The sequence below is a fragment of the Pelmatolapia mariae genome, linkage group LG15, assembly GCF_036321145.2.
Source record: "Pelmatolapia mariae isolate MD_Pm_ZW linkage group LG15, Pm_UMD_F_2, whole genome shotgun sequence".
Lineage (NCBI taxonomy): Eukaryota > Metazoa > Chordata > Actinopteri > Cichliformes > Cichlidae > Pelmatolapia > Pelmatolapia mariae.
Window position 1 is genome coordinate 16,942,329 of NC_086240.1, and position 135,703 is coordinate 17,078,031.

A 135,703-nucleotide genomic window follows, 5' to 3' on the forward strand; every position below is an offset into this window, starting at 1 on the left:
GAAGGATTTTCTTGAAATGTGTAAATATACATGAAAATACAGTATATATAAGAAAACACAGCCTGAACTCTTGTAGGCAGGCTTTCTTTAGGTATTCTTTGGGAATAGTTCTCCAGGCTTCTTGAGGGACATTTCAAAGCTCTTCTTTACCTCTTGTTCTGTCTAGATGTAGCAGCCAGTAGCTCAGGAGGTATAGCAGGTCCGACCTGGCAAACCAGCAAAATTACTAACTGTGAGGTTTGTGGTTTTATCCCTAGCATACAAAAAATATAAAAAAAAAAAACCAAAAATAAAACTAAATTACAAATTTGGAAGTGAACTGGAATTCAGCTTACAGTGAAGGCAAGGACAAGGCATAAAGCACTCACTGAAGATCCTTGCTCTTTGATAGTTAGCAGTCTTGCATATAGGGCATCTGTGTTGACTCAAGATTTAAAGCTAAAGGTATTTAATGCTGTGGTTAGGATAGTGCACCAAATTATTATCCAGATATTATACCTTATTCTCATCTACTGTTGTCTCACGCAGCTCAACGAAAAGTGAAATTCAAAGTTATTGGCTAAAAAGTTTAAACTCTCATTAATATATTCAACTTTGAGGTTGTGTTGGTGAGCCACCCTGCTGTTTGCACTAATGAAGAGCCTTCCAGTTGTATTTATAGACTGCTCCTAGAATAATTGAGTCGCTTCCCACAGCTAAATGTTTAATTTACTTTGAATTTGAAGCTGATGATGATTCCATGAACATGTAGAAAAAGTTTAAATAGGCAGCAACACACTTTGAGAAATAGTGAAATAATAAAGTCAGTTGAGATGACGAGCTTAGCTTAACATAAAGCCTGAAAGCAGTGAGACACAGCAACCTAGGTCTAGTACACAGTGAATAAAAGGTTAAGCTGTATCTTTAATTAAATGTTGTCACTGTAAAAGGTTATGTACACTATAAGCTTGGCTAACCCTGGTGGCACAAGCTTTCTTTTTGCCATACAAGCATAAGCAGGGCAACGGTGTTTTTTGCTAGAAAGATAATAACCACTGTTTCATTAACACTCAAGTGCAACCTTGCCCTCCAATTATAAACAGCACACTCTTGTTGGAGGACTTGTGAGACTACAGAGCACAGTCTGCTCCAGCTGCTGCCTCCAGGCCTGCTGCAGGTCACCTTAGCTGCCAAGATAACAGACAGGAAAGCTGCTGCACTCTCAAAGCCATCAAAATGCACAGGTTGACAGGGCTGAAACAGCATGTCAACTTTTTACCATCACCACGGCTGCCCACTTAAGCAAAAACTGAGCCACATGTAATAGTCAAAGACCTCGCAGTCAGGCACAGTCTCCAGCAGACCAGGGTTATGTAAGACCAGGACTGTCCTGTCCATACAGTGCGAGGCCATACTCCAAAAACAATTCCCGTCATCTCCAAGAAGCATCCAAGATGCGTGAAGGGTGCTAGTTAAGCATGGAAGGCGATCGAAGGTTATTAGTTGGGGCTTTCTGAATCTGTTGCCAGGTCTTGTCTTTATCCTGCAGCTTGGGTCTTCTGCATGCACCCGTACACATCAACATGTGCAACTCATGCCCATGCCAAGGGATTAGTCCCCTTCAGGCCCCTGCCCGCACAGCAGGCAGGCAATCGGGGAGCAGCGCCAGGGCCTGCTTACAGAGATTTAGCCACTGCTGTACACTCCCTGCCTCGGTGAAACATACATATGGCTTCCTTTGCCTTCTACAGGACCCAGCGATTGCCCCCTGATCTGCAGCAGAGATAATAATGTGTGTGAACTGTGGTTTTAGCCGCGGAGAGATAGTGAAAAATTGGCTTTGATATTAATGCCAGGCGTGTGTCATGTCCTTGCTCTGCAGATCACTAATGACTTGATGTCAAGTGTGTTTACAGTGTTGCACAACAATTGCAGTTTGACTCAGCGTTGCTCATTTAGGCTTCCAACTCCGTTACTGCTGCGATGATTCGTGTGGTTTATTCACTGGTTTGATTCAGTGATTAAATCCACTCTTTAAGGGCATTACAGCTGAATCACTTTACATCATGTGAACATATTTAATTAGGCCTTCAAATCAAGCACCATCAGCACATGCCAGTTAACCAGTGCATGTTGCATGTCTTTTCTTAAAACTGTCAGAATTGATTTCAGATCATACTCTTTCTGTGGGAAAAGGGGATTGTAAAGTTTAGGATCAGATTTAACGGGGGAATTGGGTTTATTCCTATAAAAAAGAGTTTTTCTCCTCATAGTCCCAAAGTGTCACATTGGATTCTTTGGGTTTTTTCTCTCTGACATTGTAGGATTTTTACTTCACAGAGTAAAGGGCTTTAGGATGACTGTTGTAATCTGGCACTATATAAATCAAATTAAACTGAAGAAAATATAACAAATTAGCTGAATTGAAGTTACCCTAGTCCCATTATGTCAATTAGGCACAGAGATACACGGGAAGTAGTTTTCAGGTTCAAAGTTAACCTCACCACACATGAGTTAGAAATGTTCCCACTTATCCTGTTATTAAGCATTCTTTTATTTTGTTACTTTTTTCTTAGCACTTTAATGGCAAAAGCAACTTTACAAAGAAATACATTTTATGGCCATTACAACATATTTAAATGCTGTATTGTCGGAGTCTCAGCAGGTAAGAACAGTATCTTTTACTTGGTAATGTTAGGTATTGCCATCAAACACGACTTGCACGAGGGAATCAGTTTAGCTGTCTTTATGACTCCTCTCTACTTGTGCCACAGCATTTCAGAAGTTTTAGCATAAATAAATCAGGACTTTTAAGTTTGCATTCCTGTAGGACAGCTAAGTTTAGACTTTTGCTATATTTCTTCTGCACTTTTAATTTACAGTTGCTGGTTAGGTTTAGTGAACAACACTACTTGGATAGGTTTCAGAAAAGATTATGGCTTAGATCAAAATATGAAATTTCACATCCTTTTTACATATTAGAAGGCAAAATTCCCTTTCATTTTCTGTGTTATAATGGTGACACCACCAGAGAACATTTATCTGCTGTCTCATACATTTCAGACACTGAGGAACTTTTGTTGAGAATTTGCCAGTGTGCTAAAAAATCGCACCAAGTGATCTGTTGTCATATTTGGACTGAGAATTCAGACACAGCACACCGGCAGCAGTTTTACAGGGATTTACAGTCTTATAGCTTGAACGCAACCAGGAACACTGTCAGAGTGGAGAGATGTGGTGAAGGTGAGTTTAGTGAGATCTTGTAATTTTTGTGAACTGTTTCAGTGGCCTTACTTGAGCCCTGGAGGAGTAACCGACAGGCAGACAGAATTCCAAAGCAGCTAGATGAGAAACAGTGACGAGTGGGCAGGCAGGTGAGTAAATGTTAAGCACAGGAATCGAAAGAGACTAGCAGCTGCACCACTAGCCACTAGCATGGTGTTCAGCACCATCCAGCTTTTATATATCAGAAGGTTAGTGAGATAGCTCAGAACAAGTGTGGGAAGAACATGCCGAGCGAAAGTCTGCCCACATGAGGGCCAACAAGGAAACAGCAGCCCACAGTTTGTTTTGTTTTTCATTTCATCTTTTTTATTTTATTTATCAGGAGCAGAAAGTTTTATTTTCACATACTTCATAAGTTTTCCAGCTATAGGCTAAATAAAATCACATGTACCCTCCCCATTTTTATATATGTATATAAAAAAAGACAATGCCAGTTGTACTATAAAATAAAGCACATAGTGTAAATGGTGGACACCATTTGTAAGCTGATAAGCGAATTCGTGCCTGTGTGATGGATCGTGATAACCAGGTGACACTGAGCCAAAGGAAGAAGCTGGACTCCTTCCATTAATGCACTGCTGGCATTGTAACTAATATTTTACCAATCAACTGAAGCTAGTAGACAGATGGATGGAGAAATATCCCAAGCTTTGAACGTTTTTTTTTTTTCCTCTGAACCTGAATTATTGCCGAGCTCACTTTAGCCACCGGCTGGTTGTAGAGTACAAGCTTGGTGTGCGTGCACACATACAGAGCCAAATTATCTCTGGAGACCTGCTGATTCTACTTTTTGCGAAAGCTTCTCATCCAGCTGCAGGAAAAATAAAATATTCATCATGAGTGTTGAACATTCGGTGGCTGCACCACAGGTTTATTTGTATGCCTGTTCAGGTGTGAAGAGTAAACAGGCCAGAGACGAGCAACAGAGAGTCTAATCTGTGTATTCTGGAGGCAGCAGTCATCTTGTGTACTGCCTTTTTCATCTTCGAGGACATGAAAACCCACCCTTAGCGCTTTCGACAACAAAAGGCAGCACTGTCAACCCCAGACAGACAACATCAGTGACAAACATTACGATACACTGCCTTAAAATGGGTGCAATGGGGGACAATAGGACCTAACAAACAGCAAAATGATCAGTTGTGTGTATTTCTTCTCTGGCAAGATAAATTAATTTCATTTTCTTTTGAAAACTATTACATAACACATAATAAGTCAAAGTGGTGTACCATAGGTGGCTTCTGACTTGAGAGTAAAACCTGCACAGAAACTATTTGTCCTGTTAAATAGCAGTAAAGTGCTAGAAGCCAGATTTGCCATCTCCTAGTTTTGTTGTTATCGGAGAAACTATAGAGTTTCTTGCTGTAAAAAATATTATAGAATATGAGCATTAAAGTGCGATACTATTACCTGTTTGTGTTCCATTATACTGTTGTTTTAATGGTCCTATTGTAATCTCTATAGACAGCAAATTGTAAAATGTATCAAAGTAATGTATAGTAAATGGTATGTTTAGAAAAATTCTATTCCTTATGCTGCACCATGTCCCTATTCATGCTTCATTGTAAAGACAATGTTATTGTATTTAACATTCAGCCACCCTGAAGATGAACACTGGCTGTAGGTCATAAATCTCCGTGATCATGTTGCTAGCTGAACCTTTCTATTTGCTACACAGACACCGGAAACCACAACCTATATCTGTACATACAGAACTGTACATAATCCAAACCACTGTTTTGTTTTGTTTTCACATTACTAAATGACGTGGTTATAATTAATGCAACAAGATTTCATGCAGATGAGATGCAGCAGACTCAGACTTGTGTGTCTGTCCAGTTGTCAGTGGTGTTCCCCAGGGCTCCGTCTTAGGTCTCCTTATATTTATAATTATTATCTTCTACCTCTAAGTCATATTTTTAGGAAATTCACATTTTCATTCTTACACTGTTTCAAAATGCGGCTCGTTACCAGAATCCCTTCCATGGGACATAATACTCCTATCCCTCAACACCAGCTTCCTGTAAAATACCACATTAATTTTAAGAATCTGATTCTTGCTTTAAAGTCTCTCCTTAACCTTGCACCTCCATATCTCTCTGATGTCCTGCATATGGCCACTCATTCCCATACTCTGAGATCCTCCTCCTCTATTAATCTCATTATACCGTCTGCTCGTCTGACTACCGTGGGCTTTAGAGCTTTCAGCTGAGCTCAGCTTCAGCAAGCCCGTACCCAGGTTAGAACCCAGGACCTTCCTGTTGTGAGGCAACAACAGGAAGGCTAACCACCAAGCCGCCCTGCTCCATTAACAAAGAGTGGTATACAAAATCACTCTTATTTTAAAATGTTTGCTATTTTGATGCACAGATACAGATGAATAGATACATATCCTGAGACTTATATGTGATTGGTTATGAGCAGAACAGGTTGTAAGGTGCTTCTGAGTTAAAACTCAGGTCAGGGATCAACTATAAACATTTAATTTGATGCTGAAATTTAAAGTGTTGCACTAGAATACTTTTAATGCAAGATGTTCATGTTGTTTGACTACTACTATACTATTACTGTAATACCTTATATTAATTAAATGTGTCACTTATGGCCTTTATGTTCTTAATGTTATCCATTCTGCAGTTTACATCAAAACAGCTTCATCTTTTCAGTCCCTTCTCAACTTGTTGAAAAAGTTTTATTCTTTTAAGGATCAGGGCTGCATGAAATTGAATCAAGGTATTGCAGTTCTGCAGTTCTGCAGACAGTGGCTAAAGGAAAAAGGTTGGCTAAATCTGAGAGAGACTTAACCTTTTATAATGAGCTGCACATAAATAACGTTATTATTCTTTTCTGTCTGTGGGTAGGCACGCAAAGAGCAACCTTTTCCCCTTGCCAGGAAGAGTGGAGATTACCATTCAGGCTGACCACAGAGGTTATGTCAGACGAAGCAAGCAGCTCATTCATTCTGCAAAGATAGCATCAGAGTTGCAGACACAGGATATAACAACTATATTAATGCAGGAAGCATTCCTGAAACAGAGGACAAGTGAGGGTGAGTTCATTTACTTCATTCACTTGGAGCTGGAGGTGGAGGGTGCGTGCAATAAAGTCAGTGAGCCAGTAGATTTCCCTGCTGTGTAATTTCATCACCCTGCACACCTCCATATTGGACAAAAAAAGTTATAGGCACTGTGTAGGAGGACAATATGTAGGAGTTGTTAATGTCAACTTTTTATTATTCATAAGCAGGCACGTGGTACAGAATGTGCTTTTTGATGGAAAAAAGCACATTTAAAGGAGCCCTCCATGGCTTTTGGACTTCATGGTATGTTTGCAAACATTTCCAATTTAGTCTATTATACTTATTTTATTTATTTATTTTTTATAAAGCTTGTTTCACAGACTTGGGTATGGAGAGACTCCGGATATTGGTGGGCTTTAACAAAAGATACGGTTTAATTGTGGGAATTGTAAGATTTGGTTTTTTAAGCTTGAGCTCAAAAAAAGAGGATCAGAGCCAGGATTTGTTGGCCTGCTGCAGCAGTTTGAGTGCTGTAACTTTTCTTGAGTACTACAGTTTCCTTGCACAAACCACTACGTGCCAGTTAAAAGACAGGAAAATTAAATCCATCAGCTCTTTGGTAGCAAGTCTTGAGCCTTAAAGGGAATTTCCTATTTAACCTGCAAGCATTCAACCTTTTCAGAGATGTCTTAATAGCATGTGCATCTCAGATAGAAGCTTTCTTGAGATTAGAATCACATTTTACAATCTTGATATGCTTCATTAGGTGATCAACATGTCAGAAACAAAGGCTGAATTGCAAATCAAGCCAAAAAGGCATCAGGAAACTGTCCTGAAGAGAGCAGAAGGCTCACCATGTGGTGCTTGTGGGAGTGTGATTGATTGCATATCTGTTCATTATTACTGTATGCAGCACGACAGTACAGTCACAATTAGGTGACACATGAATTATTACGTAATCCAGAGGCCAGTTTTATAGACTGGTTAAGTGATTATGGACCTAATCTCTTTAAACAGCAATCTGCATGTGAATATCCTGAATCTGCAGACAATGGACATCATGGTGTTTGGTACTGGAAGCTTTCTGGTTTCCCTCTCCTTGTTGTCTGAGAGCTACTAATGAATCGCTCTGATGATCAGATAATCTACATTTTTCACTTGAGTCCCCGTAGATCCGTGGGCAGTCAGGCCTCAGGTCTAGTTTTATTTTTCAGATCACTCAACATTTTCTTTGAGTCATAAAATGCTCACTTATGCTGCGATACAAGGCAAAGCTAGCAGAATGATTGGGACTTTACATTTCACCGAGATCTGCAGGTCACCACTCACAGCACTGGCATCTAAACTGAGCTGCTTAAAGATAAACTGTTGGCAGTGCTGAGTCACTTCTCTGGATTCGTACTCCTTGGTCTGGCCTCTACTAGTTTTCACATCACCATCATTCACTGCAGATGATTCAACCTTATTACACGGCCCTGTGGCATGCTGGAGAGTTAGGAGAGGCGTCTGCAGCGGTAAACACAGGCAGCTAATCTTCATCATGTTTACAGAACTCAAATTAATCATCAGCAGGGTCTCCTCGCAGCTCTAAAGGTGGTGTCAGCCATGTCACATCAGATAAGGCCGCTTCCCTCTGATGTGCTGAGTGGAAAGAGCATGCCAGCCAGATTGCATTCTGCTGACTGGCTGGAACCACATGTCAGGCTGAATGCAGTTTTGCTAAGAGGTTGATACCGCCTTCACCCAAGAGCACATTGCCTGATCCTATTGCCTGTAACGCCTTAAGTTACAGACAAGCAACTGGTCAGGTTTGTTTTTGCTCCAGGAAGAGAAGAATGCACTGTTTATACCCAAACCAAGCAAAACAATCTCATGTGATCTGACCTAAATATCGACTCACATACACATGATCATTAAGTCATCCACATGTCTATGCCAGGGACTCAGCCAGGATCAGTCCCGGCTATGAATGCACCCCACAAAACACATTGTTTTATCAGAAAGGCAACATAGCAGCTGCAGCATTGTGGACTGTGGATAATCTGGCAGCAAGAGCCATCGTGGATTTGTGCTTGTGAGCTTTCCTGCTGTGTGGATGAGTGTGAAGAGCAGGGTGCATTAGAGGATCACCGCTGTAATGGTGTAATTCAGGATTCCTGTAACGGGAATATATGTTTATTTTAAAGAGTGGGTGGGCATAAGTGGTTCCTTTACTGGAGTGACCATTAACACAGGAAGATGCACAGGGATTACCCATGAAGGGAGGAATTAGGAAAGAGATGGAGGGAAAAGGCAAGAGCTTGGAGAGGAATTAATAAGAGAGGAGTTTAAAAGAGAGAGTAAGGGGGGAGGAAATGAAATAAAAGAACTTCTAAGGCAAACACAAACCTTTTACAAGCTAGTTTAAGGTTGTAAATATTGTTTAAAACTTACTCTGTGCATTTTTATTTAAAGGAATTATTCAAAATTTGGAAAAAGTAAAAAAAAAAATACACCTGTTGACACCTCTAAAGCTCAATAATTAACATAAAACATAATACCTTGTTTGTTTAATCTATACATAATCTGAAATGTTAAGATGTTAGGAAGTTGTAGTTCAACAGGAAAGTGTGCGCTATATTTTATTAATCTGGATAAAGTGTGACCCCATGATCAACCCCACCTACCCTTTTGCAACATCTGTTTTTGAGAAAAAGACTTTCGGAGGACAGAAAACATTCTAGCATTTGACCTTTCGGGAGCATTTCCCCAAGACATTAAGCCAAGGTGAAGAGAGTGCTCATCTACTGGAGCAATTTCTATTAGATGAAAGATGAGAACAGCTCATCTGTGAGAGCACTAATTTCTTAGTATTTTAAACATTTCTCCCTGCTACACTTTTACTGATGACTAATTCATCAGTACGCCACCCATAAAACATAAAACCTAGATTACAAAAAGCTCATAATGCAGCAGTCTGTAGAAAACCTTGTTTCACTGGTAACTGGTATAGGGGAACAGCAGGCAGGCGCAGCAACTTCTTGTAAGTCAGGAAATTCTTAAGGTGTGTTCAGAAGCAGAAGCTAATTTTAACCTTGTAGCATTCATGCAAATTGGAGCACTCGTAGCTTTAAGCTACCTAGCAATGAACACAGCCACTTCACATGTAGGAGCGTGCCTGATTATGTGTGACAACTCAACCCCAGTTGAGTTTTTTCCCTCATGTTTCTCTAGTTGTACTCCTTTCCTATCAGTTCTTTGATTCACTTTATTAAATATATGAATAATGCCGCAGGATAACGAAAGGTTTCAAAAGAAAATCCACATTGAGTCACACCACCTGCAAAATCTGCCTTGTTTCTGTCCAACTCTAAACTGGGGATGTGATAAGTAGTAACTACCAAACCCGAAGATGACACCCACTCAATACAGTGAAATTGCTCTCCTGGGAAGTGAGCCAAAAAAAGTTTTCTTTCACACCACTACATATGCACATTTACTTCCCCTCCTGGCCCAGCTGTGGGTTCATGCTCAGCTCAAAGAGTTTTACATTTAACAGAAATACCGCTGATTATTCTAGCCTCTAAGGAGGTTATACAAATGTGATTAAAGCTTCATAATAGAGGGGGAAAAAACAACCTTGTTTAGAAATCTCTTGCTGGTTTTTATCATCCTGGTCTATGGAAAAATAGTTTTTGGCCATCAGGGAAATTTTGTGGTTGTTGTTGACCACTGTGAAAAACTGGCAGCAAAGACGAGTGGCAGCTGCTTATATTGCCAAATAGATGATAATTTTAACCTCTCCACAATGTTCAAACAGCAGTGCCAAAATTCCCATAATGTTTAAAAACTGATTTTTTTTGTAGCACTCAGTAGTTGTTGATAGGATATGCTCTGTTTCATTATAGGATAGCAAATCCTTCACCTGTATTTTTTACAGCCCACTATAAAAAAAAAAAAAAAAATTAGGAGCCAGCAGCAGTATTGAAACTGGCTACATAATTTCAGATTTCCATTAAAAAAAATTAATTTCTCTCAATAAATGTGTTTTCTGCAATTGCATAATTCCTCTGGAATGCAACTAACTTGAATCCCCCAGAACAATACTTTAACGTTTCACTTTCTTAAATATTGCATTTGGATCACATACATCAATAGTCTCTTGACAGATATATATAGAAAATTACATTTTTATAGTAGTTTCATTTTAATGAAGAGAGACAGAATATGAACCAACAATCCAGAAAAAAATCACATAAAAGTTATAAATATGATTTTCATGCCACTGAGTGAAATAAGTATTTGATTCCCAAGCAAAACAAGCCTTAGTATTTGGTGGAGAAACTCTTGTTGGCAACTAGACATTTCTACAAACTCAGAAGGGATTTTGGCCCATTCATCATTACAGAAACTTTCTAAATCCTTTAGGTTTCTTGGCTGCTGCTTAGCAACTCGAAGTTTCAGCTCCCTCCACAGACTTTCTAGGCCTCAGCTGGATACTGGCTAGGCCACTCCATGACTTCAATATGCTTCTTCTTTAGCCTCTCCTTGGTTGCCTTGGTGGTATGTTTTGGGACACTGTCATGTTGTAATAACCATCCATGACCCATCTTCAGTGTTCGGACTGAGGGAAAGAGGCTCTCAAGATTTTATAGCCTCGTCCATTCTGTCATTCTGTACCCTTAGCAGAAAAACAGCCCCAAAGCATAGTGTTTCCACCTATTGACAGTGTTCTTTGGGTCATATTCAGTGTTTCTGTTCTTCCAAATACAGTGGGTCGAGCTGATGCAGAAGAGCTCAATTTTGGCTTCATCTGACCACAGCACTTTCTCACAAACCTTCTGAATCATATACTGGCAAACTTAGGACTTGTACATGTGCCTTCTTCATGAGGGGGGACCCTGCAGGTGCCACAAAATTTCAATTCATTACTGTGTAGTGTCTTACCAATGGTGTTCTTGGTGACTGTGGCTCTAACAGCCTTCAGATCATTAACAAGCTCCTCCCATGTAGTTCTGGGCTGATCCAACACCTTTCATATTTCTTCCATTACTGAATAATCATGCCAACAGTTTTCACCTTCTCACAAAGCTTCTTACTGATGGTCTTGTAGCCCATTCCAACCCCGTGCAGGTCTACAGGCTTGTCCCTGATGTAGGCCAAGACTTGACAGCTCTTTGGTCTTTCCCATTGTGGTGGAGAGTTGGAATGGAAGAAATCAGATCAGAAACTAGATCAGCAGTTTCTGAAATACCCAGACCAGTTGGTTTGGCACCACCAACCATGCCACACCCAAAGTCTCTTAAATCACCTTTCTTCCCAATTCTGATGCTCAATTTAAGCTTCATCGGGTTGTCTGGACCATGTCTATGTGCCTAAATGCCCTGAGTTGCCACCATGTGATTGGCTGATTAGAGTTTTTAACAGCTGAACAGATATACATGATAATGTTTCCTATGGGTGTATTGATGTCACAAGTTCTTACCAAAAAAAATGCACATTTTTAAATGTTTTTTTCCTAAAAAATAAATAAATAAATAATAATAATCATTTTCCTGATATTTATTCCTGAATCTTGTAATGTCTTTATCTTAGAGTCTTAGAGTATAGGTACAAAGGTGCATACAAATTTTCCAAATCTTTCAAATATCTAGTTTTAGCCATGATTGCTGGTTATTTAGAACCCATGCTTAATCTCAAAACCAGTAGAATGTCATCACAATGTCCATTTGGGCTGAGTGACAGTTCCATTTTTAGAGCAGGATATCATGGGATTTTTGTGCCTTATGTTATATTTGAATATTGTGTGGTTTCATAGAAATTTGTCCCTGTTTCACATTATTACATTGATGTCATTGGCATTAAGTGGTCTGCTTAGTGAGGAGACCAGGAATTCAGAAGGGATTAAATTCATTCATCCTCCAATCCACACAGATGAATGGGTATGCACGACCAAGATGCTCGTTTTTTGAGTGCAGTTTGGTGCCAGTGACTACAGCATGAAAGGCAGAGGGGTGGTCAACCTGGGTATGGGTTCATGATATGACATCAACTGGCAGATTGGAGGTGCACGTTGAGTGGAAAGCAGCTCTCTTAGTGGCCTCCAGAGGGCAGAGCGGCCTCTCTGCCCCTGGGCGATTCTGCCCTGTGCTCTGGGCTTAGCTGCTCGTTACATTAAAACAGGGGCTTCTGTGACAGAGTCAGCATTATGAAAGCTAAGAGGATTAGCTGATGGACATTTCTGGCGTTGCCGGTCAATTATCAAAATGAAAAGCAGTGACTGGGCAAGGCCTGGCATGCTCTATGGCACAGAAGAGCTCCTCTCTCTCCTTCTCATCTCCACTCTAGCTCTCCATCTCCCACTCAGCTTCTGTCTGTCACAGGTTACTGAGGTTTAGGCAGGGAGGCGGGAGGGGGAGAAATAAATAAAGGCGTCATTGGTGCCTTTCTGAACATGACATGGTTATCTGTGTGAGCCACGGATTAAAAAAGAGCATTTAAAATTTAATGTTTCTAAAGTGCAAAACTGTATGTTATGCAACTGTGTAAAAACAGGCCTGCATGTCAGCCAGCCATCCATGCTCCTCCAACCATGTGCATGATCATCCATCCCCACATACACTCCCTCACACTGCACACTGCGTGCTTCGCTACTGTGTATGTGTGGGCATGTGTGTGACTGTGTAGCCCCTTGTGATTGTTTAGCACGCTATGATAATAGGAGGAGTCTCCACCACTGTGATGTCACGCTGCCAGCACGTGTGATGCTGGAGTGTTGGGGGTGATTTGTGGGGAGGCAGGAGGGGGAGAGGGTTTGTTTTGGTATATCCATAAAAGTGACATTCCACAGCTGCGCGTGTTAAGGATCTACCCCGGGGATTCACACAACACTGCGAATGTAATCAGCCGAGTCAGTGTGCCACCACGGCTGCAGCGGACACATCACGCCGGCAGTGACACCGTGCCTCCCCTTCCATCCTCAACACTCGCTCTTATCGCCCAGCTTTAATACAAGCAGTCACACCTCACTGGGGCACGGCAGAGGTGAGGCTGTATATCCACGTGTGCCAGAAAAAGATAGGAAGCAAACTGATCAAGTGTTTCTCTTATTATTATTTTAAAGCCAGGAAGGCAACATTTATGTTTATTTCTATAACTGTGAGACAGTTACTCAACATATAAAAAGAGCAGTAATCCTGGCTTACTACAAGCAGGCTGAATTATATTCAATCCCAATTATCACTTTCGGGGACAATGTCATCATGGCGCTGTATTACAGATGGTCCTGCTGCATGGGCAGATTTGATATGAGTATTCAGAGGCTGCTTACATACAGCTGAAAAATGTCTCCATCTGGTGTCACTACACAACTAGCTGAACTAATAGGTAGCAAAGTATTTGTAGCGATAGACCGATTAGCATATGTGACACATCATATGTTTATTTTTTTCGTGTTATCAGTCTGAACATAGTTTTGCTTATTGGCTTATTTTCATTCTTGCACTGGTTCGGTTTATCATTGTCTGGATTTCTGTTTGGTTGTGTGTGTATTTCTCAATATCAGATGATCTGAATTCATCTCAAAGTGTAGATCCTGAGAGAACTAATATGAAGCTCTGGAGCTTTGTCAAGCCCAAACTGCTGGAACCCTGTTCTCTCTCCTTGCCAGTGTGCCTCTGCAGTGCGCAGTGAAAACATACAGAGGTGGAAGAGAAGATTATGGAATTAAATCGGCCACATTTTGGATTCGAATCTCCAGGTAGGCCGGGGCCTTTCTGTGTGGAGTTTGCGTGCTCTCCCTGTGCCTGTGTGGGCTTCCTCTGGCTTCCTCCCACAGCCCAAAGAAGTGCAGTGGTGAATCTAAAGTGGCCGTAGGTGTGAATGGAAGGTAGATAAAGAGCTTAAGTGCACAGCATAAAGTCCTGTATGAGTATATGTGAAATACGAATGTGGGCTTGTAGTATAAAGTGCTCTGAGTGGTCAGTAACACTGAAAAAGCACAATATACATGCCAGCCCAGTAAGGATTCTGAGAAGTTTTTGATTTTACCTTATATAAGCAGTAATGAATGAGTGAATAGGCATGTGACACAACATAACTGTAGGACTGAATAGCCAGCATTTGAAGTTATGGACATTTAAGACAAACAGAAATACATCTTGGAAAGAAAAGATTTTTAATGACAGATCTGGAGGCCCAAAACATTTACTTGGATGTGATTGTAAAGAGGGAGGACTTGTACACTACAAGAACCTCAGAATCTGTTCACACGAAGATGTCAGTCCATGGAAGCATCTGCCTTTGCAATTATTGAGGTAAACTACCAATAAAAAAAAAATACCTGGAAAAGAAATTATAAAAGGTACAGGAAAAGGAAAATGTACAACACGGCTTGCAGTGAAACAGTCGGAACTGCTCATAGGGAAGAGGTACACGCATCTTCTCTGGGTAAAGTCCTTGTAAAGGCTTGTCTCTGTATTTCCATGGTGTGCTCTGCTGCAGCTATACAACAGCGTACTGCTGATACAGCAGCTCCCGGATCTTATAGTAGTCGTCACACAGGCAGCCTTCCAGGCCAATGCGTCCGGCCTCCGTCTGGACAAAGAGAGCGCAAACATGCAAAGGTCATCCAGCAGGTCCTCACACAGCAAGCCTTCACCAGCCTTGTACGTCACACCAGACCTTAAAAACAAGTGTGTTCCCCATTCCTTCCTACAAACTTGGATGAAAGTGTCTAATGAATCTGCATCAAGATTTTACAGTTAAACACCGCACTCCTTTACGAGTCTCGGCTCTCTTTGATTTCCTTTTCTGGGTTGCATCTATTTTAAGTTCTTGTCAATTATGCAGTTTGTTGTTAGTATCCTGGCTCACTCCTACTTTCTCTGTAGCTCTGAAGCTTTGCCTGTGTTTCTTATTTGCATCTTTTGTCTGAGGTGAGATGTTTTAATTTGCTGCTGGGGCTTTGGTAGCCTACTTACGCACGCTGTATTTGTTTCTCTTTGTGTATAAACTACCATTTGGGGTATTTGTGCTTAAGTAAAGAAACCTTAAAGTACTCAATTTTTCAAGTCTGTCTTAGAAAAACAGTCAGGTACCTATAGAGTATCAACATTAAAACCAGTTTTCTTCCTCCTGTTCATGCAAATACAATTTAAGACAAAACAGGAAGCAGATTTACAGCCTATTGCTTCCACCTGTTTTTCTCTACACCCCAGACTTTCTCATGACATATAAAATGACGTGCTCAGTGCACCGTAAGGAACTGCTCGGGATCCACAATCTATCATCAAACAAACGGAGAAGCACGGTTTGTTGTAATTTTTTGTTAGTGTGTCTCATGCGATTAATTTTCAACTGTGCATCGCTGCATCCGATGGCTCAGAGTCTCATGTCACTATAGCCAGGAGTGTAAAGAGAAAAGGTCAAACAGCATTTAAAACACCATTATTTGTCATTATTTGAAACACTGGCAGGTTTAATATGACTAATTGACTGGTTTTCTATCTACCTAGTATTCTTTCATGGGAAGGAAGGACACTTACTCTGCGGACGGCCACCATGTTGTTGCATACCAGCACTCCTCCCACAAACTCGGCCTGGATGCCCTCTCTGAGCAAGACTTGCTTGAAGTCAGACAGACGAGGCTCGTTGATAAACACCGACTGATGCCCTGAAATCTGAAGAGAGAGTGAAACAGGGTGAAACTTGTCCTACAAAGACTCCTTATTCACTCTTTTGGACGCAGACTATCACAATCACATCACATCACGAGCCTTGGGAAAAGTTTTCTTTCAGGGATCATTTCTGCATCATACGTTGGTCAAACGACATTAAAATGCCAAAATAAGTTTTATGCACTAATTGTAGCAGCTATTTGGGCCTAAAAGTCACGTGCTGCTCATGTTGTTTCATTTGCCAAAACAATTTGCATTGCTGCAAGGAAATGAGGCTACCTGTCAAAATGAGCAGCAGCAAAAACAAGCCTTACGATCACATATTCTCTCTGAGCTGAATCGAAACAAAGCGCCCTATTTAGCATTCGTTCCACCCTCTTTAGCTTTCTTCGCAGTCAGAGGTGGGACCACTCACTCGTACAACATCACTGACCCATCTAAATGTTTGGGGCACACTGGGGAAAAACAGACTGTGTTTGATCTCTCATTCAAAAATATCTAACAACTCTACAGCAGCAAAATAAACTTGAAAGTGAATATTTGAAAGTCCTCCACTCAAACATGTGTTTAGAACATGTGCAGAGCCTGACACTGGGAGACGAAGAGAAAAAGTTTAGAGCTGGAAGATATAAGCAGAATTTTGTGAGCTCACAATTAGGAGACTATCTCAGAGCAGCTAAAGATGGTTCATGAGAGTTGGATGTAGCCCCTAGGCTTGAAAAGTAAAGTCAATGAAAACATGCCTTAAATGGCTATTGATCAACAGGGGGTGAGAACTCTGTGTGAAAATTTGTCCACTCTTTTCTTTGATTTATGAGCTCATAAATGTTTTTCTACTTGTTTATGATCTCAGTTGCTAATTTCAAGTGTTCTTCAATAGAATGTGACAGTATTGTGACAGTTATTTTGCAGGCCAAAAAGTTCAGCTTATTGGTGCGGCTGTGCACAGTCCTGATTTTTATGTGGCCCCTTGGGGGAAACCCCCTTCCAAAAAAAACGATGAATAGATTAGAGTAGGGCTACTCTATGAGTCACATGTAACAATCAGTCTTAATCTAAGTGTAATTTCTGTACAGCAAAACAGCTGTACAGAAATTTGCTGTTTTGTACAAGCCAAAATTAGCATCTCATTTCACATCACTAGAAAACACCATAGCACATTGCTAACCAAGCTAGCTTGCAATATCTTGTCCAAATATGGGCATGGTTGGAGATGGAAAGAAAGTCAAACTTAAAGTTTTAAAAAGAAAAGTTAGAAATACATGGAAGATTGTCCAGCTTTTAAATACAGTGTGTGGATGCATTATGCAACATAAACCTTAACACAGTTTATAGGGCTAAGAAATGGTTATGCATTTTTTTGTCTTCTCTGAGGAGTCTCAGAGTCTCTCAGAAACTTAATTACTCATAATCAAATAATCAAAAAGAACTGCAAAATCATTCAAGACAGCAAGATTTCTGCTTCCCACCTCGTTTGGTGGCAGTGGTTCCAGCGTGGGAATGACATCACTCTCTTCAGAAAACTCCTTCTCGTCCTCTCCGAACAAGTTCTTCATGGCTCGCTGTGCCGTGACTGCTATGTTGATGGGGTCAATGCCAAGATCGGGGGCGATGTCCATAGCCAGCTCGCTTTCTTCCGCCTCGTCTTTCACACCCTCCTCCAGTATCACGCCGGTATCCACCTTCACTACACGCATGTCCAGCACACCGTCAATCCACGCTAACTCCGTGTCTTTGGCCTTGCAGAACTGCAGAGAGCTCACCAAGGAGTCTTTTAACCGCACCTTTACCAGGACAGAAAACAAGATAGTATGAAGACCCTGACGAGTCTTGGAAGGATTGCAACACAGTACTTCAGATTTAAGGTCATAAAACACATTTAAGGTATAAGATCAAATGCACCCATTACTAAATTTTTGGGGAAAAAAGACAAACACACTTTATTAAAAATATAATTACACAGGCCTTAAATTAAGCTAACCTGGTAGATGTGGGTTTCACTAGTGGCATCCACAGTTTCCTGCAGTTTAGGCGTGTAGACTTTGATGTCCTTGCTAAAAGCCTTGCAGGACTCTGCCAGGTCCAGACTGGGTTCTGGTGGCCCACGAACAATCACCAGCTGTCTGGGCTTCATCTGATTGATAATCTTCTTTATGGAGTCCCCGTCAGAGCGACCCTCGTAGTCTATGTACGTGACCCTTGCTCTGTGAAGAAACAGAGATGAGGTCAAGCCTTTGAACACTACACTTGCTAGGACAAGAACTGCGCCAGAGACACCAGAGACTTGTTGACTACACATAACAATTTTCAGCATCATACAGGTTGATATTCAATCACGTGGAGGTGGATTCTACTGTACTGTTTGCCAATGGCCAGTTAAAATGGCTGAGAAAACACAGCCAAATTATCACAATGATCACTGACCTTATTTCAAGACTTTCTGTGCTTGAGATGCATTTTGTGGGGACTACAGACAGATCCTGGTCCATAGGTTCATCTCCATTGGTCAAACCAGATTCTAATTTGCTCTTCTCCTCCTCTGTGGCTTGCAATTCAGGAACCAGAAACTCCTCTAGCCTTTAAAAGGTAACATTGGTTTTTATTATTATATTATCATTGATAAAAGTCAGAGTTTCACATTAGTGGCCTCCTGGATTCATCAGTCATCTGATGTTTTTGTGCATTAGTATCGAGTACCTGATGATTTCTCCATACTCGTCCCATTTGATTCTCTCCTCGTGTGTGGGGAACATTGGATATGACTTTTTGGCCTGTTTGAAGAAACTGCCTTTACGGCTGCCCTCACCCTTCATCATCAAATCGTGGTGTTTGGTTTTTACTACAGCCGACTGATCCAGATCATCATCCATATCGCTCTCATCGCTGGAGTCCACATCCACCCTGCAAACCCATAAAATAAATATTAATTCTATACTTAAAAGTTTAATTTATCTAGGAGCAGACAACTTATTTTTGCTCGGTAGCGGAATATAAATGTTTGTCATAAAAGTGTTATGACTCATCTCGCAGTTACAGATTTCCTTTTAAACAGCATGTTTGAGATTTGCAGTCTAGACCACAGTTTGCATTTGTGATGGCATTTTTTCCAAACCTAATTTGCTGCCGTACTCGTGAACTGACTGATGAAACGTTTTGTAACACCAAAAGCGTCACGGAGAAAATACGTGCAACCCTTAAGCTACGAGTCATCTCATGTCTTTTTCTGCAGAAACTTACTCTTTTGCTTGTTCAAGTTTTTTAGCAGTTTCTTTCTTAAGTTTCTCCTTTTCCAGGTATTCTTCCAGCTCCTTGCCTTCGAGTTTTACTCTCTTCTTGACCTGTTGTAACAAGAAAAAGTGGCAAATGGATACGGTGTAAATGACAAACTGACACGTTTTGTTTCTTCCTAAGCCAGGTCTGCATATTAGCATCAGGAGCTTCCCATGGGGCAGATATCAACCCTCTGGTACAGCAAATCAACATTATGACTGCAGGCCTCACCTCCAGATCCAGCATCTTTTCTCCAGGGTTGTCGATGAGGTAGCGAGCTAAGGTTCCAGGTGTGGTGCGGTACGTCAGGATGATGGAATTTTTTGCATTTTGACACCACTGGATAAAAAGTTCTCGAGAAAACCCTGACTCAAGGTCCGGTTGGCTGCAGAGCACCACCTTGGGGCTGGGTACTCGGGCCAGGTCTGCCAGACTGTGGCACAGGGTCAAATGTCGGAATTGGAACGGGTTGTTCCTCTTGTCCTCAAAACACCTCATGAGCTTGTCACTCATCCACTCCACCTAGAAAGGATCAGTGATTGATGAATTCATGAATTATAACAATTATGTATTATTTGCTGTGCTCTCTCTGTAACAACATTAAAGTCTTGACTGGAAAAATCTGAATATTTCAATAGTTTCTCCGATGTGAAAAAACAAACAGTTAACGGTACCTGGGACTTTGAGAACTCCACTACATTGTAGCTAACATTGTTAAGCAGAGCGAGTGGGTAAGCTCCGAGCCCAGCATCCTTCGTCCTCCAAATCTGGTCCAGGAGCTGAGCCAGTTCCAGCACACGCCCAGCTGTATCTACGGCAATAAGGACATTGCCATCACCACGCAGGGTCTCCATCACATTGGCTGTGGAAGAACGGAAAAAGAGAATTACAAATGTACATAATAAAATCTGTAACCGTTAGAATATGGCAGTTTGAACTCACATACTATTGATGTAATAGTGTTAGTGTTAAAGCGCCCAGTGGCTATTGATACGTACTAAGTAGCTGCTCATCTCTTTGCTTGCGACGTGGTTGTACATACGCCGCATTGAAGGAGTCTGTAATAAGTAAGGATGGACGGCTGAGGCTCTCCAGTGAGCAGCCATTGAGGTGGCTGGAGTACACAGAGAAAAAGAATGCATTAACAATGAGCCAAACTAAAAACAAATAAAATTTCATTTCACATTAACGTTTTCTTTGCTTACATTTCTCTCTTGTGGTTAAAGTCCACGGCGTAAACAATCTCCTCCTCCCCATCCTTCACAATTTTCCAAATAGTGCCTCCAATCATGTGACCGGCTGGAAGAGGAGTAATGGAAAGACCGTGCCCTTTTCCTGTCAGGTAAAAAAAATACATAAACAATCACATTGTTATATGTGGTGCATAAACAGGGAATAACACCTGACTTCTGATGTTCTGCAAATAAAACACACCTTTCAAATTGACAATCTGAGAGTATTTCAGCTGCTGGATCTTATCAAAAGCAGCATCCACATCATCAAGTGTGAACAGTGTAAAATCTTCACTGTTGTTTCGGGACTACGTGAAAAGAAAGAGAGAATTTAATAAAGCAATGGTAATCAAGCCAAAAAGAACCTCTGTTAATTAAATCATGCATTACCCACATCCCCTTCTTACCTGATACAGATCGTACATGAACATCTGCCCCATCTTGTAGACAGGAATCGTGGCATAGATAGTACAGTTCAGCCCTAGTTTGCCCACAGCGTATGGCAGGGCTCCCAAGTGTATGGGGTCGGGATGGGAGAGCAGCACAGCGTCGACCTGATGAACATGTCTGGAGAGGGGAAAAAAGAGCATTGCAGCAGGTTCAAGTCCCAGAAAAGGGGAGTAGTTTAATTCAAATCTTTATTCAATCGCACAGTCTCGTCTCACAAGATCAAAATTTCTTCTTTAAAGGAGAACAATACGCATTCACAAGGGGTCCAAACAGATAATAAAGCTTTACATTTTACAAGGGAAATATAGGCTTCTAGTGGCCTCTACTAGTGAGGACAGTTTGCGATTCATTCAAGATTAGAAGGTGCACAGCTCCAGAAACAAAGCCAACTAACATGTGCACATGGGAAATATTTAAAGTTGTGTTTAATGCTTTCCCCCTCAACAAAGATGGCATTTCATGAACTGGCCTGTACCCTTAATAATGAGTTTTGACACCTCAATACATATCAATAAAGACGTGACAACCATTGAAATAGTTTTGGGGGTTTTTCCAAGGGTAACTGAATAGGCAGAGACCACCCTCACCAATTTCTGATACAAAAGCTTCAAGGGTTACTTCAGATACTCCTGGTGTTAAGATAGCTATTCAAATTGTGTAAAAATCACTTTAGAGGTTTCCTGACTTTGCACAAAAATAAGACTTTAAAAAACATTTTTTCTCTGGAAGTTACAATTCAACCACTGTCTCTGTAGCTGTTGTTATTAGATGTGAGAAGAGAGGAGAGTTTAGGTAGTTTGGAAGCCTCAAAAGTAGAGCTGTCCCTTTTATTCTCGACTCTATAGATGTTCATACAACCGATACAGTTAGAAATGATGAGTATGAAATTCCTCATTGGTGATAAAGCATTATAATACACAGGGTTTTACAGCTGGAGTGCTGATAGGGCAGTATGACTGTGTGTGTGTGTATACATATACATACATATATACACACAATCTATATGTGTGTAGAGAGAGAGAGGAGACTATCAAAGGCAAGGACAGACATGAAAGAGAGTGTGCAATAACTGCATAGTTAGAAGAAGACAGACATCCTTTAATTCTGCACTCTTGCACGACATAGCTAAGAATGATTCACATTCACAGGCAGAGATGAAGAACACAACTATTATGTGAATAAAAAGTGCTAGGTGGAAAGCATAATAAAAACCAAACTGCATCATTAATAATTCCCACTCCTCTTCTTTCCACTGTCCCCATCGTACATCATCTGCTTCCATATCACTCTATCTCTAGCATCCTCCTCTGTCACACAAGCCCTCTTTCACTACATCCATAACTCGTCTCAGTGATCTTCCTCTTTTTCTCCTGCTTGTCTACTTCATATTCAACATTCTTTGTCCAACATATTCACTATCCCACCTCTGAACATCATCTCAGCCTTACTTCTTTAAATTCTGTCTCCAAACTGCTCAACCTGAACAGTCCTTCTGATCTAATTCTTTCGCCCAGTGAAAATCTTAACATTTACAAAATTGCCATTAGAGTATTAATTAGGATAATTCATGTTGTATATATGTATAGGAAACAGCAATAGAGCAAGAATTAGAAGACATACATTTGTCCATGCTAATGAAAGCATAAAGAAGCAAAGGACTAAGTTTGGAAATCTCTCCATATATGTTGAACCATCTCCTTGTGCCTGATATTCTTCTACTACAAGATGAGACAGAAAAAGTACAAATTCAACATAAGTGAGGTACATTGGGTTTTTGATGTTAAGATTTCTTGGGAGATGACTCTCAGACTCAAACAAAACCTACACCCATCGTCTAATATGTGGTACGACAGAAACCAACAAACAAAACCATATAATCTGTGGACTAGAAGCTTTTTACTATAGTATTATAAATGATGGACTACACCTGGACCCATCTAGAAAGAATGGCCAGGACAGAAATCTCTGGAGATCTACCTTTGGCGGCCCATACCCTGGGAGGGGTGACGGGCAGTAGTAGTAGTATTATAAACTTTCTTTTATGGCAGTAAAAAAAAGTCGGCACAAGCTTTCTTTCCCCTACTTCGCGGTGGGGAGGTCAGTCACCAATAAACCAGACTGCTGTGGGTGTACTGTTTAGTGAGTTCATAAAGGCACATTTACTTTTTGCTAAGAGTTTAAAAAAAAATTAGAAACATCAACTCTTTTTGAAAGACTGGCGGTATACCGACCTCTTCATAGCATCTATGATTTCCATGGAGAAGTTCTCATCCCAGCCGCAGTCCAAGAGGAAGCGGAATTCATCCACCTGCAGCAGGTAACAAAGGGCAGACTCCTCCTGAACCCCTGACACGGCTGTCAGCTTGATAATGGACGTCATGGTTCTTCAGTTGTCGAGCTGAAATATAAGAATTGTGCTTGCATGTTATACTCACCACGAAACCTTTCCTACTAACTCTAAGGCGCGTGGCTCTTTATGTGTGTGAGTGCGACTCTGCGAAAAGTCATTCAATTTAATCAACAAAGAAAACAAACACAACCATGGTTGGAGTTTGCCATTAAAATGTGTGTGAGGCTAATAGCGTAATGTTGCACAAGTTTAACCAGTGATGTATGCAGCTTACAGGCTGTAAGTAAATTAAATGTGAACATAGTTTTGTCGCTAGCCACAGCTAGCTCAGAGTTGTTAGCAGATTGCCCAGCAAAGTGTATTTACAGTGCTAGCTAATGAGTGTAAATGAACTAACAAAGGAGCGTGCACCATACCATTAATTGTAAAATAATGGATTTGTCTTCTGGAATAAAAAACAAACAAACAATCTTTTTTCTGTTATTCCCAAATTAAACCATTTTGGCTCGCGTTTTTGATAGCGGCAGACATATTTGCCGCTGCATCATGTGTGAGAGGGCAAAGGAGCATACCACATATGGTGGTGTCGGTACTAAATAATTCTATGTTAAAACACTACATTTAGATTTTTTTTTCGAAAGGTATCTGAACACATCACCTTTAACATCATATTTTCAGTGTTGGAACGTATCTAATATTCCACTACTTGTGCTTTGACATTAAAATTAATTATTTAAAAATATGAAACCACCACATCGTAAGTTTACAGTTGGTACAATCCGATGCCCTTCGCTTGGTGAATGAGGAGCTGAAGGCCGCGGCTGGTGTAAACAGAAGGTATTATTTTAGATATTAATATTATATATTATATTCATTATTCTTTTTTGGTCGAGTCAGTGCGTTTTAATGTGTTTGTCGTACTAAAAATACAGTAACTAGTGCAGCTTAGAAATAATCCTTAACTACATCTTGAAACATATTGCTAAGGCTAACTAGCTGACAGGCTAGCTAGCCAAGTGCCTCTCTCTAGGATACCAAAGGTTTGTGATGAACGATCTGCAGACTTACTGGATATTTAGTATTCAGCTTCATATATATATATATATATATATATATATATATAGCTGTAATGTAATGCATGGCTACCATATAATAACTGAAGTGACCGTGGTCTGTTCTTTGACATAGCTTGATGTGCATTTAATGAGGTTTGCCTGTCAAACCTCATTGAAGTGCATAAAGAAATGTTGTAACACATTGTCAAGGTGTACACATTCTTATAATCTAAAGTAGGCGTTTAAAGACACTCAGTTGTTGTGCTAATTGTGCAAGCAAATGTCTGGCATTTTTAGTCTTGAACATTAGCTGATTTCGTTTTCTAGAGGTTTTTTGCAGGTCTTCTAAATCTGTGAACATGGGCTACCCCCGGAATACTACATGTTGCTAAAGATTACGTCTCTTTCAATGGTTGGGACTCGCAGCATGATCAAAATAATGATGGTGGCACGATACAGATATAGTGTTATGAAAAAGCATTCTCCCTTTCCTGATCTCATAGTTTTTTTGAGTATTTGTTTCACCGAAGTATTTCAAATCAAACAAATTTTAACATTAGACAAAGATAACCCGAGTAAATGCAAAATCTAAATATGTGTAACTAAATGGAAAAAATGGAATTAAAAGCAGAAAGCTGTCGTTGCGTTCATTATTACTTTTAATAAGTCACTTCAGTTGTAAGTGGTCTGATTTCCTACACTTTTAACAGTATTTCCCCTAATTTTATTTTAGTTAACTTTTACCCTTATTCATTTGAGAGCCTCATTTAAAATCATGAATTAATAACTGATTTGTTTATTTAACAGTGGAAGCTATGTGGTCCCAGTGTATCAATGGTGTATCCTAAAAGAAAGCAATAAGATATTGCTATATTAGTATTTAGCCTTTCAAATAGCTTAAACCCCTAAAGAGATCAGGCTTTTCAGCAATAGTGGTAAATGTTCTTGTATCATTTATGCTTGTGCTTTCCTGCATCCATTTTTCTTATTATACAAACTGCAATCATAAGTTTAATTTGGGAGTATAAAACCCATGCTCTTTTTCCTTTCTTTTTTTTAAGGTAGAAACCATGGTGAACTTGGCAGCCTTTGCCCGCCAGTACTGGGCGCACATATTTGTCCCCACAGGCTTTGTCATTGGATGGTACCTTGACAAGCAACAGGACCAGAAGTTGACAGCTTTCAGAAACAAGAGTGCTTTGTACGGAAGGTAAGAACGAGTGACTGTTCACCAAATAAAAACAAAACAAATCCCTCAGGTTATTCTTGAATTTAAAGACTAGCTACTATGTTGAATTCATGATGATGTTTGGCACTGTGTACACAATAGCCCATGGTCTGGAGTTGTTATTTAGTTTAGTGCATGGATATTTTCAATTTGGCAAAGTTATAAATACATGAAATCTGCAATTTCATAAAAAATCCACCTGTAAATATTTGAAACACATAAGATGACGCACTAATGACAATCAGTTTAATACTTCCACCGTTTGTGTTTTATCTTGTCTATTTGGTGTATTTAGGCCAAAATATGATGCAATGCTGAACTTAACATGGAAATGCAATAAAGACCCCCTCCAGACATGCTTAACGATGTATACACACTTAGGTTTGAATGTTTTTCCCCTAAAAAGCTAGTGCTATAAATCCTTAAGGTTACTTTGACTCCATTTCCCCCATTTTTTTAAGGCTCCATTAATAAGCAACTGCCTTCTATATCTATGCAAATCCACTTTAATAGATTTCCATATAACACTTTTTGTTTCTAATGTAGTAATACACTTTTCCACTTTCAGCCGATAACTCCAGTAGTGATCTTCTGGTGTAAAACTGTGCTCATACATCATTCTGTTCTGTGAAAGCCAAACATCTTATAAAAGTTCAAATTTTTCTTCTTTTTATAGGGAACTGAAGCCTGGTGAGGAGGTGACCTGGAGGTAGACTGCTCTCTACTTGAAAGCCTGTGTCGTGTGGTGTGAACGAATGGGTGTCCTCAAATCACAATATTTAAGAAGACTCCTGTACCTCTGTTTTTGAGTTGTATCAACCAATAATAAAGATGCCATTAATTAAAATCATTTGGTACTTGTTAATGATTCTGGTTGTACAAGACCAAAAACGATATAAATTTTTTTTTATTTTTAGTTCAACAGCAAAATCACAAATGCATTATCTATTTCCAGTCGAGCTAATGAAGGCTACTTGGAGCAGACATATTCTCCACTGAAGATCTTATTTTGTATAAAGTGATTTGATCTCTTTATGCAGTCACCATGATGGAAGAATCTAGTGCTACAGTGGTTCTGCAGTGTGGATAATCCCCTTCTCAAAAAGTAGTTCAGCCAAAGCAATCTGGGAAAAAGTAAAGGGAAAAACATGAGGATCAACCACGAATGAGAAACACAGGACCAAATAAGTGATTTTACTGTGCAGAAACCCTGTTTATACAGGTACCTATCTAAAACACTGAAGATAAGCTGCCACATATGAGACACCTTCTGCCAAAAAACATAAAACTACACATAACAGAGTGTGCGAAGGTAATAATTACCCTGTCCTGCGCAGATTCACATGGGAGGCTTCCTACTGTCACAAAGTCGGGATATGAATGGATCAGAAACTCGACAGCATCTGTGTACTAAGAGGAAAAACAAGTCAACCACATCATTAGCACAGTTTACGAGACCTGACATTTGATGACAAACACATCTACCAATCTTTACCTCTGGTTTTATTTCAAAACTCTTGAGCTCCTCTTTGTGGTAAACTCTGGAGTTGTCAGTGGTGTAGTAAAGATGAACGGCATCTCCGTCATTGCATAACCTGGCATGAAGATTTACAGGACAAATGACAATGACACTTTTCTGCTTTAATTGGTAGCCTTAACATGTAGTCAATAAAAAAAAAAATCTGTGTTACCGGGCACACTGAGCACGTAGAATTCTGATTTGAGTCTGGGTAGTGATGTGTACACCCACATCCTTTACTTGTCCACCTTCCCACCTCCTAGGTGCTCCTTGCACACTGGTGACCAGTTCATCTGTGGGTGATGGTATGAATTAGAATCAAAAGCAATATTGTGACGACATGCATCTCATTGAAAAAAAAGAAAGAAAAAAGAAACTAATGCAACAATTACAGCTCTCTCCATCACATACCTGGAGTGAGAGCGGGAGGAAGGCAGTCATGAAGGAAGTCTTTAGCCTTCTGATCAACAGCAGCATCCACTGGTGCGTAATTTGTTAGCCTCTTCATCAGATTATCAATTCGAGAGAAGAACTTTGCCCTGCGCGGGTCTTCCTACACAAGGATAAGTTTTGTCTTTAGCTAGTAATTGGGAGTAAATGAGGACAACACCTGAAAAGTTGGTAAAAATCACTTCATTTAAATACCTTGTCGGAGTTCTGTACTCCCATGTACGTCAGGTAGTCCAGAGGTAAACCCCGTCTAAACTCCACGTCCTCCTCCATTGCTACTTCCAATGCTGCTGGGACCAGCTGAAAAAAAGAGCAGTAAATTATGAATACCCTTTTGTAAGTATAACTGTCTTAGGCAATCCTTAGGTTAAGAAAGACAGGTGATGTATGAACCGTCAGCGAAATACTCTCCACCAGAGATCATTAGTATCATCTGTCAGCAGGAAAGACTGCTTTGGTTATTACTCTTCACCTGCAATGCAAAACCACTTCATGCTGGATGCAAGATTTATACCCTTTTGCTAACTACTGGCACTGGTTTCAGAGTTCGGCCGTTGTCTTCATCTGCATGCATCACAGTGGGAAACGGGGAGGTTTTTCTACCTTTTGCAGCAGATCTCCCCAGCTGTTCTTCTGGTAAGAGGAGATGGTGATGTGCAGAGAGTGTGCGTCTGGTAGGCAGTTGCCTTGATGGATAAAACCTCGAGGGAAGTAGATGAGATCTCCGGCTTCTACCACCACATCTAGGATCGGCTTACCAATGTCTGCCTGGTCGAAGTTTGCTGAAGAGAAATCCCAAAGCAGACACCCCTGAGAAATTTTTGCCAGCATTAATTATATTTATTTATAATTCTGTTTTCCAAGCAAGAGAGACCATTTTATTTCCACAAATCAGTAATTTATCATTTGTAAGTGACACCACAAGACATGAAATATTTCTTTTTCTGCCCTCCTTCATCAAACCCACTCCACCATCATTCTCTTACTTTTAATTACAAGTGCTTTTTACAAAGTACCCATTCCCCTGCTGCCCCAGGATCCCATGAGGTTCAGACCCAAAGGCATCAAATAATTATGCTAATAAAACGCAACCGTTAAAAACTACTAAGAGGATTAGTTTTGTTTTGTTTTTACTCACGACTCGAAAGCACGGGCAAGACCTCATCGTCTGATCTAAAAGAAAAGGAAAAAAAGAGAAAATGAAAGAGTAAAAAAATATATATATAAAAATACCAGATATAGCAAAAATGAAACAAATTAAAACCCACAAATGCAAATTGACTTAATTTATTATTGTTTTAATTCGTCTGAAGGTTCAATAAACACCCCAGTTTCACAAAAATGAGAATTTTCTGGCAATTATTTTATGGTTCAGTCTTCGCTGGGTTCAATCAACACTGATTTGGATGCTTAAGTAGTTTTGTATAAAACTTTAGTCCATCATGACCCACATACTATAAATAAGTCTGTTATGCAAGTTTGCTGATTTAAAACATTTGCAGAGGTTTACTAATGTAATGACATCGCATAATGTACACGCAGTGTGTTTGATATATTATTCTGGATTTATTATTATGCACTATTAATTCAGAAACAGCGTGACTTTAAAATTGCGGTGATCTTTTTTGAAAGTTTCCCTGCCGTTTTTCACCTTGGGCTGTACACTCGCCAGCGTTTCTTCCCTTCCAGCTGAACCACAAAGGCTTCAATGTCATCATAATGTGGAGCAAATCCTTGTGTGCCAGGTGGTGTCAGGTATCTGGTTGAAGAAAACACACACACAGATCAAGACCAAAACAAATGGAGTATTCCCTAATGTGACCGATTTTTGCCCCAAATACTAACATATTGGCTCCCGCCATGCTGCCAAACTGCTCTTGGAGGATGGACAGCACGTTCCACACCGTGGAGGAGAAAGCCTGAGGATTCAGCATGCGGAGGGAGCAGCCACTCTGGGAATTGAGACACCAAGATGACTACTAATCTGCAGCACAGAGCAGATGGCGCACTGATACAGCTAATGGAATGACTTCTATCATGCAGCAATGAAAAATATTCAAATTAAAATATTACTTAGTACATAAATATACATCTGATTTTTCTCTTAATGAAGGTGGTCCCGGAAAATATGAAAATGAGGATAAGCTTTAATGATCCCCACAGAGAAAGTGAATGCAGCTAATTTGCATCAAAGGGCCCAATTATTAGGAAAGTATTCAGGACATTAAAAATGCAGAAATCACTGAAATCTTGCTTTAGACATAATCATAAATCAGCAGCCTGCAGTACTGTGTCCCCACCTCATAGAAGTCCCACGCAGTGTATGGGAGCACTCTCCCTGGAGGATTGTGAGTCTCTCTCTTGCCATTAGTGTAACTTGTGACATCCAGGTTCACTCCATACTGAACATCTTCCTTAAATATTAAAAAAAGTCACAAATATTCAGGACTTTTATTCCTTATTTATACTAACAAATATGACCAAACTGCTCTGGACGATTATTAGTCTGCACAATTAGAGCAGGGTTGTCTCAAATTTTACATGGCGGCCACATACAGTCGACCAGTGAAATGCCCCTTTCTATCAGTGTAAAGAAGTTTAACTAAACACTTAGTCCGTGAGATATCTTAATTACTTTGGTAATGTGAATGGCTGTGGCGGAGGTCTTCATCAATAGGAAAAGCTGTAAAACTTCAGAAAAATACAGTTGAAAGCCCAAAATTTATGTCTGACTTCACGTGTTCCAAAACTGTCCAATGGGCCAGATTTGCCTTTGACGGGCCAAATTGACATCCCCGAATTAGAGGTTTAAAAAAGGTGCCAGTTTGGTTAAAACATTTGTGAGACTTCCAGTAACAGATTACAATCCTTAAAAGTGCCAATAAAGCCTGCCATCCATCATGTCCCCTGATAAACACAGATGGGGAGATTATGTCTTCTGTTTATCCACCCATTCTCCAAACATTTCAAGTGCTTGGTTCCACTTGCACCTTCCCCTGACTCACCTGGTGCTAATTCAATGTTTTGAAAAAGAAAAAACCCAGTATCCATTTTTAACTAAGTTTAAGACTTAGTTTCAGGTTTCCTACCTCTCTGAAAATGCGATCGAGCTCTGCTGTGGAGAACAGTCCCTTGTAGTAATCAGGATTCTTACGTTGGACAAAGATGGGCTTTTTTTCCCATGTTTCCCTGAGAAAAGAGGGAAATGTATCAATACCCAAGACCTGTACTAAGAAGCATGATTTAAGTTAGTTGGTTAACCCTGGGGTTTGAGTATTGCTGCAGCAGTTCATTTCTCAGACAGGTCACTTATGCTGCAGACCTAACCTGCTCCAGAGCAGTTTATGTTCAAGATTAAAGATCAACATTTATAAAAATCACTGGCTAATGGCCAATCAGGTCTCTGGAAAATGATATCACCACTCCCAGAAGATCCCACAGACTACTGTGCATGAATAATAACGTTTTAACAGTGTCTAAAGTCTTTGGGCTTTCCCTGATGAGCATCAGAAAGAAATACAGATTCTCAGGCACAGCTTTACTCCCCCCCCCATCCCCCCCATTAGCTTCAAACAGTTTAATTGTTTTGTGAGCATTAATACATGATCCTAAAACAAGGCCCCTGTTTGTGCTTGTGGACCTTATCACATGTAAATGATGTAAATGAGAAGCGAGGTAAAGTAACTGAAGGAGCAGAATATTAAAGTGTGTACTAAAAGTTCCACATTACTGGGTGTCAATAAAGGTTGAAAAAATAAAAAATATATATTACTTTATATATAAAGAGCTTCGAGATAAAGAGTGCCAGTTGTTTGTACCTGAAAAACATCTTGTCAGGAATGGGGGTGATGAGCCACTGGAACAGCTTGCTCGCTCTCTCCCTGCTGTTGTTGACTTTTGCCAGGTCTGCCAGCAGAGTCTCGAGAGGCTCAGCGCTCACACACTCCACCGTCACCTGATTTTGACAAATACACACTCTATTAGGCCTTACACGTTTTTGAAATTCAGAAGACATTAAACCTCTATCTTTACATTAGCAGGTAAACACACTCACGTGCGGAACTTCCTTCTGATTCTCCTCTTTTTGTAACGGCTTGTGAAGCTTCTTTCGCATCTTCTTCCTCTCAGCTTTCGCTTGAACTTTGACCTTGAGCTTAAAGGCTGCATTGTCCCTTTTCTTTTTCTTCTTAACTTCCACCTATAAAAACATAGAGGTTAAAACAATGCCCAGAAGACAGAAGTGTGCAGATAAAGAGGAGAGAGCTGGAGTCGTTGCTGCTCCTCCTGCAGCTGTCAACCAGACACTCAGTCTTTGGTTTTAAGTGTGTGTACCTGCACTGGAGGCTTCTTAGCCGGAGGAGGCTGGTCCGGTTTTAAATTTTGATACAAGGCAAAAGCTGACATGTGTTTGCTCTCCATTTCACACCCGATGCACTACCAACCCACGACTTCTACACATGCTCCTGTGCGCTCCTTCTTCTTCTTCTACGAATGTTGTGTCGATTTGTTCTCTAATGGACTCTTTACCGCCACCTACAGACGAGTGATTGATTTGACCTGATTCAATTATTTCTCCTCTTCTCCTTGTTCTTCTTCAGTAAGTAAACCAGTGTGAATTTAAAAATAATTAAAACAATTTATTGTAAAAAATGTTTTGTTGTACAGCAATATGATGGCAGGAAAATAATCAAAAAAATTACCAAAAACAAAAAGGTTTTCCCAAAAGATAATGAAGCAACAGAGAAAGGCTAATGGCTTTTCTTTCTTTATTTATTTATTTTTTACAACTTTCTACATTGTTGATAGATACTGAAGACATCAAATATATGAAGCAAAATATATGGAATTATGCAGCAAAGACAAAATTGATTAGTAACTCAAATATGTCTTATATTTTTGATTCCTCAAAGTAGCCATCCTTTGTTTTGCTGACTTGGTATTCTCTCATTGAGCTTCATGATGTAGTCACCTGAAATGGTTTTCACTTCATAGGTGGGCCTTTTCACCCGCTTCGGATGTTATTATTCCATTCAGTGGGCGTTATTAGGAAAAATCAGTCCCATAGATATGGGCCAGTAGGGGCTTTCTACACCTGCTAGTTTGTTCGGAAGCCTTCTCAGGGTCCATTTGTGGAATTTCTTGCCTTTTTAATGGGGTTGGGACCATCAGTTCTGTTGTGCAGAAGTCAGATTGGTACACAGCTGACAGCCCTCATTTGACTTTATGTTACCTTAAATAAATAGACTCACATTAAAGGCTCAATTAGGTAATGGACAAATTCACATACAACAGTGATAAAATATCTTAATAAAAAATTAAACAAGAATGAAGGCAAATACTTGCTAATTAATGAACTCGTCAGTTGAACAATTAGTTAACTATAGGCCAACTGTAGCCAACTATAAGCCACTTCACCGTTCACCTGTTAGAAGACATCTGTTTTTTATAGTCCATAATGCCGGCACCAGGTGGCGCAGTTTCACTGCATTTCCAGCGTTTGACGGCACCGTAGCATCGACACAGTTTCCCATAATGCTTTGCTGCGTGCGGTCGGCGCTGTTTGTCCAGCCGTCGCTCCAACAGTGCAGCTTTTAATGGTGCTGGAAGCGGTGCGAGATGAAAATGCTGTAACACCGCAGGCTTGTCCCGAGACTGTAGACCTGCAGATTCAGCACACAGAGATTTCTGCGGTGTGTCAGATATTCCGGGCGCCTTTCACTCAGTTTTTTAGGACATCTTGGACTCCTCTATCCCGGTGAGTTGTAGCCGCTGAAGCTAACATCAGTCTGCCAGTGTAGTACAGAGCAAATGCGTTTTGTTGTGACCACTGCTGGCTAGCACGCTAGCTAATTGGAGAGATGAGATTTGTAGCCCCTTGTGTGGTTCCCTGCAATCCCCTGGCCATCTTTAATATGTCCTCTCGTCCTCGTTGGTTCCTAGATGTGAATTTTCAAAGTCCCGAAAGGTAGTTGAGTGGATTTCTGTAGCCCCTGCTAATCGTGAGTGTGTTTTGCTTTGATCTCGGCACACAGCCGGTGTAGTCGAGGCTTTGCGGTAATGTTGTCTGAATATGACCCACCTGGGCTGCCCCGAAAAAATTTCGATCTTTAATATTTGAACCCCCGTTTTTTTTTTTATTGTCACCTGCAAAACCTGCGCCACTTTTATGGCGTGTAGACTGTCACAAATGTCGCTGCCAGTTCAACATCGAGCTGCTTGTCAGTCGTGATAATTCATTTTCATGTTTCATGTTAATACACTGACGACAGTTTCAGCATCTCACCGGTCATCGTTTACACACCAATAATAAATAATAATTTGCTTTTATAATAGGCAGTCAATTGTAATGACATTTTTTAGTTTTAACACAACGACTGGAAAGTTTAAAAATGGCTTGAAGTCATGGACTGCATCTTAACCACTTAATCAGTTGGCTTTTTTCTCCTTTTTTGATATTATTTTCAGTGACTTTATCTCCCGGCTGTTCCACCCCATTATCTAATATTGATTCCCATAATATGAGTAATGTGCTGCCTTGTGTTTTTTGACTAAACTCAGCATTCGTTACTCAGTTGCCATCTATCATCTCGTTTATTTAAACGAGGGTAGACTGAAAATTACGTAAACTCACCAGATAACCACAAAATTAAACTGAGCTCAAACAAAAACTGGACGTTATTGTTTAAGACTGAGTGCACGCAGCTTTCTATAAGCAGTGAGGGAGTTTTCCAGAGTATTGTCTTACACTCAGTGGCATCTTCTTTTGTTACACCTTTCTAGTACCAGGTTGGACCCGCCTTTGCTTTCTGAACGATTAATTCTTTGTGGCATGGATTGAACAATGTGATGGAAACATTCACGAGTAATTTCGGTCCTTATTGAAGTGATAGCATCACACAGCTACTGCAGAATTGTCGACTGCACATGTGGGGGTCATTTGAGTACAGTGAATTCATTGTTGTGTTTAAGCACTTTGAGATGATTTGATCTGTGTAGCAAGACTGTTATCCTGCCGGAGGGCAGGGATGGACACTGTGAGCAACAATACTCCAGTACGCTGTGGCATGTAAACGATGATCTGTTGGTACTAAGGCAACCAGAGTGTGACAGTGTTCCATTATACAACCAGCAGCATGAACCATTGATAAAAGGCAGAAAAGATCCAAGCTTTCATGTTGTTTACTCCAAGTTTTGACTCTATCACCTGAATATCACAGCAGAAATGGAGACCAGGACCAGGTAATGTTTTCCCAATCAGAGGATTGCAAAAAAGGTGAAGTTATTTAAATAACCCATTTACATGCTTGGTTTGAATTTCAGCGTGTCTAAATGTCTGAATGCAACGAGGTGTTGTTGTGTAATTAGCTAATTAGATATTTGCATTTATGAGTGGTTGTACCTAATGAAGTGGCCAGTGAGTGTAAGTTCACTCTGAGTGAGCTCTTTGCAGATGTGGAATACAAAGCCCTGTAGCTGATATTAAGGCAAGGCTTGGCATGTTTTAGGGAAGCCTTAGGTTTCTGCCTAGGGCAGTGCTTTTAAAGCATGTTTCTATAACCAGCGAACCAGTTTTCACTCACATGTCTTTGCCCAAGGTCTCCACTTAATAGCTGCTGTATCAGAGTTGTAGAGCTGTAGCTGTGAGGTTAATTCATTTGTGCCTTTAAGGAATTGCATTATCAGATTATACCTTTTGTTTACTTTTGCGTTTAAGTCAGTAGATCATATTTAAGAGACAAATGAGTTTGAGTACATGTTATATTTGTACTTGACGCTTGGTGAAAGCTGCTGAATACACTCTGATTCTGAAAGAGGAGTGCAGGGAAATTGGCTTCTGTGAACACTGCACCTGGAGCTTATGTACTTTCCCCTATCTTAAAACCAATATTGATAATCGTGTCTGTATTTGTCATGTGTTATTAGAGTTCTGTCTGAGACTGGGCAGCAGTTTCTTCCTATTCGGTTAGTGCCGGTGTCTGATGTTATCACAGGAAGTCTTTTTATTTGAAGGAATTCTTCCATCTCTTGATGTTTTGCTTGCTATGCTGAGATATGAACAAGAGCAGGTTGTTAAAATGTTTGCATCATGACAATAAACAAAAGAGACTTGTGTTTTTGTGATGATGCAGCACAAAATCTATCACAGAGCATGCCAATAAAGATCTGTCCAAAAGCTGAAATATCACCAAACAGCTGTTTGTGTGGTTAGAAATTTCCACACTTATACGGTTAGATTGGACTACAGTGTGGATGAATATGGGCATTACAGGGCAGCGTGTGTTCTTCTGTGGATAAGGATATTTATCTAGTTTTTGGAGGTGTCACTGCCACGTGTTGTTTTTATTTATTTTTTTTACTTTTTTGAGGGGTTGGGTGATTTCTTATTCTTGTGGTCACACACAGTAGCAATCACCATCTTTCACAAGACACACCAGTTTTAAAACTAGTATTTCCCAAAAGGTACAATATGCTTGCTAATATCCTTTTCTTGTTAAACACATACCTGAGGTGCACATTATTAAATTTTATCATGTCTAGTGGCGATTCAAGTGAAAAATTAGCTGTGTTACATCAGTATATTATATGCTATAGGATTAATACTTATATAGGAGCTTCAGGGAAGTACTTGCTGCTTATGAACGGTGGGAGTCACCTTGTAGATGAAAATATAAGGCTCTGGATTTGAAGTCATTTTTTTTTTGGCATGGGATCGTGTTTGGGTTAGAAGTGAATATGCTTGATTTGAAACCAAATGGATTCCAAAACAACCACATCTGGCAGAATCCTACTGTATTAGAACCTGTATAACCAGGTTCCAGACTGGTCAGTACTGAAATATTGATAAGCACCTGTACAAGCACAGTCGTTATCGGTGTTTATGCCAATGCTGGTCAGCTAGTCATAATGAAGCTGTTTACATTCTTTGCACTCTATTCAGGGCTGGCAGGGCAAAATTTTTCATAAATGTTAAATTACTTCACATTTTAATGAAAGTACACCTCAGTGCAATACACTGTATGCAAGTAGGTAGCTGTATGTAGGCAGGGTAACTCCAGCAACCTCAGGAAACGCACATGTGACCTTCCTTAAAGCAGTGCAGTGTGTTTGGTTGCTCTAAAAGCAGCAAAGTGGTTGCACTACCAGAGTGAGGTTTCCTGGCCCTGATGCTGATGGGATTTTCCAAACTAACAATGTGACACTTGTTATTTTTTAAATAAGTCTGTAGTTACTCACTTGGGACATAGTGTTTGTAATTATTAGTACTTAGACGAGCAGCAGCCTCGGCTTTGTCACTGGAAGAGGTCAGACACCCAAATTGGGCAGCAAGATGCTGCATTGGTTTGCAGTCATTTCACAGCAAGGAGGCCCATGGCTCAAATCATCTGATCTTGATAGAGTTTGCTTGTTCTCCCTGTGGCTGCATGGGTTTTGTCCAGATACTCATGCTTCCATCCATATCCAAAGACATTGATGTTAAATTAATTTTGTACTGGCCATGGATGTGAGGTAGATGAAGGGCTTAAGTACAAAGAGTAAAGTGCTGTACGACTGTAGACTGATATGTGGTCAGTAAGACTAGAAAGCACTGTATGAATGAGCATCCAACCCATTCTCCACTGGCCTGTCTCCAAGTTTGTTGTAAAAGCCAAGTTCATTTTGGTACAGTATCCTCTTCCTGGTGTGAGCTGCACTGACAGTGAGGAGTAACTCATTTTGGTTTGCTCATGAATGTTCAGATGTTTATTATTATGATGTCGCCTGTGTAGGCAGCTGGACTTATTTTATAAGTTCAATACTCCCCATCAGCTGTTAGAACTGAAGAAGCTTATTGGATGAGAGGTGAAACATCTTCAGGAATTAAAAAAAAGGAATCCATTTGTCTTCAGCTCAGCCACTTGAGACCATCCCCATGTTACACAGCTAATTAAATCACATGAATAATTCTTGAATTCTGTTTAGGTGTCTCTGTTTCTCAGCTTCAGACTGCTAGGTATGTCCTTGCCAGCTCACTGAGATTCTCACACCTGTGCTTTTCTGACTGCTATCGCAGGCCAAAATATCTAAATATCTGCTGTGAAATGGCCCAGTTGTTATTTTCTCACTGACTGTGATGAAGAGAAAAGCGGTCAGAATTTGGCTTGATTGCTCGCGATGATAATTATACCGTGGAAGGAGATGGAGGTGCTTCTTTATGTCAGTCCTGATTTGTTTTTTACCACACTAGAGTGAGAGGGTTCGGCTGTGGTTTTCGAACACTGAAGACATTAATTGCCTCGTCTTTGTGATGAGGGCCTGGATGAATCATCAAATAGAGCTTCTGCCTCTTGACTTGGATTCTATCAAACTATTCTGCTCTTGTCAGAGAAAGTGCAGAGGTTTAGAGCTACTTGAATAGCTGACTGGTCACACTATGGAGGAGTGAGCTCTGCTATTCTGCATCATCCTCTAAATCTGCTTTAAACGGCAGGAAAAGTTAGGCAACATAAACCATGGACAGCTTGTTCCATTTGTTTATTGAAACACAGAAGAATGGTTTCTTTGCACTAGAAGACAGAAGTAAATGTTTTGAGTGAAGCTTCTGACAAAAACAGATGCAGCGGCTCAGAAAATGAGAAAAGAGCAGAATGACAGGCCTGCTTTTACTTAGCAAACAGCAGCTCTTCATGCACCGCTTGCAAGCAGTAGGATTTCTCGGCTCACTCATCTCCAATAATACTACAGTCACACTAGGGAAAACAGTAGTTTGGGACTTTGACATGATCAAAATTACTGCAACAAATAAAGCACAATAAACTTGTGATCCTTTTGCCTTTTAAATGGTTGTTTTGAAGACGGGTAGGGCTAGGGCTGTGACTACTTGCAGTCAGTTCCTGTCCTTAGAGCGACTATGAGGCTTCAGGATGGAGATTAAACTGAGTCGGTGTGCTGGAGAGGATTCGTAGCAGCTTTTGGAAATTGGAAATAGTTTTATAGAAAGGAGTTATCATTGAATTTGAACAAATATAAATGTTTAAAATATTATTTAAATTTGTTTAGATCTGTGTTATACTGATTGTCATTTTCTTTTCATGTTGTCTGTCAAAACATGGATGGAATGAGTTCTGTTGACGTTATATTGACCATGTTTCAAGACACTATTTAGGAGAGTTTTGTATGATAATTGCTTTAAGCATTTTATTGCCCTGCTCCATAAAAATCTTTACTTCAAACATTTATATAAACTTAAAAAATCCCCAATTAGGATCATTAATGATGTAGGATTTAGAGACCACACAATATTCTGTTTTCAAGTAAAAAACTGTGAAGGTCATGGATTTCAAATACATGTAAAACTGCACAAGTTTTGTATAAAGTCAGATAATAATCTGCAATTAGGAAATGTACAGAGTATTTAAAAAAAAAAAAAAACTTTTGACAGAGAGGGAGACTATAACCCGAAGGCTAAGCTAAACTTCAAGACACCTAATGCACAAACAATAGTGAAAACCTTTTTTCTCATTTGTGGAGAGAATAGTTTCCCATCTGTTTCTGTCTATCTCTCTGTCTGCCTATCTACTGAATATAAATTTTGAGGGGAAGTCAAGGTGACGATTGTAAGTTGCTAGACTGTGGAGCATTGGGTAAGGATTATGAAGTGATTTATAATCATGCATAATTGAATGGGTCAGGTTTGCAATTACATGCAATCTGTTTGTGGTAATACGATGATAAATTGAAAATGGTTGCTATCTGCATACACAGAAATTCACACGAACTACTTGCCTTTAGAGTTCAGGCAGATCCTCATAGATTTGAAACAGAAATGATGAAATTCTGCCGCACATGGTTACAACGTTGCTGCAAGATTGCAAATTACCTGCAAAATCACCTTGCCAGTTGGCAACTAGTGAGCTGAGTCCTCTATTGTAAAGTGTTGTGGTGTTGATGAGTTGATTGCCAACACGTTGCAATCAGTCTGTCTGTTTAGAAATTAAATGGTAGTTATTTGCAAACCGTCACCGATCTGTTTGAGAGTGATTGTCGTTGCTCCAAGTTATTCTCTACAAGATACGCAGAGATGTCACCAAACTGGAGCTCTGGGAGAGATGTCACCACTTTCAGGGATTAAATCAAGCTGCCTGGGCAGACTGTGGATCACAAGTCCCCAAAATTCCTAGTTTCAGTGAGCGTTTGGTTGCTGCAACTATTGTCAGTTTGTTGGCAAATGTGAAAAATTTCATTGTGAGAATCCGTTGTCCAAGTTGCTTGGAGGTTGACTTGCTATATTGTACTTTAGCTTGACTGAGCAATAAGCAACGTGTTTTAAATGGGAAAAACAGTTTTGTGCACACCTAGTGGACCTTAGTCATTTCATTGTTACCCTTAAGGTACTGTAAGAGCCACGTGTGACTGAAGCAGTTGAAAATAACTGCTTTATTGCAAAAGTTGATTGTCAGTCTGGAAGACATTTCCTTCACTTTTTAATACATTTGATTTAAACACGTGGTAAGATTTTTCCGTTTTTTGTTTTTTTTTTGATCAGTGTAGCTTTAGAGTTCAGCCCATTGTGAGGCTGAGTAGTCATTAACAGCATGACTTAAAGTAATGTGAAAGCTCTACACTGACGCTCAGGTGCAGTCTCTTTTGGGGTGGTACACTGCAATAATTTACCCTTGTCAAGGGGCTAATCACCCTGGCTCCCCTCCCACAATCCATCAGTGTCTGGAGGATGAGGCTTGCGGGCTTCTGGCAGCTGTTGTCAGGCTGAGTCAATCTGTTATGGTCTACGCCAGCCTGCACGGGAAGGGGGAGAGAAAGCGCTCTCGGGAGGACACGGCAAGCGGGGCTGCTGCCACTGCTATGGCAAGATAACAGGAGGAGTTATATGTTGAGAGGGCAGGATTTTACTATTTGTGTGCTAAATTTTGCTGTGTTATCTGCTGACTGTTCTGTCTGGAAAGTATTCATAGGGGAGATTCAGGTTTGAGCATGTATGACTTTGTGAGGACCTGCCTTGACATTAGGTTTAGCTGTTTTTATATATAGCCCTTTGTTGTTGGGGTTGTGTTTTAACTGTTGACCTTCAGTTCAGACATGTCTTTGATTAAACACTTACTTGATAATTAATGATATAATAATAAAAACGGTTGGTAGCTGGTGCCTGTGTTATGTAAGTGCATCTGTCCCTGGTTCATTGCAATGTTAAGCTATTCTGCTGGTGTGAAATTTATCAGTTGAAAAATAATATACTTCTTGTAACTCTAGCATAGTGCATCACAAAAAGACAGCACCAGTCTCTGTTTAAGAACAAAGAACATCCCTAATTTACAGTCTGACAGTGCCAATAATTTCCAGGGTTTAACTCAAAGCTGCAGCTGTTTTGACATAAACAGCTTCCATGTCTTAAAATGAATTGTCAGTGGCGCAATATATTTACGCCAACACTGTCAAAGAGAAATGTGCTGAAATTGGTTATATTCAGGGAGCAAAGACAGTGCTCAGTGGATTTAAATCACTTTTGAGTTTCAGCCAGACATAGGCTATTTTTCTATGTGATTATTGAGGCTTACAAACTAGTCCTATTTATGGCTTTAGCCCAATTGTTGATATTGCAGCCCTGGCACAGAGTGGTGTTGATGCTGGGAGAGAGAACTGGCAGAGACCTCACAATAAGACTCAGTCGTCAAGCAAATATTTGGAGGCATACTTCCATTTGTAGTCTGTTCAGAGTGGATGGCTGTCCGCAACTTTGCGAGGGCAGACTGAGAGGGAGAAATCTTTCAAATCGTGTTGGTGGATGTAACACTACACTTATAAAATAGCCAAAGGTCACAATCAAATGATGCAGCAGGGGCTTGCAGGCATCAATGGAAACTAAATGAGGGTTAAAGAATGGCCTTCTTTAAGGTAGATGTTAAAGAAGCAGAGGTGTGATTACTACTGCAGTAATGATTTTGTTTTATCTATGTTTGCCACAAACCAGGACGACTGCATAGATTTTTGTTAGTGCGTGATAAATTCTAATTTTGCAGTGAAAAAGATTTAAAAAAATATCTGATTATGGCAGAACTTTAAACGCATGTAGCGCGTGATAATGTAAGAGCAGCTTTTGGTCAAAGGAATAACAGATGATCTGCAGATCCTCTGCTGACAGCTGTCCATCGCCACATGGAGATCCCTCAGATTAAGTCGATGATATTGATCTCTGTCTGTGACTTAGAGTCACTATGCAGCTTAAAAAATATTGTCACAACATTTTTGTGCATATTGATCAGTATTGATAATTTTTACTGGGAATGCACCTATTGGATATTTGTATGGGATATTGGCCTGATGCTGACAACGTGCTGATTTGTTCAATTCAATTCAATTCTGTTTTCTTTTTCATTTAATTTATTTGTGCCTGCTTGTTTTCTCAGTTCTCCAGCCTGTAGCTCAGAAATCAATCTCAGAATGCTATGTTCCCTAAAGGGCATAACGAGGCGCGGCACACATGGCAAACCACGGCAGGAGAAGGACTCATTAAATAACTATTCCAATTATTTAGGATGATACATTTTTTTTGCCCTTAACTGTTTCTGTGATCATTATAATTTTTTTTAAAACTATAGTGTTTTATCAGATTATGCCATATTGTGTTGTATAATGAAAAGTCTTCCTAAATATAAAACACGACATTAGTACAGTTAAATCTGAGATCATAAAATACAGCTGTAGTTGCGGCTATAACAAAATTATTTATGATGCACTTGGGTTGTATTTAATCAGTGTTGCTCTAAAGTGACTGCTCCAAGAAGAGGATGTGTTATTTAGTTAAGTGCCTGTTGCCTCGACCCCTCTCTCCTTGTGTCTCTTCCTCGCCTCCTCCACTTGCATCTCTGGTGGGAGGCGCTAAGGCGAGAAGAGGAATTGAGGATGGGCGGTTTGGGAAATTGAAGAGGGTGGTATATTGTTCTGTGTTTACTTTGCCGCATGACAGCAGCAGCTAGCAGGACAGCTAATGTAGCATGAAGGAAGCTAATGGCAAAGACGCAGCAACTGGGGAGTTATTCAATGATTGAAGGACTTCAACGAGATGATGCTTTAGCTTCTCTCTCTCTTGCTGTCTCATTCCCTTTGGTCAAAGACACATAAGGTAGAAGCTAGAAGGACAGTGGTTTGGTGTAACACCTGTTTGAGAAACTTTATTTGCGCTAAGAGTAACATAAAGGTTTATTAGTCAGTGTAATCTCTTACCGTGTTTGTGTGAGAGAGAAGGTGCAGAAAAAGGAGAAACCTGCGTCTGCAAAAAACAATAGTAAGCATAAGCCTATGGACTCACCTTGATTTAAGAATTTGAGAGGATTAGTCCAAAAAATTAGGCATATTAAGTAAATTTGTCAAAAATGTGTCATATTTTATATTGCCTTAAATTTAAAGGATTGATTTCAAGTGTATTGGTTTAATACTGTTATCAGATTTGTGCTCAATATCAGTAGATGCCTGTAATCAAAGCGTCTGTGTTGGTTTGGAAATGGAAAAACTTGGATTGGTGCAGCAATTATAATTACTGCTTGCATTTGTTACTATGAATGATGCAGGAACTGCGCTGATAATAATGTAAACATAATGTGTTTGTGTGGTGTCAGCTCACAACGGTGTTGTTGACTTCTATAAGCTTATCAGAGAATTGGATGGTATTCTGCTTGGGTTTATAAAGATATCTATCTGTTGTTTGACGTTAGCATTGCAAAGGCCTAATATTAAAGAACTGTTCTGTTATTTTTATTGTAGATAATACAGGTCTTTGCTTCTCTGGAACGAAAAAGGTAAATAAAAACAAACAAATGAATTGTAAGCTCACTTTATTACATAAGCTAGTTTATTTTTATAGTTTCAAGTTTTCAAGTTTTATTGTCATGTTTCCCAGTACAATGAAATTCTTGCTTGTCAGGTGTTTATTGGCAGTGGGGTCGATTACTACCAGACCATACTCCATGATTTTAAATATCAATATAACAACTACAAACCTGCTACAATTGGCATCAGTTTGGGTTTACGTTTATTGGACAAATTAACTGAAAGGAAGTTCAAACAATATCTCCCCTTCTTCACCTACTTTCTCTACTTGTTAACAGGATAAAAGTAGGTCTGCTGTATCTGTGTTGAGACAAACTAATTAAAAAGTAACAAAGTTGAAGCCAACTGTGAATAATTGCATTCGGTTATATATACATAACCACAAAGTCTTCAAAGATGCAAGGCTAAAGATAGTCAAGCAGGGAGCAGAGATCACACATAGCCAAAGGACTCAAAGCACTCTGGGAATAATAAAGCCAGAACGTAACACAACCCATAGAAATTAATGCACAGAGGAAAGCTGATGGGACGTGTGGAGACTGGATATATTTTGTTAAGTTGCATAGAGAACTTGTCAGGATTGGGAGATGGAAAAGGAATACCAAACGGGATGCTATAATTTAATAAGGAAAGTAATTTTTAAGGTTGTCAGACATCTCTCCTTAAGGTTAGCATAAAGACCCCACCTCCTAGACACAATCAGGCATTCACGTCAGCAGCTGAACTTTTCACCAGTCGGTGCCAGACTTGTCTAAATGTAAAAATAAAATAAACGATTTCCCATCATTAATTAACTCATTCAGCCGTATTTGTTGCTTCATGTTTAATCCGCAGACATTAATGGTGTCGGTCTTATAAGTCAGTTTAACTTCAGTAAGAAAGAAAGCATAATCCACAAAATGCTTTTTTTTTTTTTTTAAGTCCTATAATATATTCAGCATACATAGAGAAAATCGGGATTTGGAACTCCCTGTGCTTTGGTGTATGTTACACAGCTTTACTTTAGATGTTGCTTCTTTGAGGAAAAAGAGGGTTTTTTGACACACCAGAGCCTCTGCGGCAGTGAACTTGACATGTGTTCAATCAGAGAAGCAGTTTCCACTCTGGAATACAGAAAAACTCTTCATTTTCTCTGCCCTCATTCTTCTTCCTGCCTCGGACGAACTGTTGTAACACAGAGAGACTGAACTTCGTGTAGTTGTGACGGCTGGATTCACTTTGCTCCAGATAAAGTGTGATAAGAGCCGAAGCAACTAATTGGGGTCGACCATGCCTTTCAAAATTGTGACATCTGGGCTTGTGAAATGTCCTAAGATGGTGATTAATGAGATGAATACTTATTTTTTTATAAATCTGCGTAGCTTTAACAAGAAATGGATAATGAAAAACCCACAAACTGAGAGATTCTGTACTATTTTGGCTGAAGATAAGAGTATAAATGTGAAGCGAACAGTATAAATACAAAGGTGAGAAATATACAGAGGCCACATATAATGAGTTAAGGTTATTTTTAGCTTAAAAATGGCCGTAGTTTCCATGTAGGGTGAGATTTTACTAGATTCTGCCAGGAGGAAGAGTGCATGAGCGGCTTGTTTGTAGCCTCAGACTCTTCTGTCCTATTTCATCTCTGACTAAAGTAATTATGCAGACTCAAATGTTTAAATGAGTACCATGTGGCAGCCTGTAATTAGATTTTTGGTAATGAATGGGTGAAATACCAGTTGCAGGCATTCAAGCACAGAAGTTCCCTGTAAAGACGAGGTTTGACAGTGTAGCTTGACAAGGGACAGGGATGTGTCATTTAGACGCGTCGTTACTTAGAGGATGAAAAGACGGTTTGAACTTTGGTTTTCCGAAAGTCTTTTCTTAGAACTGACTTTGCTCATCACTAGAGAGACTGACAGGAGTTCTCATTATTCTGGGTCTAACAAAAAAATCATTGATGAATCAGCGCTACTCATTTGTAATATTACAGAAGTGAATTTTAAAAAGAAATACCATTAAGAGTCCACATGTTTTGTGTGCAAAGAAGCAAATTCAACACACCTAGGGTATCTTCTCGTTATCTAGATTTACGTCCCTTACCAATGTCATCAGCATACGCAGTCACACGAAGCTGGTTATCAACTCATTAAGTTAACCTAGAGTTTCTTCTGTGCGTTCACATGCAAGGGATGGAATTGTCATCCTCTGACCAATCACAAACATGGATATATGTAAGGCAGTAAAGCGGCTGGTTTTCCAAAGGAAGTTAAAATTATACAGCAGCTGCTGCAGTCAAAGCAAAAGCAGGAGTGCGTGTATGAGTGGAAGAGCAGTGTGGAGTAATATAGTATTTAAAGTGTGCGTTTTAAGTGCTTGGTCAGTAAGACTGGAAAAGAGCTACTCTATTATTAAGGTATTGATTCTGATTAAGGTTTTATTAAATTTATGTTTAAAGGATAGTTTTAGTTTTTATTCTTTCTGCTGCAGCCTCTGTGAGTGTAAAGATTAAAAAAAACTAAATTCAGTTCCAATGTAGGCTTAGTCTATGTGCAGTATAGGTGCAGGGACGTGCAAAGACATTGGAAAATATTCAAAAACACTAAACCCTCGTACCATCTGCGTACAGATTGTTTAAGGTATTCCCAGAATGCTAAGGCTGTTTTCCAGAGCATTGGAAAACATAGGTGGTGATTTCATTCTTGTTGATCTTAAATCTGGAGTCTAGCCTGCTCCAGAGCAAATTGTATTTGCATGATATGTTATCATGGTGATATACCCCGGTAAGAAAGGAATCACCTTCACAGTAAAGAAAACCAAGCATTAAGCCTGAAGTTACTTAGATAAGCTCAAATCCTGCTTTGTTGTTCAGACCTCTGGCAGCACTAGAAGCTCAAAAAACATTGATTAATCCATGCAACCAGTAAGCCCCAGTAAGGCTGTACAGTGGCAAAAGTCATGATCACAATTCCTGCTTATTTAAGTCACACACAGCTAGAAAGCGGTTGCAGACCACCTGAGAACCACTGGTCTTAAGAAAAAAAAAAAGTGGATTCCTCGATTGGTTGACAAACAGTTGCTAGCATTTGATCACAAAGACGTATACAATTCCTTTGGTTGTAAGCGGATTACACTGGTTACCACTAATTTGCTTGGAAGACCGCAGCTTGTCTGCAAACACTTGCAAACCATTCACCAAGTCATAGTGAACCTATGAAAAGTGCAACACAAACCAGAAACAAGAGAATGTTTGCCTTCAAAGTAAAACTTGTGCCTTTTGAAGCGTGTTGGTTGTAGCAGTATGGTACAGTTTTTACTTTAAAGGCAAACATTCTCTGTTGTCGGTGTATGTCACAATTTTCATAATTCAAATGCCGCCCAGAGAGTAAATTACAAGTGTTTGAAAACAAATATGTGACTTCCATGCAAACTACAGGCGACCGTGCAACCAATTTCATCCAGCAGCAGCCAACAACCTCCAGCAACCCATCTCCAGACCATTTCGAAATATATATTTTTCCATAGAGATCGCAGGTTGCCAGGTCTGACATGATTACTCTTTAAAGTCTCTTAAAAAGTTGTATAAATGCAGGGGCTTGGCATGAGCTTCAAATGCATTTCAAATGGAAAAACAAAGAAGTGCAATTAAAGACTCGCAGGTGGTTGCGGACAAAAGTTTGTCGTTTTGGGATTTGAGCCCAGACCGGCCTGTGATTTTTGGACAATGGAGCCTGTCTGGCACAGGCAACAAACTGACACCTCCATCACGCTGCTGAAAGCAGACCGGGTGAGAGACCTTTGGCAATCCGGAGGCAACTGACAGCAAATTATAGTTTATCTTTTATCTCTGCAGATGTAATTTTCTCCCTTAGCTTGTCTCCTCTCTGTCACAGTCAGATATTGTCTGCACTGTGGATAAAGCGATAACTGTGAAAAACCCAGTCAATTCTGTATGTCACAGTCAGTCTAAGCTTTTAGTTTCACAACAATTCTCGATACAAAACAATATCTGGGAAACTCTTTTTGCAAAGAGACCGCAGAAGGACGTTGGAGTATGTGAACCAATAGATGCTCTAGATAACACTCAGCTCCTAAGTAAATACAATTTTAACATAAAAAGCATGACCGTGCTGTTGGGGAAGAGGAAATGCCAAAGGAAAATTGTCAAATACTGCTTTTCATACCACTTCAAGAAGAATTAGTTGCGCATCTCGCCTGAATTTCGCTCAGCAGGCACCTCATCTCATGCATCTGTTTTTCGGTAATGTGGATTGAGTGTAACTTGAGCACATTCACTTCTCCTTCCTGTCCTCTGTAGAAAACTCTAATTCTTTTGTTGTATTTTTAAAATCTTTTTTTCTACATTAAATTGGACGTTATTTTGTCTGAGTTTGTGTACAAAGAGAGTCTGTCCAGCATCATGAATACGTGTTTTCGAAAAGCAATAAAACTGGAACCTTAATTAAAGGAAAGCGACAAAAACCAGCTTCATGTTTTTCTGCCAACTCTGCCCTTTGTTTTCAGGAAGGAGCAAAGTAACAAAGCTAACTAACCAGTTTTGGGAAACCGAAGAATACATGATTATATTTTTGCCTACTGTGCGAATTTCTGGCAGGAAAAAAAAAGGCCAAATAAAAATTAAAAATGTCAGAGGTTTTCTTTGGAGGCTTTTGGAAGCTGAAACTCATTAGACAAAAAATGTGTGAGCTATTGTGTGGTGAAAAATGGAGGAGTCCTCTGTGTCTCTATGTCTGCTTTGACTTTAATTGGCTCTCACATTCGCAATTCTCACCACCACGGCGAGAGACTCTCCGTGCCTCACCCCTGCGGGGCAGCTCGTGCCACAGCAGTTAAACAGCAGAGGCTTCGCTGACAGATTAGCACCTCCTGCAAAGGCAGAACGATTCATTTTGTTTATCGCTCTCCGAGCGCTAGGTCACCGAAGATGTTCGCAGATGTTGGTCTACATTACCAGTGTAGGGTCTTTCGATCATGTGGGTGATATTTGCATCTGTGCATGCATTTCATGTGAGATTTACACTGGGTTGTCTCTTAAATGATAAACATGTGCACTCCAGAAAGGACACAGGACTTTTATTTATTTATTTATTTTTAATGCTCGTGTGTAATCGTTGTCATACTGCAGGAGCTTTGGAGGTTGGAAGTTACCCAGGCCCATCTGTCATGAACTCATTCCTCCTCTCCCGCCCCTTCCCCGGTAATCACTCTCTGTCTCTTTCTGTTTATCTACATCTCTGTCTGTGTCTGTCTGCGCAAAATGGTATTCAGCAGGGTTATAAATACTCATGATTAGACCTAGTGATATTCACTTGCAAACAAGAGAGTAGTTTAGTGTGGATTTTCTGTCTGCCTCCGTTTGTCTCAGTCTCTTTTAATGCACACACGGATATATAAAGGTCATTGCACCCATACATTATGTACGGAGTAGGAGGTGATCCACACGGAGGGCGAAATTAATTGCTCCTTCTCTGGGCGATCGTCGCACCGATACCCCTGATAGTGATAACGGCCTCATTGTCATTTCCTCAGCATTATTTGATAATGAAAGAGGGAAGAAATGAGCATCCACTGAACTGTTTTCAGTTCTGACACAGAGTGTTTTATACTGGTGTTAAAAAAGCCTTACATAGAGCAGTGTGGAAAAGTATTTCATTCTTAAGTTGGTGTACAGTCAGAAATGTTTCTGCATGATTTTTGCTATACATATTTATATGTATATATATATATTCTTCTTTTTTTTTTCCAATGCATATTCCAAAAAATAGGATTCTCTGTTTATGATATGTATGTTAAACACACTCAGTACCTGGTGGGGTTTTTTGTTTTGTTTTGTTTTGTTTTCGATGAGAAGACCTTGGTAAAATCACTGCACTCTCTCTGCAACACAAACTGAACATTGTAAAACTCATAAAGTAAGGATTTATTGCAGGAATCTTGCCAGTGAGAGGCAATTTTTTTTCAACTGTAAGATCATCTTGGAGGGTGTCGCTTGTGGTGGTGTTGAACTGCATTGCATAATTTAGCAGTGTTTAGCTTACCCCTACAGTGCTTTTTAACAGATTTAGATTGATTTGTGACAGTTGCGGTTGGCAGGGAATGGGTTCATGAGTGTGGCTTTCTTAGATGAAATATTAAGCAGTAATATTTTTGTTTCTCATCTTCAGATATTTTATTTGTCAAGTACTCTATGACAAACAAACAACAATATAATCAGTTCCAGATGAACTTCAGCTCCATTGTCTTGGATGAAGTTGACGGCTATCATTCTTGTCCTTGATCTGCAGCATCTGGGCTTTCATTGTGCTTAGTGTGATCCTCTGCTAGCAACAGACCTGTCTAAAACTGAGATGGAGTACATCTGACTACCGTATGAAATCAATCAAACACAATGAATTAGGGGAAGCATCAGGGCTCACTTTGGGGTGAAAAAGAATGCGAGGATTGTTTACTAGATTGTAGATGACAGGATAATGATGATGATGATGATGATGATGATGATGATGATAATAATAATAAAATATGTTAGACATTTGGCAAATATACCCCGGAATTTCACCCAAACCATTTGTGGAAAGACACTAATAATATAAAAGAGAAAAGTCTGATCATTTTTCATTTGCATGCACAGTATACGAGTGCATTATGTATTATGATATGCATTTGGAACATGAAGAAGTAATTAATAGGCTTTGATATATATTATATAGTCTGGTATATAAAATTGCTCAGGTTAAGCAGTTTGGAAACAAAGCCAAAGAAGAGAGGCTGAGATGGTTTGGACATGTGCAGAGGAGGGATGGTGGCATTATTAGAAAAGGATGCTGAATGTGAAGCTGCCAGGCGCTTCACATTCAGAAAGGACGACCACAGAGACAAGTCATGGATGTAGTAAAGGAGACATGCAGAGGGTTGGTGTGACAGAGGTGATAGGGTGAGATGGAGGCAGATGATCCATTGTGGTGTCCCCTAAAGGGAAAAGCTGAAAGAAGAAGATTATAATAGTCAGAGGTAGTTGGAGATTGAACTAGTTCAGTGTGATTTTTATAATTGTTAAAGCACATAAAGTTGCAACATTGTTCACTGTTATGCGCTTATTCTGGAAGCATATTTACAACCACAAAATTAAACAGCAAACATCACAAATGAAATAAAATTAAATATTTCAAGCAAGGTTTAATGCTACTCATCAAGTAACTTCAGCAATTTAAATAGGACCATCAATTGCTAGCTTTAATCAAATACTCTTGTCTTGTCATAACTCCTATGAGTGCCTTACAGTTATTTCTGTAACATGCCAGTGATAAAAGTCCTTGAGATGCCTCTGTCAGCTGTCTGCAGATGAGCTGTGATCCATGGCTAGAACAGCTGCTCCCCTCACACAGCCCTACCACTGTGCCTTTCCTGCAGCTGCCTCCACCTCCCCACCGCCCCATCACCTCCACAGGGAATGCCATGCTTCGAACTCCTCGATGAAATCACAATTAATTATGGGAAAGGTAGTATGCAAGCACAATGAGCCCAAAGCCCCTTAAGGAGAGAGTAATGCATCAGGGTAACCTGGAGTCCCAGCAGGCATTAAGCTTTTCTCAAGTGCAGAAGCGTGTTCTCCGAAGACCTGTTCTCACTGGCCCAGTAAGCTAGAACTTTGTACATTTAAATTAAGGTTTCGGTTTTGCCTAGTATTTAACTGCAGCGGTATGTTAGCGATGCATTAAAGTGACAAGAAAAACTGTTTGACCTTTTACATATGCTCCCCAGCTAGGAAAATAACAAGTAGTAAAATGAAATGCAAATATGATAAACTCGATTTCCCCCTCAGAGCCCTACTGTAAGGTAACAGGTGTTTAGATCATTTTTACAATAAGTGGTCCCGGTCCTACAGTGCATATAAGCTTCACACTGCTGCAGTATGTGCTAAGTGGCTGAAACTAGAGAGATACTGTAGCCTACTGTACTGTATTGTGTGATGCATTGCAACTTTGTCCTTGAGCTGTGTTATTTTTGAACTTTGTCTTTTAAGTATACTGCAAGCTGTGGAAACATTTGGCTCAGCTATTTCACGTCATTGACAGTGGTGTAACCAGGTGTTTTTCTACAGGAGTGACCAGGTTTATTACTTATTTCTTTAATATATGGATTCATAATGGAATAATAAGTAATTCATTGGATTTATACTTTTTTCATGAATTAGATTTGATTTTTAACATTTAACTGAATAAAAATCCCACATTGGACCATTTACTTGTGCAAAACTTGTGCAACATAACTGTTAAACAACTTGTTTTCTTTAGATATAAAAAAAAATAATCAAAACTGCTTTTGCAAGAGAATACAGGCAGTTAAATATTTCCTTCTGCCCTTGAATCTATGACTTCTTCTCGCTGTCTGTCAGACTCGTCATCTGCTGGCAGAAAAAAAAAACCCTCGCTCTCGACTTTGTTGGAGGATATGTCATTCCTCAGAAACTTCAGCTTTCACTCATTCACCAGCTGCTCCAGCAGCAGCCTTCCTCCGTGTCACCCCCCCACTCATGAGATGTGGTCCTTGAGTCGGACCGATTGTAGCCAAGTAAAAACCTGTTATAGCTGAATGTCACTGCTGTCTGTGTTCTGTGTTTCTTAAAGGAATTTCCGGACCGTCTCAAAAAGCACTGCCAGGTTGCAGAGACTGTTCAAACATTTATACAAGCTCTTGCCCTCAAATGCCAGCAGCACCCCCACTTCTTCATTCAGGCTCTGAGCCAAGCACCTGCTGCTGTCGTTCTTTTCACCTCACATGAATACGTGTGTTAATTCCACACGATGAATTGCAGAATGTTTGCAAACATCACAACATAGATTCTGTCCCACTTTTTTTTTTTTTTTAAGGTTTTGTTTCCTGATTTGTCTCAAGCTGTGAAATTGATCTGGATTAATATAAAAACCAGTCCTGCATCAAACCAGTTTTTATTCCTCTAAATCAAATTAACTCTCCTGGACTCCCACAGTCTGTGTTATTCATAGGACTGACCAGCAATTTGCTGACTGAGTCGTTGCTTGCTCATTGCACACCATGTTGAGCAAAAGAGTGTTTTTTTTATCTGGGTCATCAGCTAGGCGGCTGTGCTTGAGCTTCTCCTTTCCCTTGAGAAGACTACAGAACTCCTGGTTTAACTGCATCAGAGGATGAAATCCTCTGAAAAATGAATGGATTGCATATGAAATGCATATTGATTTTCTACTTGAGTAATGTTATATTTGTAGTATAATATACAGAGATTAGCCATCATAATGGAAAATCTATGTGAATAATTATGACATTTGCTGCCTGCGGCCATTCAGTTAGAGTTGCAAAGTGGCTTTGTGTAACATTGTAAGTGCACACCGTGATGTATTAGGTGAAGGCAAGGACAGGCATGCCGCTATCGCTGCATTTCAGTGTTTTATGTGGCGCACTGTTACATCTCTTCTGCAAAAACCCACAAATGGAAATGGCTACAATAACAGCTCTTTAGGTGCTTCACACCAAACCAGCTTGCAGCTCAGCTGTAGGTAATGATGGCATTATCATTGATCCCCTACAAAGTAAGTCCACAGTGATCAATGCTCTCCCATGTGTTTTCCATGCAGACAGCAGTGAGATTAAGCTGTCTGTAGCAGGGGGGCAGACAGTCTGCAGATTAGAAAGTTACAACTGAAGGGACTGAGATTTAGTTTTATCTATGTGTGTGTGTGTGTGTGTCTCCCAGAAGCAGCTATAGGAAGAGTTTTAGGCCAGCATATTTTTGGCTTTGGATTAGACCCGGCAGTAGTGTTTGCCAACATCTGCCTGCCATTACCCGGGTGGCACTGGCAGTCATGCAGTGATTAATCGGACTGTTGTGATAGTTCCCGTTCGGTCACTCTGCACCTCAGGCACATCACTTAGCAGCAGGATGGGGGTCAGCGTTCACAGGGTCATATGTCCTGGGAGCTTTCTGTGTGTACCTTCCTAACTAAAGCAGAATGCAGGCCTGTAGTTACTGTGCAGGACTATCTCATATTAACCTGTGATGCTCTGCATTCATGTGTGCAGGTCCACATTTGTAGCCTGCAATATATCTATTGCACACTGATACCCCGAGACTAAAACGTGTAGAAAATTTAAATCAGCTACAGATGGTAAAGTTATTTTAATAGTGTAAATGAGGAAGTATGTGTGTTGCTGTATTACAGCTCTGATTTGCACTAGTTAATGAATGCTTTTGGCAATCTATGGTTGGTTATTAAATTATTGTTTTTAAATAACTATAAATAAACATCTTTGACAAACTAAGCGATTAATGGTTCATAAAAACAAATAAAACATCACTGCTTGCTTTTATGTATTTAGTGTTTATCTGGTCGTTTCAGTGGTTTTTCAAGCAGAACTTTTTGAGATTTCACTCCTGGTGATGTGAAGATTTTCCCATTTGGGGTGGCTGTAGCTCAGAAGGTAAAACAGGTCATCCACTAATTGGAAGGTTGGTGGTTTGATCCCTGGCTGCTGCAGTCTGCATGCCAAAGTATCCTTGGGCAAAATACTTTCTTCAAGTTTCTCTCTGATACATCCTTTGGAGTGTGAGTAAAGAAAAGAGATGAAGCGCTGCCATGTTTTTACAAATATTCTAAACACGTGCTCATCAGTAGGGTGAAATGACTAAAAAACTTGCTGAGATTGAAAAATATCTAATAAAAAACTAGAAGCAAGGAAAAGCACGACCTACGCGTATCGACTAAAAAGTCTTCATCAGGGAAAGATAGAAAGCACTTAGAAAATTGCTTGTATGAATGGGTGAATGAGGCATGTTGTATAGAGGTGGTTTGAGTGCTCAAGTAGAGTAGAAAAGCCCTCCAAAAGAACCAGTTCACTAAAACGTTGCAGACAAAATGGTTAGTTTATTCAAAATTGTTGGCAAAAAAACCTTGTTACTTTCCTGTGTTGTAAACGTATTTTTGAGGGATCAAAAGGAAAAAAAACCCAAAACATTTACATAAAGCTGCACACAAGTTATGAAGAAAAGATGTCTTGTCATCACAAAAGCAAATCTTTTACAGATTTCCCTTATTGATATTATGCAACGTTTTCAGACTTGCGGCTTTCACAAACTTGCAGATCTATGGCGGTCATTTTAGGCAAGACGGGATCACATGCCTGTCATGTGATTGGCCGGCCCTTTTCCTCATTCCTCTCCTTGACAGGCACGCTCACAGACAGATGCACAGCAGCTGTATTGCAGGATGCAGTTTTTCAGGGCGCAGTAATCTCTAAACATCAGAAATGCCAGCCACATGGATGCAGCAAGGCGAAGTGATCACTTGAAGCAGACAGAATGAAAAATGGCTTTTTTCCTCAGTTTGTTTTAAGATCTTATCTGCGTGCGCTGTGATCAAACCAGGCTGCAATGAAAGCGTTACATCCACAGATGTTTGAATCTACCAGTAGCCCAGGGAATAACATCCTTATCAAGAGGAGCTGTTATGTTGGAAAAAGGTAAACATCACCTGCATTCATCTGGTCTCTGCGACTGTGTCAGTCTGACCCGCTTTATCGAGGCTCGCTCTCAGTGTTGTTGGTTTGGTAGCGTATTTGATAAGGTCTGTTTGGCGCTTGGCCTCTTGCTCGACATCCTCAGGGCTTGTGGTGTGATGGATTTGTGGCATGCTGCTTCTAGAAGGAAACAGTCTGTGGTGAAATTTAGATTATGCTTAGGATGTAAGAGTCTTTAAGAGACATTCAGGGCTGTGGAAGAAGAGGTGCTGTGACTTTCAGTATTGCTGGTTTTTGCCCTAGAGCTATATTTTCCCAACATCTGCACACTGAAAATGCAGCTCCTGGGGTCTTTTTTTCCCCCTCTACTTTCTTTTTAGTTTTTAACCAGTTCTGAGCTGTAAGGTACGCAAGGTTATTCTTGCACATACCTCCACTGGCCTCAGGAACTGAAATAAAACCAGCAACCCTACAGCTGGTTTCCTTTGTGTGTGCCTGAGCCTTTTTCTTTCCTGAGCTAGTGAAGATAATTCACCATCACTCTCTGGGATAAACTGTTATCAAGGATGCTGAGTAATTTGAGGCAGTGATGAGTCTGGGATGCAGGCGGAGGCCTTTAATGAGATTTGCTCGAGGTACTCTTGGTGTCGGCTCGCTGTACGTTTGTAGTTTCGCAGTGATGGCTCTCCCTGGTTTTCTGCTCTTTCTGTGTGACTTTAAAGAGAGAGAACAATTGTAAGAAAAAGATACCTACCCCCTGGTATTTTGCAGCATACGGATGTTTTTTTTCTCCAGGCAGTCATGCACAGAATGCAGCAAAAAAAAAACAACTGGATAAGCTGCAGAGTCTTGCTCTATACAGAAATATTTATTGTAGCTAGATGTGGAAAGCTTAGCTGTAAATATTCCATATACACAGTTATTAACTGTATTTATATTTCTGGGCTTTTCACCTCTTGCATATCTAAGTAAACAAACTAGGCCGCCCTTATTAATGGGAAAGTGAGAAGTGACCAACCCTGCTGCGGCTAATGAGTTTGCTTTGCTAACTGCACCCAGCCTTCATCAAACAGAATTATACATCTCGCTCAGCTTTAAGTTTTGAGGTGCATAAAAAATGTAAATATTTTGCCATATTAAAGCTTAATGCCAAACAGCTTTTCTTGCAGTTAAACAGAAATTATTTTTTTTCTTGCTGCAGATAATTATTGTCATTCATTAGTTCTTTTTTCTGCTATTCTCCCTCTCAGGTTTCTGAATCAAGGAGGAGGAGGAAGAGTGGGTTTCTGAGGCACAGTCTCTGGAGAAATTTCTCATGAGGGGTGGATGAAAGATGGATAGGCCACTCTCAGCTGTCACACTCTGACCTCTGAGTAGCTATGTATTCCCTGCACCCAACGAGGAGGAACCCCTCCCCTGATGTGGGGCTGTCTTCTCACCCAGAGTTGGATTAATAGCCAGAGCTCACAAAAACAGAATGGCATTAGCTTGTGCAGACTATGACTCATCAGAGTACAGGTGAGCCGATACCTGCAGGACTCTTAAGGAGAAGTAATCAGCCTTGGATGACCTTCACAGAAGGATAGAGTTATACCCCAGGTTTGATGAATTAGTGTCTATTCCACTGCCTTGTTGACAAGGTCGGCCATGGCTGCTGCTGATCGCCAGAGCAATGGTTCCCTGAAGGGACGAAGAACAGACTGAGAGAGTCAACAATGCAGCGTAACGGTGGCGGCGTGGGCGTTGGAGGCCAGCCGTGGATGTTTCGCCGCGTGCGTCTCACGTGGCTCAGTTTCATGCTCTTCTTCATCCTGGTCTTCTTCCCGCTTATTGCCCACTACTACCTCACTACCATTGATGAAGCTGGGGATCGCGACAAGCACATCTTTGGGCCCCGGCCTGGCGGCGAGCTGTGCGAGGCCAAACATGTGCAGGACCTGTGCCGTATCCGCGAGTCGGTCAGTGAGGAGCTGTTGCAGCTGGAGGCAAAGAGGCAGGAGCTCAATGGGGAGATCGCCCGACTTAACCTGCGCATCGAGGCTTGCAAGCGCAGCATCGACAGCGCCAAGCAAGATCTACTACAGCTGAAAAATGTTATCAGCCAAACGGAGCATTCTTATAAAGAACTGATGGCCCAGAACCAGCCCAAGCTGTCGTTACCCGTCAGGTTACTTCCCGACAAGGAGGATCCGGGGCTGCCACCACCCAAGTCTCCACGCTCCTGCCGCCTGCGCTCCTGCTTCGACTATGCGCGCTGTCCCCTTACATCTGGGTTCCCTGTATATGTCTATGACACAGACTCCTACCCATGGGGGAGCTATATTGACCCTCTGGTAAAGCAGGCTTTTGTTGCATCAGTTAAGAGCAACATTTATGTAACTAATAACCCCAACATTGCCTGTCTGTATTTGGTACTGGTAGGAGAGCTGCAGGAGTCCCCTTCCTTCCCACTGCCATCTCCTTCAGAGCTGGAGAAGCAACTGAAATCTCTTCCTTACTGGAGGTCTGATGGACACAACCATGTACTGGTGCATCTCTCTAGAAAGTCTATGACACAGAACCTCCTGTATAATGTGAGCACAGGGCGAGCAGCAGTTGCTCAGTCCACTTTCCTGGAGCAGCAGTACCGTGAGGGTTTTGACCTAGTTGTGTCCCCGCTAGTTCATGCCCTCTCTGAACCCAACTTTTTAGAAGTGCCACCTCAAGTTCCCGTGAAGAGGAAATACCTTTTCACATTCCAGGGGGAGAGGGTGGAGTCCCTGAGGAGCAGCTTACAGGAGGCACCACCCCAGTCTTTCGAGGAGGAAATGGAAGGAGATCCACCAGCCGATTATGACGATCGCATAATCGGCACCTTAAAGGCAGTGCAGGACAGCCACTTGGATCAGGTTCTGGTGGAATTCACCTGCAAGAACCCGAGGCCAAGTTTGCCAACAGAGTGGGCTCTTTGTGGAGAGAGAGAAGACAGACTGGAGGTCCTCAAGGCTTCTACCTTTGCCCTGGTGATTGCTGCAGGGGATGGACAACTTGTAGCATCAGCAGGCTTTGGGATGAGGCTGTTTGAGGCTTTAGAAGTGGGGGCTATCCCTGTTGTCCTGGGGGACCACTCCCGACTGCCTTACCACCAGTTTATTCGCTGGAGTGAAGCTGCCATTTTGGTCCCCAAGCCCCGTGTAACAGAGCTACATTTCCTCTTGAGGAGCCTGTCAGACAATGACATGTTGGCTATGAGGCGACAGGGCCGCTTTCTGTGGGAAACGTACTTCTCAACCTCAGAAAATGTTCTCAACACCATTCTGGCCAGTATCAGAACCAGCATCCAAGTTCCTGCTGCACCCATCAAAGAAGAGCCAGTTCATGAGATTCCTCACAAAGCCGGGAAGTTGGCTGGGACAGATGCCAACCTGGCCGACAATGGTGATCTGGATTTGGGTCCCGTCGAGACGGAGCCTCCTTATGCCTCTCCACGCTTTCTCCGCAACTTCACATATACAGCTACAGACACTTACAGATCATGGAACCGGGCCCCGGGGCCCTTCCACCTGTTTCCTCACACTCCTCTTGACCCGGTGCTGCCCTCTGAAGCCAAATTCCTTGGCTCAGGTACTGGTTTCAGGCCTATTGGAGGAGGTACAGGAGGCTCTGGAAAGGAGTTTCAGGCTGCTCTGGGTGGGAACGTTCCCCGAGAGCAATTCACTGTAGTCATGCTGACTTATGAGAGGGAGGAGGTCCTGATGAACTCTCTCGAGAGGCTGAATGGACTGCCATACCTTAACAAGGTAGTGGTAGTGTGGAATTCTCCCAAGCCTCCTTCAGATGACCTGCTGTGGCCAGACATTGGCCTGCCCATTGTGGTGAGTGTAGAAAGAATTATTTTTTTTTTACGTGCAACAATTTATCTAAATACCGTTGTTATAGTAAGTTTTTTTTTTTTTTTTTTTTTAAGTAAGGTAATCATCTCGTGCTCATCCTTTCTCTCTGAAATGCAAAAAGGTAACCTGCGATGTTTGATGTGTCAGATGAAAAGTTTCTTCGAGTACATCAGGATCAGTCTCTTTGAAAATCTGTTGGAGTTCATACAAATTACCAGCAGCTTTACTAAAAGGATTGAAGAAGCTTGACACCCATGAATAATAAAATCTGTGCCTTTGAACTAAGGATGAAAAATCAAATATTCATGTGGTTCACATCCACACCATTAGGTTGTCACACTGACTTTCTTCACATGTGGTGAGCTGATGGGGAGGTACTAAAGAATTTGGTGGTGCCAGACTGAAACTGATATACACAATCTTTGTCAGTGAATTATTTATATTATTAATTTGGTTAAATTCATCAACTAAATTAACCAATTAATGTGAGTCTTGATAGCAAAAAACAAGTTACATCCTTGTAACAAGCATTTTTTCCTTACAAATTGTAGATGACGATTAAGCATCATGCCCTCATGCTCCCATCGCTCTGTAATAGAGGACTCATTAGACCACAGGACCTTTTTCCATTACTTCAGAGTCCAGTCTTTATACTCCTTGGCAAATTGAAGCTTTTTTTTCCTTAGCCACTTAATCCCTTGAGTTGTCTTTGCTTTGTGTATGTGAGAGTCCTTTTACTTTAACTGTTTAACACAGCTGTGACGTCTACTTTCAATTTAAGATTTGATTTCACTACATTTTTAAGTGATTTGCAGTCAAGGTTTCAGTTCACCACTATCCCTATTGCAAGTCGAAACACATTAATCGCAGAACTAATTATCCAATGATTCGTTCTTACCTACTTACTTGGTTAAATGCAGATGGGAATGTCTCTTTCCTCTCAGCAGGGCAGAGCTTTTATAAATGCAGAGTGTTACCCTTAGCTGCCCCCTTATTCACAGGGGGTCACCACAACAGGTAGCTCCACATGTTTGATTCAGCAGTGTTTTTGTACCCAATGCCCTTCCTGATGTAACCCCGAATGGATTTATCTCTTCCTGGGATTGCACCAGGGATCTGTTGGTTGGAAGAATGTGTTAATGACTACACTGCAGAGCTGCTGTGTTAGAGCTGTATTAAAAAGGAAGAATGATGACATCGTAGTTTATTAAGTGTTCAGAAATGTTTTTACGAACTACTTTGCAGTTTAACGTGAAGACTCCACAACTCAGCTAAGATGTTACTGTGTTGTATGTGCTACATACAGTTCTGAGATTGTAATGGAGACAGAGCCCTGTGTTGATCAAGCTATTTGATCAACACATTATTTCTAGATTACCTCAAGCATCATATTTCTGCATTACATTCCTGAAAAGGTTTTCACATGATGCACCAAACAATAAACACAGATACCAATACGCATCTGTCATCAGCATCATTACAGGCTGACTGATATGGACTTGGGCTCTAACTGGTCTCTAAAATGCTCATTTTTGGCACCCTATTAGAATAGAGTGCACTTAAAGCACTTCAGCTTAACAGCTTAAATCTAACAGCGATTTGCAGTAAGATACAGGAAACAGCGTTTTTTAGAAGCAGTCACTACATAAGCAGGTACTACTAGATCTCATCTAGACTACTACTACTTCTCTAAAACGTGCCTTTTATTAAAGCTCTTGCTGCCTCTCCTCTCCTGCCTGCAGGTGGTCCGCACAGAAAAGAACAGCCTCAACAATCGCTTCCTACCCTGGGATGCCGTGGAAACCGAGGCAATCCTGTCTATCGACGACGACGCTCACCTTCGCCACGATGAGATCATGTTTGGGTTCAGGTGAAGAAAAATGTTTTTGCTATCGCCTGGTGCACACTTGTCATTTCATTTGGTGTTTCGGCATGCTTATTAAAAGCGCATTAACCCACCATGGAAATGTTGCTGCAACATTGAAGATGAAAAGTTGATTTAATTAGAATTTTGCGACAAAGATCAACAGGAAAAAAAGTCCCTCTTAATTCTAATGTGATAGCAGAGCTCTAAAAGGGGAGCTAATTACAAATACTAAGCACAGTACTTGTTTAATTATTTTCATTTTTATTGGTGTTGTTTTGTCTTGCAAGTCATTAACTGGAAAAACAATTCATAGATAAATTAAAGATGATAAGTTGTGAACGGTGCTTTTTTTTCAAGAAAACTGCTTCTGAAGAAAACTGAACGCAAACATTGAGCTAAATAGAAGGAAGGAAGGGAAAATGCTCAAAAATAATGTAGAAACATCACGTTCCTAAAAAACACTGGATCCGACAGAGAGACTGAACCTCCCACTAGAGACCAAAGTATAGAAAATAAAAGGGAAATGTGCTGTCAGCGTCTTGCCCATACAGCACTCAGATGAGCTGAATATGAAGGCCGTGCTTAAACCAATTAAATGATCAAGCGCGCCGTTAAGTTATTTTGGTTTACAACCTCTCCCCTCTGTCAGACTTGTCTACGACTCGGTGCTGCAGCAGCTTGTCGAGGCAGGCAAAAACTCACTTGCCGAGCACGAGTACGCCGGGGTCATTTGTCACGAATTATCTCAAACTCCCCCAGAATTACACAGGAATGTTTCCCAATCTCCGCTCTCGCCAAAGAGGAGAAGCCATTCGGCAGCCGAGTGCGTTAGACATTTTAAGTGGTCTCACATGAACTCATTCGAGACTTTAATTTGCGCTTTGAGATTTCTTAGCTCTGTGAGTCCGAAGTAGGAATTTCAAGCATCCAATTTGATATATTGAAACACTTTTTGTGCACATTCCTGCAGTGAATCATAAGAAAAAAAGGCTATATACTAATGGAAAAGAAAATAATTAATGCTTGACAGGAAAATGGTCACATTGCTTACTTGGCTAACAAATTGAAACAGATGGATTTGAAAGGGCAGCATATGCACAGACTCTTGAAATCCAAACACAGAAATTTGTCGTTAACTCTAAAATAAAAGGGAACCATCACACAGTGTCTACATGTTGCTTAAGAAGTCTTCAAATATGTCAAATGCTCATTTATGAATAAAAGCCATTAAATTATTTAATAAAATTCAGTTTGGAGGCTCTTGGTCACAAATTTCAAGCACACAGTGCTGCTGTTCTTGCACATTTTGTGCATCTAGGTCACTCAGTGCGACTACATAGTTGAGGCCAAGCTTTAGAGTTTACTGACTGGGAGTGCAATGACCAAATATTATTATTGGCTGACGTTTTCCCCGTTATCTGATTTTAAGCAAATCAAATGGCATTTATTGGTGTTTGATAGCTGAATTTTGCAAAATGTTACAAAATTGTATAAGAGCTGAAAAGGAAACAGGTAAAGAGGTAAAATTATGTCAATAAAGATACATTAGCTGTCTTAACTGTTGTAGCTTATGCCTATAAACCTCCCTAATGCAAAAATCTTCTATCCTCAGGCCCGGTGTTTACTTCTGAAAAAGTGTGTCGCTTTTGATTTGTACACTGCTCAAAGAAATTAAGCGAACACTCAATCATCACAGTGGAACACAAAACCAGTTAAACTTCAGGGATAACAATCTGTCCCGTTACGAAGCATAAACCAGAACTGGCAGGTCAGCCACTGGCACCCGCTCTCTTGACAAACGAGAGCTGGATCACACCGAGCACATGTGACAGGCGCGATGGAGTCTGGAGACACTGACAAATATTATCATGCCTGGAACATGATGTTTGAAGAGATTGGGCACAAGTGGCTGACCCGGCGCGTGTGGTTTTCTCTGGCAGTGGAACTACGTGATGCTGGTCTGTGAGCATAGGTCCCACAAAAGGATGTCAGGCTGTCATGCCGCCCTCACAGAGTCTGATCAGTCAGTCAGAAAACTGAGTAGCCTAATGGAGGTCATTTCAGCTTTTCCTCATGCAAGGGATGTTTTCAGCTATGGTCCTGCTGCTGTAGCTGTGTCCAGCTCTCCTCGTGTGGTCACCCATCTTCTGGCAAAACCTACTCGTGCACAAGCACATATGGATGTTCCATCCTGGAGGAGCTGGACTGTCTGTGCAGTCTGAATGGACTGCATGATACCAGTAGTGACGATAACAATAACAAAAATTAAAACTAGAGAAATATCACTTAGTAGGAATAGGAGAGAGCAATGGTCTGTGGGCCACCAGCTGCAAAACCACTCCCTTTTTGGTTGGGTTGTCTTGTTTTTGCCACAGTGCACATTCAATTCAGTTTTATTTATATAGCAGCAAATCACAACAACAGTCACCTCAAGGTGCTTTATATTGAAAGGTAAGGACACCACAATAGTGGAGAGAAAATGTCTAAAATCAAAAAACCAGGTATGAGACAGCACTTGGCTAAAATGGGAAGGAAGAACTCCCTTTTAAGAGGAAGAAACCTGGCAGACATTTGCCATGACTGTTTGGGGTTGATTGTTCTCACTTTAATTTACACCAAAGTGGCTGAAATGGATTCACAATGATAGATGCTTTCTAACTGGACAGATTTTTAACCCTAAAGTTTAACAGACCTGTTTATTAGACCTGTGTTATACTCTGATGATCAACTGTTTCTCTAATTTATTTTTTTCTTTAGGATTGTATTTCCACTGCTCAATAGTTAAGTTTTAAATTGGTTTAAAGTGGTTTATTAGGAGGCTCTCAAAAAGGCTGCTTATACATGTAAGCTATTAATGTATGTAGTTTTTAATTCAGTGTAGCAGTGAGTAGGTAAAAGGATACAGAACAGTAAACGGATTTTGATGTGTTCTAACAGATAGCATTATATTTGGTTCTAAACACTTAATTAGAAAGAATCCAGCTTTAAATGTTTCCATTAATGTTGTTGAGAGAGCCTGTGAGACCAAGCTCCTCGACAGAACATATCAATATCATAGTTTCTAACAGGGAAACTGTATTTCTGGTGTTAAAAGATGTGTAAACCTAAATCAGTCAGACGATTTATCCTGGCTTTGATATTGTCTCTTTGTGATTACTATCCAGTAGTATGCTGTAGTGGCACAATGGATCTGATTAAAGAAGTGCAAGTGTTAGAAAATAGAGAGGCATGTATCGTCCTTTGTATTTGTATTCATGATAAATATTATTGTTACAAAGACTCAAATTGTTTTGTAAAAAATTTTTTACCATATCAGTGAAGACGAGATTATTCTATCAGACGGCCTACAGGAGGACATTTTTTATTAGGCATAGCACGACACAGTTCAGTTAAAAGAACATGTTTATATAACTGAAGGAACTGAATTCATTGGCAAAACAGATAATACAAAAAAACCCCAGTAAAAGTGGGTTTAAAACAATCTCTCTATTTGATTGAATTAGTGCGTGCGCTGTAATAATTGGCGATTCATTAAAATGTTAAGTTCTATTATGTAATGTCTCACAATGCTTTTCCTAATATGGGCCACAATTTATATTGTAAGCCGCTGAGTGTTTGTATGTTGTTTGTTTGTTTAGGATGTTATAGTGCGCTATCAAAGATTTGTGACCCCAGGAGCTGAAGCTGCTGTATTGCTTCAGCTAACAGCAATCGTGCTAAACTAAACTGCACATGTAAACACCCTGCATCTTAATTAACTGATTTAAATTGGAATATTTTGTTGACTTCTCTGGGTGGCTCAGAGTGTGGCGTGAGGCCAGAGATCGCATCGTAGGTTTTCCTGGGAGGTATCACGCGTGGGACGTCAACCATCAGTCCTGGCTCTACAACTCCAACTACTCCTGTGAGCTCTCCATGGTCCTGACAGGAGCTGCCTTCTTCCATAAGGTCAGAAAATGAAAACGGCTACACCCTGGTAGGTTCACATCTGGCTGTGTTGGAGCATATCATTTACATATTTCCCCTTGTCCTTGTCTTCTCGCAGTACTACGCGTACCTGTACTCCTATGTGATGCCCCAAGCCATTAGGGATATGGTGGACGAATACATTAACTGCGAGGACATCGCCATGAACTTCCTCGTCTCTCACATCACCCGCAAACCACCCATCAAGGTCAGTGACAGAGCATGCAGTCTGGCTCTGGGGGCTTTGCACCTCCTTCAGGACGTGGGTATTTATATTTCTGCCTGCTTAGCCTTGCCATTACTCAAACTGGCATATCCAATATTCCGCACAAATTATACTTTTTAAAAACACAAGATCGAATCCGTGCGTTACGGCAGATTTTTTTTCTTCTCTCTTTTCTCCTGGAATTTTATTGGAAGGACATTTATTACCGCCGAGCACACTTATGGCTAGACAAATAATTATAGCAATCAAGCTAGGGAAGCTGTTAGAAGAGAAATGTCATTGCAGCCCTCACTTTAAGTTCTTTTTGATTTAGTGGGGTGTTAATATTCAGGGGCGTTTCAGAGGGGAATTAAGGACGTCTTTGATGGAGTGTGTTGCATGACAGTGTTTTCGCTGCTAGGAATAAGTCTTGTGAATAATGAATTTGGGGCAACTTTGAACGAGTCCTAAGCGGTGAGGGAATCTATTTTTCTTTAAAATAAGACAAATAAAGAAGAAAAATGGATTTTGTTGTGCCACTGGTGAGGAATTGATATCTTGTGCAGATTTTTCAAGCTTGTTTCTTCTCCTCTTCCTACAATAACAAAAGCAGCTGCTAGAGTTTGCTTTGGTTTGTTGTCAGATTCAGTAGCTTGCTGCAATCTAGCTGATTGCGCTAAAGTTGACATCAACTGTTTGCTTGTAATGTTTCAAGCTAACATCTTTTTTTAAACAAACAACTAAAATATGATAAAAAGGTTCGACATTGATGGCTTGAGAAATTATACGATGCTAGAAACAAACGATGGACATGTTTGTCAGGAAAGTCAGCATGGGCATGGTTAAAAACATGCACTGTTTTTGCAGCATATAGAGTCATGTTTTAAACGGTGTTGTTTTAATAGTTTCAAAATAAAAGCAGACCACTTCACTGCTGCAATAACCTGATACAAATGAGAGCAAATTGTAAATTAACTGGTATTTCTAGCACCTTTCTACTCAGGTGAGCGCTTTCTACTACAAGACTCAATCAAGTGCTTACGAAGAGTCACACACACTCACGCTTTGATGGATGCATCCCTGGAGGAGTCAGGGTTCGATCCACCAACGTTGGTTTTATATTAATTTCCCTGTTCGCCTTCTGTGCTCCCTCCGACTCTTTTTCTTTTCCCGTGCAGAGTTTCCAAAAGTTGCTTCAGTTTTTCCAGCATCAACCATTTCAGCTACTTTGGAAAATCTATCAACTGTTACTGTAGGAAAACAGAAACGTTATCCTCTTCCTGCTACATGATCAAGCCTTTGTTTACCCCTTTGTTTAGAGTAGATGTCCTACCACAATTGGTACAGGGCATCAGTGAGCTACTGGATCTTGCACAGTGCTCCTCACCATTGTCTTTGATACATTAACATCTCAGCGGTTCACAGCTGGATTCAGGTGTGGGGAATGTGGGGTCCAGTCGGTGGCATCAGTGTCCTCATGATCCAGATAGTGCTTACAAACCCTGACCACATTAACCTGGGCGTTGTCCTGCACCAGGAGGAATGCAGGGCCCACTGCACCAGTATTAGGTCTGAGGGTTTCATCCCTGTACTGATGGCTAGAATCTCGAGGTCTGTGTGACCCACATGATCACTGATTCACTGCCAAACTGGTCACGCTGGATAATGTTGCAGGCAGCACAAAGTTTGCCACGACATCTCCAGACTTTTTCACATCTGTCACATATGCTCAACATAAAGCTGCTCATCTCTGCAAAGAGAACAGGACATAGGTGGGAGACTTTCCAGTTCTGGTGTTCTCTGGCGTTTGCCGATCAAGCTGCGCAGTGCTGGGCTGTAAACACAGGTCGTGGCACCCTCGTAAAGTCTGATTTGGACTGCTCCTCCTCTTCTTCCTAACAAAAAGGAGCAGATACTGTCCCAGCTGCTGGGTTTCTGTCCTTCTACAGCCCTCTGCTCACATCTTCTCCACACTCTTGAGACTGTGCTGGGAAAAACTGCAAACTTTCTTTCTGCAGACCTATGGATGTGCAACCTGAATGGTGTGCAGGTATCATCTCATGCCTTGTCATGCTACCACAAGTGAAAAGGACAAAGACAAAATTAAAGAAGAATCATTTTTTTCCTCTTCAGACCAATTGTTCATATTTCCTAACTGGACAAGTTAAGCTCTCTGAAGTTTAACAGACTTTATGTTATACTGTGGTGACCACTGTATACTCTATACAGTTTAAAAAAAAAAAAAAAAACGGAAGGGGGGGTGGTTTAGCATGTATTAAATCATGGTGCATTTAATGATGATTAATGGCTGTCTATTAATGATAAACTTCTTCCCTCTCACAGCAATGTTGTGAAGCACCACTTGCTGAAACTACATATAATTACATTTCAGTAATGCATTTGCAAACTCGAGTTTCTTACATTTTAAGCACTAACCCCCTGCTGTCTATTTCAGGTGACGTCTCGTTGGACTTTCCGCTGTCCGGGCTGCCCTCAGGCCCTTTCGCACGACGACTCGCATTTCCACGAGCGACACAAGTGCATCAACTTCTTCGTCAAAGTCTATGGCTACATGCCGCTGCTGTACACGCAGTTTCGTGTGGACTCGGTGCTGTTTAAGACTCGATTGCCCCACGATAAGACCAAGTGCTTCAAATTCATTTAGCGTCTGGGCGAGCGTCAGCAAAGAGCCAAAAGCAGGGTGAACTGAAGGAGTGAAAATAGGAGTGAAAAACAGCACCTTCCACTGCAAGCAGTAATAAAGATGGATGGGTGGGCTGCAGGGCAAATGGAAAGTAAGCCCAGAAAGACAAGTTAAAAGCTGTTGGCTGGCGGTCTAATCAGCAACACTACTGAAAATGTGAGGAGTGGAAGCTGGAAGGGACCACTGCCAACAAAAAGAAGCCTTTTCAGTGGATGTCACTCTTTTTCCCCATGTTCTCTAATCATGCTCAGTCATCAAACCACTAGCTGCAGATGTCATTTGCACCTCTTAACCGCCTACTGAGGAACGAGGGCGGGGTGTACACAGTGTACAGAAATTCTCCCAGGTTAGCAACACCTGATAATGGGGTTGGCGAGTAACTGACAGATGCCAGGCTGCGTTTGACCCAGCAGACTGTTAATGATTTCAGCTGAGAGATCAAACAGCACACGGCTGCCACTACGCTTTTGTTTTACGGTTACAAACTGTACGTCTTGTACATGTATATGAGCGAAGCACTGAAGGTCAGAAGTATTTTATTGATCTTTTTTTTAATGATGTCGTTTAAGTGTAAATCTTTATGTGGAGTGAACCTTTTCCACAACCCCTGCCTGTGGGAGATCAGGCAGGACCTCGATTGAAAGTCAGCCCAATCATGTTTTAAGTATCGTCAAGTGGTCAAGGGGGAAAATTCACTTCAGCGGTCACCATAATGCCTCAAATTTGTCATGAAAACCAGCCACCATTTTGTCATTTCATATTGCTTACACGATCTGGACTCAGTGGAAGTGTTCGAAACAGCTTGATTTTTTTTTTTTATGCTATGATGTTTGTAAAATTAGACGTTAAAAAGTAGTATCGGCTAATCAATGTTCCCAGGTAAAGTGCAACAAAGTCAAGAATAACAGCTGCCAAAATCAACAAAACATTGACTTTATTATTGCTGAAAGTTTTCAGTGACGGTCAGAATTATAGGAAAATCTTAAAGAGAACACTCTGATATTTTGTTTAAAAACACTTACTTTGTTTCTGGTGGAGAAGTGCAGCAGGATATCAATCCCTTTCTCCAAACAGGCTCTTAAATATCAAATCAAAGCCAACAGCTGATGACCCTAACGTAGCATAAAATAAAGACTGGAAACTGCCATGGCTCTGCTTAATGGTACCAAATACTGCCTAATTGCACCTGTAAAGCACACTAAATAATCCAATGGTTCTCAAACTGTGGGGCCAGCCCCACTCTTGGGGCATAGACCCCTGAAGGTCGGGCTTGGAGGACAAGGAAAGAACTCCAAGCTAAAGTGAATGGAGATGGTTTTTGTATTGTAAATAAATTGACGCTATGACGCTGACATTTATTTTACTTTAACATTAAACTTGTTCTTGTCACAGACAAGTGGGAGTGATTGAGTGTTGCATTTGATTCGTGCATTGCTTTCCACCTGCTTTAATACTGAGGATTATGGCAGCGGGCTTGTGTATGTTCTCTACAGAGGAAATAAAAAGAGGGTGATGGGGAGAAAATAATGTGTAGTCAGGTCCACAATAGTGTATACATGCCACCAAGGAGAGCAGCCAATCATATTCAACCTTGCTAACACACAGCAACGAATGAGCTTATCAGCAGAAGGGGTAAGCAGTAGTGAGTCATAACATTTGCCTGGCTCTTTAATCCCCTTTTTACAGTTAATAGGAGTGTACACCAACAAGAGGACATTAGCAAACTTGACGGTTGTAAATTCCTGGCCTGATGGGCGGCTGGGTTTGTATACAGTAGTGTAAAACCCTGGGTGTTGGGCATGTTATAAAAGCTTTGAGAACCATTGAATGAACCCTTTTGATTCATTTTATGGGGAGATTTGCTAAAATGTTTATACCGTTTCCAGTCTTTGCATTAAGCTAACAGCTGCTGGCTGTAGTTTGTTCAGTCACAGTAGGGAAAACAGGTGTTGGAAACTATCGCAGACAAGTTGCACTCATCAGCCCTGACTGACTCAGATTGATTGCAGTCAGTTACCACAATCTGTCTTCATTTGTAACTTAGGCAGCACTTCTGTGCAAGCCTTTGCCAATCTGTCAAGAGTGATTGCATTCGGTTGAAGTCACACCACGACTGTTTGGAGACGGGTTGGGTTCTAATAGGCAACTGGTGCAGTCTCCTCTGAATCAAAAGTGCCCAGAGTTTGAGGGTGCTGCTTACTCAACCTGTAGGCAACCAGTTGCAAAAATGCAACAACAACAACAACAACAAAAAAAAACGTCAATGTTTTTTTTTTTTTTTCATAGTCACAAGCAGGTTGCCATCCTATTTTAACTCCAGTGTGACCGAGCCATAACAAATATGAGCTTGCTTTTCACCAGCAGGCAAGCCTGTTTTCTAAACTGTACAACTTATCTTTAAACACTTCTGACTTTTCAGTACAGGTATTCAGTATGTTCCACCGTATTCACGTCATCCCTCTGCAGAGAACTCCCCCACAGAAAAGTCACTTTACAGTGTCGCCATATTGGTTTCACTTCATCTTCGACTGTTGCTTGATGAATGTTTTCTTTGCCAAATAGGTACGTTGTCTGCCGCTTTCCAGCGTAGTTTGCAGGTTCAGATACTAGGTGAAAGGATGCAGTCTGGTACACCCACTTCCACTCTGCATGGTACTTAACCAGGAGTCAGTCCACTGGAGCCCAATCCATCATGTACGAGTGCTTTATTTGACCTTGTCAAGACTTAATTCATGCAATCTAAATAAAAGGCATAAGATTCTTATAAATGTCATTCAGATTATGTTCTGTGAGGATGTTTTTATCAAACAAAATGTCATAAGGCCAGGGTTCCTGTGTATTTATTGAATATATTACTGAAAAAGATTTTTGTTTTTTAAACCGATACTGAAACATGCAATAAACTGTCAAGATATTGTAGTTTAATAGACCTGAAAACAAAGAAATCTCAACCTGACTGTCAAACTTGTCATTGCCAAAGAAAACTAGCTGGTGCCACTGACTGAGAGCTAACGGATGACTTGTTTTTAAAAAGATTAACTTGCAAACAGATAGTGAGGGGACAATAGTGGAGTTTCCTTAAATCCGAATCTTCGCCTGCTCCATATTGCTACTCTTGCTCCGTAATCCCTCCAAGTGAAACATAAAAATGTTGGATCAGGCCTTTTTACCCAAGAGGGATAAACACGGAGCCAGATTTCTAATTAGTGTGGGCGAAAATGGCTGTGCAGAGTCCAAATTTCCACTTTGTGTTGCTGCACTGAACTAGAAAAACCAGCCTGGCTCCTAACCTCCTCATCACGTCTGAACACTTTTATTGGCGCTCCAGGGGCCTCATAATTACCTGGCTGGCTCTAAAGCAGTCCTCGGGGCTCTGTTGGGGTCAGCTGGTGTTCCTCCGGTCCCTGTAGTTTCCACCCTCGAGGATCTGTGGCACAGCTGGTTTTCTGTGGCTCGGAGCAGGATGAATTTGCCTGGAAGGCTGCAGTCACTCTGCTAGGTGTAGAGTTGTGAAAAAGGAAAAAAAAGTGCTCCTGGGTCTGATCCCCAGCTGTGGGCGAGGCTCCAGCCACCTGCAGCGTTGTACCAGACTGATGACTGATGACAGCGTCAAACATACCATTGAAGGCCAGATGAATGGAAATAAAAGCTCTCAACGTTGTTAAAAAATATGACTCTTGTCCTTATTCAGGTGTCTGTTGGAAATCTGCTCCTTAGACTTGGATCAGGACATTTTGGGAAGTAATTATTTGCTCTTCAGTGGAGTTCTGTCAAGGGGGGAGGTGCTGCATATATTGGCAACCTACTACTTCCCAGAAATTTCCCATTTCTGACCACAATGCACCAATAGTTGGAGTTCCTACTTGGTAAACTTTGGTGGGGCTTCTCAGCTTTGACGTTCATATTCTCCATCATTCCCCAAAATGACAGCTTTTTTTCCAGGTAATAAAACTAACCACCTACCTTCAGGTGACCTTTTTAGCTCTTTGGTGTCTTCGGTTAAGTGAACAACACTTACCTGCTTAACTTCTTACTAATGCAAATATCTCATCAGCTCAAAATAGTCTCACTGTTTTTTGGGTTTTCTTAACAAGTCAGAGAGTGCTCGGTCCTAAAAAGGCCTCCAAAGTCACAACCTAACCTCAACCTAATAGAGCACTTTTGGAATGTGGTGGAACGAGAGATCCGCATCATGGATGTGCAGCTGCGTGATACTATCATGTCAATATGGACCAAAAATATCTGAGGAATGTTTCCCGCACTTTGCTGAATCTACGCTATGAAGAACTGTGTGCCTAATAAAGTGTCCAGTGAGTGCACTATAAGTAGTTTTTCCCAGAAATAAATCACTGTTTGTTCCACTTTGTGCACAGATCAAAAATCAGTAAATGACTTTTTTCCCCCTTTGTAGTTTTGTGAAAATTAAGGCAGAAACCTTAAGAGATGTGAAACATATATCATGTAGTTACTAGTTGTTCATAACCTGCTGCACAAAAATTTGATTTGTTGGGCAGACCTTCATATCTTTAGTCACAGCCACTTCCAGGGCTGCCTGCTGTGTGTGTGTGTGTGTGTGTGTCACAAAACTAACTCAGTGGCCAGAGTTCAGAATGAGAGGCAGGTGTTTGGAGGAGGAGAGCATTACAGCACCATATGCTGATCTGGAGTCTGGGTCTGTCTAAGTAAATATTTTAACAATATTTTTACAATGTGGTACTTTATTGTTATTATTTTTAAAATGTAATTTTTATACGAAATGCATAATGATCCATCTATCCAGCCAGCCCATTAATATTTTATCCCACACTTCGAAAGCAGCTCATTTAAGCAGGAAAACCACAGACCTGGCAGCCCTGGATGTTTTCCTTCATTTCCAGTCTTTAGGCTACATTAAGCTGGCTCGGACTGCACATTTGCCATTAAAGCTAACTCTCCAAGAATGCGAACACGCCTGTTCCCCGATATTGTGTCAATGGTTATCAGTGCTGGCTAAACACAACCTGCACTTTAAAACTAAGTACAAACCAAACTAAAAATTTTCTGTTATTCCTGATTGTGAAAAAAATGATCATCTATTAGAAAATCTAGATAACATCTGTTTTTTATTAAAACCTGCAAAAACCTTTTTTGAAAACTTATAAATTGAAATTGTCCCAACAGAAGCTCTAAAGGGACGAGGCGTGGTTGCAGTATTCATAAGTGAGAAGAAGGGTTCAAATCTGACATCACTGGGACAGAGAAAGAAGAATGCGCCCCACGCCTCTCAGTTTCAACCAGCAGAAGCAGGGGAAAGGGTTTCATTCACTAATACAAGGGTGTGGCTGTGCAGTCTTCAGTATTCTTATCGGGGGATTTTCTGACTCATAGCTGCTCTTTCAGATGAGTTTAAAATGGCCTTTGTTCCAGATGAACCCCTCGCTGGATAATAAGATTTCTCAGTTCTGAACAACATTTTTTTCCCTGTTTTATTTTAGCCTTTATTTAATAATGAAAATGAGAAAATATGATCATCTCTTTCTTGTGATTTGTTTCGCCACTCAAACTCACGTTACAGCGTACACAGTCGAGGCAGAAACGGCCAGGTTTACTTGGCCTGTGCAGGCTTTTGCATATTCCTCCTCAGCGGGAAGCACCATGTTTCTACATGAATGAACATGGCTGAGTTGTTAGAAGGCTGAATAGTGAAACAGGCTCGATCTGCATTACACAGGAAAGGAAGCTGCTCTTTGATACCGGTGGCATGCAGAGCTGTGTCCAATTCTGTAAGAGACTCGGCAAGCACAAGAAAGAATTGCATTCCTCTCGTCTAAAGTGGCGTCAGATGCATAGTGCACTGAGTTATGCAAGACCACGAGATAAAAAAGAAAATCTGTCTTTGTTTAACGCACAGCCCACAGAAACGACCATAAAACTGGTAGACTAGGAAGAATAACCCAAGAACCTAAAAGGAAAACCCAATGAATGGATCTTGCATAATGTCATGTGCGTGTAAACAAACTGTATAAAGCATAGCTTGTAAGTATAGCTGCAGCATGTTATAGGCCCTTTGTAACAGTCTTCTTCATTCATTGTCTTTTGTCGGTGGCTACGACTGATTGAGTAATGTCTGGTATGCTGGTGGCAGCTGAAATCCAGAAAAGGAAAGAAGGAAGGAGCCTGCTAGTACTGGACCGAGCTCTTTGGTCCAAGATTCAGAGGCGGAAAAATGTCTGGAAGTGTCTTAACATGGTCCTGTAAACAAGGCGGAAGCAGGAGTCAGCCCATCTGTCTCAGAGAAAGGTGGCAGATTAAAGGGTATTCATGCAGTCTGGCAGTTAAGACTGGGAACCCATGCTCACCTCTCACACCTCTATGCAACACACACAACACACATCCCACAGGGAGTTTTCTTGCGCTCCGAAAATGTAGAGGGAATGCTCTTTCTGGAAGTTCGGTCTTGGAAAATCGTCCTCCTATGTGTCGGTGAGGGTGTGCCAGTGGCAGACCTGCTGTCCCTCTGCCTCCTTCATCTCTGTCCAGTGGGCCTGCTGCTCCTCGCTGGTGCTGTTGAGGCCCAGGGAGACCCAGCCCAGCCTCTCCCTGGGCCTCATGCTGCTCCGGCGGCAGAACACCGACACCACCAGTGACACCTCAGACAGCTGGAAAAGCGCCACCTGGAACACGAATGTCTCCTTGTAGATCGGATTGGGCTGGCCACGGCAAACGGCCGTCTTACACTTGGACATCTCCTTTCCCTTTGAGTCCAGCATGGTCAGCTTCACATAGGTGTCTGAAAGGAAGCATTGGAGGAGAGAAGTGAGACATTGCCATCAAGTGGTCGGACATGTGTACTACAGCAGGAGGTACGGAGTGTCTTTTAATAATAGCTCTCAACACCAAGAACGCTATAATTGCCTCACTCCTAAAACTCATGCTGCTGATGGATTTTTTTTTTAAGGCAAACTGTGGAACTCTTTGAAAACTGCAAATGAAGTCACATTAATCTATTTCATATTTGCTGGCAGCAAATTTCTGAAAAATTCTGCACATAAATTATAGATGATGCCAAACGGAAGTGACCTTTAGAACATGCAAGCAAGTCGGTGCAGAGTTGAAAACTAAAAACTTTGTGTCTTGAGAGGAACTACTGACTGACATGACTGACATTTCTGGGAAGCTACTTTCTTGCCAAGATACTGATCTCTATCAGCTTAGTAAATATGGAGTTAGAGCCTGGAGAAAGTTGGATTATCTGAGAGTAACAACAGGAGAAAACAGCAATCCAGCCAAGGGCTGACCTAATTTAACTAAATCTGTACAGTCAGTCTAATGCTCCTCTGACTGTGCCACTTCTCATGTTAGCAAGCTCTTCCCTCGATGCTTACATTTGGAAACAGCATACCTGGTTTACTGGGGTTACTACTAAAAAAACAACTGTGTCTGTTAAACTAAAAACACATTAAACGTTAATAAAAAAACTAAATGCACTACATGGATCTGCACTATTAGCCAAAAGTTTCCTACCAATCAAATCTTTAATCCATCAAATGTTTTTGTAACTGACATTCGTTCACCACATTAATGCACAACTAGCTAAGCTCCCAGCTCTAGATTTATATATAACATAAAGAAGTGAGAGCTGAATTCACCCTGTATGACAAGAAAGCAAAATGCTGAAGTCTGGCCTCAGAGGACCAAACCTAAGAATGCTACAAACTGGTACCTACGGTGCATAATGTAGTGCACAAAAGTCTTCATCTCCCTCCCATTTCTTTATATTTTGCAAGAATGAATGAAATGAAATGTGCAAATAAATACATGGAAACATGTAGTACATAAGGAAAATAAAACAAAGTTTGTAAAATTCTAACAAACTTGGTATGACCACCTTTGTTCTTCAGCGCAGTCTGAACTCTCATAGCCAAGCTTTCTTGTAATTTCTCTAAGTAGTCTTCTCCAGGCTTCTCAACAGACATTTAAAGCTCTTCTTTGGATGTTGGCTGCCTTTCGTTCTGTTCTCTGTCAAGATGATCCTACACTGCTTCACTAATGTTGAGGTCTGGACACTGGGGAGGCCATTCCCCATTAAATTAGACCTGCTGGCACTGATTTTCAGTTCAGTTCTTGTGTAATTTGGCATACCTCATCCTTTTCTCCTTGTTTCCCTTCTTTAAGAGTGGTTTCTTGACAGCAACATTTCCACTGAGACCATTTCTGCTGAGGCTTCAGTGAACAGTAGATGGATCAACTCAAGTTTCAGATGCATCTCCTGCAAACGCGGTGCTAGATTTTTTCTTACTTTGTAAGGATGGGACTCATAGCGTTCCTCTGAAAATGGTCAGGTACAAGGACTGGACTGAAAATGAGTGAAAAAGCATCCAATGCCCAACAAAAAGCTCTGAAGGTCCTTCAGAATGCCTGGAGAACTATTGCTCAAGATCACTTTTAAAAATTACAATTCAGCCTTTCAATATAAAGAGAAAAATGTAAAGAAATGAGAGATGGGGCAATACTTTTACACAGTTCTACACATCTGTACAACCCTCACCAAATCTACAAACGTACAGAAAGCTTACATTTAGTTTACTTTTGTCTTACCTCTCATGATATAAAGCTGTCCCCCTACGAAGTGTTTTACACAACAAAACAGACCATCTGTGGCAGACACACACCATAGCGCACACACCATTGGAAAGAAGAAAGAGGGGAAGCAGTTTAAAGATTGCGATATACAGCAGAAGGTCAGCTTTCATGGGAAGCACGGCGAACATGATAAGCAGCAGGTCCTTCAGCATTTTGGCTTTAATAGCTTAGGTTATTAAAAAGCTGGTGTTCGTGCCAGGAAACGTTCAAATGTAATGATCCTCTATTTGCTTCTGTTGCATGCTGTTGGGAGTCCTGCCCATCTGCTCGGCCCAAACAATAGCCTGACATATCAGCACCCATTGGGGGAAGAGAAGTTTAACTGAACAATTTACAGCGCCATTCCACACTTCAACCCACGCTGGCACAAAAGCCCAAAGTTAAATATATGTACTTACTGACGGGTTTATCAGATGCTGTAGTTTTGAAGTGATTTCCCTTGATTACCTCAGCTGAGAGCTGCCCTGTGGCAGAGTTGTAGATGAGACCCAGGAGGATCTCGGGTGTGGATGAGTCTTCAGTGGAGCGATAGGACAGAGCCCCCGCACTGCGAGACACGCTCACCACAGAGCCACAACCCTGGCAAGGCAAAACCCAGAGGCACTTTCTTTGATTCAATTACCACTTAATCATCAATTAAAACAATTAGAAGCCAATAATTCATTAATCAACCTAGGAGTTAGGAGGGGCAGTTTGAGAGTGTGACAAAGACAAATTTCTGAATCTATAGAGAATGATGGTAGAAATGTAACTTTCAGTGAAAAAAGCATCTTAAACCTTATTCACCAAAACTTTTTTTTAATGTTTTTTTAAACCAATTTAAATGGTGACACTATACATGCAGTTTTTATGTCCTAGATGCCCACAGTTGCTTCTTAATAACTGCTCAAATAAAAAATAAAATAACTGCTTCTCCAAGGACGTGTAGATGAAGGAATGCCGAAGATACTGATAAATAAAGTAGAAATGGTGTACAGCTGATATTTGAGATGTAAAGTATATTTAAAAAGTGTTCTCACTGTAAGTTCAGAGCCAGGCTCCAGGGTGACAGGTAGAGCAATTTTGCCCTGCAGGTTGAGCTTCGTCAGGTAGAACACCTTCTCTCCCAGGACCTTCTCTTTTTTCATCCGTCTGATGCTGTACAGGCGGAAGCGAACAGCATAGTCTCCCAGGGCCTCCTGCTCCACCCTGGAAAACTTGAATGTTTCTGTGAAGACCGGACAGGGGCCCTTCTGAACGCCGGTCTTAGCACGTTGCTTCTTGGTGGGCAGCAGGACCAAGTGGACCTGCCACGAGATGTTGCCGGTCTGTTTGAGAGCAGGAATGTCAGTTGCAGCTGTGACAGTGACGGCCAGCCACTGCTCACTGGAATCGTACTCAAAGGCGACATCCAGGGTGCCGTATTTGGCGAGGGGCTCTGGCTCGTAGGCAGTGGGAAGCGGAGGACCAGAACCATCCTGAATGTGCAGAAAAGAAAAAACTATTTCCACATCCTTTATGAATTTACTTTAATTTCCAGGATTTTATTAATTTTTCACCATTCTGACACACTATTAGAACACTCAAATAATCAAGTCAGTTCAGAGTATATTTCCACATTTTTACAGAAAATATACAACAACAAAAATAAAACTGTTGTCAGCAAACGTATCACCCAGCCCTTCCTGTAAGTGTTGATGAAGTGTTGCTCCCAACTTTGATCATTCCATCAAACTACAGGGCATCCAAAACAAACTGTTTAGACACAGAAAAGACAACAAACAGTAGGTCTGATCTCCCACCTCTGGCCCTAGAACAGCAGTGCTGTCACTGGGTATGTCCTCATCACAGGCTTTGTTGAGGTAACTCTCTGTGTCCTGGTCCCCGCTGGCCTCACTGGAGCAGTGGTGGCTGTCACAGCGCTGTGGGGACGGCGCTCTCCTGACCCCTCGCTCTGAGCGGGATCGAGAACCCACGCAGGCCCCTGAGCCCTCATCTTGGTACGGAGGAGGCTGAGGTTCACCGAGCGAGGAATCTTTCTTTATCCTCTGGATGCTGCTGGCTGCTCTCATGACAGTGACAAAGAGGGATGCAGAAGGAGTGTTACTGGAGTCATACTGTGCTCTGCATGGAAACTCACTAGGTATGCAACATACAGTCTAGCAACATACAGTGTCTCCTCAGTCTTTGCAAACCTATATTGTCATTTTAAATTCTTGTTAAATCTTGGAAAAACAACATTTCATGTACTAATATAGTGGTGTCAACCATAAGGTCAGGGGGCCATAATCGGCCTGGCAAAGACGCCAATCTGACCCACTAGATGGAAAATATAAGACGTGCAAATATATTTAAACTTTTATTGTATTTTCATACATTTTACACCTTTTCCTACTGATAAAGCCACCCCCACCCCCCAACCACTGTGCTTTATACTACTCCTGTTTTGTGCTATTTAATGTAGAAATGTGTTTTTGTTTTTTGTTTTTAACAGTGAGTCCACTTTTTTGAAGTGAATAAATGAAAACTATAAGTTTTATAATTTTATAATTCCAGGGTAGTCTGAGAAATGAACTACCAGAACTTTTGTCATTTTACACATTTATCATGTAGTTTGACTCTTCAGGCCCACTTATGGCCAAAATGAGCTATATGCAAAGAAAACGTTCCCTGTAAGCCAGAAGAGAAAGAAAAGAAACACACATTCTCACTCATTATGTGTTTATACAGCTCTCTGCACTGAATCATACTTGGCTCTCTTCCACAGCATGTCTTTTGTCCTGTCTTCCTCCTCCTACCCCAACCAGTCGTGGCAGATGGCCGCCCCTCCTTGAGCCTGGTTTGCTATAAGGTTCTTCCTGTTAAAAGGGAGTTTTTCCTTCCCACTGTCACCAAAGTGCTTGCTCACAGGGGGTCATATGATTGTTGGGTTTTTCTCTGTATGTACTATTTTACGGTATACCTTACAATATAAAACGCCTCAAGATGACTGTTGTTGTGGTTTGGTGCTGTATAAATAAAACTAAATTTAAATGAATTGTAAAGAAAGCTCTTAGAACATTAGTTAGTTATCCCAACTGGCAAAGATGCACAGTAAACAAGGTCAGACAACAATAAGGGAGAAACAAAATGACAAACAGAACAACGCTGTCATCCCTTATGTAGCAGGTTTATCAGATAAACTCAGGAAACTCTTCTCCAAGCACGACATCCCAGTGCACTTCACACACAGCCATACACTCAGACAAAAACTGGTTCATTCCAAGGACAAAACTCCCAAACACGAACTGAACATCGTAGTGTATGCAGTGCAGTGAGGAGTGCTCAGACCTCTACATTGGAGAAACCAAAAAGCCACTTCATAAACACGTGACAACACAGAAGAGCCACCTCGACAGGACAAGACTGAGCTGTACATCTGGATCTAAAGGACAAAGGTCACTCTTTCGAGGATGTCAATGTCCACATTTTGGACAGAGAAGACAGATGGTTTGAAAGAGGATGAAAGAAGCCATCTTTGAACAGAGGGGGTGGCTTACAGCACCAACTGTCTGCCACCTAAAATGTAGTTTTGAGATCCCTTTCCAGGTGCCTTTAATTCCCATTAATACCTTGCAATGGTTTCACATGAAACCTCTGCTGATAATAACCCACACCCTTTTCACACTTTGGCTCATGTGATGAGGCACATGATCAATATTGGCTCCTTATTCATATTCATATTAAATCTATTCATTAAATATGTATCCTGTGATTATTTTCCTCATCACAATATTTGACAAAAGCAGCTTTAATTAAAACATTTAAAAGATCATATTACAACAATAAAGATCAACAACACATTATGTTTGTGCAGTAAAAAATGAAGATACAGCCAGTTAGGTTAGATTGGCCTGGCATCTGAAAAAGGTGAACACAACACAATCTAAACATATCACTGCATAAAGATATAAATAGTGACTTTTAGAGATTGTAGCAAGAGAATATTTGTTACTTCTGGATCAATCTGGGTGAGTTTTTCCCCCATTAGTCCTGAGGGTAGTGTCATTATTGAATTATAACCAGATTCATGTATTTGGGTGTTAGACTGCTATCAATTTTCTATTCCAAGTCTGGGAAAGAAACCAAATAAATTTTACTTCCTTCCAGTAACAGACATTTAGCACGAACCCAAGATGTTTAGAGAAAAGGACACTCGCCAGAAACTCTCCATATGATCCACCAAAGAGACATTGGGGCTCAATGAAATGAAACCCAAAATTTGTAGCTATTTCCATTAATTAAAAAAAAAAAGAATAGACGCTACAATTACAGATAAATAAACACAAAGATTTTATGCACTTGATGTTTAGGTTTATTTCTTACTGTTATTTATGCAAACTTAGATGATTCTTGTATGCAATGTGTTTTATGATTCTCTTCGTATTGTATCTAATTTTGTGGGGGGTTTATGTTTAGCGATGTACCGTGTGCGTACTCTTCCACTACATGTGCTCTCACCCTGTTCACTGGAGGCCTCGCTGCTGTATCCTCCGTGCTCAGATGACGGTTTGCGTGTGCTGCTCCATGCAGAGGTTGTGTTCTGCTGGGCCTCGCCCTCTGGAACTCTGTCCTCCTCACTGTCTGATAAAACTCCCTCTGCACGTCACACATGGGCATTAATTCTAGTAAATCACAGATTATAACGTGTGCAATATTTAACGAAGTAAGAAACTCAACCAGTTAAACATGCAGCTGCTGAAACTGGCACACAACAGGTCGAAAATGTGAATTTTAGTGCAAGGACTTGAAAACATGAGCAGAAGAGAAGATCCAAAGGGTAGTGAGGAGAGAGAAGCAGCACACTCTCTAACCTTGGTTTCCTTTCTTTTCCCCCTTTTTGCTCTTCTTGCCTTTGTCCCTCTTTTTCTCCACATCTGAAGCCTTTTCAGTTTTTTTCGAACCCTCTTTTGCGACTTTTCCCTTTTTCTTATCCGACGTTTTCACTCTGGAAGACGATCTAGAAAGCTCAGATTCTTCCTCATCGTCTCCCTCTCGCTCAGTGCCGTCCTCTACCTTCTCTCCCTCCTCCTCATGATCTTTTTGTTCTTCCGGCTTTGACACCCTGCTTTCACTCTCACAACTAGGTGAATGAGGAGTTTTATCATTGTCACCACTTTTTTGCTGAACAGCTGATTGGTCATTTGACTTCTTTTCTGTGTTTTCTAAATCATCAGCCTTCTCCTCTTGCCTTCCCTCTTGAGAGTCTTCTTCATTTCTCGGAGACTTGGCTTCTTTCTCCAGCTGCTTCTGTCTCCTTTCTCTTCTCCTCTGTTCTCTCCTCTCCTGTAGCTCCTTCTCCTCTTTCTTTCTCCTCTCTTCCTCTGCTAACTCGGCTTCTGTCTTTTTAACTCGCCAACATCCGTCCCTCCACTCCCACTCCAGCTGGCTCTGAGTGTTCTCTGCCTCGATTGCATCACTAGTTTGGCTGTTCTTTGAGCCTGTGTTCCCCCCCTCTGAGTCTCTGGGCATTTGCCACATGCTTTTACTGCCGGACTTTCCTTCTTGCAGGGTGGAATTCTGACCCGATTCCTGGCTGCCATTTTCTCCATCTTCCTTTTCCTGCACCTTGTCGATGATAGTAGTGACCTGTTCGGTCAGCTGGTCGCTGACAGCGTAGGTGACATCGCTGACGGCGTTGGCGAGATCGTCCACACGACTGGTGACTGAGTCCAAGATGGAGGAAATGTTGACAGATGGGAGGTTCTGCTGGAAACTCTTGAAGAAGGCCATCTCTCAGCCGGGGTTCCTCCTGTCACCACGCTGACCACTAGATTAGCTCATCAGAGGCACTGACACAACATGTGTTTGTTAGCATGGTGTGCTGGCAGTGTTACAGTGAGTGCTGACATGTACATACGCACCAATATGGTGGTAATAAGAATTATACTCGTTTCAGGTCTCATGCTTAGACATTATCGGTCAGTTTCACGGATGTAGAGTAAGCCTAGTCATCGACTAAAAGAAAAATACAATTAAGACCACAAAAATAGCTTTCAGTTCAAGACTTAGACAAGACTATGTCTGTCAAAGCAAAAGCAATAAAATGTGTATTATTCTGCCTTCAAAATAAGAAAATATAAAAACTGCAGTGTTACACATTTAATGGTTTAAGCCAACATTTTCTTCAGATTTCACCCTCTTCCTTTCCCACCTGTGCTAACTCTTACCTCCTCTACTCTGACACTGTGTTGGTTTTGTCTTGGTGCTTTTTGCGAACAGCACATATCATGACTGGTTTGCGAACCGAACATTCAATAGTCATAACAGACTGAATCCACGGGTTGCATCGGTGACTCATTGGTGGATGAACTGTGGTAATTGTTGGGTCAAGCTTTTTGGCATCAGTGCTAACACATGCAACCACTGAACAACACATCACCACAATTCACCATCAGCCTTTTATGGCTGAGGGGTAGCAAGAGTTGGATGCACAAGTTTGAATTTAGTTTGGATTTTCCCTATTCCACCCAGGTTCAAAAAATATACATGCAGGCTCAAACATGCTTACTTAAGCCTTCTAATAAGTGGTGCTTTAGGTTTTGCAATGCCTTAACTTGACAAGGCCAAGGCCTAGTTACTTCTCCTTAGTGATCATGATTGACTACAGAAAAATCATTTATTTGACAGAACTCAATGGACTGACCAATACTGAGAACAACGGGAAAGTCCAAGGAACCTTGGTGAAGACCTAAGAAGGACATAAGTAGACTTAGACAAATTGAGAAGGTTTTAATTCTTAATCAGAGAGCAAATTCTGTACGCAAAGTGTACAAATTAAGAAACAAAACAGTAAGCTGAGGTAATAGAATGACATCGTTTTGACTTAGAGAAGTGTTGTCTCAGTTCATATGCCGTTGTATTTTTTTAACAGAACACCGAGATCGCTAAGAGGATGCAAAGCTGCCATTAATATCATAATGCAGCAGGTACAATGTTCAGTTTAAGCATGGCTCATAAAGATGTGGACGCGCTGTCATTACAGTGATGCCTACACAATAAAGCCGAGAGCAATCCAAACGTCTGCATAAATTTCTACAGATTTAATAGCGTAATAAATCTTTGAGTGTGTTGAGTACCTGGCTGGTTGTTCTTATAGTCACTGAGATGTGACAGATTGTCAGGACTCTCCACTGACAATTTGTTGTTGAGGTAAAGAAAAAACAGAGCCATCAATGCCATGAAAGCTGCAATGGAAGACAGGACACCCAGGAGCTCGGGAGAGACTGAGGAGAAGAAGAAGAAGAGGAGCCATGAGGAACACGCAAAGCAAGAACTGACAGAAAAAGAGAAATCCAAATGTTAAACTTAAACAGAAGTAATACCAAACCAAGGTATTTGATTATGTAAGAAAAAAGAACCCCGTGTTTTTCTAATAAAAATACACAAGGTGGTTACAAGCTAAAAAAAAAATGTCTTTTGATCAGGACTCCTGAAAAGCCGCAAACAACCCCAGTCAAATAATTTGTTTTGTGATAAGCATCTTAAAGTTGCAATAAAACTCCTACCATTTTAGCTTGTCAGAGGAGAGTTAGATATTGTTCATTTTAACAGATCCACTTCAAAGGCACACCAGATAAAATCTACAGCACTGTATGTAGGCCAACCATACTTCATGTAACCATGCAGCCCTGTGCTATTTTTATAAGAGCCTCAAAGGGACTGTATCTAACTGAAACCTAGACTCAGCAAACCCAGGGAAAAAAAAACAGACCGGGCCTTGGTTTAATAGGCTACAACACAGACACAGCACAGTGTAATAGCCAGGGAAACGGGAAAGAGAAGGTGGACAGTGAAGCATGAACTGCATTTCTAAAGATCACTTGAAAGGGCAGATTGTTAAATAAGAGACACTGAAACTGAGCGAGTTATAGGCACACATTACTGCCTTAATAAAATTTAATCCCAATAAAAAACTATGGGCATATTCATGAATTAATCCCTCTGCATTTCCATTTTTAAGGCTTAGGTTGGTTTATACCCCTAATCCAAATTGTCCAATCACGGCTCATCGATTGTAACTAAGCAAAATACCAGAGCAATAGTATAAAAGAGTTTCGAGGGTTATGTTGAGTTGTTGTGTTATAATGTAACATATCTCACAGCAGCAAACAACCAACTTCACACTGCAGTTACTCATTTAAATACTGTCTAAAAACGGCCACAGGCAGCTTTGCTTCACGTCCCTTTAAGGTGAAATTTTACACTGCTTACTGCCACCCTCATTCACAATATTGCCATGTTGTTTAATTTTCATTTGTGACACATTATATTTGGTGGTATGAGTTTGGTGAAATTGAAGATGACTGTTTGTTTCAACATTAAAACAAAACAAATACATAAACCTGAGGTATATTTGGGCCAACTTGACGGAGCTCGACAGTTGTTACACGTCTGCATTGTAGCAGGTGGTCAAATCCTGAGCACCAATCACCCGTCATTGATCAAATTTGTGTAAAAATCCGGTCTCAGATGAGAAATCGAGAGAGAAAAACAGAGGTATACTTTCGCAAACCTTGTTACTGAACTTATTATGGACCGACTTGTCTCACCATGGCAACAGGCAGAGATGACTATAGCCTGACAACTAGCTGCTGCCTGCTGCAGACTGCCAAAATGGTGAATGCTAAATTCCCAAGAACGGCAAAAGAAGTAGGAGGGAGATAAGAGAGCAATGTGACAACAGAGGCTTACCTCCTCTAAATGAATATCCTCTTTAAAGCCAGCTGTTCCCAAAAAGCACTGCTTCTTAAAGCATTGATAGTAAATGATCTAAGAAGAGGGAGGGAAATAACAAAGTTGTCCTGCTCAAAAGTAATCCTACATGTAACAAATCCCTGACACTTAGTCTGGTCCAGCACTCGCCAGGCTTACGTATCAACTCTCACTCCCGACAGCAGTGTTGATTGAGGCAGAATGACCTCTGAGGCTACGAGAGCAGCAGCCATCTGTCGAAAACGAACAGCTTATGGTCCTGAGCTGCGGCAAGCGATGACACTTCATACATGGCCATATTCTCTAAATGTCAACAGTAGCTGAATAATTCAGACACCTGGGGAAACCTGAGCCCCCCCAACAATATACACTGGAAAGTGGAGCGGAGCAGCAAAGAGGCCCTTGAAACAGTTCGCCCTCCTGTTTTTACATAATACCTAGGAAAGTGTGATATCTCTCTTAAGAGCGGAGCAGATTAAGGTGGATTTTTTTCAAACTCCGCTCTTTCGTCTCATTTTATCCTCCCTGAGTGTGTGTGCATGCGCAATCTGTGTGTGCAAACTGAATAAACAAGATAAAAATAACAGAATAAATCTGTTTCTTACAGCATGTGAACTCAGGCTGAACTCAGGATTCTGAAATGAGCCTCAGGATTCAATCTACCTTTTTTTTCCCAGGTAATGACTCCAGCGAGCTAACAAACAAACATGAAAGCACAGCCACAGAAGCATTCATTGAAAAAATAAATAACAGCCTGAGAGAAATGTGAGCTAGTTTGAATGAAGTGTCTGTGTCAAATAAAACAAGGGAAGCAAATTACTCTTTCATGTTCCTAAACTGCTAAGACACAGAATGACTAAAATTTCCACATTGCGAGTGCTTGATTAATTTACTTTGTTTAAAGCTTTAAAACTCAGTGGCGTTTCTGGGACATGCTCGTTATGCAATCTGGAATTGTTGCTTACACATGGACCTCTGATACGAAACAAAACCTCCACTCTGAATAAATCATGAACACACAGCTGCCTTCTTTTGCTGAAGTGAACCTAAACTTGATACGCTGTGCATAATTCACACATGAACCATGTGCTTACTGAGAAAGCTATAGAAAAGCATTCTATACATCATATTTCAGTAAAAATTCACAAGCAAAAGAGAGTGCCTGGGGGTGGGGGATGAGCCAGTCTTCTCCAGTCATGCAACAGAAAGGCTTAAAAATGCACGCACAAAGGCCTGCTTAAGAAATGGCATTATATCAAAATTTTATAATCTGCTTACATCAGAAAACTCACAAAATAAAGCTGAAACAAAGATCTGGAAACTTAAATCTTAGCAGAGGATTGAAAATCAGCTTGTGCTGTAATGCATAACAGATGGTGAATACACGTGTCAGATTAACTCGTTGTAACTGGTTAATGCGCATAATATGTAGCACCTGCCAAGTGGTAAATTGGTAAGATAAAAAATATATGCACTAAATTCACAGCCGCTAAAGGAATACTTATATTCCCTGTATTTGTTTTAATTGCTGTTATGTTTGCCCTTTTCGTTCATTTCTTCTTGATCTTTTTGCCAGGAGGGATAAAGAGTTCACACATCTACATGCCAAATGATTATTTTATACCTGATGAGGGTAAAGCTTTTACATCTTGAAACAGGAGTGGGTAATTCATTTTTCCCCAAGGGTCCATATTAGAAATTGGGATTGCTGTAGATGGCCTCAACCTATAGCTGAACTCAATTTTGCTCATTTTATAAGCTTATTGGTCCGTCCCTCCACAACAGTCCTAATTTCTCATGTGGCCCCTTGGTAAATATTAATTACTAATCCCTCGTCTACTGTGCAAACAACAATAAAACTAACATAAACAAAACATTGTCATAGCTTCCATGTTGGAAAAATGAAGCCAATGCATAAGTGCCTTAAAGCTGGATCGTGGTATTACCTACTCATTCAATGACTAACAACTTGCCAATCGCAAATCATTAGCAAGTTAGCAAGTGGTTCCCAGTCAGACCCATCTTTTCTAATCACATCCGTTTTCTGCAACCAAGATGGTGACAGTGAAAAGGTTTCAAAATGAAACTTCAAAACCCAATGAAATTTTCACAGCAACCACAGCCATCTTTAATACTGTCTATGGTTACAACATGAAAACGGAGCATCAGATTTTATAGAAGCCTCACACAGAATCTTAGAGACAATCCTACTGCGTGCCAACCACTTGCCTCATTATCAGAATTTGCTACAGAGGTGCAAACCCAATTTCATTGGGTTTTGAAGTTTCATTTTCATTTCTACAACTTCTTATTTCAGTTTCTGGATTTACAGTTATTCATCAGGGCTGATGTCTGTGACATTCAGCATTTAGGAACTCTTTTTTTGAAGGGAACCCTGTCGGGAGGGCTGATAGACAGGAACAGCTGCACTCCTGTGTGGAAAGATCATCCCTGACCTGACCGTTATTCACTGCATCATTCAGAAGTCCATAATCAGTCCAAGGTGCTGTAGAACACTTTACCTAGCTGAGTCATTTTCAAATATTTCTTGATATTTAAACTCCAAAGCCTGCTGTTGATCTTAATGTTGAGCTAAAACATGATGCCGCCCTTCCTGTCTGGAGATGTGCAGATTTCGGAAAGAGACCAATGCACCGCAGATGACACTACACAAGAAATCAGAATCATCAGTACATCATCCAAGCAGGATGTTTAAACAGGAATTTACTGCAATAGGATATTTATTATTTCTCTGTACTGACTGCATTTTGTGCTGTTGCATTTTCACATTATTACATATTAAATATTAAATGGCACAGCTAGCCAAAGTGGAAGAAGTGGAAGTGGGGTTTAATTATGTCATGTTAAACCCATTTGTATTCTTTAAGTTTTATTGTCTAAAAAAGGAAATCATAAGACTTTTAATATTATGAATATTAAATTAATTAAATATAAATGCAATATTACTGTAAATACCCTGGTTAATTTCTTTTCTTGTTGTTTAACAAAATATACTCAGAATATACTCAAAATACTCAAAATATAAACAAAATGCACACACGCACGGCTTTAAATGTGTGGTTGCAATGTGGTCTTACCTCGTCTGGCACAGATGAGCTCATGAACACCACAGTTCCTCCCCCCTCCTGTGAGAAAGACGATGTAAAGCTGGGAGTCAGAGTTTTAAATATGACTTTATGCAGTGTAGAAACATATGGTCTGTCCTCAGGTTAAATGAGCAGACAGATGAACATGTCAGCAAACATAAAACCAATAGGCTTGAATGACCTTGTTTGCTTTCGTGGTCTCTGTTTCTCTGTCTTTAATATATTGATGGGTATATTAGCCTATAGAGCAGTGTAGGCTATCATTAATCATCTCTATACCAGTAATAACCACGGGCCACTACAAAGGAACACTTTTAAAAATGTACTCTGCCACAGCTACTCTGAGGCTCAATGATGTCAAGAAGTCATGCATATTAAAGGCAGTAATTATAGCTCCATGCATTTTTTATAAGGCAACTAATAACTCATTACTGTGATGACTGGCATGGATTCTACAAAGTAATTTCCTGTTTTATTTTGTAATTCCACTTAGCTATGATGCCTTGTCAGTTTTACTCTGTGTCTCTGTTCGTTTTCTGGACTTTTTGTTTTAATAACGCCTCTTTTTAATTAGCTGTCATTGTCCCTTGTTTATGCATTTCCTGTAAAGCTCTTGCCACTGGCCTTCAGTTCCCAGTTGAGCATTTTTTATTATTGCTTCTCCGTATCCTTTCCTGTAAGTTTTGAGCACAGGGTGGGTTTTGTATTCTAGATTGATTTTTCTGGAGACATTTACTGTACTGTTTGCTTTGAACTGCCTTCCTGTGTAATCCCTTATTACTCACCTAGTCACCAAAAAAAAACCAATTAAAAAGGTAGGGTTCATTGATAGGCGCATTTTAGCCTTATGCTAAACAAGAAAATAAAATATTTCATCTTTCAAATAAATGCTCTTACATCTATTTTAGCCTTGTAGTTCTGTGGTTGTAAGGCTTTCCTTTTGGGTATGTCAAATACAGGAAAAAGTCCGTGTACAGTGACAGATGTGAACCCAACCCTTCAACAAGTCACTAAAAGTTCCTCTGTCAAATTCCTATATTTGGGTTGGCTCCTTATTCAGGGGCCCTACAACTATAAGCAACAGTGTAGAAATTAAAAAAATAAAATTACATGAACTATTTCCTCGACAGATGCAAAAGCCCTGGCATGAGTTGCTTTGCTGGAAAATTATCAATGTGATTTTGTAACGCAATGCAATGCAATATGCTGCTCTGTTTGGGTTATAGAGAAATAAGTTTTAGGTTTTAGTATTTTCACTGGAATACAATTTCATAATGTGTCAACTGGTTGTTTTACATAATCGCTATGAGGCTTAAGTTAACAGTGCTTCCTCTCCTTCACATCCTCAAGTTTTTACAGTGACACATAATCTCTCTTGGCTGAACAGTTCAGTATTGAGGCTCCAGTATCACCATTAATTAAGGTGTCTCTACTTAAGAGTTTGGCATGGTCACATCTTAGCTCTGAATTTAGGTTTATTATTAGATTAAAAATAGTGGCAATGTGTTTATACATTCTGAAATTTGTTGCAGAGTTGTCTCAAACCAAGAAACAAACTTTTAGTGCATTAAGAATTCCTTCATAACGTTAAAAAAAGGTGTATTAGTTTCTTCACATCCAGGACTGTACAAGATAGTAGAAGTGGCCTGAGGTCTTAACTTTAGTGCCAGAGCAAAGAGAAAACTGTGACTGAGGTAGCAGACAGACCCTGACCGACTCAATTCATTCTATTAATTCATTAACAGAAATTCTCTGTTGGCTATTCTCACCAAACTTTAGTAATTCTTAGTGTACAACAAGTACTTGCCTTAAAAGCACTAAAAGAGATGGATTTTTACAATAATAGAAGTAAATATTGTCACTGTCTGTCTGCGTACAGTTGTGACTCATATTCTGCTTTCACTGAGCCAGACTTCAGGTTATATTTCTCCAGGTTTTCTGAAGGTCCTTCAGAGACTTTCTATGGAAACTGCCTGTTTTTCCACTCATTTTTAGTCCAGTTCTCATATCTGACCATTTCCAGAGAATTGCTTTTTTTGTTAAGCCACTTAACACCGACCTATTAGTTAATATAACAATGCCTCCACATCAGTGATGATACAGAAGGAGAAGAAGTCAAAACAGTAGGCAAAGAAATTGTTTTTTCCACAGTATTTCAAACTGTTTCAACAAGCCCCTCTGTATAATCTGCGAATCTCTGAACTTCTATTCGCCAGCCACTGCATAGAAGGTATGGTGAAGCCCTTACATTTCAACACTGGACCTCTACGCACCCTCATCCAATGATGTTCTAACATCAAGGTCTAAGACCAGCTTCTGGACCAGTGATTCCCAAAATGTGCCCTGGGAAGGTACTGCAGGTGGGCCGCGGTAATAACAGAACTTCAGTTTGAAATTACTCACAAGTATTAAAAGTTACAAATTTATATAAATGTATTTATTCATATGAAAAGTATTAAAACTGGTAATATTTACAGACAACAGCATTTTGAATAAAGTTTTCAAGGAAACATATCACCCTCTCTTATATTTGAATGGAGTAAAGGTTTAAGATTCATTGAGCCCCACAGATTTTCTGTTTTTTAAGTGGGCCGCAGCACTCTTGACTTTAGGAATGGCTGTTCTAGACCAGTGGCATTACTGGAAAGGTCCCCAGGATGGGAATTTGGGGCAAGTGCCACCCATTGCAACCCTTCTGTACACACCCCTGCTCAGTGACGACAAGCTGCTGCAAATTTCATTAAAAATTTGCAATAAAACATCAAATTTAAAAAAGAAAAAAATACACTAAAATTCTTCTAGAGCTGTCTATCTTTAACTAAACCACACCACCTCTCTCAAGTGTCACTGCGCAGGAACAAGCGCCCGTGAAACAATAAGACCCGTATCCGTGACAGCACGGGACAAGGCACGAGCCTACTTTTTGTCGCTGCCTGGTGATGTGTCCCGGTCACTCTCACTAAAGCCTGTGAGAGACACTTTTCCCTCAGCATGAAGGCTGTTAGATCCGCTACACATGTTAGCTCTGAAGGTATCTACAGCACGTGCAGCCATCAAATAAAGTTTGACAGCAGCGGAGTGTTTTTCAAATATTACAACCCTATTCTTCCGCCAAGTTATATAGTTCTTTAACGGAAGAAAAATAAAAAGTCATGTGACGCTAAGCAGCGGCATGCTAAGACTTTATGTTAAAATATTCAAATTAATCGCTACGTGCTCACAGGTGTCCCATAACTGACGCTTTTGCTGCCGTCTAAAAACGTCTCTAGTTTAAAATCAAAGCACCGGGACTGCCTGCTTGTCTCGGTTTACTCGCGAATCACTTCACGTGCACATCCCGAGAAGATAATGAGACCTCAGCGGTCCTGCATCAGTGCGGGTGTCCGCACTTCAGCATCAGCCCCGCGCCTCCGGAGCACTGCGGTATACTCGCCGCGTGAGTTACAGAGAAACTGGACCAGAAATTACACACTCGGTGAATACCGCGTGAGATTATGGAAAGACGTCCTCCTTCAGTCCCGTGCAAAGTTTCCCACGAGTCCCGCAGGATACCTGAGAGCGAGTACCTACCGTCAATCGCCATGATGCTCCGTCCCGGACTCTACCAACTGTAGGGGGGTGTGGGGGTGTGATGGAGGCGGCCGGTCATTCATTTGTGTGTGTGTGTGTGTGTGTGTGTGTGTGTGTGTGTGTCAGCGAGAGAGGTTGTGTAACAGTTATATATATATATATATATATATATATATATATATATATATATATATATATGTAAACATCTAATAATTATATAAAACGGGCTACAAATAATAATATGTGCAGTATAACTGTATTATTGATGTAGGTTGGTTATTTTTGTTCTCCATGGTAACATTCATTTCGATTTCATTCATTTGTCCAGTTGTAGTAACCTACACTTTAGAAGTCTGCTGTTATGCTACATTATTCCAGTTATTCCACCTCATTTCTGGGGCAAGTATTGTGCGTTTAACTGCAGTCCAATTGCACTCTCTTATCAAAAATTTGTAATTGTTGAATAAAAAACCTAAGACCTGATATTGATAAGATAATGATAAATGCTTCTGTTTCTTCTGGAGGAGGGACCCTCCTGCTTCCTCACTTGATCATGAGAAGGCGTAGCCGCATCTTCCTCCACCGCTTTTTATCTCCTCAAACCTCTACCTCCCCTCTCTCCTTCCACCTCTCCATCACTCTCCATTTTTTCTTTCTCCCCTCCCTTCTTTATCCTTTCTTTCCTTTTTTCACCCTCGCTTAACTTATTCTTAACTAACAATAAATATAATCAACCATATTTTTACTTGTGCCAAATCAATGTCTTCATTCAAGAATAATTCATCTTAAGAATAAAAACAACAAATGCGTGATAGCTGTGTGTGTTGATGGAGCGGCACATATATGTTTTACATTTTAGCAGTATCTGTTGTGATACGTCTGAGAGTGAAGTTAAGTAAAATGGGTTACTAGTGGTTCCGAGAATATTTAAAAGTGGAATGGGAGCCAGAGCCTTCGGCTTTCTCTGCTGTCACGATTAAACTTAAAACTTTCCATGTTGATAAATATGTACCTCTATACACCTGTGCCCACTGCCTACTGCTGCAGTAGAGTTTATTCTGTGCTTACGTCTTAAATTGGCGCGGTCGCGATTGCACGGCCAGGTAACTTAAACAATCACTTGTTACAACCAAAGTAGAAACAAGGCTGTTAGATGCTCTTACAACCAAGAGCTCTGAATACACTACCACCCGTACCTTGAAGCAGCAGCAGAGGACCACATCGTGTGACACTCCTGTTAGCTAAGAACAGAAAACTGAGGCTACTCTCAGAAAAATTATGGTTCTTAAATGGTTCTTCAGGTGTCTTCATGGTTCTTTAAAGAACCATCATACGTCAAAGAACCTTTTTATTTTGTGGATGGTTCTTTAGCTATCATAAATGGTTCTTTAAAGAACAAAAGGTTCTTCGTCCTTAGCTATCTAAGTTTGATGGTGTAAAATGGCATAAATATTTATTCACTATAATTAGAGTGTGAATTATACTGTGTGTTTTGTTTGTGTGCATGTGTGTGCGAAGGGGGAGGACGGGTTACGTGGCAATTACCCTTTAAGAGCAGATGGTAGGAAACTGAATATTCAAATAAAAGTTAGAAATACTTGCTTAAAAATATACTGGTGGCAGGGGTGGGGGGGAAAGCCTAAAGACCCTTTGGCTTCTAAAATATGTGGTTCAATTGCGTGGTGCGTACATAACCTAATGTCAGCTAGACCGATATTAAAATTTATAATATTGTTAAAGTCACTAAAATGGCACCTGAAGCCTGTTTTGACATGAGCTCCGTGTCTGCTCTAGAAACTCTGAAATTCAGTAGATCTGAGCCGTACATTAAATACTCACATGAACCTGTACTTTGAATTCTGTATGAGCTGTATAAAATACAGCAATGCATAAGTGTTTTGAATGAATAGAAATGTGACACATGAGAATGTGTCACATTCGTTATACAGGAACAGTCAAAGACTGTTCTGCTAAGTTCCTGTATAACTTATTTTCGGACTAGTTGACAAGTTATGCTCCGGGCATTTGATGTTTCTAAGATAGATGTTCTTTTGTAATATAATTAAATTTTCTTTGTATATTTCATTTATCCACCATCATACATCATACATACAAGCCAAGAAGAGGTCATTATACTAACAAGAGGTATCAACGCTGGGCCAAAGTTCAGCACGTGGTTAAAGTTTGTAATCCAGCCGGGGTGTAAATATCACTCAGCAGCCAGTCCAACACGTTGTTATTTTCCACATAAACCTTTCACAATAATGCTCAAGAACTTGAACTCTGTGTCAAATACTGAGCTTCAGTAAAGATTCAAGTTGTGTTTATTAAAATTTCCTTTACCTTAAATCTTCACTCAAAGACAAACATCTTTTACAGTGTATATATAGATGTATTATATATAAGAGACAAATGTTGTTCTTTTATTATGTTGGCATTACTAAATTTGGCTCAATGCTTACATATATGTGTAAAAACAAAATGTACGAGATGTGATAACTGTTGCTGATAGAATGAAGAGTAGACTGATGTATGAAATATTCCTTTATTGGGTGAGAAAATCAGACCATGTCATACAGAATAGATATCAGAGCCTTAAACAGGCTGACTTCTGCTAAATGGGTCAAACTGGGCAGAAAGTATACAAACACATAACATCCTTATAGAATGTGATGTAACACTATAGATCAACTTACCTCAAAATATATAAAGCATATAAACAATTACAACAATATGATACAACAAACACAGCAGTAATACTGATCCAAAATACTCAAAGCTTCATAGAACTGAAACAAACATTTATTTTTAGCTCCATTCTGCTGCTGATACACACTTTAGGTTTCTGAATATTAAACTTGTTGCTGCCTTTCAACCAAATTTCCCCTTGTGGGACAATTAAAGGATTATTCTATTCTATTCTATTCTATTCTATTCTATTCTATTCTATTCTTTCATAGTGTTTAACTTGAAGGCCCTGAGTACTTCCTCACACACTGAAAACACTGGAATGATAACATTATTTGAACATTACCTAATAAGACTGATTCAGGACAGACAATTAGTTATTTTAAACTTTTCTAGCAGTCCTTCACAAACAGGGAACAGTCTGTCTATTCTCTCCATCTGTCAGCTGCTGCTGGCTCTTCCTCCTCCTCTTCCTCACACACTGCTGAGTTTGTCCTGGTGGATCATCAGGGGTGCAAAGCCTCACAGATGATGTGCAGCAGTGGGTCCCTCAGTCTGTCCTCACTCTGGACATTTGCAGTTGTCACACATGGAAATCAAATGTGTGATAAGCTGCAGGATTCAAACACAAGTGTAACTTATAAATACATGTTCATACTTTTATTACACAATCAGAGAGAAAGAAAAAGAGAGAGAGTGCAGGACAGACAGACAGGTGACAGTCTCAGGTGTATACACTGCTACAAAACAGCACAAGAGAAGGAGGATTTAGTGTTTGTGTTATTACGAGTGCTAAACAAGAAGAGTTCCCAGATGGTACAGTGAACACATGTGTGACTGCTGTGATTAAAGCATCTTTATTTCAGCTTAACGAGTGAACCGTCAGCTCGTTCAAACAAACGTTAAAGTCCGTTTGGCTCGACACCACCGAACAGAGGCAACAATATAACATAGCTAACATTAACAGTGCAGTGAATCCTGCTTGTGCCGTGATATTCAGGACTGCAAACCGAGCAGCATTCACTGACTTTCAGCTTGTTGTGTTTGTGGATATATGACTGACTTTAATTATCGATAAAATTATCACATTCTCTGTAAGATTAAGGTATTTCAGAATCTGCTGATACTGGGATTTTCCCACATAACCATCACTAGTTTACAGAGACTAGAAAAAGAGACAATATCCAGTGGTGGTTCTGTGTGTAAAATAAGAATGATTTGATTGCTTCAAGCTGATGGGAAGAAAACGTAGCTTGTTACAATCAATGCAGAAGATTATCTCAGAATGCATAACACGTCAAGCTTTGAAGCAGATCGGTTACAGATGCAGAAGACCACACCGGACGCCACTTCTGTCACCAAAGAAGAGGAAGATTCTGCAGGTTTACCAATATTAGATAATAGAAGATTGAAAAACTGTTCTCTAGTCTGATTAGTCTCAATTTTAGCTCTGATATTAGATTGATGGGGTCAGAATTTGACATAAACAACATGAAAGCATGGATCCATCCTGTCTTCTTGGCACAAAGTAATCTTGAACTTATATGTATGAAGACAGCCCCACTGCTGGTAAGATTGTGTGTTATTTATATCGAAAAAGTACATCATCAGCAATGCATGATGCAGAGTAACTGCAATATGTGACACTTTAAACTCATTGTTGACAGAAGTCTCTGTGTTTGTGGGAAATAGATCAGTGTGTGGCTGCAGAATCACATCAAAGCTTGAGAAAGACTGGAAATGATTGGAGTCCGAGTTAAAGGTCAAAGGTCAAATTTTTATTCCACGTCACTAGTGCATGGAATCACATTTCTTGACTTATGCACTCTTTATTTATCTTTTTCAACATCCATTTCATTGTTTTTCAGAGCAAAGTTTGGGATATTTTGTTTCCCATCATTAATGAAGCTTTTTTACTCCTGTAAACATTAAAAATGATGAAAAGATTAAGCACGAGACTGAGTGACTTTTGAAATCTGGTGGAGCAGTGGGAGGAAAAAAGATCTAGTTTTGGTGTATTTTCAGATATGAAGCAAGAATGGCCTCATTAGCTGCCAGCATTTCCAATGTAAGCAGTATATGTATAGATGGTTTACTTAGGCTGTGGGACTCACGTTCCCACATGTATAAATGTATACATTCGCTGTTATGTAGACAGCAGTACTTGTTCTTCATTTCAAACAAAGTGGCAAATACAAAGTACTGGGCAGAGCTGCATTTCAGTGAGATAAATAACAAGAATATGGACAAATCAGCTACAGGTGTTACAGGCCTTCCATGGGGTCTGTTTTTATACAGAAAAGTAGAGACAGGAGACATGAGTTTGGTCTGCAGGCTCTTCCTCGTCTGAGGTACAGAAGCGTTGCAACGGCCTATCGCACTCACAACTACTTCCCACTTGTGACGCTGCCACGCAATTACGTCTTCATAACTTTGAAAAGTGCAATACCACCATGAAAAAATGCTTTTTACATTAATAAATGTTTTACAAAAAGTTTACAATTGACCATACACTTGTAGGTGTCAGACAGGCATCAACTGCTCATTCTTATCAGTAATTTGGACTTGAAATCCTCCATAGCTTCATTTGAAAGAGGATAGTTCCTGGAAACTGAAGCTGTTGTTTTTTAAAATGTTCTCACACAGATTTTTAAAAGAACAAACTGCCCTGCTGTGACTGGTGGCTGCTCATAGCTATAAAGCTATAGCTATAACCAAAGCTACCAGACCAAACAGCAGTTGTCTGGGAACAAATTACAACAAATGGCACATTCACCCAAGTGAGTCCCAGCTGACAGACAGCCATGTTGCAGCATGGTGATTTTTTTTTACCTGTCAAACAGCAGCAGTCTGACCGCTTATCTATTTACAGCTCTTTGCAGTGACATTTGGACGTGTGGCAACGTTCTTAGGCTGAGGAAAGAGAAAGCCAACCATCTTCTGTTTTTCTCTTCCCTGCTGTTTTGAACTGGGTGTGAGGAGGCATTAATGCTGGTTCATAAGTTTAAACTCACTGCAAGTCTTATTCTGATTTCTGTTGTCATGTTAGCAGTGTTGTCATGGAACAAAGCAAATGATACTGTTACTCATATATTTTATCTAACAGGAAAGGTAAAGCTTGACTTTGTCTACAGTTACCGCTGCCTGGGTAACGTGATCTCACAGACTGGCTCCACGGTCAACTCTGTTGCATTAGTGGAAAAGGTTAACTACCGACTCCATCACTGTGTGTCCCGGCAGCAGCATGGCCAAGAGAATGAAAGCCAAAAGAAAGACTAAAAGTAAGAAGATCACCTTGAAAATGGCCCAGAACTGCGTGGAGCTGACATTGGATGGTAAACGCCGACTGGATCTCAGTTTCAAGGGGATTACATCTGTTCCAAAGTGCGTCCAGAAGCTCTTTCACATGGATGAAGTGGACCTGAGCAGAAACATGATCAGAAAAATTCCAGATTTTATTGCTCAGTTCATCAAAATGACTGTTTTGGATTTGCACAGCAATTATGTGAGTATATCAGATAATGCCTAATGTTTACAACAACTCTTTAAAAGTAGGTAAATAAATGGTAGCTACTGTATAGCAGCAATACTGTGGGGCTGCTACACAGTTGTTGTGTCACACTATTTTAAATCATTTTAAATAATTACATATTCCAAATATTTAAAATTAAGCCCATTTTTTAAAAATACAATCTCTAGATTAAAGTACTAATCATCAAAAGCCAATCATTAAATACTCACAAACATACGGGGACACCTTAGAGACCCGCTGTAACTAGCCTTTTGGCAGCTGTAGTTTGCCCATTTCAAAATTGTACCATGGTTCGTAACTATGTCCATGTTTAATACACCAAAATCACCATCTGTTAAAAAATGTGTTATTGTTTCTAGCTGGAGGAGCTCCCTGTGGCTATCGGCTACCTGCAGAACCTTAAGGTTTTAAACCTGTGCAACAACCGTCTCACAAGCCTCCCAAGCGAGCTCGGCCTCCTGAATAAACTCCAAACACTGAACCTGGGTCTCAACCAGCTGGAAGCTCTTCCTGCCTCCATTGGTGCACTGGAGGAGCTCCGCCACATTGGCCTTTCTGATAAGAGATTCACCCGCCTCCCCGGCTGCCTCTTGAAGCTGAAAAAACTGGAGAGTATCAAGATGGACAGGAATCCAGTTATTGCTGAGAAGATACCAACTGAGAAACCAGTCAGTATTTCAGAGAGCTTTTACCTAGTCAGAGAAAGCTTCCTGTGCAAAGAGTGTCTGAATAGGTGCCAAGCTGAGAGGAAGGAGCTGAGGGAGGAATAAATACCATACTGTGTTCTTAACTCAAGAGTGCCTTTCACTTACAGTACTGCATGTTACTCTGATCTGTACTCTACATAGTACATAGATTCAATTAATATCAGACAGTAACAGAAAACATTGCAATTTCCCTTGTAAGTGTATTTAAAGAGTTATATTTTTACACACATTTTATACAATTACCATGCTTATAACTGCATGATAATTAGATACAAATAAAGTGTTTTGACAGTCTGTTGGGCCTAGAGGGCAGCAGAGAGCACCCTTATCTCTGAGTACCTGTCACTGACTTTAAACACTTATCAAGTAAGAAGTTGTGTGAAATAATCTTCCATGTTATTAAACATACAAACGGTATCTTTTGCATGTGATCATAATTCATTCATCATCATCATCATATATAGAAAAAATTTAGTTCCTGAAGTCTCTAAACAAGAAAAGAAAGACACAGATTCTGAGTTTGTCTCATTCAGAGAAGGCCTTCTTTTCTATGATGAACAATCACTTTAGTGTGATCTTTATTAGTTTCAGACCAAAATACATTTCAAAAGATATTTTAGGGTGAAGAAAATACATTTACAACCTTACAGTAGAATGTATATCAAAGTAGCCTTTATTTAAATATATTTAGTGAAATAATAATAATAATAATAATAATAATAAAAGTAATAACATGTTTTATGTACATCTGCAAAAACCTATTGAATTCAAACAAAACAGAGTCAAAGGTCTAGCAAGAATGAGGTTGTTTATTCATTTGCTTACAGTATTTCACATTACACAATATCTCACTATAATGTAGCATTAACTTGACTTTGAAATTATCTGTCAGTGATACAGTAAACAAGATACAACAACTGTTTATGTACACTTAAGGTCTTTCATGTCTCTTTAACAAAAAACAAAACAAAATCCCTATTCAGAAATCTCTCTTGGTATGTGTGTGTAAATGTGTATGCATGTGTGTGTGTGTGGGTGGGTGGATGTACACTTTAGTTTTTAACAATATATACTATATAGTATTTAAAGGAACACACTCCACTTTTTTTTGGAAATAGGCTCATTCTCCATCTCCCTCAGGGTTAAAAATGCAGCGTCTTCTTTCTAGATCTGTAGGTTAATAGGACTTTGGAGCGGGATCTTAAGGGATGGGGCGTGGCCAGGATTTTTGCTCTAGGCGCCATATTAGCAGGCCAAACAAATGCTTGCTGTGTGGTCAGTTGTACACACACAGACACGCATACGCATTTACACACACATACCATCATATAGAAGAGAGATTTCTGAATAGGGATTTTGTTTTGTTTTTGTGTTAAAGAGACATGAAAGACCTCAACTTAAGGTTAAGTGTATAAACTTGAACTTGAAACATCTTTATGATGCAAACTAAAGAATCACGAATCTGAAAAGCTACATGATTTTTCTGGATTTTATTTTTGTCGACTTATGAAGTTATATATATTGTTTTGTATATTTTTGAAATTTCTTAAGGAGAAGATTGCTGTTTGGCTGATTGGTCCTAACCAATTACTGTATAAAAGATGAACAACACGACAGCACTTCCTCCCATTGTGCAAAAATGAAGCCAAAATATCCTGCTTGTGGGAGCTGCCATGTTCCACTTTTGGAGCCAGAGTCTGCTCAGTAGTAACTCGTGGTGGAGCGTCTCTGCCCACACACCCACTGGACGTGACCATGAACACGTCCCCTTACACTTTTTACATAGCCCGGCTGTTCTGTCTCTAATTCTGCAGGGTATGATGACTGTTATTTAAAGCTACTAGTTAAATGTTTATTTAGATTAAAATTTATCATACAAAACAAGCACTCAAAAAAGTTGCATCTAAACAAACCTGTTTGAATCAACAGGCCTCTGTACCCTGTGTTGCAAACAGTTACAACTTATCTTGCTGGAGAGCGCATAGTATACATGACAGATTACACATCCAAGATTTAATCATTATGTCATGCCTGTGGGAGTTACCTGGAATAGATGCAAAGACTGACTTAACCTTAGAGGAAGGCATGTTGTCCAACATCGGTCTAAGGTGTGAGTGAACCAGTTTTTTTTGGTTGTCACTATGCACTTTTATAATTCTTACACAAACAAATAAGAACATATCTGATAAAAAATATGATACTGTAAATAATCCTTAGTTTTTAATTTTTGCTATAGGAGGGAACATATGTGGTATTTTAGCATCAGACACTTAGTTTTCTGTTTTCTGATGAAGTTTTTCTGCATTCATTTATGCAAATGATGTCTTTTATTTAACGAAAACACAAATCAGACACCAGCTCACAACCTTAAACATGATTATTGGGTATGATCCAGTGATGGATTTATGATTAGCTAACAATGGGGATGGCAGGGATTTTTTTTCTTTTACTTTAGCAAAGCAGTAAAACAATGAAAAGACCTCAGGAGACATAAAACTGTTTTACTGGCAAAATATCAAAAGTAAAATCAATAATTTTGCTGATTTTCTCTATCTGTGCAATATGGATTAACGTTACTGCTGAAGATGTGAGGACATCTGATCTCTGAAAAAACAACTGTTAATGAAGCTGGAAAAACAAACCCACGTCTTGATCCTTAAAAAAGCATATTAATATATAGTAAAAGTGGAAGTAAGTAGAAGTAAAAGGCTTCAGCCTACTAATATTAGTTCATAAAATACATTCTCTGCATCAAAAGGGATGAGTTAAGGTGCCCATGGAGGCAAGGGTGCCACCAGGCATTTGGCCCCGCGGCAGACCCAAGTCAGGCTGGAGAGATTATATCTCTTGGCTGGCCTGGAAACGCCTTGGTGTTCATATTCATATTAATATTCTTATTCTTCTATGACAAAAAGTACAAGTGTTCATTTAAAGAAATAAATAGAGCAGTAAGAGATTTTTTTTTTTATTGTTTTCTTTATTTTGATTAGCCGCCAATTACATGTTTTTATTTGTAATTCTTGTAGTGCTCCCTACTATTTGAACCCCTCACCTGAAGTTTGATGTTTATTAGTTTAGTTTAGATTCTAAACTATCAACCCCAACAATCAAATGATCCCCTTTAATAGCAAGCACTGGGCAACGGTGGAAAGGAAAAACTCCCTTGTAACAGGGAGAAACCTTTGACAGAACCAGGCTAAGAAGGGGGCAGCCATCTGTCATGACTGGTTGGGGGGTGAGAGGCAGAGGAAAAGAAAAAAGAGAGCACATGTTAGCTATATGTTGTTCACATTGCCTTTTCAGAGGTTTTGGTATCACTCAAGGTCATATCGTTCATTTTCTGAACTAGGAGTTGGATATTCCTTGGCGAAGAACTTTTTTGGATGCTCTGTGTCACTGCTGCTTGCTCTGGCCTCTTGTTGTCTTTTGGTGTGTTTCCAGAGGTTTTGGTATCACTCAAGGTCATATCGTTCATTTTCTGAACAAGGAGATGGATAGTCCTTGGCGAAGAACTTTTTTGGATGATCTGTGTCACTGCTGCTTGCTCTGGCCTCTTGTTGTATTTCAGTGTGTTTCCAGAGGTTTTGGTATCACCCGAGCTCGTAACGTCCATTTCCTCAACTTGGTGTTGGACAGACCTTGGCAAAGAACTTTTTTGGATGCTCTGTGTCACTGCTGCTTGCTCTGGCCTCTTGTTGTATTTCAGTGTGTTTCCAGAGGTTTTGGTATCACCCGAGGCCGTAACATCCATTTCCTCAACTTGGTGTTGGACAGACCTTGGCGAAGAACTTTTTTGGATGCTCTGTGTCACTGCTGCTTGCTCTGGACTCTTGCTGTATTTCAGTGTGTTTCCAGAGGTTTTGGTATCACCCGAGGTCGTAACGTCCATTTCCTCAACTTGGTGTTGGACAGACCTTGGCAAAGAACTTTTTTGGATGCTCTGTGTCACTGCTGCTTGCTCTGGCCTCTTGTTGTATTTCAGTGTGTTTCCAGAGGTTTTGGTATCACCCGAGGCCGTAACATCCATTTCCTCAACTTGGTGTTGGACAGACCTTGGCGAAGAACTTTTTTGGATGCTCTGTGTCACTGCTGCTTGCTCTGGCCTCTTGCTGTATTTCAGTGTGCTTCCAGAGGTTTTGGTATCACCCGAGGTCGTAACGTCCATTTCCTCAACTTGGTGTTGGACAGACCTTGGCGAAGAACTTTTTTGGATGCTCTGTGTCACTGCTGCTTGCTCTGGCCTCTTGTTGTATTTCAGTGTGTTTCCAGAGGTTTTGGTATCACCTGAGGTCGTAACGTCCATTTCCTCAACTTGGTGTTGGACAGACCTTGGCGAAGAACTTTTTTGGATGCTCTGTGTCACTGCTGCTTGCTCTGGCCTCTTGTTGTATTTCAGTGTGCTTCCAGAGGTTTTGGTATCACCTGAGGTCGTAACGTCCATTTCCTCAACTTGGTGTTGGACAGACCTTGGCGAAGAACTTTTTTGGATGCTCTGTGTCACTGCTGCTTGCTCTGGCCTCTTGTTGTATTTCAGTGTGTTTCCAGAGGTTTTGGTATCACCTGAGGTCGTAACGTCCATTTCCTCAACTTGGTGTTGGACGGACCTTGGCGAAGAGCTTTTTTGGATGCTCTGTGTCACTGCTGCTTGCTCTGGACTCTTGCTGTATTTCAGTGTGCTTCCAGAGGTTTTGGTATCACCTGAGGTCGTAACGTCCATTTCCTCAACTTGGTGTTGGACAGACCTTGGCGAAGAACTTTTTTGGATGCTTGGAGTCACTGCTGTTTCTTTTTTCTCAGTGTCTATTTTCATCCTCTTTCTCTCTGGAGTGTAGCTCTCAGAGTTGTTTTTGCTGCCTTTTGAAATCTGACTGTATCGTCTTTTCAACACAGTTTTTTCTTCACAGATTCGTCTTTTTTTCCATGGTGGAGAGCAGCTGTCGGCACTTCTGCAATTCTGTGCAGTATAATCCGGGCCTCGCTTCCTCTTGAGTGGAAGCTGGAAATGAGTTTCTTCCGAATTTGGCTCTGGATTTTGGTGGTCCATTGTAGTAAAGCCAGCGTGTTTACTCTGACACATGTTGGAGTGTTGTGTTAAAGATTCAACTGTTTTAAAATGTTTCTCAGGCGTACCTTTGAATGCTGCAAACTTGAGTTGCAAGTAAACTGCATGAAAGTATGGGATTCTTACCCCTATTTAAGGATTCAGATATCAAAGGCATATGAAATGCCTTTTATCACCATGATGATGTCATAACATAACGTAACAGTAACATTCTTTTTTTTTAAAATTTGGTGTTATTGTCTATATTGCTTTGGAACGTGATGTCACGGCAGGGGGCGTGGCCGCCGGGGCACCATTTTAGCAGGCCAAACAAAGGGCTTAAGGAGCAAAAGCATCAGCAATGGTTCGCCTTGCTGTGTTGTGGGTTGTAATGTCAGATCGCACGATCGGGAAGGGAATAAGCTTGAAAATTGGCTCACTTTTTATTCTTTCCCCACCTGGAAGCAACGTGAGGGAGCTTATGTATTGGATGTTACCAAAAGAAGGCATCTAGCCTGGATAGCAGCTGTGAGACGAGCTGATATCCAGTTCTCTACCATCCACAGATATCTGTTGCTGTGCTACAGACATTTTCATTCTGGTAACTTCTAAATAAGTTCATATTGCCATCTCCACCTGCTAGATTGTTCAGAAGGTTGTTATCATCCAGATGGAGGATCACTAACAGGAGCGTGGGAAGACTCCAGTATCCACTCTGGCTGGAATCCGGTGGATACAGCAGTGTTTACAGGTAAGCCATTTAACCGGACAGCATTTATAGAATGACTATTAAAAGTCAGCGAGTGTCAATAATGTTAATCTGGTTATGTTAGTAATACAACGAATGCTAATATAACAGCTTTAAGATGCATTTGTAGATATTATTACGTGTTTTACCGTCTTTATGGTGCTAGCTTAAAGTTAGGGTGTAAACGTTAGCTTATATTGTAGTAAAGCTGTTACTGTTTAAACGCTGTTAGGACAGAAATATTAGCTTCTGTCATGACTGATGAAGTTACTAGTTAATAAAGTTTCCAGTAAAGTGATTAATCGCAGCCACAGATTGACAGTAAATATCACGATTAGCTTCAATGCATCTGTAATAAATATGTGCAAGTTTCAGTGCTTCGTTTAAACTGTATGATACTTATACTGACCCAGGGTCAGTGTAAAATACAATCCTAGCTGTGTGAACAAAGCCTGGCTCCTTTAATCCTGCATGACAAACCTCAGGATGCAGGTTATTATTACTCTTTCCTGCTGGCACACCTGTCACACCTGAGAGTCAGCTAGAAATTTACAGTGACGTGGACATCATGCAAAGACTGACAGACTCTGTAATACTGCAAATGATCAGTGACTCAGGTTAACACTAAACTTTAAACAGTACCTCTGTGTCTCTGTGTGTGCTGAACATCTAGAATCAGGATTTCATTCAGGCTGCATTGACTGTGGGACTTCTCTCTGTTAAAAACAGGTTGAAGACGGCTCAGAAACATTTGAAGATTAAAATTTAGCGTTATGGCTGCTGGTGGTGTGTAAAGCCTCTACTCAGCTGTATTTTTGTTACTAATTTGTGTTTGTTGGTGTTTAACACAGATTTCAGAAGAGCAAAGATGAGCACTGTTGCATCATCCTTAATAGTTTAACTGGATTGGAAATAAAAAAAATCCTGATTCTTCTTCCACAGAAGTTTCATTTGTCAGTGTGGGACTGCTGAGTCACCTGAAGAACTCATTCATTCTCCACGATGTTCATTTACAGAAATGTTTCACAGGAACTGATTCCTCCCAAAGGGTGAACTAGTGTGTTTCCATAGATTATCTCTGTATGAATGTACTTCTTAAATGAAGGCAAGTGTTTGTCCTTTTTTGTTCCTCAGGTACAGTACGGGATATTAAGGGCAGGCGGTCATCACTGGGGGAAGACAAGAAGCAGACGTACATCCAAGAGGGAGCTGCAGTGAGGACACAGCCTGGTCACTGAGGTCAGAGGTCAGAATCTGAAACAGCTCAGGTTTATATTATAGGGGTTATAAAAAATTCAAAATGTATTTATAAAGAAACCTTAAAATAATATTTTAAATAATAATCATAATTATGATTATTATTAGCAATATCAAACATCTAAGTGGATTTTCTGTCACACGTATTGTGTTAGCCCTGCGATAAACTGACAGCCTGTCTTTGTCCTGTATCAGCTGGGATAGGCTTCATCCTCCCACTACCTTGAATTGGATACATTGTATTCCAATTATGTAATCTCATCATTTACAAACTCAAGGAATCTAATCAAAATGTAAGCATTAATGGTAAAAATGGGAAAGCAGAAATAAGTGTGACATGAATGTAAATGTGTTAGCTGACATAGAGGACAGCTACATGTAGTCTGAAAAACCTTTGTTGTCAAGTTTGCAGGTCCATCAGCACGAGACATTCTTACATAGAAGAGACTGTTAAAGTCTCTAACTCAGTGAAGCATTATTGGTCCAGTCTGTTTGGATAAATATAGTAAGCTGATGTATGTGCATTTATTCACACATTTTCTCAAGTGCTTATCCAGTTCAGGATCACAGTGGAGCTGCAACTGGATATGTTCAGTAAAGAAACCTTACAAAAGTTAACAATAAACCTGCATCTCTGTACGTTGTTGTCCACAGGATGAGAAAATCAAACTGGAAGACTGTGGAACATGTTAATAAATGTTTGTGTTTATCCCTGTGTCTTTCACAGGATGCGCTGAAAGGTTTCCCTAGTAGTTCCTGGTGAATCAAAGCAGAACCATAAAGGTTGCTGGACTGCATGATGGCCTTACCCCTGAGAAGTCATCCTGTTAAAGGAGGAACCAGTTAGAAGCTGTTTTCAACGCAGCTGAGCAGATTTCATCTCAAGTAAGCGATTAACTGTTTGGTCATTTGTTCTGCCACTTAAAGGACATTTAAGGACATCTTTTGAGTGTCTAGTTGAATTAATTCTACTGGCTCTCATGGTCATTTGTGATTATGGACATATTTTTCATGTTCATCAACCATTTAGTAAATTCCATCTATTTAGTAATATCTGTCAGCAAAAAAAATGTAATGTAAATATAAAAATATCTTAATATCTCCTGCCCTTTATATTTTAATGATGTAAGACCAAACGTCTGTTATCGTGTTACATTAGCATTCTTCACATATCAATGAGATGCTGTACAGTACAATCCTACTGACACGACGGATAACGACGGCTATTCAACATCGTTGCACGACACATTCGAGCTGCATGATGCAGACAAAGTGACTAAATCATCTTTTTTGTGGTTTATTGTCTTCAAACCAGCAGACAAAGCCGATGGCAGAAGATGTTTGGAGAAGAACTTCAGGCCGTGTACTGAAAAGGTATTTTTTTTCTTTTTATCAAAAGACATTTAGAGTGACGGCTTCTACAACTGGTTGTGCTGAAGTAAAGCTTACAGTCTAAGAAGTCACAGTGTTGATTAGGGATGGGTATCGAAAACCAGTTCTTGTTGAGAACCGGTTCCCACTGTTTCAATTCCTTGGAATTGTTTGCCATTTTTACAAACGATTCCCTTATCGATTCCAGCCGCCCCGAATGACGTCACCACGTTGCGGAGCGTCATTTACCTGGCAGGAAACAAGGCGGCTCAAACGCTAAAAAGTTTGGTTATACTTTACGAGAACAGAAGACAACAGGGCAACTTGCAATACTTGCAAAGTAGATATTTCATTTAAGGGAGGAAACACTACGAATATGCAAAAGCATTTGCTCACAAAACATGCGATAACCTTAAATGAATGTCGTGTTTTTAATTCCGCTCCGAACTGCGGTAATGTTCGCATGTCCTCTCCCGTTAATGCGGCAGGTAAATATTCAACTAACAGTGCATATTATGTTAGCGCGATCTGCCTTATTACAAAACCTGCCATTACTGTGCATTTAGGTGACCATGATGAGAGCGACAGACAGAGTCTGGCTGGCGCTCGCTGGCAGTTCTCGCTGCAGTCTACCGTTAGCGTCTCCTTTCAGGCCAGCATAGACGAATGTCACCGAGCAGTGACTAAGTTTGTGGTAAAAGGCTTGCACCCATTTGCCACAGCAAATGCCCCCGATTTTCGGTAAGTGAATGTGTTTAATTGTAGGCAGGGACATTACTGGATATTCTTGTGTAATTGCTACAGAATAATTTATGTTATACTTTGTTATTGCTACAGAAGAATATTTATTTTATTATTTTACATATACAATTTTTTTCCCCCGGGGACCCTGTGACACCCCATTGAAGAGCCATAGGCTGGATCTCTTAAGATCTCACTGTTGGGTTTGTAAGGCCATGTTACTCCTAAATTTCTATCTTGTTCAAAGAGAAGATATAAAACGAATAGTTATGTCTATAACTTCTGTTCCCTGAAGGAGAGGAACGAGGTACAACACATAAGTATGGGATATCACACCCTCGCGTGTCCTGGCTCAAGAAACCTTTATTCAAAGGGGAGACAAGTATATCCACTGACCCATGTCACTTTACCTGGATGATGACTCCTCTCTCCCTCACTCAGAAACACTCCTAATATAACCAAGCAAATAAATAATATTGAAGATTTACTTACATCATTACAAAAACATCAAAAACATATCCATTTGATTCCATTTCTCCATTCCTGCTAAATATCAGGCTACAAATATCCCAGTAAATCACAGTAAAATGTAAAGCACATATTTTCTCTGCTTTGTCTAACCTCTGCAGAGCCCCTCTGTCAAGAAAAACATATCTGTAAGCATAAAACAAATATACATTTCATAACACTGCACTGGACAAACCTTGGTCGTTGATTTCCTCTGTGCAGTGCAGACAAGCATCAGTCAGCAAGTCAAGGTGGTGAGATGGACTGGTGCCCTTTGTGACTCTGCTAGTTCTTCAGAGGAAACACCACCATCTCTCCACACCGTCAACATCTGTGAGCACAAACTGGCGCTCTGTCAGCATGCAGGAAATCAGATATCACACACACAGGGGTGAAGAAACATTAGAGCTCAACTTTGGATACTTTAGATCTAAACAGATCAAACTAGCTCTTAGTTTCAGCAATCAGGGTGCTATCGAGAATGACACCCAAGCTTTTCACAGAGGGAGAGATAGGGACCAACGAATTATTGATAGTGAGAGAGAAATCGTTAATTCTGGATAGCAATCGTTTAGTGCCGACCTGGAGAAGTTCTGATTTATTGCTGCTGAGTTTAAGGAAGTTGGAGGAGAACCAGGAATTGAGTTCAGCTAAGCAGAGGGTGAGGGAGGGTGGAGGAAGAGTAGAATCGGGTTTGGTAGAGAGGTAAAGCTGGGTGTCATCGGCATAGCAGTGGAACTGAATGTTATATTTACGAAAAATGTGTCCGAGTGGAAGAAGGTAAATGATGAAAAGGAGGGGCCCGAGAACAGATCCCTGGGGCAACCCAGTAGATAGAGGAGAAGGCTGAGAAGTGAAGGATTTTAACTGAATGAACTGAGTGCGGTCAGACAGGTATGATTTAAACCAGGCTAATGGAGTATGAGAGAGACCAATAGAAGCTAATCTGCTAAGAAGAATGGGATGAGAGACGGTGTCAAAGGCTGCACTTGTTTAAGATGGCGCCGAGTATGGCAGCCACGTCGCGAGCTCCCCCAAGCAACAGCTGTTTTTTGTGTTTAATTTTACTTTTTCTTTATTTTTTCACGAGTAGCACATGTCTCCTTGTGTACGACCGACAAACCTTACTGGACATAAAAGATGGACTTTCTCATCACTTTCCGGAGTTCAAGTTTTGCAACACGGACTCTCCGTTTCCAGACCCCCCATTCATCTCACCTGAGACGTCTTTGTTCTGGACCCGTGGAGGCCGCAAACGCCGACGCAGAGGGAGAAGATCTGGCGTTCTGGTTCGACTGAGACGGCGCACTAACAGACCACCGTTACCCAGTTTATTACTGGCTAATGTGCAGTCTCTGGAGAACAAGCTGTGCGAGCTTCGGGCACGGATCTCATTCCAGCGAGAGATGCGGGACTGCTGCGTGATCTGCCTCACAGAAACCTGGCTATCGGACAAGGTACCGGACTCCGCAATACAACTACCGGGGTTCTCTGTGCACCGCGCGGACAGGTCACAGGAGCTTACTGGGAAAAGCAGAGGCGGTGGTGTATGTTTCATGATCAACAACAGCTGGTGTGATTATGCGAACGTGCACCCGGTCAAATCTTTCTGCTCACCGGACCTGGAGTACCTGATGATTAAGTGCCGGCCATTCTGGCTACCGAGGGAATCCACAGCAGTGATTATTACGGCGGTTTACATTCCCCCACAAGCCGACACTGACCGAGCACTCAGGGAACTGTACAGCGCGATCAGCAGTGAGGAAACCGCACACCCAGAGGCGGCGTTTATCACGACCGGGGACTTTAATAAGGGTAACCTGAAGAAAGTCTCACAAAAACTCCACCAACACATCCATTTCAGCACTCGTGGAGACCGGCTTCTTGACCACTGCTACACCTCTTTCCGGGATGCATACAAAGCCCTCCCCCGCGCCCCATTCGGCCAATCAGATCACCGCTCCATCCTGCTCCTGCCCGCCTACAGGCAGAAGCTGAAACAGGAAGCTCCAACCCTGAGGGCGGTGCACCGTTGGTCGGACCAATCGGAGTCTACGCTGCGGGACTGTTTTGATCACGCGGACTGGGAAATGTTTCACGTGACTGCTAAAGACATTGATGAGTACACAGACTCAGTCTGCGGATTTATCAGAAAATGCGTGGAAGATGTCGTCCCATCCAGAACAGTTAAATCCTTCCCAAATCAAAAACCCTGGATTAACGGAGATGTTCGCACAGCACTGGCGGCACGGAGCACCGCTTTTGCCTCCGCGAACACATCGGACTACAAACACGCACATTACCAACTCCGGAAGACGATCAAAGCAGCCAAACGTGAGTACAGGGACAAGGTGGAGCAACATTTTGACAACCCTCGGAGTATGTGGCAGGGACTAAACACGATCACAGACTTTAGAGGGAAAACCAGCACACCGCAGACCACGGCCTCTCTGTGTGAGGATCTAAACGTATTCTACGCTAGATTCGACACAGCGAACACCACGAGACCGGACAGTGTGCGCACCGCGGATGACGTCAGTGCGCACACTGTGTCTGAGGAGGATGTGCGGAAGTGCTTCAGGAGGGTGAACGCACGCAAAGCTACTGGTCCGGATGGGATTCCCGGCCGCGTCCTCAAGTCATGCGCGGCTCAGCTGGCTGGAGTGTTTACACACATCTTCAACCTTTCCCTCTCTCTGTCTGTAGTCCCAGCCTGCTTAAAAATGGCCACCATCGTCCCTGTACCCAAATCCTCCACCATCTCCTCATTTAACGACTGGCGACCCGTAGCCCTGACCCCCATCGTGAGCAAATGCTTCGAGAAGCTGGTCAGGGACTTCATCTGCTCTGCACTACCCGACTCACTGGACCCTCTACAGTTCGCATACCGCCACAACAGGTCCACTGATGATGCCATAGCCCTGACACTCCATGCTGCCCTGTCACACCTGGAGAAGAGAGACACGTATGTGAGAATGCTGTTTGTAGATTACAGCTCAGCATTCAACACCATCGTTCCCTCGAAGCTGGACAGGAAACTGCAGAATCTAGGACTGAGCAGCTCCCTCGGCAGCTGGATCCTTAACTTCCTGTCTGACAGACGCCAAGTGGTCAGACTGGGCAGCACCACCTCATCCCCCATCACACTGAACACTGGTGCTCCACAGGGGTGTGTACTGAGCCCTCTCCTGTACTCACTCTACACCTACGACTGCACGGCCACTAGAAACTCCAACATCATTGTGAAGTTTGCGGACGACACTACAGTGGTGGGTCTTATTACCAACGGTGATGAGACGGCCTACAGGGAGGAGGTCAGCGCCCTGACCCACTGGTGTCAAGACAACCATCTCACCCTCAACGTCGCAAAGACAAAGGAGTTGATAGTGGACTTCCGGAGGTGCAGAGGAGTACACACCCCCATCACCATCAACGGCGCCGCTGTGGAGAGAGTGAGCAGCTTCCGCTTCCTTGGTGTACATCTGGCTGAGGATCTTACGTGGTCAGTACACATAAACAAAACAGTGAAGAAGGCGCAGCAGCGCCTCTTCTTTCTCAGGAGACTGAAAAGATTCGGCATGAGCCCCCGCATCCTCAGGACCTTCTATCGCTGTGCCATTGAGAGCATCCTCACTGGATGCATCACCACCTGGTACGGCAACAGCACCGCTTACAACCGCAAAGCTCTCCAGAGAGTACTGCGGTGTGCTGAACGGATAATTGGAGGTGAGCTTCCCTCCCTCCAAGACATCTACAGGAAGCGGTGCCTGAGGAAAGCGGGGAGGATCATCAAGGACTCCAGTCACCCCAGCCATAAACTGTTCAGACTACTACCATCAGGAAAGAGGTTCTGCAGCATCCGGTCCCGTACCAGCAGACTGAGAGACAGCTTTTTCCATCAGGCCATCAGACTGCTGAACACTTCATAGACACCTCACCCTCACTACTGGAACTTCAACATTATGCACTCCATACTGTATATAAATACCACTGTTTTGCACATACCAACCTCTGTATATTTTATATATCTTATTTTATTGTTTACTTTATTTCATTTGTAAAACATGTATATACATACTATATACACACTCAAACACACACACGTAGAAAAACATATTTAGTATACACATTCAGTAATGTATATACCTTTACATATTGTACATATATTTATTACTTTTTAGATTAGCCATTTTTATATTTTGCTTGTTTTACATTATTGTATTTTGCACAACTCTGTTGCTTGTGAAGCTCGCACACAAGAATTTCACTCACATGTACTGTACCAGTGTACCTGCACATGTGATGTGACAATAAAAGTGATTTGATTTGATTTGATTTGATTAGATCAAAGAGAATAAGTATGGAGAGGAGACCAGAATCAGCTGCCATAAGAAGATCGTTTGTTATTTTTATAAGAGCAGTTTCGGTGCTATGCAGAGGACGGAAACCAGACTGGAACTGTTCGTAAAGGTTATTATCAGTTAGGTGTAGATGAACTTGTGAAGCAACAATTTTTTCAAGAATTTTTGAAAGGAATGGTAGATTGGAGATAGGGCGAAAATTGTTAAAGTTGTTGGGATCTAGACCTGTTTTTTTCAGGATTGGGGTGATGGCGGCAACTTTGAAAGAAGCAGGAACAGTTCCAGTGGTGAGTGAAGAGTGAATAATAGCAGATATGAGGGGAAGGAGAGGGGGTAAACAGGGTTTGACAAGGACAGTGAGGATAGGATCAAGCTGACAGGTAGAATGCTTTGATTTGTGGATGAGATCAGCAATATCAGTTAAAGACGGAAGTTGAAAAACAGAGGAAGTGAGAAGGGGGTGGAATTAAGACAGAGGAGCTACATTGGGCATTAGGGACCAAATCTAGGTGTATTTTATGAATTTTTTCAGTGAAGAATAGCAATAGAGAGTCGCAGAAGTTAGATGAATAGAGATGAGCGGGCAGAGAATCAGGTGGCCTGTTAAAGGAGTTGAATAATGGGAATAGGGTCTTGGTGGAGTTCTCACTTGAACAGACAATGGTAGAATAATAGGCAGATTTGGTTTGACTGATACATTCCTGATAAAACAGAACATGGTTATTAAACATATCCTTATGAATAGTAAGGCCAGTTTTATTATAAAGACGTTCAAGCCGTCGACCTTTAGCTTTCAATAGTCGGAGTTCGGGTGTGTACAAGAGCAAGAGAATTCAGAATACTACTGAGGCTATGATTATAATAAAATACTAGATCGTCTTGGATAGCTAAATTGTTAGGAGACAAGCAGCTAGAGAGAGCAGAAGAAAGGATATCAAGATTTATATTCTTGATATTCCGGAAAGAAATAATACGAGGATTGTTAATTATAGAGAAAGTCATGTGAACATTAAAGGAGAGAAGTAGATGATCCGAAATTAGCAGCTCGTCAGCTGTGCAGTTGGAGGGGGTAAGTCCAGAACAACAGACTAGGTCCAAATTATGGCCCTTAGTGTGGGTAGGGAAGTTTATGTATTGTTTAAGGCTGAAGCTATCAAAGCAGGATAAAGTCATTGGGCTGTTGCCATGTCTCAGTCAAGCAGAAAAAGTCAAACTTACGGTCTGTTAGGAGATCCTGGATGAGATGTCCTTTGTTCGTAAGCGAACGGATATTAAGTAGACCGAAGTTGACGGAAGTACTGTCAGACTGGATGAGAGTGTTGGCCGACCTAGGCAGGTTAGCCAAAACATTGTGGTCAACGGACCTGCCGGGGTTCCGTTGAGAGCGACCAGAGGTGGACCAGAAGGACTGAATTGGCTTGGAATTATCCTGATGGAAATCCCGATGGGAGCCCCGATGGACGTACTTTTGGCGAGGGAGGAAGGCAATGTCCGTGTAAAGATGAAATGCAGCCAGGGAGAAGCGGAGCCGGAGGAGCTCATCAGCTGTATACTGATGGAGCCCAGTGCCCAGTTGGTAGATCGATGACATAAAGATCCAGACTAGGGGTGGGTTTTTATAATCGATTTATCGATTAAAATCGATTCTGGCTTGGATAACGTGAAATCGATTCATTAAAATCCTGAATCGATTTTTTAATATAAATTTATTTTGCCTGAAATGCCAGAATCTCAGGTGAAACCTCACAAAATTTCAACAACCACCAAACAGCTAAGACAGTAAATGAGACACGAATTCTGCACAAAGACGTAAACACACAGTGCGGACCCGCGGATCAGAATCAGTGGGATGTCGCCTTTCTCACCTGACGGCACGGACACAGTCGGAGCTGAAAGCTGACAGCTCCCTGATTCTGATCTGTCGGCAGGTCTGCGCTTTGTGTTTACGCCCTTTTTGCGCCGATTCTAAAGCTGTTAGTTTTATCTCTCTCCAAACAATATTGACCGAACCAGCAGCAAAAGAAGATCCAAACTACGCTTCACATAAACATCGTCATGAATTCACTCTGACTTTTACTGTTTTGCTTCCACCATGATAAAATCACACTTCATGCACAGCTCTCTCTCTCTCTCTCTCTCTCTCTCTCTCTCTCTCTGTACTTCATGAACAGTTTCCCGTCTAAAAATCTGTTTTCTGCATTATTCGCTTGCTTGTTAGGCACAGGTCTACCGTTGTTTACAGCGCTGTCGGCCGCTGTTTTTTTTTTCGTTTTACATACTTCCGAAAACAAAACCTAATTTCTGCCGTTCAATACTGAACAAATTTAAACTTTTTAAAATTATGCAAAATGCAAAACGCTTAGCCGTGCCTCTATTAAAACCGCTGTAACGCCAGAGGTAACGTTCATATGTTGATTAATGGTTTTCTTTCGTTTTTGATGTACTGCAGAATATTTTTTATAAAATCCCAGGCCAGGAAAACCACCTTCATGTTTTTCTGTGTTTTATCTTCAGCTACTTTGACACAAAAGCATCTGCTGTGACGCTCACACCTTTGATAAAGTCTTGCGTGTGTCAGCTTCCTTTTTATAGATCCAAAAATATGTAAATGTACTGATCTGAATTATAATATTTCTGACTGTCAAAATTTCCCAGATTCAAATTGAATTATATTGAATCGAATCGAATCGAATCGGGGATCGAATCGATTCGGGACCTTGTGAATCGGAATTGAATCGATTCTAGAAATCAGTGACGATACCCAGCCCTAATCCAGACCCACACAGACAGTGCATAGATCCTGAGAGGCCACATCACGGACAGGAACAGCCGGACAGAGACAGAGACACCGGTGGGCCGCAGAAACAGGAACAGGACAGGAATCCGAGCGACAGAGATGGCGGTGAGTAGCGGCAGCAAGTCGCGCCAGCGTTCACTCAACCGGAAGTAAGGTATGGATGTCCACCTGAGTGAGGTTGACCAGCTGACAGGAAACACCTGTGAAAAACTGAAACAACTGCAGGTGTGGGGTTGTTTTGATATGACATATATTTGATATGATACATATGTCAGAGACATTGTCCTAAACTGGACTAACAAAGGACCATGAGTCCAACATGAAACTTACCTTACATAACGTAAGGCTGAACTTCATTGATCATTTTAATCATAAACTTGTTGTTGAAATATTTTTACTGAACATGCAAACATCTGCTGATGAAAATGTGTTGATTTATTGGTCTGTTATGAAGCTATTGCTATTTCTAATGTGTTTTATCACTTTCTGATGTTTTATTAATTAAACAATACATGTATTAATTGTTGTGTTATCTGTAGATATAGTATTTATGTATATTTATTTATAGTATAGCAAATATATTTAATTATTACTGTTTAAATGACTAATATGTGACATGTATTAGTGATGTTGTGCTGAGGGTTAAAATGCCTTTTTGTCTTTTGGTATACTAAGAAATGACAATAAACCATTAATATATGTCTATGCTGTGCTTGTATTTATTTTTTCCTACTCAAATTCAATTTATGATACGTTTTATTTTGAAACCATTTGAAGGACCTTTGAAGGACCTTTTTTAAAATGGTTCTTTAAAGAACCATTTTAAAAAAGGTTCTTTGAAAAACCATTAAAGGTGCCCCAAAGAACCATTTCTTGATGGTTCTTTGGGGCACTTTTAAAGGTTCTTCAATGAACCACTGAAAGAAATGGTTCTTCAAAGAACCATTGTTTGAAAGGTTCTTCTATGACATCAGTCTAAAGAACCACTTTTGGTTCCAGTTGGCACCTTTATTTTTCTGAGTGTACAATTCACAGAGACTGATTAGATATTAGATAACAAAAAGTTTGGAAAAACATTGCCTGGTCTGATGAGTCTTGATTTCTGCTGCGACATTCAGGTGGTAGGGTCAGAATTTGGCTTAAAATAATATGAACGCATGGATCTATCATATTGTATCAATGATTCAGGCTGCTGGTAGTCTAATTATGTGGGGGTGTTTTCTTGGAACATTTGGGCACCTTAGTACCAACTGAGCCTTGTTTAAACACCACAGCCTGTCCAAGTATTGTTGCTGACTATGTCCTTCCCTTTACTTTTTTTTTTTTTTGTCCTTCCCTTTACGACTACAGTGTACCCATCTTCTCATGGCTGCTTCCAGCAGGACAGCATGCTGTCTCACTACACTCAAATGGCCTTCACACGCACCACATCTCAATCCAACAGTGCACCTTCGGGGTGTTTTGGACCCATAGATTCACATCATGAATGTGCAGCTGACAAATTGCAGCAACCGCATAAGGCTTTCATGCCAGTATGAACATGTCTAAAGAATGTTTCTAGCACTGTGTTGAATCTCTGACATGAAGGATTAAGACAGTTACGAAAGCAATAAAAGCAAGTGGATCTAATATTGCCTGTGAGCTCAATAAAATAAAATATTGCAGAAGTAAAAAGAAACACACAAAAGAAATGAAAACCACAAAATAGAACATAAAAATAAAAAAAATAAAAATAAGGGCGCTCAAAAGCAGATTTTAATAATTTTAATGATAAAATGGTATCTGAATATAATATAGTCTATTAAAGTGGCTTAGATAGCTCCAGTTCAGTAAAGCAAACTAAAACGGAATACAAATATCTTAAATGTAGTAAATGTCATATGTAGGGTCGCCATTTCAATTAACTCCAACTAAACAGTTCGCATTAAACAACGCCAGGTCAGATTTCTCCTCGTCGTTCAATCAAGTGTTACCCCACACTGCTGACGTCACTACGGGAAGTTACGCCCATTAGGCTTCCCCTTACTTTACATTTCCGCAAAGTTTTGGAGTTGCGGCAGGCTTCCCTTAATCAGGTTTATTAAAGTTTTGTTTATAGACATTTATAAGCTAAAAGAAAAGATGAGTGAAATTAAGCCCAATGATAAAGGGTCGAGTGAAGAGAGCGCCGAGGAACAAGACTGGGCAGCGGCTAAGGCTGCTTACGACAACCTCAAATCTAACAAACCCAGACCTGTGAGTGTTATTTTCCTTTTCGTTAGCATGTTTGCTGTGTTATATACTTTCACGAAGAGATGTTTGGGTAACAAACCCCTGAACATGTCTTGCATTTCTTTTTTCTCCTTGTTCATGCACCCCCAGCCCAAACCCAAGAATGCAGTCACCATCGCCGTCTCCTCTCGCACTCTCTTCAACATGAAGGCCGAGAGGAAGATCTTTGAGGAAGAGGGCTTAGAGAAGTATGTCGCTTTCCAGCAGGAACATGAAAACGAGCCCCTAAAACCAGGACCTGCTTTTCCCTTCGTCAAGGTAGGCCTGGGCTCCTGTACTGGCAAACCTGCTGCAAGTCTGTGCAGGGCGTGTCCCCTCAGAAGTGTTCATTCACTTTTACAACTGTCTGTGATCACATAGTTAAAGCAGGGAATACTTATTGATAAACAGTAATAGCTAACAAGGGGCTGCATATCTACCCCTACACCTAAGAGGAGGTGGTGTAAATGCAAGTGTTTGGCTGTTGTCACTGCCAGAGCAAACATGGCTAAAATAAGAGAAATACCTAACACCGCACCAATTGCTTAATATTTAACTTCTTCATTGCTTTAAAACCGGTTTCACTACTTGTTACAATGACATGGTACAAGCTAGGAAATCAAATATTTTTCAACAAAGAAAACCGAGAAGTTGTGCTCTTACCTCCTGTAAAGCATGACAGGTGCTGAGAGCTGATGTTTGCACAGGTTTATCAGGTTCATTGTCTCACAGAGAGTTATTTTAAAACAGTTCTGGTTTTCTCGTTTGACTGTCACTGTCCCTGTGGTTCATAATGAGTGCTTCAACTTTGCTGGCACAGCTGGTACCACAGCCACTCCTGCTATTCATAACGGCCAAACTGTCCAAACACAGAGCATTACAACATTAATGAATATGGTACTAAATGCAAGGTTAATGTATTAGGTTGAAGTCATTTTACATAACAAATTATCAGCACAGTGTGTTTTTGTGCAATAATATACAAAGGGCCCTATCATCATTAATACATATATACTTTCTATTCCAACAGTTGACTGTCGGTTAATAACATACGGATGAAAATATACTGGTAGTGCCCACAGCATGAAATAAAAAAATGTGACTTTTGTAATAGTAATTTCTCATATGCATGCTGCCCAGAAAGTCTACTCTACCTAGAGGGTATTTTAGATGTAGGTGTCAGATGGGTTCAAGGTGAGGGTGGGACTACATCAGAGATCTGCTGTTGATGGATAAGTTGACAGAAGAGGTCAGCCAGGAGTCTCCATGGACTATGATGTTTGCAGACAGCATTGTGATGTAGTGGGAGTAGGGAACAGGTCAAAGAGAGTCTGGAGAGGTGGAGTTATGCACTGGAGAGAAGAGGAATGAAAGTATGCAGAAGCAAGACAGAATACATGTGTGTGAATAAGTGTGAGAGTGAAGCTGTAAGGAGGAGAGGTAGTGAAGGTAGACGAGTCTGAACCATCCAAATCAACAGACAGTTCACAAGAGAGGTGCAAAAGAGTGCAGGCAGGGTGGAGTGAGTGGAGACGAGTGTCAGGGGTGATTTGAGACAGAAGGATGGCAGCGAGAGTGAAAGGGAGGGTTTACAAGATGGTAGTAATACCTGCTATGATTTTCAGATGATGGCACTAATAAAATGGTAGGAGGAGGACCTCGGAGAAGGTTCCTGGATGCAGTGTGAAAGAGCTGGCGTGAAAGAGGAGGTGGCTAGGGATAGGGTGAGATGAAGGTGAATGATCCACTTTGCCAACACCTAAAGGGAGCAGCTGAAGGATGAAGATCAAGGGGGGAAAAACCTATTCATGGCATCAAGAATTATAATGTTGTAGGAAGTTCTTTTCTTTTTTCACTAGGTAGTTAAAAGTAAAGACAGACAAGAATGTGGTGAATGATCTATAGTAAAGGTCAAGCCAGCTAGGAATTAATCTATTAAGTCATTGCTGGCAGCACTGCCGGTGCACCCATTTGCTATGTATCACCAACCAATCATCGCTCTATAAAGATTATATTTATTCCCATTTTTAGCTAATTAGCTCCATTAAAAATATACCAAATGATATACAGTCAACTATCATTCAGTTGCTTTGATACTGGAGAAAATGTGAAATCGTGATGACCTGTCTCGCTGTGAGCCCTCAGAAGATTTATGGACATTTTATGGCAGACATCAGAGTAACGTCTCGGGAAAGTGTCCCACAGAATCTAAAAATATGTGCGTAACCTTTCTGTGTGCAGATCTGACCAAGCTGTGACTTTGAGAAGTAGTGCAAATGAAGTGCTAAAGGTTAATTGTCTTTAACCCTTGAACCATTCTGCTTCCTCGTGGATAGGTGCACAAAATCCTCCCAACTCCCAGCTGCACTGACTTGGTTCTGCATTGCTTTAAAAGTGTGATTTAACCAAAAGAATAGTGGTTACTTCTGTTGAGGACTCACATGCAATATCCTTGCTTTGGGTGTATAACATGGTTTGTTTTCTTGTGCTTTCTTAAGGCGCTGATGAACGTCAACACTCGACTGAGGGAGCTCTACCCAGACAACGAGGAGCTGTTTGATATCGTCTTAATGACCAACAACCATGCCCAAGTGGGAGTGCGCCTCATTAACAGCATTAATCACTATGGTATGCTGCGTCGAGGTCTGAGTGTTGAGTGTGATGTTGGATCAGTCTAGCAATTGCGCATCTAAAATGAGGAAGTCTTTCTTTTTCTGCACATCTTACTTGCTTTTTCTCCTTGCTTCAGATTTGACCATAGAAAGATTCTGCATGACAGGAGGGAAGAGTCCTATTGGTTACCTGAAGGCCTACCTGACAAATCTTTACCTCTCCAAAAGTGCAGACAAAGTCATACAGGCCATAGATGAAGGTGAGTGATGTTGGTCTAATATTTTAATCAGTACTTTGCAGAGTCTTGGACTTCCTTCACCACCTTCTAGATGTTTAAGTACTTCTAATATTTACAAGCCTCAATGTTGACTTTGTGACTCATTCACGCTTCAGAGGGAAATCTCGACTTCATACTAAACTGCAAGAAATAGCTGGTTGAAGGCAGCATGAGATTTACAGCCCGCCCACCATTCAAATGAACACAGAATAAGCTTGTGTGTTAACCATGACATTTATTTAAAACAAAGTGAATTAAGGGCTCTTGATAGGCTCAATTTGTTGTGTACATACTATATACTGTTTAGAGATTTTAATCCTTGCTTCGCTTGCCTTTCATCAGGAATTGCTGCTGCCACAATGTTCACGCCGGACACAGAGCTGGAGCTAAGCGACACTCAGTTGAGAGTGGCGTTTGATGGTGACGCTGTCCTCTTCTCCGACGAGTCAGAGATCATCGTGAAACAGCATGGCCTGGACACTTTCTTTGAGCACGAGAAACATTTTGAGAACAAACCTCTCGCTCAGGTAACATATGGTTGTTTCCATCTTCTCCTACATCACTGATGCTTTTTTCTTCCTTTTTATTTTGTTCTTCAGGAAACAAGAAGTGAGCATTTTCAAAAAGTTTAAAGACACAGAGAGAGTGCATAATTATAGCTTACATAAAATAGAAGATGGGCTTTGCCCATGCCCCTCCAAACCTGTCTCAGGCATGCGTTTACCCACACCTCACCATGTGGGATCAATTCAGCCCAGGCGACACCTGAAGACTTTGCACTGCCACTGCAAAGACAATAGTGGTTACAGAGGTGTGTAACAACATACACAGAAATTTACATTAACTCCTTACATTTAGAATCTAGATAGAACCTCACAGAACAAAAATCCCTCCACAAATACTGACATAGTTGCTGCAGGATGTGGCAACATAATCAAAATACAACCAGTTGGCATATGGCTACCTCCTCTATTGCAGATATATATATTCTGTCCATCGGTGCAGACTGACTTAGATCCATTGCAAGATGTTGGAGACAGGTTGCTTCCCAGCAGGCAACCTGTGCAATTACCTTGCAATAAAAAGTGGTCACCCAAAGGCTGAGGGTGTTCCATGCTACTTGTAATTGAACGCCATATCCCCCCAAAAATTCAATGCCATTACCAGGCAACAGCTGATGATCCTTATGTTATTAGGATGTCGTCCTGTATTTACTGTTGCATAACTGAGCGACTAGTCAAATACTATAAGTGTAGCCATTCACACTTTTTAACAAGTGTTTTGCTCTTTGTTTTTGTAGATAGTTTCACTGTGCAGTCATGGTGAACTGTTGTTTCAGAAGCTGACTCAGTATCAGTAGACAGTACTGGCTGTCACCGCATACTAATGCACCCTACTAGACTCCTCATTAATTACAGTGCAAGCTGCTGATATGAGCATATTACGCTCTGAGAATTATCTGTGGGGTTTACGGACCCCCTTGTGAGTTTGTAAATATGTTTCACATCATCTGAAGCATTTATTTTCCTTGTGTGTGCTTGTGCTTGTGTATATACTATCTTTATTATCAATCCAGATTACAAGTAGCAGCAGTTTTTCAGTTACTGTGATGTTCTCCACCGAGTGCAACCATCCATCAAATAGAAAGATGATTTAAAAGAGAGAGGGCTCTATGTAAATAAAAGCTAACACATTGCAGTGGATTTTCCTCTTCAAACCTAACCTATCACACACAGCTTTTTAACTTCACAGTCCTCATTTTAAATTCAATTCACTTTTATTCTTTGACTCTTTCAGGGACCATTAAAGTGTTTCCTGGAGGCCCTGGGAAAGCTCCAGAGAAAATTCTATGCCAAGAACGAGCGTTTGAACTGCCCCATCCGAACCTTCCTGGTCACGGCCCGCAGCGCTGCCAGCTCCGGAGCTCGCGTCTTGAAGACCCTCCGCAGCTGGGGCCTGGAGATCGACGAGGCTCTCTTCCTGGCGGGGGCTCCTAAAGGGCCCCTGCTTCAGAAGATCAAGCCGCACATCTTCTTTGACGACCAGATGTTCCACATTGAAGGGGCCACGGAACTGGGAACCATATCCGCACACGTCCCCTATGGAATCGGACAAAAGTACCACAAGGGCAAACTCATCGAGCAGCCTGAAAAAAAGGAATAACCTAAGAAAGGTTAAAAAAATAATATTACACTCGCACTACTTTTGCTCCCAATTAAATATTTATATTCATAAAAAAATGTCCATTAAAGGAATCCTAATTTTTAAAGGATTTTGCTCATGAATTGGCAATAAGTATTTTCCTCATGAGAGGGTATAACTGCTGAGCAGGAGAATGTATTTTCACACCAGAGTTACACTAGGTGCTTTACTTTCACTTACTGCTGTCGAGGAAAAGCAACCTTTTGGTTGGTTTTAACATATGTGCTTACCACTTGAAAGATCTGCAGAATAAGTTTTATACTGTTTTTTAATTACGTTTATAAAAAAAAAAGTTTATCCCTTTTATCTGTGAGGTTTTTGACAAATAGATATATACATATATAAGTACTGGTACAGATCACCAATTCCATTATTTTTGGTGTTTGGCAAAATCCTCACCCATTTCATATTTTAAAAGGGATTTTAGGAGGTAGAATAACTTCAGCTTACAAGGAGCGCTGATGCTGTTTCTGTGTGTTACTGTACTCATTTAATTTTTGAAGTGCCACAAAACTTGATCTTGTTCTGTAGGCCGTTTATGCTGTGTCTGTGTGTCAGCCAACAAGCTGTAACTAGACTTTCTAGGATGGACTGACTACATCTACGTATGCATCTGTATATGTTTGCAGATATTTATGAAATTTATATTGCATAAATATTTACCTTAATGGCCTGCATAACTAAATGTCAGGAAGACGTTGCACAGATACACTCACATGTTTTTATATGCTGGTATATTCAATCTTTTTCATTTTTGTACTCACATTGTGGTAACACAATGATAGCTTGTCTACACCATTTGACTTTTCTACCAGCGAGTAGTTGGATAAATAAAGGGATGTGATGAAACCCCAGTTGTTGTGTTTTGACAGTGTTGGGTAGTACCTAACTGCATGTACTGTAATTATTTGGAGGCGCTTTATCCTGCTTTATTCTTCATTTGACATAAAAATATACTAAAGATTCTCTCAGATTGTTGTGTTTAGGCAGAGTTTGCCTAGTGAGAGCAACATCTTTCTATAAAAGAGCTACAGAGCTGCTTTTTTCTTTTCTTTCCTTATGCCAGGATGCTTCTGATTTATCTCGAGGCCTTTTGAGAAGGCCTGACTGACTCACACACAAACAGATTAATGGCACTTAGTGTAATACTGCAGTTTATACTAATATTTCATATTTTTGGCACACAGGTTATTTGCTTTAAAAATGACACATTATCTATATAATACCTCGGTATTTATAGTTTAATAGGATTTTGGTTGCAGAGCTTTTACATTTAAAGGTATTTTTGTCCACCGCTAGGTGGTGCTATTTACCTGTAAGTGCTCCTCTTTGCATTCAGGGCCTCTGGGATAGTCTTGTTTTCCAGGTTGGAAAGTTTTTCCTTCCACTTTCTTGTGGTTTCAAGATGGAATATGGGAAAAACAAAAAAAATGATGACATGTATTTTACGGAAATGACTGTTTTGTTTTACTGTCTTGGTTACTGCTAATAAATCATTTTTAAACCAGTGTAAGTCAAGCTATGGCATTTTCTTCCCTGACTTGATCCTTGATCCATGATTATTACGACAGCACTTGAATGCACATCTCCAGTTACCTGTTTGACTTACAGCCTTAAAATTTTTCATAAGGAGTCACTTTCTTGCAAAAATAAATCTTTTAAGGGCCGCTACAGAATATTTCTGCCCTCCATGTTCAATCGTCTTAGATGTGCATGATGGAGGGAGCCACAAGGGGGCGCTCCAGCTTAACTAGATTAGGTTAGCCGTTACATTTCCTGCATATAGACTCAGCTGTATAGAGAAAAAAAAATATAGTAACACACGCATAGTTTAGAGAAGCCCATTAAAAGCCTTAAAATCATCCTACCAATGCCATCATAAAAATGCTGAACCTTACAAACCTACAATAAGTCCTCTTTTTAGAATACCAAGTTCCCTTTCAGCACATTTCCAGGTACCAAAATATCACTGCCAAGCGCAGAAAGAACAGCGAAATGCAAATCACTGTGTTCTCACTGAACATTAAATCTAATTAGAAGTTAATGAACTATATCCTGCAGCTTCAGATATATTAGAATATCTGAGGTTTACCATTCTTGGACTGAGATTGCAGAGATAATATGTGGTATATGAAATAAGAACACATTTTATACACACTGACAGTGAACCCTCTCGCTGCCGAAAAGCCAGTCAGGCCATTAAAAAAAGGTCGTCTGTGGTGGGAAGGTGTAATTAATTCTGAAATTGGTTGCAGCGAAAAATGACGACAGGGAAAAGGAAAGATGATTTTCAAGGTTTAAGTCCGCTAGATGATGTGAGTTGATGATGATGATGATGATGATAATGAGGATGAATGAAGACAGAAGAGCAGACATAAATTTAATCTATACCGTGTATGGACTGATATAACTAGATTTGGAGGTACATGCAAACATATATGATATATACGTTATACACTGTAAAATCTAATTAGTTCCCAGAACTCAAAAAAATTATGGAAACTCGTTGCCTCAAAAAAATTGAGTAAAGCTTAGCTAAAAATGACTAAGTTAGGACAACGTATTTATTTTGAGTACTCTGTACAAGCTCATTTGTTCCCAGAACTCAAAAAAATTGGATCAAGTTTACGTAAGATGACCAAGTTAGGGCAACTTACTCATTTTGAGTACACCCTACTCAAAATGTACACAGCCGTGTTAGTTCCCAGAACTCAAAAAAATTATGGAAACTCGTTGCCTCAAAAAAACTAAGTAAAGCTTACTTAGGATGACTGTTAGGACAACTTATACATTGCAAGTCTGCAGTATTAAGAATAACTTGATATTTCTGACTTTCTGACAATACTAATTGTTTACCTACTGACAAACATTTCAAGTTCAACTAAATGAAAAAACAATTTGTGGTACCATGAATATCATTAAAAATAATTAACAACACTTTTGTAATGATGTTAAAATGAGCACAACTTTTATTTTCAAACACAACAAAGTACAACAGCCAACATACTGGACACTGTTCTGCTGAATAAAAATGATATTGCCATCACTGTTATAATCTTACAATGAAACAAAGTCTTAGATGTAATTATTCTGAAAATAAGTTTAGGCCTACCACAAGTTTGTTTTGTACTTACACTATTTATATAATCAACATAAAATATTTATTGTTCTGTCACAAGTGCAGTCTCTAATTTAAACAACACATTCGTTTTTCATTCCAACACAGGAGCTGGAATGTTGTAATATTTTAAGGATGGCTTGTTTCCAGTCCAGGTATTACTGCCTGAATGACTATCATGGATCGAGGTGATCCAAATGTAAGTGCAGAAGAAAGTCTTTAACTTCCCTTAAGTACAGTCGCAGTGGATGTGGGTTGGAGATGCAATGAGCTTGAACCTGCAGGCGACCATCTTCACTGACCACACCATCTGTGACGGAGGACTCATCTCTCCTGGTGTCCTGCAAGCAAACAATCATATTTTTTGGAACATGAACTTAATTGCTTTCTTAAAACATTTTTTCTGCATTTGGTATAAAACAGACTCCAATTTAGACAATCTCAGGCTCCCTCCCCGCCGGAGAGGTGACATTCAATGTCCCAAATTGTCAGTCTGGATAGCCCTGACCACCACGCAACACACAATATTGTCATGAAAGAATAATTTTAAAAAGGGCTATGCAAACATGGGCAATAACTTTCATTCTAATGATGTGCAAAATGATTTTGGGCACAAAACAAATTTTGCTGTTAGAAAACTTGCAGACTTCACTATATACAGTGTAGACCCTCTAAACTAAGTTTGGGGGATGTGATCTTTCAAGAAGTGCAGACCAAACTGTTGTTGTTTGTTTACTTACACAGCATGTCTTGTAGAATTAACTGGAGTCACAGCAACAGCATAGTGCAGTCATATCTCAAGTCTAATAACAGAAGACAGGAAAAGATCAGTAAAGAAACAACTTCCCCAAACCAAAGCACAAATAAAACAATAAGTAAGACAGGCTGATCTAAAGTATGATTAAAGTTCAGCCTGATTAATATAAATGTCACTGACAGTTGCTAATATATTGGAAAACCAAAATACTTACCACTGAGTTGATGTCTTTCTGTCCAACAACAGGAGTGCTGGTCCCGAGCCTCAAAGACAGTAAGAAGCAAGCAGAGGGAGAAAAAACAGAACATTTTTCAGAAACTGATTTGATCCTTAATGGCTGTGCAATCATTGTAACATAGAGTTCGCTTATGTTGTTAAATAAAGGCTAGATTTGACATTAATAGATGCCACAGATGTTCTAAAGCTGCCACAAAGCATGAAAAAATAGACGTCTCCGAAAACGTCGGAGCATTTTTGCAAATATGTGATGTCTTGATAAATCGAGCAGACATTTGAAATTCACACAGCTACATTCTTGCCTGAAAATATCTTAAAAGTTTATTTTGTGACCCAGAAAAAGTAATACGTTTTTCAGCAGTGCTCCTCCGCCATTGCCGCGCTTACAAGTACGCACAGGCTCCGACAACCGTGGCCGACAAATGCGATCCTCTTTTTCACCAGACCCTTTCTGGGTCACAAAATAACCTTTTAAGATATTTTCAGGCGAGAATGTAGCTGTGTAATGCTCAAATATCTACTTAATTTATCAAAATATCACATATTTGCAAAAGTGCTTCCACGTTTTCGGAGAGCTCTGTTATCCACCCCCCACACCCACACCCACCCCACCCCTAACGGCTGCACCTCCCAAAGAATTTTGTCTGGGCTCTTATCTCACTTATTTATTTCAAACAATCAACAAAAAAATTCACCGACGTAGTTTTATGTAAGGTTTTTAAAGCTGTGGTGTTAATTTTTAAGTAACATGAGCCCAGCGGCAGCAGCAACGCTAGGCTAACACTAACTAGCTAGCAAGATTATAAACCTGGTGCTAAACTAAGAGAAGCCACAAAATCAGTTTGAATAAGAGTAAACATTTACTCACCAAGTCAGTAAAGATCCACAGCAATGACAACAATAATATCTCCAGGTTTGCTCAATATATTCCATAACAAATGCTGGCGCCATGAACATGCGGACTGATCCGGGAGGGAGGAGAACGGCAGTCACGTGGCATTTTCAAAACACATCTTTCATCCTTCCGCCCTGAGAAGCAAAACTTCCAGCTTACTTAGTTTTTCTAAATTAGGACAACTCAAATTAATCGCGTTTATCAGCATTTTTGCATAAAAAGTACTGGTAACTTATTTAAATTGAGTTCTAATAACAAATTGATAAAAATTGAGTTCAGCCTATTTAATATTTTTAATTAAACACAATATTACATTTTACAGTGTAGCTGATTCCATACGATTTTTCTTCTTCTTTTTCTTCTTCTCAAAACCTAGTGCTTATATCAAAATCTGGTGCTTTTATCAAAACCTGGTTCTTATATCACCCAGAATGGCAACAGGTGGCTCGAAGATTATGGTGTATAATGCAAATATCACTTAATGCAATCTCAGGTTGTTTATCAGAAGTAGATTTAAGAAAATGGTTACAGATGTCTGAACATGATTCTTTGTAACTCTAAACTTCAACCTCAACTAGTGCATCATTTGAGGCCTTCATCACCCAAATGAGTCTTTACACAGTTTTTTCCACCTGTGCACTCTCACTCACTGAGACCTTGAAACCAGTAAAGATGTTAAAAAAAAATAAAGAAACAGAAAACTATTTACATTTATGGAACAAAATGTAAATAGCATGTCATGTTGTTTTAAGTCAAGGCTAAGGTGGAGTAAAGGATTTTTTAGAGTTACTATAACAGGAAAAGTGAAAAATGTGGCTATAAAAGATAGTGAAGATTAAATATAAAGTGACTTATATGGGTAAAATAAATGTACACTTAGCAGATTTTTACAGATTTTTTGTGTCCCTCTTTCTGTATTTTGTAGAGCTTGAATTACTGTCAGCATCGCTGCCAATTTGAGTTTTTTTGGGGGGGAATGCTCATTCAGCGGAAGATATTTTTTTAATTTGATCATATAGTTGAGTTATTCATCTTGTCAGGGGAGTAGCTTTGCAATGAAGCAAGGTTTTGTCAGGCAGGAGAAGTGTGTGCATCCCTGAGAGCTGGGACCAACTGGCTGTTGCCATGGATACTTGGTGCTGACACCACAAGAACTGTGTAGGTTTGTTGAAGATATAATTAATAACAAAGGATTAGAGGCAAAGGTAGCATGGGGCTCAGTATGAGAAACCTCATCACACAGTTACTATAATTGGCACCCTTTCCGTGTGTGTGTGTCTGTCCGTGTATTTGTGTGGACACCGCAACAAAAGTTCTCGAAAAAAAACAAAAAAACAAAACAGTAGCACCCTCATTCTCTGCTGTCGCATTTATCTTCTTGACAAGCAATTTGCTCTAAATATGTTCCCTTGGTTTGAGTTTCAGAATGTTTTTTGGAAAGTAATTTATTTGTACCTGCATTACCGTGATTGGTTCATTGATGCATATCCTGGAGATCTTGGGAACATTTATTAGATTAGATAATTGATATGTTTTTATGATACCGTGGCTTTCACGTCGATGTGCAGAATCTTAAATATGGAACATGTTTACAAGGAGTAATGTACAGACTTAATGAAGGCAAAAGGCTTTATAACAATATGAATCAATGGATACTGGATGTGCAAAGAAAGAAAGGATTTGTTAATCTGTAATTTTTCTGTTGTGTTGGCTGCAGCGTTTTTAATTGCATTTTTCAGAAACTACAGTCATCCTAATATCCTAATCATGTCTTTTCTTTTTAGATAATCTTTTATATTAAATAAGCCTTACAGACCACAGGAGTGTGTCTAAAGTTACGGCTTGGAGTGGCCATGATTTTCCCTATCATATATACCACTGGACTAGTGTTTCTTGAGATTCAACACATTTCATACTTTAGTTTTAATAAAACAGGTGCAGGTTGCACATCACGTTCAAAAACTATGAGAAATCACTTGGTTAACCGAATGTCATAAGTTCAACCAACTGTTTTGCTAATACAACACTTTGATTTTTCAGTGAAATTTCAAAGTCTTCAGTTGTCTCCAGCATTTCAGTAAAAGTCGCCACGAAACCACTGGCTTACCCATCCTAGCTACTTTTCCATTTTACATTATTGAGCAGTTTACTTAATTTATTTGTTATGTTTAGCTTATACGTAAAACCGTTTGACCCTTTTTTCTTGCAGTTAATATATTAGCCAACACTCCACAATTTCACAAATGTATTAATTATAACAATTTCAGTGATTTACCTATGCTGTTATCTTGCAGTTTTAGAAAGCAGTTTAACTCCTAGCCATATTTTATATATCTTCTGTAGCTTCTTTAAGTGTTTACCCCAATGATTGTATGCAGTGTATGATTTATCAAGTTTAGTTATCAATTCCGTTTGCTTATTTATACTATTAGCTAATAGTTTTTGTTTTGTTTTTTTTACTATTAGCTATACCTTTAGCTGGCGATTTTAGCCATATATTATATATTCCCTTTTTGACCTTTCCTATTACTGTTTTTTGAGGCTTTTGGTCTTTCCTGTGACTTATTTCTACAATCTTCAACCGAATAAGCAGATGAATAAACAGAAATGACAGCAGTGAGTTGTCCCTACTATTTTAATTGAAGAAAAAAGACTAATCTAGTCTAAACAAGAGAGACTTATATAGCAAGCACTGAAGTGATTTGTTATAAAACACTGGGTGATATAATTTCCTTGTGCAATAATGAGCTACAAATATATTATGTCCAAACAAATCTTGTATATTTTAGTACTAGAGTGAGGACACTTTCAAACTGCAGGAATCAATTTTTTAACAGCCATTACAAGAAAGCTAAAAAAAAAATCCCCTTGGTGTTTGAAGATGCCATGCATAGATAAGCCATTTAAAAGAAAAGCAGATATGGTCGTAGGATGTGCTACACATAAGAGTTTGGATAATTTTAGAGCTTCTTCTAACCAGAAATATGGCAAAGGCAGGAAATCCCACACCATATCAATAAAAATGTCAAAGGCCTTTAAAGAGCAAAGGGTGCACATAGGGGGTCAGTAAACTTCCACATCAGGTGCATCATAGGAGGTGTTAAGTAGGTTCTTTTCAGTGATATAAGCATTCAGAAAGTGTAAAAAAAAATCTGCAACAAAAGTAGCTATTAGCGGATATATTATTTTAGTGATTTTTTCAGTGATTCTTTCAACCATTCAACCAGCAAAAGTTGCAAAAACGGTGAGAAATGTGATCACAGTAATTCCTTAATATTCTGTGAATCTGAAAAATAGTAAAATTGTTAAAAGGAAAAAGCAGCTTATCTTCACATTTGAGAACTGCAATTGTGGAATGTTTGACATTTTTACATGAAAAATGACTCAACAATTGTGCGCACTCCTTTCGGCTTTACTCACGCTCATTGTTAGGTAACTACTGGCAAAGCAGTGCCTTTTTGTTTTCATTTACTTTTCAAAGCTGTCATATCATTGTAATAGGCCAAAACATATAGTGTTATCTGCTAAAATGTACTTAGGCAAAAGTATTGTGCCATGAAACTAAAGTAGTTAAAAATGGTACTCAAGTGGAGTACTGTGAATGTACTTTCACCACTTTTTCTGTAAATATAATTATAGTGTGAGTTTGTGGTGATGAAGTTTGGATTTCTGCAGGTGGCGCTCACTTCTTCGTCTGTTCACCCGTGAAGATGGTCAGCACTTGCGATAACAGCTCAGTGAATCTGCTGCACGATGCCACGCTCACCATTTGCTGTGTGACTGAGTTTGTGGAACACATTAAGTTTTGTGGCATTATTTGTTGAAAGAGGACTGTCGTATAATAATCCCATGTATTGAGGTCATCTGGTCCCCCTCCTCAGCTTCTTATGGAAACATAATGCAGGGTGCATACACTCTCACACAAAGCTATAGACAGAGGTGTTGTTAATCTACAGTATTCACATGAGGAATGTAGCTTTGCTGAACAAACTTTGTTCAGGTGCAGAACTTTTGGTAGATACCTTTTAAAGATTGCTGTTGTCTATGCTAACACACTGCCTGTTTGAAACAGGTGCTCATCACCCTTGTGATATGCATTAGGTGTTTCTGTAATTGCTGCCTGACTAGTGTTATTGCAGACCTAACTGTGTGTTCTGCGGGGATCCCAGGAAACCTATTTCTACACCTCCAGAATGAGCTGGCTCTTATTCAATTTAGCCTATTCTCATTTGATTGCACAGTGTGGTTCTCTAAAAGCGACCCCACAGGTCCGGAGGAATTGACAAGTGTCTCTGCATGAGATGGATAACTGAAGCCACATCGGCACACTGTTTCCTCCTTTTGGCCTTTCATGAGTGCACCTGTTAGATATTATCGACAGGCTCACCTAAGATACAAAACACAGTTAGGAAGCTCTAGGCCTGAGCATCTAATACACATATCTAATGATGGGAAGAGTTTAAACGATTCTCTGAAAATGGTTTGAATGATTTGAAATCAATCACTCATCACTGTTGCTCTGAAAATCCAAGGGGGACAGAGAGGGAGTGAGCTTGGTGATAGCATGTTGCTGGTCCTTTTCTCAGGAGCTATTAATTCACTGGCACATTATATCATTTTGTAGGGTAAAAACATTAAATAGTGCAGAGTGGAAATAAAAGATTTGTTTTTCTTCTAGCATTTTAGATTTATCTGGCCCGAGTGAATGGCCCGCTCTTTGTCACTGACGTCTTTGATGCATGTACCCTGCATTTCTTTTTCATGTAATTGAGTTACGAGTTAAACTGGCTTTTGTCATCTTGAGAAGCATCACACTTGCTTCTCGTGCAACCAGTGTTTAGCGTGAGGTTGCGTGGGCAGAAGGGAGAGCAGTATTAGATCAGACGTAGTAACAGATGAATGCCATACAGTCATAGTACTTCATGGTCAGTGCTGATCAGCTGACCATGAAGTAGACTGCTCTCCGGGCTTAGTAGAGGACACAGAGTGTGGTCCTGGCAGGGGCTCAACCCAGCCAGGTAGCAACACAACTAGCCGGCAAGGGAAAGCAGAGTGCAACTAGTGAGCAAGGAAGCATCACCAATTATCTCCACCTCTGCGCTTGTAGCAGGAATCCATTTCAGCACCATTACCTCTGGGCAGCCATGGGCTGACAGTCTCTCCCGTCAGGGCGATAGTTCTAAATTGGCTCCCACCCCTCTCCTCCTCCAGAGATTGAAAAGAGATTATTAAAGACATTCATCATAGAAGAAGCCTGAGCCTGTCTGGAAAGTCTGAAAATGGTGAGAAATGGCAGCACAATGGAGAAGGCCTGAAGAAAGAGGGGAAAAGAGGGATGGAGCAGGAAGAAAATGATGAGGAGATATGTCTTTGCTGAAGGCTTGGTGCTCCTAGGAGACAGGGTGGTCCCATGGGTAAATCCGATGGGATGCAGCAGTAGACGGGGTGTGGGGCCCAAGTCTGAGGGAACACATGCGAACAGCAGGCCACCCAGTCATGGCTAAAACCCTACATATCGGATGCAGCACTAATGATACCCCTTGAGACCGTAACAGTCTGGCTACAGCACAACAAGATGCTCCATAACAATCTGGCTACAGCACAGTGTATTATTTCTGTCTGATCCAAGTTGAAATCTTGGAGAAAGACTTTGCAAGCTGGACAAGCTGAAGGTCTGCTGTTGTTATAAGCTCAGACATTAATTTACACCATAATGCCTTTGACTATTAAAACACTTATGATCATTCCAGCCAAGAAGACAACCGCATGTTAAAAATGCCGTGTCCTGCCCTGGGTCCTAGCTTTGAACATGTATTGTAAGACTAATTTTCAGAACAACTTTGTACACTTTATTGCAGTGTTTTATATCTGTCAAACACTCACTTGCCAGTCTTTACACTCCACCCATGCACAGACTAACAGAGGTGTTATTGATGTAGTTATATAACCACCTGAATATTGATGAACATTACAGCTACAGTATACCCATAAGAATACATGCTCCAATATTGGAAAGCTGTCCTCATGACACAGATTGCATGCATATCAGAAAATGATTAACCTGAGAGTTAGAAGACAATGAAGTGCAACAACAAAATGTGAAGAAGTGAATTTAAAGAGGAATTCTGACAGCAGCAGTGTGACAGCACACGAATGTGCATATTTTACTCTATATACATGTGCGGACAATTTTAAAATCGCATTTGGTAATAAAAAAAAAAGAAACTCCTTTTTTGGATTTATTCAGTCCAAGTACAAGTGAGGAAGAGGGTGGAGGCAGGGTTGAGATGAGTGTTAGGGGAGATTTGTGACTCAAGATACAAGAAAGAGTGTAAAGGAGGGTTTACAAGAGGGTAGTGAGACCTGCTGTGAGGAATAGTTTAGAGATGGGGGCACTAGCAAAAACATAGGAGGTGGAACTTGAGGTGAAAGAGTTGAAGATGCTAAGATTTAGACAGGATGGGAAATGAGCATATCAGGGGGCCTGTTTTATGCTGAGGGTACAAGACAACTCCACTGCACTGAGGGGGTCAATGATCGGGCCCAGGTACCACAGAATATTGGATATAATTTTGATTTGAGTAACTTTTATTTGATGTACTTTGGTTGATCTTCTGTCTCTCTCCATTAAATGAAAATTACCATAAATATTAGACACTGTTTATTTCTTTCGATGCGAGCAAACATAAAAATTCAACAGTGTATCAAATAACTATTTCCCCCACTCCAAATAATCTTTGTAATAGAATGGACTTTCAGCTGCTCCTTTGTCACATATTTGATTCTGCAGAGTTTTACACCAGAGTACAAACCCTCAGATTTCTGCAGTCTGCTTTTGATGTAGTAGAGTCACATTTAACACGACTTGAGTTGATATTAAATACAGGGAAATCCAAGTTAATGATTTTCTTAAATAACAAAAAGTTGTTGTCAAAAAGCTCCTAAGATTAAAATTGTTTAAGGACTTAAAACTGAAATAGTTAAGTATTTAGGGATCATAGATCAGAATTTCTCATTTAAAACTGACATTAAAATTATTGAAATTTAAATTTCTTTTTTAGAAATAAAACTTTTTTTCCCCTCTACAGTTGAGGAAAGACTTGGATACTGTCTACCACTGTGCCTGTAACTACATTTTTATATACCCTGCCTTTCTCACTATGACAGCTGGTAAACTGGAGTTTAGGTTAGCTTAGCATAAAGACACCATCTAGCTCTGTTTATAGTTTAACACTATGAATATCTCAGAGCATTTGGCTTGGCTCAATTGGATAATTAACAGGCTACATCTGGCCACTGAGAAGTAGAAAAGACAAGAAACCCCTGTAAAACAACAAATTAGTATATTTATGAAACTAAAGCTTGTTACGCTAATAAGGTAAGTTAGGCTAATTCCTTAGTTTTGGTTTCTGTCTTTGTAGCTACTTCATCCCTTTGTAAGACTTTATACTCCACTCCACTCTGCTTGCAACTTTTATTAAGACTTAAAATTTGCATTATTATTATTATTATCAGGAACCACAGGCAGATGCAGTCAAGCTGTAGCCAACAGCTGTGTGGTAGCTAACTAAACCGATCCTCGTGTGTTTTTTGGTGCATTTTTAATATAGTTAGATTCCTCTTCATTTATCTTTAGTAAAAGCCTGCTGCAGTTTTGACGATGGAAATTCTTGCATGTTATTTCCTGTTAGTTACCAGTAACTAGCAGGCATTTGAATCTATGTTATATGGATGCTTTGCTAATGTTAGTTGATGGTAAAAGCCATAAAGCTAAAATCAGGACTTTGGAATGCAGGTCCTTCTTCTAACATACACTATGGGATATACACATAACACAGAGACATTTGAGAGCTATAGATTGAATAAAACAGTATAATTGCACACTGTAAAACAATTTCTAAAGTTCACTTGCTTACTTTTGGCATTATTCCGTAACAGACAACTCAAATTCCAACTTGTTATTATTTCTCTTAGAATTTCTTAATGATTACGACTATTCTTTTAATGAGATATTAATGAGATCCCAGCAATCAATTACTCAACAAGCCCGTCTAGTCTCTTTGTGTATGTGTCAGCTGCCATGTGCTCTGTTGGATCAATTCTGTTCTACAACCACTGACCTGGAAAAAGCTGAAAAAGCTTTGCCTGCTCTGCTA

The 135,703-nt window shown here is 40.5% G+C and overlaps 7 protein-coding genes across 13 annotated transcripts; 4 read left to right on the forward strand and 3 right to left on the reverse strand.

The window, feature by feature from the left end:
• Positions 1 to 14,421: 14,421 nt before the first annotated feature.
• Positions 14,422 to 23,774, reverse strand: cpsf2 (cleavage and polyadenylation specific factor 2). The gene is made up of 15 exons (XM_063496167.1): positions 23,658 to 23,774; positions 23,123 to 23,289; positions 20,849 to 21,008; positions 20,644 to 20,749; positions 20,415 to 20,544; positions 20,208 to 20,323; positions 19,884 to 20,071; positions 19,441 to 19,731; positions 19,177 to 19,277; positions 18,637 to 18,840; positions 18,364 to 18,516; positions 17,921 to 18,143; positions 17,409 to 17,723; positions 15,808 to 15,942; positions 14,422 to 14,857 (listed from the first exon to the last, which is right to left on the reverse strand). The coding sequence occupies exons 2-15, from the start codon at positions 23,269 to 23,271 to the stop codon at positions 14,765 to 14,767; spliced, it is 2,364 nt and encodes a 787-aa protein (XP_063352237.1). The 5' UTR covers positions 23,272 to 23,289; positions 23,658 to 23,774; the 3' UTR covers positions 14,422 to 14,764.
• A 218-nt stretch (positions 23,775 to 23,992) lies between these two features.
• On the forward strand, positions 23,993 to 26,374 carry LOC134643023 (NADH dehydrogenase [ubiquinone] 1 beta subcomplex subunit 1-like). 2 transcript variants are annotated; one of them, XM_063495195.1, is made up of 3 exons: positions 23,993 to 24,078; positions 25,358 to 25,506; positions 26,201 to 26,374. In XM_063495195.1, the coding sequence occupies exons 2-3, from the start codon at positions 25,367 to 25,369 to the stop codon at positions 26,235 to 26,237; spliced, it is 177 nt and encodes a 58-aa protein (XP_063351265.1). In that variant the 5' UTR covers positions 23,993 to 24,078; positions 25,358 to 25,366; the 3' UTR covers positions 26,238 to 26,374. The 2 variants fall into 2 exon arrangements, with proteins under 2 accessions (XP_063351265.1, XP_063351266.1); XM_063495196.1 differs by having other exon boundaries at positions 24,017 to 24,078; positions 25,362 to 25,506.
• A 43-nt stretch (positions 26,375 to 26,417) lies between these two features.
• riox1 (ribosomal oxygenase 1) lies at positions 26,418 to 31,965 on the reverse strand. The gene is made up of 15 exons (XM_063495194.1): positions 31,826 to 31,965; positions 31,548 to 31,691; positions 31,312 to 31,448; positions 30,583 to 30,682; positions 29,794 to 29,907; positions 29,339 to 29,445; positions 29,145 to 29,252; positions 28,632 to 28,666; positions 28,097 to 28,275; positions 27,689 to 27,793; positions 27,455 to 27,596; positions 27,216 to 27,336; positions 27,020 to 27,119; positions 26,848 to 26,934; positions 26,418 to 26,648 (listed from the first exon to the last, which is right to left on the reverse strand). The coding sequence occupies exons 1-15, from the start codon at positions 31,910 to 31,912 to the stop codon at positions 26,589 to 26,591; spliced, it is 1,626 nt and encodes a 541-aa protein (XP_063351264.1). The 5' UTR covers positions 31,913 to 31,965; the 3' UTR covers positions 26,418 to 26,588.
• Positions 31,966 to 33,048: 1,083 nt separating this feature from the next.
• Positions 33,049 to 71,085, forward strand: extl3 (exostosin-like glycosyltransferase 3). Of its 2 annotated transcripts, none has more exons than XM_063496391.1 (6): positions 33,049 to 33,248; positions 56,053 to 58,656; positions 60,417 to 60,544; positions 64,345 to 64,489; positions 64,587 to 64,715; positions 67,168 to 71,085. In XM_063496391.1, exons 2-6 carry the CDS (start codon positions 56,518 to 56,520, stop codon positions 67,375 to 67,377), a joined length of 2,751 nt encoding a protein of 916 aa, XP_063352461.1. In that variant the 5' UTR covers positions 33,049 to 33,248; positions 56,053 to 56,517; the 3' UTR covers positions 67,378 to 71,085. The 2 variants fall into 2 exon arrangements, with proteins under 2 accessions (XP_063352461.1, XP_063352462.1); XM_063496392.1 differs by lacking the exon at positions 33,049 to 33,248 and adding an exon at positions 54,664 to 54,805.
• A 765-nt stretch (positions 71,086 to 71,850) lies between these two features.
• syt14b (synaptotagmin XIVb) lies at positions 71,851 to 91,477 on the reverse strand. 5 transcript variants are annotated; one of them, XM_063496397.1, is made up of 9 exons: positions 91,449 to 91,477; positions 87,870 to 87,917; positions 83,136 to 83,282; positions 80,518 to 80,655; positions 77,820 to 78,079; positions 77,058 to 77,495; positions 76,437 to 76,617; positions 75,994 to 76,050; positions 71,870 to 74,185 (listed from the first exon to the last, which is right to left on the reverse strand). In XM_063496397.1, exons 1-9 carry the CDS (start codon positions 91,459 to 91,461, stop codon positions 73,869 to 73,871), a joined length of 1,599 nt encoding a protein of 532 aa, XP_063352467.1. In that variant the 5' UTR covers positions 91,462 to 91,477; the 3' UTR covers positions 71,870 to 73,868. The 5 variants fall into 5 exon arrangements, 4 of the variants coding, with proteins under 4 accessions (XP_063352465.1, XP_063352463.1, XP_063352467.1 ...); XR_010096405.2 differs by lacking the exons at positions 83,136 to 83,282; positions 87,870 to 87,917; positions 91,449 to 91,477 and adding an exon at positions 80,871 to 83,086 and having other exon boundaries at positions 71,851 to 73,647; positions 73,755 to 74,185; XM_063496393.2 differs by lacking the exons at positions 83,136 to 83,282; positions 87,870 to 87,917; positions 91,449 to 91,477 and adding an exon at positions 80,871 to 83,086 and having other exon boundaries at positions 71,862 to 74,185.
• Positions 91,478 to 97,380: 5,903 nt separating this feature from the next.
• LOC134643647 (leucine-rich repeat-containing protein 18-like) lies at positions 97,381 to 98,438 on the forward strand. Its single transcript, XM_063496118.1, has 2 exons — positions 97,381 to 97,641; positions 98,028 to 98,438. The coding sequence occupies exons 1-2, from the start codon at positions 97,381 to 97,383 to the stop codon at positions 98,436 to 98,438; spliced, it is 672 nt and encodes a 223-aa protein (XP_063352188.1).
• Positions 98,439 to 117,230: 18,792 nt separating this feature from the next.
• On the forward strand, positions 117,231 to 124,042 carry nt5c1bb (5'-nucleotidase, cytosolic IB b). Its single transcript, XM_063495216.1, has 6 exons — positions 117,231 to 117,433; positions 117,560 to 117,727; positions 119,947 to 120,076; positions 120,198 to 120,320; positions 120,681 to 120,865; positions 122,136 to 124,042. Exons 1-6 carry the CDS (start codon positions 117,320 to 117,322, stop codon positions 122,499 to 122,501), a joined length of 1,086 nt encoding a protein of 361 aa, XP_063351286.1. The 5' UTR covers positions 117,231 to 117,319; the 3' UTR covers positions 122,502 to 124,042.
• Positions 124,043 to 135,703: the final 11,661 nt, after the last annotated feature.

What these genes read in the sequence shown, in the direction of transcription:
- cpsf2 (XM_063496167.1), bottom strand. Translation starts at nt 23,271, where the DNA reads ATGACGTCCATTATCAAGCTGACAGCCGTGTCAGGGGTTCAGGAGGAG. An exon ending in TCATGTACGATCTGTATCAG is followed by an intron (nt 20,750 to 20,848) that starts GTAAGAAGGGGA and finishes CTTTTCACGTAG; the next exon opens with TCCCGAAACAACAGTGAAGA. An exon ending in AAGAGATGAGCAGCTACTTA is followed by an intron (nt 20,072 to 20,207) that starts GTACGTATCAAT and finishes GTTCTTCCACAG; the next exon opens with CCAATGTGATGGAGACCCTG.
- LOC134643023 (XM_063495195.1), top strand. Translation starts at nt 25,367, where the DNA reads ATGGTGAACTTGGCAGCCTTTGCCCGCCAGTACTGGGCGCACATATTT. An exon ending in AAGAGTGCTTTGTACGGAAG is followed by an intron (nt 25,507 to 26,200) that starts GTAAGAACGAGT and finishes TTCTTTTTATAG; the next exon opens with GGAACTGAAGCCTGGTGAGG.
- riox1 (XM_063495194.1), bottom strand. Translation starts at nt 31,912, where the DNA reads ATGGAGAGCAAACACATGTCAGCTTTTGCCTTGTATCAAAATTTAAAA. An exon ending in AGCATGGCGGGAGCCAATAT is followed by an intron (nt 29,253 to 29,338) that starts GTTAGTATTTGG and finishes TTCTTCAACCAG; the next exon opens with ATACCTGACACCACCTGGCA. An exon ending in TGGCGAGTGTACAGCCCAAG is followed by an intron (nt 28,667 to 29,144) that starts GTGAAAAACGGC and finishes CTTTTCTTTTAG; the next exon opens with ATCAGACGATGAGGTCTTGC.
- extl3 (XM_063496391.1), top strand. Translation starts at nt 56,518, where the DNA reads ATGCAGCGTAACGGTGGCGGCGTGGGCGTTGGAGGCCAGCCGTGGATG. An exon ending in ACATTGGCCTGCCCATTGTG is followed by an intron (nt 58,657 to 60,416) that starts GTGAGTGTAGAA and finishes TCCTGCCTGCAG; the next exon opens with GTGGTCCGCACAGAAAAGAA. An exon ending in GAGCTGCCTTCTTCCATAAG is followed by an intron (nt 64,490 to 64,586) that starts GTCAGAAAATGA and finishes GTCTTCTCGCAG; the next exon opens with TACTACGCGTACCTGTACTC.
- syt14b (XM_063496393.2), bottom strand. Translation starts at nt 81,789, where the DNA reads ATGGCCTTCTTCAAGAGTTTCCAGCAGAACCTCCCATCTGTCAACATT. An exon ending in GGAAAAGAAAGGAAACCAAG is followed by an intron (nt 80,656 to 80,870) that starts GTTAGAGAGTGT and finishes TGTGACGTGCAG; the next exon opens with AGGGAGTTTTATCAGACAGT. An exon ending in AGCATCTGATAAACCCGTCA is followed by an intron (nt 76,051 to 76,436) that starts GTAAGTACATAT and finishes TGTCTGCCACAG; the next exon opens with ATGGTCTGTTTTGTTGTGTA.
- LOC134643647 (XM_063496118.1), top strand. Translation starts at nt 97,381, where the DNA reads ATGGCCAAGAGAATGAAAGCCAAAAGAAAGACTAAAAGTAAGAAGATC. An exon ending in TGGATTTGCACAGCAATTAT is followed by an intron (nt 97,642 to 98,027) that starts GTGAGTATATCA and finishes TATTGTTTCTAG; the next exon opens with CTGGAGGAGCTCCCTGTGGC.
- nt5c1bb (XM_063495216.1), top strand. Translation starts at nt 117,320, where the DNA reads ATGAGTGAAATTAAGCCCAATGATAAAGGGTCGAGTGAAGAGAGCGCC. An exon ending in CATACAGGCCATAGATGAAG is followed by an intron (nt 120,321 to 120,680) that starts GTGAGTGATGTT and finishes GCCTTTCATCAG; the next exon opens with GAATTGCTGCTGCCACAATG. An exon ending in AGAACAAACCTCTCGCTCAG is followed by an intron (nt 120,866 to 122,135) that starts GTAACATATGGT and finishes TGACTCTTTCAG; the next exon opens with GGACCATTAAAGTGTTTCCT.